This window comes from Papaver somniferum, chromosome 8 (genome assembly GCF_003573695.1).
Source record: "Papaver somniferum cultivar HN1 chromosome 8, ASM357369v1, whole genome shotgun sequence".
Classification (NCBI taxonomy): Eukaryota; Viridiplantae; Streptophyta; class Magnoliopsida; order Ranunculales; family Papaveraceae; genus Papaver; species Papaver somniferum.
In genome coordinates this window covers 133,662,991-133,794,989 of record NC_039365.1, presented here as the reverse complement: position 1 = coordinate 133,794,989, position 131,999 = coordinate 133,662,991, and the positions used below count along the sequence as shown (strand labels likewise).

At 36.0% G+C, this 131,999-nt stretch overlaps 3 protein-coding genes and 1 long non-coding RNA gene across 5 annotated transcripts; all 4 read right to left on the bottom strand.

Annotated features, from left to right (window-relative positions):
- Positions 1–24,312: 24,312 nt before the first annotated feature.
- On the bottom strand, positions 24,313–35,201 carry LOC113303115 (zinc finger protein BRUTUS-like). Its single transcript, XM_026552109.1, has 13 exons — positions 34,740–35,201; positions 33,695–33,904; positions 31,279–31,841; positions 29,273–29,498; positions 28,922–29,090; positions 27,626–28,831; positions 27,274–27,445; positions 26,950–27,171; positions 26,742–26,879; positions 26,041–26,275; positions 25,844–25,903; positions 25,089–25,160; positions 24,313–24,971 (listed from the first exon to the last, which is right to left on the bottom strand). The coding sequence occupies exons 1-13, from the start codon at positions 35,070–35,072 to the stop codon at positions 24,843–24,845; spliced, it is 3,735 nt and encodes a 1,244-aa protein (XP_026407894.1). The 5' UTR covers positions 35,073–35,201; the 3' UTR covers positions 24,313–24,842.
- Positions 35,202–67,111: 31,910 nt separating this feature from the next.
- LOC113303110 (nicotinamide adenine dinucleotide transporter 1, chloroplastic-like) lies at positions 67,112–75,052 on the bottom strand. The gene is made up of 10 exons (XM_026552108.1): positions 74,883–75,052; positions 74,651–74,770; positions 74,414–74,509; positions 72,852–72,958; positions 71,462–71,510; positions 71,177–71,289; positions 69,543–69,637; positions 68,349–68,437; positions 68,158–68,252; positions 67,112–67,638 (listed from the first exon to the last, which is right to left on the bottom strand). The coding sequence occupies exons 2-10, from the start codon at positions 74,721–74,723 to the stop codon at positions 67,414–67,416; spliced, it is 942 nt and encodes a 313-aa protein (XP_026407893.1). The 5' UTR covers positions 74,724–74,770; positions 74,883–75,052; the 3' UTR covers positions 67,112–67,413.
- Positions 75,053–82,335: 7,283 nt separating this feature from the next.
- LOC113306773 lies at positions 82,336–84,987 on the bottom strand. Of its 2 annotated transcripts, none has more exons than XR_003338825.1 (5): positions 84,845–84,987; positions 84,690–84,746; positions 84,180–84,281; positions 83,105–83,181; positions 82,336–82,579 (listed from the first exon to the last, which is right to left on the bottom strand). It is a non-coding gene; the product is annotated as an uncharacterized LOC113306773 (long non-coding RNA). The 2 variants fall into 2 exon arrangements; XR_003338826.1 differs by having other exon boundaries at positions 84,840–84,984.
- Positions 84,988–95,901: 10,914 nt separating this feature from the next.
- On the bottom strand, positions 95,902–100,606 carry LOC113303109 (beta-glucuronosyltransferase GlcAT14A-like). Its single transcript, XM_026552107.1, has 4 exons — positions 99,662–100,606; positions 97,708–97,783; positions 97,197–97,312; positions 95,902–97,110 (listed from the first exon to the last, which is right to left on the bottom strand). The coding sequence occupies exons 1-4, from the start codon at positions 100,173–100,175 to the stop codon at positions 96,593–96,595; spliced, it is 1,224 nt and encodes a 407-aa protein (XP_026407892.1). The 5' UTR covers positions 100,176–100,606; the 3' UTR covers positions 95,902–96,592.
- Between the last annotated feature and the right edge of the window lie 31,393 nt (positions 100,607–131,999).

Here is a 131,999-nt window from a genome sequence, read left to right as displayed (position 1 = left end):
AAAAAAAAAAAAAAAAACTTTGCTCCTTATTTCAAAAACCAAAATTTTATCCCAAGCAAAACCAAATTTTCTTTTCAAAACCCTTTCAAACCAAATTTTCAAAACCCATTAGAACCAAATTTTTTTGAAAAAATGGGCGAGTGTGTGAATAAACTCCGTAGTCTCCATGAATACATGTACCCTAACATAATAAGTCAGTTATCATGTATCGTCTTACCCCAGACTGATGGCCCATTTGAACTAAACGCAAGCATGATACAAATACTTCCTATATTTCGAGGGTTCGATTCTGAGAATCCCTATAACCATGTAAGAGAGTTTGAACAAATTGTCCGGGCTTCACAACCTGACCATATATCCGAAGACTCTTTGAAATTGCGTTTGTTTACTTTTTCTTTAAAGGAAAAGGCCAAAACATGGTTTTACGGTTTGAGACCGCAGTCAATCACCACTTGGGACCAACTCACAAATCAATTTGTCGGAAAGTTCTTTCCACATCATAGGACCATCTCTATTCGTCGAAGTCTTAATTGTTTTGTCCAGTTAGATGGAGAAACACTTTTTCATTATTTTGAACGATTTAATGATTTGTTGTTTGAGTGTCCTCATCATGGCCTCGAGAAGTGGAGACTGGTCGCCATTCTTTATGAGGGACTAGACTTTAAGTCTCGAGCCTTGGTTGAATCTATGTGTAATGGTGAATTCATTGATAAAACTGTGGACGATGCATGGTTATTTCTAGCTGAAGTTGCAGAGAAAACCCATCAGTGGGAAACCTATAGGGAAACTAGGACCATGCCACATGATATGGGTAATCACCATGAGTCAGATGTTGATTTTCCCAATGAGCTTAATTCTGGATATAGTGTTTCATACCCTATTGCTGAAAATGTCAATCCATATTCACCTATTTTAGAGGCAGATGTATGGGCGAAAAACACTAATGGTTTTGACAAAGTAGGATTTTCATGTATTTGTGATGATGATGATTATGATGATGTTATATTAGAAGAACATGTCTATGCTGAAAATGTTATGGAACCTTTGGGTTCAAATACATTAGGCTTTTCTGCCCCGACCTTCATGAATGATGTTTCTTCTAGTATTCCATATACATGTGATGAGGCTACTGATTTAGATATTGTGCAGTTATCCTGTGAAGAGCATGACTTAGGTAATGTTGAATCTTCTGTTGACACTAATGATCCTATGCATGAAAATATAGTTGATGTGTCTGATTCCATACTTAAGCCACAATATATTGCTTCTTTTGATGTTAATTTGGATATTTCGGATAACCATGATTCTGAATTTGGACTTGTGAAATTGTGTTGTGATGATGAGCATGCTACACAACTTGATTATGATTTAGAAAATGCTGATGTGACTGATAATATTGGTACTTTTGATCTCATGCATGTGAGAAACTTAGATGTCACCTTCTTGCCTAAGTCACAGATTGAGATCATTCCACCCAACCTAGATTTGGTTTGTAACAAAAATTTTAAACCAACTTTTCTGAAGATTCCCAACCTAGGATTGGAACTGTGTGCCTCTCAAGTCCTCTTGGACTATTTTGCATCTAAATACAATACTTTTAAGGAGCCACAGTTGGAATATGCATGTTTGTCCATCCCAAACAAAGTCCATTTTCAGTTAGACCTTGTGCATGATGAACCCCCAAAACTGCGAGATTTTGTATCCAAAATTTTATCTGTTGAAAAATCCAGGTTTGGGGGTAGCTCATTTTGTTTCACAGCTTCACTTGCATGCCTATCATATTATTATTGTGTGAAGCTGTTGAAACCTCTACACTTTGTCTTTTGGGTTGATCCTCAACTCTTTAGATTGTTAGTGTATGGTGAATTTTTTGTATATAATCCAGTAGATAAAAATTTTAAAAATCCTTTTGTTCCTTTTGTATATATTTTGCTAATCCAATATGATCTCGGCTGAAATATGTTGGATTTTTTTTTCCTTGAATAACGGAGTCTAATCTTGCTTTCGCCGAAATCGGGTATTCTCTTTCCTTTTTCTCTACTCAACATGATCCTCTTCATATGTTGTATTATAATTTTGTTCATATTTTGAAACATTGAGGACAATGTTTAGTTTAGGTTTGGGGGTGAAAAGTAGATACTTTGATAATATGCCATAATTGAAAACAAAACTCCATCTTTTTGAAAAAATTGAAAAATTCCAAAAAAATTGAAAAATCAAAATTAAAAATTAAAAAATTAAAAAATCATAAAAATGGAGCTCATTTACCTTGAAATGTTGACTCTTGTGCAAATATGTAATTATTAGGAGTCTTAGTCTAGATATTTAGGCACCCTGATTCTAGCACAATTCACATAGTGATAAGAAATTTGCACGCGCACGATCTACCAATACATGTATGGCCTCGATCTTCAAGGTGTTTGATAGGAAGTTACGATTGCCAATCACTTTAGAATACTGAACGAAACTTGACTAGCTTGTTCTTTGGTTGGTTGGGATAGAAGGTGGAGGTTACATTAAGAAAAACAACCATCGAATTTAACTGGGTGCATCAAAAAGGGCTACCTCTTGCAAAGTGTCATGTAATTTTTTGTTTCCTTTTGTATATGTATCAAAAGTTGTTTCTTTTCAAAAAAAAAAATAAATAAAAAAAAATAAATAAAATAAAAAATCAGAAAAATACAAAAAAAAATCAAGTATTTATCAATTCCATCCTCTCTTGTTCCAAAAATAAAAGAGAGTAGTCAATGTAAATAAGAGTCATGTAAATAGTCTTTTTGTTGTTTCATTGTAATAAGCAAGAAGGGTGTATGCCATTGATGTACAACGCGAGTAATTGTGAAATACCTCCAACTCATTCACAATTCTCGTAAAGTCCGGACAGCTAGCTAGATTTCGACCTTGGTTCTTAGCCTGAGAAACTATCTCTTGGTGATTAGTAGTCATAACATCCGATCTTTCTTTACACATGTGTAGATACACTTTACACTCTTATCACATGTCCTTATTTGTTATCAGTGCTAGGATTGTGCCTTCGATAGCTAGATTGACATCTCCATTTTGCTGTGAGCTTAACTGACTTGCACATGTCACATTTGATGGAATCTGAGCTCATATTTTGTCCTTAGGTTTTGTAGGCACACCTCTGGTAAACCTTCACGAGACTTCAACTCGTCCACTAGGGACACTTAGTGGTTTAAAAGGCTTAGTGCATATGCTAAATGCATTCGAGAGACCAGCGACAGTGGTATAGTTAGGATTTCCTTAGTTTTGTTTTACTTGAGGACAAGTAAAATTCAGGTTTGGGGGTATTTGATGAGTGCCTAATATTGTATATATTTATCCCTTTTTGTTGGCATTTAACTCATCTTTTGTGCATTAATTCTACATTTTATCCCATATTCTGTATTTTCATTGTTTTCAAGAATAAATATTTTTCTTACTTAATTTTGCATTTTTAGGTAATAAATAAAGTTCGGATGAGTCGCGGAGCGAAAAGAGCAGAAAAGTAGTGAAAAGCCGGGAGAAATCACGCAAGGAAGCCGCGAAGAATGGTGCGCACAACCTCATTTTCTACACACAAAAGCGCATCCTTTCTCAGCCATCAGATCAGTTCTCAGAAGCATCCGACGGTCGCTCCTTCATAGAGCATCAAAATCTGAAGTCTCTGCCGAGCACCACAGCGCTGAAATTCCAAGCCTTCAGATTAGATGGTAGTTGAATCCAACGGTCGCTCCCTTGCTGTTCATCAACGTTTGATATCTCCGCCTTACACTACAACACCTAACCCCATCTAGAGCCGTTAACTTCGTTGTATCAAAAAATCTGACGGTCGCTACCAACCTCATCAGGAGGAACCATCCGATCCACCTACCAGCTTCGCATCCAGTGACTCAGCGTCGCAGAACATCAAACTCGATACGCCCGCCTAACACCCAAATACCTAATACCCTCCTTCCCAAAACAGTCGACCTCTCCTCCCTCACTTCTCCACAGCAGAGAACCACCATCACCTTCCCCTGCAACCGTACCACCACCTTCTTCACCTTCACTGCCACCACCACACCTCCACCATCATCACCCTATCACCCAACAACCAAAACCCATCTCCCCCCTAGCCCTCTAGTTCCCTATTTTCTCATTTTTTCACGCTTCTCTGCCTGAAACCCTAGGCGTGAAAAAATTGATAAATTAGGTAACCTAGAGTTGCAATTAGAGCATGGGAATGGAGTAGGAGCAATTACAAAGCATGGGTCGAGTTCAATTTGATGTTGCTACATCAAATTAGGTGAGTAATCACCAACCCTAGCCTACTGTTATTTTGGGAAAATTGGGTAGAACCATAATTGTCTGTGGGTATAAATATGTATTGTGGGATTGTTGTAAAAACTATGTTTGGATTAGCCTGCATCCAGAACTTTCAAGTTCTGTTAAATGTTAAATTTGCAAGCTCAGTTAAATTTCAGTTTTGGTTCAAAAAAAAAAAAAAAAAATTCTTTTGCTCCCAATTTTAAACCAAATTTCTTTTATATCCCACCAAAACCAAATTTTTCCCAAAAATCCAAACCCATCAAAAACCAAATTTTTTTAAAACCCATTAAAACCAAATAGTGGGCTTTGTGTCATTTCAAAATGGGCCAACCTCGTGCTCTCCATGAATACATGTATCCATCAATACAAATTCCATTATCATGTATTGTCTTACCTCAAACCAATAACCCTTTTAAAATAAATGCAAACATGATACAAATACTTCCTATATTTCGAGGGTTCGATTCTGAGAACCCCTATACTCATGTAAGAGAGTTTGAACAAATTTGTCGGACTATGCAACCTGATCATATGTCCGAAGACTCTCTGAAATTGCGTTTGTTTACATTTTCTCTAAAGGAAAGGGCCAAAACATGGTTTTACGGTTTGAGACCGCAGTCAATCACCACTTGGGACCAACTCACAAATCAATTTGTCGGAAAGTTCTTTCCACATCATAGGACCATCTCTATTCGTCGAAGTATTAATTGTTTTGTCCAGTTAGATGGAGAAACACTTTTTCATTATTTTGAACGATTTAATGATTTGTTGTTTGAGTGTCCTCATCATGGCCTCGAGAAGTGGAGACTGGTCGCCATTCTTTATGAGGGACTAGACTTTAAGTCTCGAGCCTTGGTTGAATCTATGTGTAATGGTGAATTCATTGATAAAACTGTGGACGATGCATGGTTATTTCTAGCTGAAGTTGCAGAGAAAACCCATCAGTGGGAAACTTATAGGGAAACTAGGACCATGCCACATGATATGGGTAATCACCATGAGTCAGATGTTGATTTTCCCAATGAGCTTAATTCTGGATATAGTGTTTCATACCCTATTGCTGAAAATGTCAATCCATATTCACCTATTTTAGAGGCAGATGTATGGACGAAAAACACTAATGGTTTTGACAAAGTAGGATTTTCATGTATTTGTGATGATGATGATTATGATGATGTTATATTAGAAGAACATGTCTATGCTGAAAATGTTATGGAACCTTTGGGTTCAAATACATTAGGCTTTTCTGCCCCGACCTTCATGAATGATGTTTCTTCTAGTATTCCATATACATGTGATGAGGCTACTGATTTAGATATTGTGCAGTTATCCTGTGAAGAGCATGACTTAAGTAATGTTGAATCTTCTGTTGACACTAATGATCCTATGCATGAAAATATAATTGATGTGTCTGATTCCATACTTAAGCCACAATATATTGCTTCTTTTGATGTTAATTTGGATATTTCGGATAACCATGATTCTGAATTTGGACTTGTGAAATTGTGTTGTGATGATGAGCATGCTACACAACTTGATTATGATTTAGAAAATGCTGATGTGACTGATAATATTGGTACTTTTGATCTCATGCATGTGAGAAACTTAGATGTCACCTTCTTGCCTAAGTCACAGATTGAGATCATTCCACCCAACCTAGATTTGGTTTGTAACAAAAATTTTAAACCAACTTTTCTGAAGATTCCCAACCTAGGATTGGAACTGTGTGCCTCTCAAGTCCTCTTGGACTATTTTGCATCTAAATACAATACTTTTAAGGAGCCACAGTTGGAATATGCATGTTTGTCCATCCCAAACAAAGTCCATTTTCAGTTAGACCTTGTGAATCCTGCACCCCTAAAATTGTTAGATTTTGTGCTTAAAAGTAAACCTGTTGAAAAATTTAGGTTTAGGGGTGATTCATCCGGTTTTTCACTCTCGCTCTCATTTCAGTCCAATTTTAGTGTTTTGAAACTGTCTATGTTTCAACACTTTGTCTTTTGGGTTGATCCTCAACTCTTTAGATTGTTAGTGTATGGTGAATTTTTTGTATATAATCCAGTAGATAAAATTTCTTAAAACCCTTTTGTTCCTTTTGTATTTATTTTGCTAATCCAATATGATCTCGGCTGAAATATGTTGGATTCTTGCCTTGAATAACGGAGTTCTAATATTGCTTTCGCCGAAATCGGGTATTCTCTTTCCTTTTTCTCTACTCAACATGATCCTCTTCATATGTTGTATTATAATTTTGTTCATATTTTGAAACATTGAGGACAATGTTTAGTTTAGGTTTGGGGGTGAAAAGTAGATACTTTGATAATATGCCATAATTGAAAACAAAACTCCATCTTTTTGAAAAAATTGAAAAATTCCAAAAAAATTGAAAAATCAAAATAAAAAATTAAAAAAATTAAAAAATCATAAAAATGGAGCTCATTTACCTTGAAATGTTGACTCTTGTGCAAATATGTAATTATTAGGAGTCTTAGTCTAGATATTTAGGCACCCTGATTCTAGCACAATTCACATAGTGATAAGAAATTTGCACGCGCACGATCTACCAATACATGTATAGCCTCGATATTCAAGGTGTTTGATAGGAAGTCACGATTGCCAATCACTTTAGAATACTGAACGAAACTTGACTAGCTTGTTCTTTGGTTGGTTGGGAAGAAGGTGGAGGTTACATTAAGAAAGACAACCATCGAATTTAACTGGGGAATGTCGTGCACAAGACCAAAAGGCTAGAAGTGGGCTTGAAGAGGAAGAATTGTTCTTAAAGAAGATATGGGCTTGGCATACCCAAGGCCCAAAACCCTTACTCAAACACATTTCCACTATCCAAGCCCGTCTCGGATTTCAGTCGTCAGATCGAAGCATTTCAGCATCCTACGGTCGCTCCATCATCGCACATCAAACTCCGAAGACCCCGCTTTACATCGCAACTCCCATCTCCATCTTGGGTCGTCCGTTTTGCTACATCCCTTCATCCGAAGGTCGCTCCACGCTTACCTCCGTATCGCCGTTGGATCCACCTACCATCTTCCCATCCATCGCTCCTTGTCACAGATCATCAAACCTCGCTGAACCCGCCTAACACCCAAGTATCGAACACCTATACCCATCGCCAAACACACCCTTCTCCCAAAACCATCGAATCCATCTTCTTCCCCTCTCCGTCTGCAGAACTCGTACGCCATCACCACCACCTGCTCCTTCTGCCACCACCACATCCACCACCAAAGCCATCATGGCTCCTACCAACTAAACCCATCCCCTATATCACGTCCTATATCCCTCTCAGCGACTAATTTCACCCATTTTCACACCTCTAATCCCTAGCTGTGGAGTTGGTGAAATAAGTTGATGAGATGGATGTAATTGAAGCATGAGAAGGAGCAGAAGACGTTGAGGAAGCATGGGTCGAGACTATTGGGAAGAAATCAGAGCTGTTAGGTGAGTAATTTCGATTCCTATTTCTCAACAGGAAACCCTAATTTTACAAATTGGGGATTCTTAGGAATTGATGATTACAACTAGAAATAGAGGCATGGGTGAGTGTTATTGAGTAGATTCAGTGACATTAGGTAGGATTATTTTGATTTAATTTTGATTTTCACCAAACCCTAATTTTGTAATTTGGGGGAAAACCCAAATTGGGTCTGTGGGTATAAATAGAAGGGACTGTTGTGTTGTGTAGGGTATGCCTGGATTAGCCAGAGCACCACCTTAGAGGCCTGGACTAGCCAGTGCTCTCTACTGTTACCTCTTGTTTAATTTCAAATTCAGTAATTTCAATTGTATTTGTTCACCATGTCTAGTGTGTTTGAATTATCTTGTATGATGAATGTTAATGTTGTTTATATGTTGAGCATGAGCTAAATTGTTGCAGCTGAGGTTTAGATGAAACCTCAGTGCACTGTCTGATAGTGGAATGCTAGGTTAGAGCCTTAGTGCATTGTTTTGATTGAGCAATGGGAGAAATTAGTGCTCATAGCAAGCTAATTCTCTTTCCATTCCATTTGTATGCTTAGGATCATAAGTTGACCTTAGCTGTCACTTAGTTCCATTAGGAATTCAACCTAGAATTACATTGTCTGGATAGGTCACAAGGGTGGATTCAAGGCCTTAGCTTAACCCACAATTTGTTTTCACAGTCACTTGCAACTCCGAATCTGTTTTTCTTATTGCTTAGTTAAATTTTCCTTGCTGCTTTGTTTAGTTTTTGTGCAATTTACAGCTTGCTGTGCACAGAAATCAGTGCATTGTCCTCCCTGCCCTTGGCTAACAGCCTTGGTTTATTTGGCTTTGTTTCCTGTTAACTGCCACTGTTACCTTTGCTTCATTGTCTTTATTCTACTTCACTGTCACATTTACTTCATTGCCTTGCACTTAGAGAACTAGCTTAGGAAAACATAAAGCTTCAACTATACACCCTAGTCCCTGTGGAGATGACCTGTTCTTGCACATACACACTACAATGACAACTGTGCACTTGCAGTTTAACATGTAGGCCTTTCTGTCTCCCCTTATCCTTTGTCTTATTTTCTTACTCCTTTAAAAGCCTACCAGTAGGCAAACAAAAAACCCCTGACGGCTACATAACAATTTCAGAATTTTGAATTTTTTTGACCTAATTGGACATGCAAACAACAAAGTAAAGTACTGAGTGAGTTTATGCAATCACTTACTTTCTCAATCTCATTATTTTTTCGGTTTCAGTAGTTTCGGGGATTTCTTCTTCTTCAACTGTTTTTTCTTCCATTTGTATTGAACAGATTTTCCAATTCCAGGGTCATCAGTACTAGGTCTTATATAAGTTTGTTTCACATGCGGCTTCATGTTTGAAGATTAATCGATGATGGAATTTTCGAATCGACGATTACGACGAATTAATCGACGATTTTTCAAAGGTTTTCGATGTAGGTGAAGGGACCTTGGTCGGTATTGTAGAGGATGAGAGGGAAGAGGATAAGATGAAGTCAAAATGAAATGAGAGATGAATTAGTTTAAGTTTTAATTATAATGGGTAAGGGTAGTTTGTGACTTCACCCATTTTGACACCCCCGTAGCCATTTATCTGAGTCCTTGGTATACCCCAATTAATCTGGGTATATCCCAATCCGTCCGGTCTTCAGAAGGCTTCCTTTTTACCTACAATACAATTGTTTTTATGGAAATGCATTGAAGGAATTATGATATCTAAGGATAGATTGTCTGTTATTAAACGTAACCAGGATAATACTTATAGTATGTGTGATTGTAATACACCTGAAACAGTTGAGCATTTTATTCTGTATGTGTGATTGTAATACACCTGAAACAGTTGAGCATTTTATTCTCCATTGTTCTTTCTCTAAATCTGTCTGGGTTTCTTTGCCTCGTGGAAATTGGTGCTTCAAGATTCTGTTTCTGTTGTTAAAGATGATGATTAAATCCTCATTTGGTTGTAAGTCAATACCATTCTCATTGACATATATGAGATGAAAATTAGAGTCTGTATACATTGCTAGTAGAGTGTTTGAGTCTAATCTATATAGTAGCACAAGGTATGTATAACTTGTTTGATTGAAGAAGGTGACAAAACGACACAGGCTTCAAACTTGCACAACCAGTCATCAGTGGGCTCACACAAAGGATTAATTAGAACTTTAACTTCAACAAGCAACGCCATATCACATAATTTAAGACGTCTAGTTACATCAATTTCACAAATAAAACACGTGAATTCATAAAGACACATTGGTACCTTATTTTGGTTATCTTACAACAAGGCAGGAATTATTGGTAGAAACTGGAAACTACTATTCAATCCTAATACAAAATATTTGTGTCAGTTTGGTCCTATGGGCCCGGACTAATTACATGCGGTACGAGGTCATCATTTTTAAAATAGTATATGAACTAACCTTAGTATAAGAAGAGGGAAACAAACTTTAAAATAACATATCTCCAAACTATAAGTCGGATTTTATATATTCAGAATGTGATTAGTTTTCGAAGGTTTGATCTTCACGATATTAGTTTAGCTAATAATCAATTCATTTTCCATAATGTAATGTAGTGCATATTGAAAAAAACGGGGGTCTAATAACACCACCCAATATTTCGCTTAGCAATCTGTATGGACAAACTCCGAAATATTTTCTAGAGAATCAACTAGACAGTCAGACTCAATCTAGGTAAAAGTATCTCAAGGAGTTAATATCTCAATCTCTCGATTTAATCTTACTCAAGCAAACTGCAAGTCTTAATTAAAGAGAGATAACTTGGATGGTACCAAAATCCAAGGATCAATCAATATCAATCAACAACCGTTAGGTCGGACTCTCCAATTGATTGATCTAACGCACAACCTGTATTATTTCAATTATAAAGATAAAACAATTTAATGCGGAAATTGAAATAACACAGACACTAGAAATTTTGTTAACGAGGAAACCGCAAATGCAGAAAAACCTCGAGACCTAGTCCAGATTGAACTCACACTGTATTAAGCCGCTACAGATACTAGACTACTCCAAGCTAACTTCGGACTGGACTGTAGTTGAACCCCAATCAATCTCCCACTGATCCAAGGTACAGTTATGCTACTAAACCTCTGATCCCAGCAGGATACTGCGCACTTGATTCCCTTAGCTGATCTCACCCACAACTAAGAGCTGCTACGACCCAAAATCGCAGGCTTTAACAATAAACAAATCTGTATCCCACAGACAAGTCTATCAAAGGATCAATCTGTCTCCTACAGAAAAACCCTAAAGTTTTTGTTCCGTATTTTGATAATAATCAAGGTGAACATGAACCAATTGATACCCGAAGAACATCCTAGAGTTATCAATCACCTCACAACAATCTTAACTGTATGGTATCGAAACAAGATGTTGTGGAATCACAAACGATGAGACGATGGTGTTTGTGATTACTTTTTATATCTTGCCTATCAGAGATATCAAATCTCAAGCCAAACAATATGATTGTACTCGTATGATAGAAGATGCAAGATCTGGTCACGAAACTACGATAAAAGTAGTATCGGTCTGGCTTCACAATCCCAATGAAGTCTTTAAGTCCTTTAACCCGGTTTGAGAAAAGAAAACCAGAGGGTTTAAGGAGAATCGACTCTACGATGCAAACTAGTATCACACATAAGGTGTGGGGATTAGTTTTGCACAATACTAGATGTCTCCTAAATATAGTCTTTCAAATCAGGGTTTTGCCTTGGTTACAAAGCAAAAAATATCCACCGTTAGATGAAAACCTGATTTAGATTCAAGCTAATATTTCTCAACCATTAGATCGAAACTTAGCTTGTTATACACACTTGAACTACACGCCTTTAGGTTTGTTAACCGTACCCAAACGTGTGTATTGTTGGTTCAATAATAGTCAACCAAAAGGTTAGCCATATGAGCATTTCATATCAACCATGTTCTTCTTCAGGATAACTAGTTCAAATGACTCATATGAACTAGTTAAGAGAGTTGTTCAATTGCAAGGAAATCTCATGTAATACACAAGACACAGTTGAAGTAAAGATGAGTTGATTCACTCGAATCGGTTCATGAACTTTTATAGCCACGGTTTGCAAACTGCATTCCTTAGTCTTTATAAGTTTAAGTTCAGAAATCATCTTCGGATATATAACCTTTCTCAAGTTCGCAGACTAGGTTCGCGGACTTAAGCAACCGGTAGAGTTTACAAACTCCAACAGAAAATCTCGGCAAAGACTTTCCGTCGGTTCGCGGACTGGGTTCGAGGACGCAGCTAGTTCGTCAACTCCAGCAGAATTTCTTGGGATCAGAAGTTCGGCAGTTCGTGGATTGAGTTCGCGTACTTGGCTCACGCCATTCTCCGGTTTCTCTTGATCAACAAAGTTCACAAACTTTGGTTCAAGGAATAGGACTTATTCATAAATGTGTTTCCATAACAATGTTCATGTCCACCATTGGTTATGTAATCTAAACTCTCATTTCAATCATTGAAACATTCTTAGAGGACGTTATATATTTGTTACACCATTTCTCGTCAAAGCAGTTTTCAAAGTGATTGAAACATATCATGACTTTCGTCACTAGGTAAAGGTAAACTTGATCGAAGCGAAAAGCCTACCAACACATATTTCGAGATATAGATAGGCGAGGTATACTCGGCTAGAAATACCAAATGTGTATAATCCAAGTCTATATATATATAGCATACGACTTCTTGTCTCAAAGAGTAGGAGATAGAGTAGATAGACTTTTGAGTGACAGATAAGTTCAAGTCTTCACATACCTTTTTGTCGAGAAGTTCCACCGGTTCCTTGAGTAGTTTTTCTTCTTGTATGATGAATCGCCATGAAGTCCTTGAGATCAACTACACTTTTCTATCCTAGTCCGAGACTTAGCTATAATAGACTAGAAATCAAGACTTATAGTTTTGATCACTAACATTGGCAAACAAGCTTGAGATAGCAACGCATGTGAGGTCGACCGAGCAATGCTCTAATAATCTCCCCCTTTGTCAATTTTAGTGACAAAACTATCAATACATATGGAATACAAAAAAGATAAATAAACTTTAGTGGCTCCTATTCCATAGTCTAATCTTCAACATTCCTTGAAATCTTCGTCACTTCCAAGTACTCCAATGATCCCAAAGGTTGTAAGTTTAGTATCACCGTTGTTGAAGATCCGTAGCTATAACAATGAGAAAGCATCGGCATCAATCGTTGTTATACAGTGTCAAAGTCCAATTGTATCACAACTTCAACAATAATACTATGGTGATATGTATCACTCCCTCTTAGTCAATACTCCATCTCACATGGAAACCACTCCCCCTTACACAATGATCCGAGAACCATATGTATTTGTAGTGTGAACTATATATTAATTCTCCCCCTTTTTGTCAATAAAATTGGCAAAGGTACAAGAACGGGATCATAATGAAATTTCCGTAAGAGACATTTCATTACCAAAAGAAGAATACATACCAACTTAATTTAGATGCAATCATATAGACGAAGCTAATAGCATTCATCAAGGAGTTTAAAGATACAAGATAACCCCTCTAATATTCGACAGCCGCACTCCCCACAAAGATATGGCAATTAAGCACAAGTTCAAAAGAACTCTCCCCCATTTGATGTCATTCCCGAAACAACAACAAGAGCGACCTTAATTTCAAAAGAAAAGAATGATTTTATTGGACACCAAAAACCATGAGAATGATTTCCTATATCCAAAAACTCAATTAAATTAATCACAAGTAAACCCATGATTAATTTAATCGGAATACGCAATCAAATTAAACACACAAGGTGATCAACTTAATTAATTATGCTCAACATAATAAAACTTACGGAATATATGACTAACATAACCATTAGACAATGATTAGGATAGTCGTTCATATACTCAACACAAAGGCTTATGGAATATATGAATACTCAACTAGACTAATCACAAGAGAACCCGTAATTAATATAATTGGAATACACAATCAAACTAATCACAAAAGTAATCAATTTAATTGTCAATTGTTTTGCTCGACATAAGATAACTTACAGAGCAATAACTAAATAATCAAACGAGATGATTAATTTAGTTCAAAATGCTCGACATAACATCCTCACGGAACAACCAACAAAGCCAATCATAAAATAATCAACTTCGTTGTATCGTGCTCAACATAAGACACATTACATAGCCTCACAGTAATACATAAGATATGGATCAATAAAGATCTTTACTGTGGAATATACAAGGATTCATTATATCTTCCATCATTATATTCATAACAACATTAATAGACATAATCCTTGAAAACAAAAGATTTTAACATATCTTCCATCAAATAATTGACAATATAGGCTCAACTTTTGTATTTGCCAAAAGTCTATTCATCCTTTAATCAGTAGTGAATACCAATTCATGAATGACTTTACTTTTGACAATATATGGGACCTTCAAGTTCACGGATGCAACCATACATATCCCATAACAAATTACAATATAACAAATCACAAAGATTAATACTGCAAAAACATCATCCTCCAAATATTTTTAGAATTTTAAACCCAAAAACCTAAAAAAAAAAACAAGAAGATGAAAAATAATAGCTCTGTGTAGTCACAATCATTGCTATTCAAGCACTAGTTATTCTTCCAACTAAGCCAAAAAGAAGACATACAAGCTAAAGAAAAAAAAACTCCATTGATATGCCCGAACACGAACTAATATCACATGGACGGTTCATGATCCTCATGAGTCATAGGGTCTTTGAGCTTGTGATCAACATGTACCATTGTATCATCGGAGAGATGATTCTCTTTGCGAAGATCATTGATTTGATGTTTTATGAGACCAATGTCAGAGACAACCTTTTCCAACTCAGTTTTCAATTTATCAAGACCTTTTAGACTATAAATGAGTTGTTGTTTTGCTTCCCCAAAGTACTTAAGAAAGGCATGAACAACTTCAGCAGAAATCATATCATCCTTCTCAACATCTTCATGATCATAGGCAAAGAAACATGAAGCATTAGGATGACCTTCATCTACAATTGTTCTCTTCCTATTAGATTCAACAACAATCTCTTTGTCAAGGAATCCTTTTGCAAAACCATCGTAGCAAGATGAGGAAGAATACATTCTTGAAAACCCAAAATCCAACCTGGAGTACACGTACGTGACTTGTAACCAAGAGGTCAGATATTTATTCTTGGGGAAGGGTTTTTAGAGTTTCTTAGAACCGTTGACTCGGGCCAGAACAGGTATCCGTTCGAGTACAACATTACCCAAAAGAATAAAACGAAGCACAAAAAATACTTATGCAAGAATGTTTGTGATTGATACTCCAGCTAAAGACGATAAGAAAATAGCTTAGAGAATCAAAAAACATTTTTCCATCAAGTATACCTGACTATATCTCACTCAACCAGGATTTTTGTGAATGAGATTCCACTTTGTGATTAATTAGCACAAGTATGAGCCCTGAGCTTATCAAACGACCGTAGATTACGGTTGACTCTCCTTTTCAAAAGTCTTGAGGAAAAACGATTATGATGTGAAAAGTTAGCATAAAATTTGCTATCATCAAAATAAGATGCATAGTTTTTATTTTTACTTGAAGTAGCTCGGCCAGGGAAATTTGACAACCTGTTGATGATCTCTTTATAACCTTCAATTATCATTTTTAGATTGTCTTCGCCATCTTTGCTTCTTTCTTATGGTTCTTTTTTCACATCGAGAACAACATCATTTCCCTTTCTATCATAAGAATATTTATGAACTCTTCTTTGATGAACTGATTTAGGAAGACTGTCTCTCCTTTGAATATTTGAGGAACATCTTGAACTGACCTTCCTGGTATAGAACACAGGGCGAGTACTAAAGCCAATTGGTTTAGACATGTGAATGTCAGTTACACCTTCAAGAATAAAATCTAAGGTGTGTTGAAGACGATCAAAAGATTTGTCATTCAACCTGGATTTTCTCTCTCGTTCATCATGTCCTTTTGAATTACAAAAGAGGCATACTTTCTGATCAAGGAGGTGATCAGGAGAAACAGCTTTACAACCATTGTTAGGAGACTTCTTCCTCCCATGTTGTATAGAGATTCCTTGATTATAGGAAGACACAATCACATCATTTCTTACAGGAAGGGATTCTGATATTACTTCTGGTTTAGGAACGTTTTCAGTGGTAGCAGAAGTACTTGGTTTATTAGACTGCTTAGAGCATCCTTGAATAGAGAGTTTACTCAAGCGATGTTCAATTTCCAAGGCATCCTTTTTCAGGCTAGCCACAAGAGTCATACGTGAAGAATGATCTTCAGTATTTTCCTTGAATTTGCAGTCTCTTATTACACCGAGAAGAACATTGACATGGTGTTTCAACCGATTAAATCTATCAGCTTGGATTCTAGCAAGATTTAGAATCAATTCACTCTCTTCAGCTGTTTCCCGTTCATTAATAGAGATGGTCTCTTTTGAAGGGTAATCGGAATCACACATGTCAGTGTTTGTCTGTATCGTCAGAACACAAGTTTCGTCTATATTCGAGATTGAAGTATCTTTATCTTTATTAGACTTAGAAGAGATGGAGCTTTTATTTCTGGTGACGCGTTTATCAGAGATACTATTCTTGTCCATAGAGTCAGATCGCTACAAATACAGACTTGTAAGGTCTTATATGTGTTTGCCTGCTCTGATACCAATTGAAAAAGCGGGGTTCTGACAAAACCACCCAATATTTCGCTTAGAAATCTGTATGGACAAACTCTGAAACACTTTCTAGAGAATCAACTAGACAGTCAGACTCAATCTAGATAAAAGTATCTCAAGGAGTTAATATCTCAATCTCTCGATTTAATCTTACTCAAGCAAACTGCGAGTCTTAATTAAAGAGAGATAACTTGGATGGTACCAAAGACCAATATCCAAGGATCAATAAATATCAATCAACAACCGTTAAGTCGGGCTCTCCAATTGATTGATCTAACGCACAACCTGTATTATTTCAATTATAAAGATAAAACAATATAATGCGGAAATTGAAATAACACAGACACTAGAAATTTTGTTAACGAGGAAACCGCAAATGCAGAAAAACCTCGAGACCTAGTCCAGATTGAACACATACTGTATTAAGCCGCTACAGACACTAGCCTACTCCAAGCTAACTTCGGACTGGACTGTAGTTGAACCCCAATCAATCTCCCAATGATCCAAGGTACAGTTATGCTACTACGCCTCTGATCCAAGCAGGATACTGCGCACTTGATTCCCTTAGATGATCTCACCCACAACTAAGAGTTGGTACGACCCAAAATCGCAGGTTTTAACAATAAACAAATTTGTCTCCCACAGACAAGTCTATCAAAGGATCAATCTGTCTCCCACAGAAAAACCCTAAATTTTTTGTTCCGTCTTTTGATAATAATCAGGGTGAACATGAACCAATTGATAATACGGTCTTATATTCCCAAAGAACATCCTAGATTAATCAATCACCTCACAAAAATCTTAATCGTAAGGTAGCGAAACAAGATGTTATGGAATCACAATCGATGAGACGAAGGTGTTTGTGATTACTTTTTATATCTGGCCTATCGGAGATATCAAATCTCAAGCCAATCAATATGATTGTACTCGTACGATAGAAGATGCAAGATCAGATCACACAACTACGATAAAAGTAGTATCGGTCTGGCTTCACAATCCCAATGAAGTCTTTAAGTCGTTTAACCCGGTTTGAGAAAAGAAAACCATAGGGTTAAAGGAGAATCGACTCTACTATGCAAACTAGTATCACACGTAAGGTGTGGGGATTAGTTTTGCACAATACTAGATGTCTCCTATATATAGTCTTGCAAATCAGGGTTTTGCCTTAGTTACAAAGCAAACAATATCCACCGTTAGATGAAAACCTGATTTAGATTCAAGCTAATATTTCTCAACCGTTAGATCGAAAACTTATCTTGTTATACACACTTGAACTACACGCCTTTAGGTTTTTTAACCGTACCCAAGCGTGTGTATTGTTGGTTCAATAATAGTCAACCAAAAGGTTAGCCATATGAGCATTTCATATTAACCATGTTCTTCTTCACCATAACTAGTTCAAATGACTCGGATGAACTAGTTAAGAGAGTTGTTCAATTTCAAGGAAATCTCATGTAATACACAAGACACAATTGAAGCAAAGATGATTTGATTCACTCGAATCGGTTCATGAGCTTTTATAGCCACGGTTTGAAAACTGCATTCCTTAGTATTTATAAGTTTAAGTTTAGAAATCATCTTCAGATATATAACCTTTCTCAAGTTCGCAGACTAGGTTCGTGGACTTAAGAAACCGGTAGAGTTTATAAACTCCAACAGAAAATCTCTGCAAATACTTTCCGCCGGTTCGTGGACTGGGTTCGCGGACGCAGCTAGTTCGTCAACTCCAACAGAAATTCTTGGGATGAGAAGTTCGGTAGTTCGCGGACTTGGCTCACGCCATTCTTCGGTTTCTCTTGATCAACAAAGTTCGCAAATTTTGGTTCAAGGAATAGGACTTATTCATAAATGTGTTTCCACAACAATGTTTATGTCCATCATTGGTTATGTAATCTAAACTCTCATTTCAATCATTGAAACATTCTTAGAGGACGTTATATAGTTGTTAAACCATTTCTCGTCAAAGCAATTTTCAAAGTGATTGAAACATATCATGACTTTCGTCACTAGGTAAAGATAAACTTGATCGAAGCGAAAAACTTACCAAAACATATTTCGAGATATAGATAGGCGAGGTATACTCGGCTCGAAATACCAAATGTGTATAATCCAAGTCTATATATATAGCATATGACTTCTTGTCTCAAAGAGTAGAAGATAGAGTATATAGACTTTTGAGTGACAGATAAGTTCAAGTCTTCACATACCTTTTTGTCGAGAAGTTCCACCGGTTCCTTGAGTAGTTCTTCTTCTTGTATGATGAATCATCATGAAGTCCTTGAGCTCAACTACACTTTTATATCCTAGTCCGAGACTTAGCTATAATGGACTAGAAATCAAGACTTATAGTTTTGATCACTAACATTGACAAACATGCTTGAGATAGCAACGCATGCGAGGTCGACCGAGCAATGCTCTAACACATATGTTCAAGAATGAACATCATTATTATAGAGTTCACTCTACATAATGAACTCCAACTTTAGAAGTATGACTAGTGAGAACTACCGTTGCAAGTTCATTCTACGGAATGAACTACACTACGAGTTCATTTTAGAGAATAAAATAATATTGCGAGTTCATTTTACGGGATGAACTATTGTTTCCAGTTCGTTTACAGAATGAATTATCTATATGAGTTCATTCATGAAACCGATTGGAGTAAATTAGATGACACGATACTAAGGTGCGAGTTATCTTTAAAAAAAAATTCCCTAATAGCAATGAAGGCGTGAACTAGTATATATATCATGGTGGTGTATAGGAAAAAGAAAGAAAGAATCTAGATAAAAGAGAAGTCACTTTTTTCTTATAAATAAAGAGGGTGGATCCGCTTACTTTTATTCTCACACTTTTGACGTTATTTTTTTGAATAAACCCCAAAATGTATCGGATTTGAAGTTAATATTTTGGGGATATGTTCTTTTTACAAAGATCTATATACCTACCAAAGATGAGCGCATTTCTAAAAATGTACAACACCACCATCTATTTTCAAAGTTAGTCGTTAAAAAAAACGAATTTCCAACCATTAAAATTATGATTTGTAGATAATGATGATCAGTATTTTTGGAATGCATTCATTTTTGGTAGGTATTTAGAGATTTTTTAGATGAGCATATCCCCAAAATATAGCTTCCAATCCGCTATTGTTTAGGTTTTATTGAGAAAAATAGCGTACAAAATGTGAAATAGTGTGAGACTAAAAATATGAATGGATCCACCCTATATAAATAAAAGAACCAAATAGATATCTATTAAATTTTGGTTGATGAAACTAAAACGGAACCACCTAAAAATGGAATAAAGGACAATTTTCTCATTTTACTGGTCCATCCAAATCAATCATTGGTGTATTTATAAATGACTAGTTAGGATAATATCGCATATAAATGACTAGCGTAACATAATTAGTCATGAACAATTGCATTGTTATAATTTTGAATTCTCATCGAGAGAGTCTGACATAACTGATTCTGTACACTCCTCTAGTCTCGAAGATCAATGTTTTACAAATGTGGTACTTTTTATGGTGTCTTTATTTGTAATTTTTTTTTGTGAAGCATGAATTTTTTTAATCAACTAGAGTACGATTACATGTGGGTATGTAATACTCATACAGTCATTTAAAATAAACAGGTTAAGAAAATATTGTCTGCTCCCAGATTGTTGGTGAAAGATTTCCTGTTTGACTTTCATCCGCCGCGTGATTGGCTAGTCCATTTGCTGTCTGCTTTCTTTCCCTATAGTTGTGCTGGATAATGTAATATAGTATATGTCGTATTCTCTAGTTTATTTCAGTAATAATTTCTAATATATACCATGTCGGTTCAGCAGGAGAGCTTATGCAACGCATGAGATTTTCTGAATCAATCTCGAAAAACACTTTTGGCCAATATTTCTTTGTCGTTGTTATGGATGCCATTAGCATGACCCAAGTTTCAGCGGATAAAGGTTGCTAAACCTAAAAGTTTCACTAGAGCCATCACGGTTCTCGCCTCCGACCTGTAAATGAAAAATGCACCTGCGATTTTTGGGTATCCCGTGGGAACCTCCATCTGTGTTGATTTTAATACAATCCATGCTAAGCTGGACTAGTACATTGAGATGGTTGTTGTTGTTCTTGCGTTACTTATTGGGATACTAATTGGTGGAATATCCGTACACGTACTTACCATGTCGAATATTTTCAAATTCATTCAAACTATTTTTTAAGATATGTTTGGCATTTGGTTAACCCTCTAAGACACTTATAAATACATATTTGATCACTTAATCACTTGTGATTGTGCATCAAGATTACAGTCTAAAGTGTTAAATAATCGTGACTAAGCTTATGGTTCAATACGGATAACCGGCCATGAACTATCATTATACACGGTTCGGTTACGACTGACCATAATGTATATTCTACTATGTGATTTCAAGTCGAATTTCCCATATGCTTACGTGAAACCCTAATGATAGCTTCATCTAAACAAGAAAGTGTTTGCTTGATCCTCAAGCTATCTTAGCTTGAATCTTAAGCGACCTTCGATCTTGAAAGTCTTTAAATAGAGAGACTCAAACAACTGGAAAATTAAATCCCTGACACTTTGGTGTATTCTAGTTGTATTCTAGCGTCGTCCTCTATTAACCTAGGTCTCCTCTGTGAAACATAATTAGGTAAACGATCTAAAGGCTTCACTTAGGGATTCGTGAAGCCAGGTCCGACTATCTTTTACCTTGATAGTTTGTGTATCCTGATCTTGCTTTTATGTATCAAGGTTTTCGTAATCTCTTTCAAGCAAGATAAATAGTAATCGTAAAGTTTCTTCGTCTCAGACTTTGTGATTCTGCAAGATAGACATATGATAATGATTCTTAATTGAACTTGTCTAAGATTATTCATGTGAAGTGAATGATAATCTAGGCTTCTCTTCGGGAGTCATAAGTACCTGATTTTGAAGTTTTCTAGCTTTGTCTATTACAAACAGATTTCCTCACCTTGATCTCACAATCTAAATGGAAATCATATAGGAATATTTGTTAAAGGAAAATTGGTATCAAAAGTCTTCACTTAGGTTGTAAAGGACGTCAGCTGAGGGAATCAATTGTGTAGAATATTGTGAGATTCAACAGACGTAAGGAGCCCGACTGTAACTGAATTGTTTGGAGGATGGATTTGACCTCAACTACATTCCAGTTCGAAGTACTGATAGTAGGCTAGTGTTTGTAGCGACTTATTACTTGGTGTATAAATTTGGACAAAGTCCCAGAGTTTTTCTGCAATTGCGGTTTCCTCGTTAACAAAACTTTTGGTGTCTTGTGTTTTTCCTTTTCCGCACTAGTACCTAATCAATTGTAGTTATATAATCCATATATATATTGATTGTGGTCGATTATATAACCTTTTTTTGTAGAACTCATATCTTGTAAGATAGATAACAAGTTTCGTGCTTGGCAGAACTCCGATCCGTTTATTGGATTCAACTACATTGAACTTGGATATTGTTGGGATCCTAGTCCCACATTGGTTAGATGGGGCTTAATTGGTAGTTTATAAGTCAATGGGTTCCCTCATCTAGTCAACCGGTTTTCGAATTGAGTTCTATCCATGGGCTTATGACGAGTTTAGGTCGGTACCCTAACATTTGGTATCAAAGCAGGTTTGGTTATTCTCAAATTTAGCAAAAAAAAAAATTGAAATCTTTCGTAAACGTCTGTGTAACTACTTCATTTTGATAACTCACGCCATTAGGAAAAGCATCAGTATCCTTTTCAACATCAGTGGTAACCAACTTAACTTCTTGAGTCGAATATGTAGGCGATATTTCACCATCTTTGCTATCATCTTATGTTGTTTTAACAACATGAATTTGAGGAAACTCGACTCTAGGTTTCGGAATTGTTTAGAATTCAAGGGTCGGTACCCTAACATCTGTCATCAGAGCAGGCTCGGTTATTCTCAAATTCAGCAAAAAAAAAAATCTTTTCTTTTCGCTTCCGCTATTAATCATAACAATCACTGAAGAAGAAAGCTACAATGGATGCTTTGCTTACTAAGCTACAAGATTCAAGCAACGAAAATATGACTAAGTTGATGGAAACTCATAAGAAGGAAATGGCTGCTCTAATACAAGCAAATAAGAAAGACACAGCTAAGCTTGTTGATACTATTACCAGGAACATGGCATCAATTTTTTTGACGTGTTTTCCTCTTAATACTCCGCCTTGTGATTCTGATTTCAATGGCAACATTGGTGATATTATTGCTCAACATAAAAGATGTAACATTGTTTCTACAATTGCGCAAACAGGTACCAAATCCCTTCGTTTTCAGTCTGATGTTAAAACAGAAGTAAGAGGAAATGGTAAAGATAATTTAAGCATAGAGGTTGGTGATGGTGTTGTTTTCAGAGGTGTTTTATCCGAGAAGAACATCAACAAAGAAGATACCGCGACTCCAACATGCCGGTCACGCTTAGCTGCTGTGTTAGAAGATTTTCGACGTTCAACTAGAGCTTTCGGGGCTACACCTGCCGCGTTACCAGCTCCACTGGAAGAACTTGAGGAGGAGAATATAATCAATCAACTAAAACCAGTTTAATTATTTTCTTGTTAATAGCCTTATTCATACTTTTCTTCTGTTTTGCTCGTATAAATCGTGTTCTTCTATTGCTTTTGGGTTAGAACCCTAACATAAAGTGTTGGGGCACCTATGTATGGGCGTAGTTGTCACCCGCATTGAATACTGATAGGGGAGTGAAGCCGCCATAAGAGAAAGGGCTACCTTCGGGTCAGTGTCGATAGAGTGGGCCAACGAGGACGTTGGGTCTGGAAGCGTGGTGGGATGTTGGGATCCTAGTCCCACATTGGTTAGATGGGGCTTAATTGGTAGTTTATAAGTCAATGGGGTTCCCTCATCTAGTCAACCGGTTTTCGAGTTGAGTTCTACCCATGGGCTTATGACGAGTTTAGGGTTGGTACCCTAACATATATTGATCTTTGGAATTGTCCGAGTACTCTTACGGTTATATCAGGCTCACGGATTCCTTGTCTAGAACTTTCTGATTGTAAGAGAAATATATATAAACTCTTTGTACAATGTTGTTTAAGGATCATTAAGATGGTCTACTTGGAATTGTATTAAGATTTTGTCCATACAGGTTACCGAACGAAAAATTGGCATGTACTTGATACCCCTCGTTTTTAAATGCAACTTAGGATAGAGAATGGTAGACCTTTGTTAATTGTTTTCCACAAGAAAAATTGAATCTTTGTTGGACAACCTCTTGGGTTGGGCATTTATATCCAGATTCCAACTTTAAATTTTGATGTAGTAGACATTTTTACAATGGACGGCTATCTTTGGGGACGCAGATAGTAATGATTCTATGTGCTACTTTTGTGCAGGATTAAGGCTTGGAAATTATGAGATCCAGTTAGCCTGAATAGGGGTTGTTAAACCATTCCTGATGAGGAGGAAGATAAATGGATGGAATGTATATAAGAGAGATGCCAATTGTTTCCATTGTAAACCGGATGAGGATATCAGGCTAATCATGCAAACTCCATAATCTTTTCATGAGCACAGCCTTAATAGTGGTTGCCACTTTTTCTTATGCCAGTCCCCCTCATACTAAAGGATAAAGTCTTTTAACCGAGGAATTATGCCCAGCAAAAATTCCTGGTGACACGGTCTATTCGCTTAATTATATCTATATTATTTCTAACTGAATATAATTAGCAGAAGGGGAGTACGACATCGCTGCAGCATAAGAACAAAGAATTAGAGAAGCGAAAAGGAGACAGAAAAGTAAGATATATATGTGCCTAGCGTTCCTGCTTGGAGTATACAGATGAAGTATCAAAAGGAAGATGTACAATAGAGAAACTGTTGAAGCTTTTCCTGGTTCCTGCCCCATATCTTCAGGATAATAACATGTGCTGTGCTCCACGAAAGATTATTAAAATGATAAAAAACACCAATAAGAAATTGACTCTTACGAGCCTCTACAACCTAAAACAGCAGTGTGTGAACAGGCACATGGTGACCGGTGTACCATTGCATCGACTTTTATCTTCCTTGATCGTCAGGTTTATGTATAAATCAAAATACAGCTATAACAAGAACATCTTAAATATACAGAGGATAAGAACTATTGGCCCTTACAGAAGAACAGTAGGGAAATGTTCCCTGGTAGCTTTGCAAAAAACTCCGATAGATACAAACTAGGACTCAAAAGCGTGGTTATGAATTCGTATACAACTGGATCCTGTTGACTGTTGTATTTACAAAGATCCATGCCACAAGAATTACTTTCTTCATTCATTTGTCATTTCACAGATGGAGTTGAGGTCGCCTTGATTACTCTGGTGTTGTATGAACCACAAAACCCGCATTTATGATACATCCAGTGGAATCGCGAATTTCCTTTTTTCTCGCAGTCATTGCACAAAATATCCTGCATTTTCCCAGGTTTCATGGCACTTACAAAGCAATAATCTCACTAGAAGACAGATACATATGGAACACAAGCTAAGCCAAGAAATTGAAAGAAAATGAAGATAATGGAGCAAACCTGACAACGATCTCTGTACTCTTCAGGAAGCCCTTCAGCAGCCAATAAGGCGTCAAGCATCCCAAAGTAGACCTAACATAGATTTACAGTTTAACCTGGTATTAAAACAACCTGAAGCCTAAAATGAATGGAACATATAACATAAGAACCAAAACCTAAAGCATGCACCAATAAACATCAATCACATGTTTGGGGTTCCAGGACTAGACTTCTTAGGATGAAACTCATTTGAATTCCACAATCTGTATCTTGATCTAAACAACAGATTTCATCATCTTTTTATGTATAATAACTAGCCCTTGAGGCTTTACCTGTTATCATAACCATTCCCACACACGGTACTATCTGACTTGAAAGAACCAATCTATCCTTACTTGTCCACAACCTATGACCCTAAAGAACTTGGCTATTCCCTTAGTGAAATGATATATCTTATACAACTCTCTCATACATATCACTCTCCCCAAATGTCTATCCCCTCGCCATAATGGAGTGCCTAGATTAGTTTCATAACAGTACATACCCTCTAATAACTGATCTATCGCGGGTCATGCAGCTGCTATAAATCCGAAGAATCTGACCTTGAATATAGGTACAGATTTAGATGCCTAATGGCTTTGTATCATGATTTACTTACTGCTTGAACAATTAGCTAGCTTACACAATTTCTATTTCATGTTTCGAATACAAGATATGTATTTCCAGAAGAACATGTATAAACAAATTGGAATGAAGCAAAATCTGTCAAGACTTACTGCCATATCGCCCAACGATTTGCTACACATAGGACAGGTGTAATGGCTGCAAGTGTATGCCTGAACACAGACCAAAAAGGGAAGAGAGTCATATTTCCAGAAGAAGAGAAATAAAATAAGAAATGTGAAAAAAAAAAAAAAAAAAAAAAAAAAAAAAAAAAAAGAGAGAAGCCAAGCGGAATCCACAAGCAACCAACCTGAAAACAAGCAGAATGCATAAAGTGCCCACACGGGAGTGCTCTGACAGCCGCACTTGATGTAAACAGGAAGTCACAGCAGATGGGACAGTTTGACTCTAGACCTTTCTCCCGGCACTTATGATCAACAAGTTTCATGCCAAGGCAGCAGTTGCATTTCATGCAATGGAAAAAATCAATACCCAGTCCGCTACCAAGGCGGCACAAATTGCAGAAAGGGCAATGGTATACTGTCCTGAAGTACCGAGTAAGAGGAAACATAGGTCAGCAAGAATCCACATACGAAAATCTCATATCATGGTTGTGTTTTCATAGATCTAACTGGAGTTGTTATATGACAAGAGAGACTACTTTCACAATTGCAACTTACTGCGGCCAACAACAAGGTGGTTCAAACCTTTTACGACGTCACTTGGTTAACCAACACGGGAGCAAGCAAGTTGTCAACAAGTTTTACCATCAAATCAGTGAATCAAATAGGTTCAGCTACAGAGCTCAAAACTAAAGGAATTACACAGTGCCAGATTTCTCCCATCCAAAGATAGAGATAAAAACACCGAACTAATTATTAGTGTCAGAGACTACTAGAATACAACCTCCATTTTAGTAAACAAATCCACATTGATGCATGCAAACATGACATGGACATAATCGGCTGGTGGGAAATATACATAGATAATGTCCAATAAGAATTATTTTACCTTTCATCATCAAAAAACTTGCAGATATTACAGTAGTATTTGGACATTAAAAACCCATTGCAGGATGGAGTTGCACAAATTGGTCCAACAGCCTGAATTTTTAAACAGCGCATGCACATCATTTCTGTTGTCATTTTCCTGCGAAGCATCAATAAAAATCAACATTTGAAAGATCAACCAGAAAGTATCCAATCAATATGAGTCCTACCTGTCCATTGAATGATCGCTGACTTCATCATGGCAAAACCTGCAAGCGAACAACTTCTTACAGCAAGCAGCTAAGAGTTTGCAGTTTCTTTTGTAGTGCTCACAACCAAATATTTTCTTCTCAGTATCTCTATACGACGGAGAGCATCCGGGCACATCTTCCCCGTTCATAGTTTCCCCTATTCTTGTTTGTGGTAACATCTGTTGTTCAGCAATCCAACCACTACAGTAACCCACTACTGTTAGATAGAAGCCCTCAGCATGATTAAGGAGTAACTGACACAACCATAAAGTTCATATACAGATATAAATTGCAGGAACAAACCTAGTCATAAGATTATAAAATAAATAATCTTCTCTCCTTGGATCAAGTGACGACTCCGTTGAAACTCTTCTTATCTCCGACTCAAGCTCATTTCGATTAATGTGAAATATATCTTTCCATCCAGGCTTGAACATCTTGTCGCCCTGATCTAGGCTTTCATGGACATCCGAGCCTGAAAAACAAGGAAGTCTAAAAGAATAAGAAAGAAATGATCCGACATGACAAACACAAACTACTACCATAAGATAACTACCATACCTACATAACAACAGGTGCTTATTGGGATAAATTAAGCATCAAAAGTAAGCCACAACATAAATAAATGTGCCAGAAAATAAAAGCATCTTATAACCTCCAACAGAAGTACAATTGTCTGAGACTGCAGTATGTGAGGTTTCTGGAGTGGTTCCTTTCCACCATTCACTAAGCCACTCGCTGAACATTGTGTTCTTAGTTGCATGCTTCCACGTGTCCATCATTTTAGTCTGCTCATCCTGAGTAAGCACAGAAGTTACCCATGGAAGCATTGACTGGAGCACCTCTGCACCTGTGGTGCCAATTATACGTCCAACAATTTTGTCTTGCTCCTCCACAGAAAAATGTCTATCAAACAGGGGCCACAGCTCAAGTTCTTCCCTGAAAACATGCTGGTCCAGTGTGACTCTTACAGACTTGCACATTCCTTGAAGCTTTGTGGCAAGCTCGTTGTACTTTTGTACACAGATATTACCATCACAATCAGAACTTTCATGCAAATCTTCAGTCTTATGGATCCTCAAGCTTCCATGAATTTGTAAAAGCTCCGAAAGAACAGATGAAATGTCCTCAAAAAGTGTCTCCTCCTGCTTGTGATCCAGAGTGTACGAGTGGCTTACATTATGAAGAGCCTCTTTGGATTCTAAGGCTGGGAACACTATCTCATCCTCAGCATTACTGTGAGCTCTGTACAAGCCCCACAATAGACGAAATCTGCCGATGAACAATCGGAGGAATCTCTCATCACAACCATTAAGTTTTCCAGACTCGACATCCAAATACTCCAAATCTTTGCGGATGGCTTTATGAAATTTGAATATGGTATCAATTGGTCTAGGAGAAGACCCAACAACTGAGGAGTTATTATCAGTTTCCCATGTAAAAAGACTAGAATTTATTGAAGGGGCAGGGCTGAGAGTTGAGGATCGCATCGACTTTGCAGAAGTAAGTGAACCTATTCCAATAGTCCTGCTATTTACCCCCAAAGCAGGCACACAGCAACCTTGATTCCCAAGATTGACGGTTTCTGAACGATCACAACTGTTTTTGGTTTCACATGATCCCGAGAAGTTTCCACGCTTCACAAGTCTTTCTTCTTTGTTTAATTGAGCCGATAATTTCTCCTCAGAAGACAAGGTAGATGCACATGCATGGCGTGGTCGACTACACCCCTCTTCAATGTCAGTCAATCTTTTCACTGGACAGCAACCGATGACATTTGAAGGTAAACATCCATTTGAAGAACGACCCTTGCATGCCCAACCAGAGAAAAGTGTAACTAACACACTGTCTGTTGCTGGAGCTGCATCACATGATTATAAGTTAGTTAGAAATGTAAACAAAATTAAAGCAGCCTTTGCTGAAGTACAAACATTCAGAATGGATATAGAACCTGCCAAGTGCATGTTTTGCAGAAATGACCCAGCTTCCTCTTCACCAAGTGTTCCCACAAACCAGGGAAGAACACGCTCCACCAATTTCAGAGGCATCATGCATAAACTTTGATACAAAAGCTCGCGCTGTTTCGCAGCGCTAAAATGCTCCCGTGCAAGAGGAAGAACCTAGATATGCAAACATACTTTCAGGATGCTTTTCGAGACGGAAAATATTATAAAAAAAGTTGGCACTGTTTGAAAGGAAATTTTTTTCTTTGATCAGTAAAGAAATAATTCATTCATCAAATATAAGGTACAAGATAATTGAACCACCCAATAAGCAAGAAGAGAAAAAAAAAATTAATCACCTGTTCTTCCTCATTATGGAAGTGCTTTTGTATAGTGTCCATTATTTGATCAGCATGTGAGCATAGCCTGGTATAAAATTCAGCTGAAGTTGAACTTGCTCCTGCATTTTGTATACTCTCTATCAAGCACCTAAATTTTTCAAATTGACTTTCTTCCTCAGCATGCTCCTGAGCAAAGGAGAGCTCCTGATCTACTGCAGGAAATATAACCTTGTCCTCGGCAATACTGAATGCAGGAAAACAGATATATTGAAGCATTACGAAGAGTCATGCAACAAGCCTAAAATGCTGCATTTTCACTAGAATCCACACTCATAAAAAACCCAAAGGATAATAGGTGTGTTTGATAGGCTAGGAAACTAAATAACCAATTTAGACCTGTTTAACACTAATGTCTAATTAGGTTTGGTCTTCATGGAAAGATGGCGTTAGTTTCATGAGTATGTTACCCGTCATGTAAATGAAGTATTTGTAAAGCATTACAATATATGTACCAAATGTTGTCAGGCGGTCGCTAGGTGGCCAAGAGTGGCCTGGGGACTATATGGATAATATTCATACAAAAAAAAACAAGATATACAGATATACTGGGTTTAGTATACACACTTAGCTCTAATAGTCTACTTAGGCTAAAAAGGATATTTTAGGGTGTTATTTTGACACTAATTTTTATACTTAGGATTTCAATTATTAACCACCATCTTCTTCCTCTCTCTTTCTCTTTCTTTTTATCAAAACCAAGAAACACAGAAAACACAATAGGGAACAGCAAATAACAAAGGAAACACTCGCTTTTATCCTCTTCCTCTCTTCTTCTCATTTCTTCATCATCTTTTCATTATCCAAAACTTATGCAAAAAGAGATAGAAATCTTCGCATTCTTAAGGTTTCGGGCTTAGGCGCCGCCTATTCACCAATTGGTGGAAAGTTGCCCCATTTCGGGCACACATTTGGCTACATCATTAGGTGCAAAACACCGCAAAATTTCGGGCGCCCTAAAGCCGCCCAGTCCAATTTTAATGGTAGTTATTTACATGTTTGGCAAACTCTTCTGCTTCAGTCTTAACTAAATACGATGGAAGAGTTTTGCCCAAAGGTAAGTAACCACCATTGAAACAGAACTAAACCCTTATTACACCTTTGCATTAAGATGTAAATACTTGAATTTGAATTAGAATAATTTTGTGAGATGGGTATACAGTCATGAAATACATGTCAACTTGCCACATAAACCTAACCCAGAAAAAAAAAACAGTGAGACTGAACCCTAATATCAATGAAGTTGGGATTGAACCCAAATTGCACGCTAATGCTGAGACTAAAAACTAAATGTCCCACCTAGTCTAACACGGGATCAGCTCAGAAAAACCTAAGATAGCATTTATATAGTCACGGGGTTGCTATTTGCCTGCACATCTTCCCTAAGAAGCTTGAGCCAAAATATAAGCTATGCAGATTGGGTTGTCTTTGTTTGAGTCTCGCGGATAGGAAACATAGGCTCCAAGTCTATAATGGGAACAGTAACCAAATCGTCCAGAAATACCTAACCAATAGTTCAAGGGTTAAACATCTTAGGATTTAACTATTTAAGTAGTTTATGCCTTTACGAAAAATTTGGAATCCAGCTTCACTAAGAATAAATATATCCAGACAACTGATCATATACTATAACCTATCACTAAACAGAGGTAGGAAAGTTGACCCAACCCTGAACCTTAATTCTTAGTTCTTACATGGCATCAGATGTATCATCTAACCACCATCGAAGAAAGAGATATCCTTGGCAACTTTTGTCTACAGAACACCAAAAGGCGTCTGTGTTACTCATCGTGTTGTCCAATAAATTTAACTGATTATTGGAAACAACAAATAAAAAACAAAAGAACACAAAGAAGAGGTTTAAAATGACTCTACAATAAGATCATGCAATTCAGAGATATATCAGGCTTTCGGACTAGGAAAAACTTAATGAGTTATGACGAGCAACAGAATGGAAAATGAAATACCTATGGAAGATACAGACTTCGGCAATGAATTGCAGCCTCTCATTGAATGCTGACAAATTTGAAAAGTCACCAGCAAGTTGTATCGCCCTAGCCTCCTCAGCTATATCCTTCAACTCTCTCTTTATAGCATTATGCCAAAGTAATATTTCGTCAATCGGATGCACACCAACCAAATCAGTGACAGCACAAGTAGACTCTGAATATTTCCGTTTCCCAACTTTGGAAGACCCACATGCACACTGCCCTTCCTCAGCTTGCTTAACTAATTTACCTGACCCATAGTCTTTACAACATCGAAACTGGGGATCATATTCACAAATTTTGCACTCACTTGGAATATCTTTTCCATCCATCCAGGTGAATATAACGTGTTGAAGAAGCTTCTCATCTGGGACTATCTTGCACAGACATTTCAGCATGTCCTTATTTTCATCAAATGTAATAGAAGATGAAAGCCATGGCAGGAACTCTGCCATCATATTCACAGGAATGCTGCATAAAAATTGCCAGACTAGTGATGCCTGCTCTTCAAATGTATATTTATCCTCTAATAAGGGAAAGACCTGCATATAGCACATGCAAATTGTTATGAGTTACACCCGCTACACCCATCATTGTAACAGATCACTATTACAAAAGCCTCTGCCATGCATAGTTGGCGAAACAGATCTTGTTCTTAACCTAGAGTTTATAAACAAAATAGCAATTTGATCATTGAAATATTTGTATAGAAGTTAATATGGATAAAGAGCTGGTGGGTTAGCACTAGACGGCTGCAGGACACAGTAAAAGAGTTAAATTTTTGCCCCCCTATATGATATCCAGTTATCTGCGATGTAGGCAGCATGTCGCAGAATCACTAAGAGACTGATGACGGACATTATGTGATATCTATTACCAATTAGATAATACACCTCGAGTTGTGACCTCGTCATAGCTCTTGTAAAGGTGCACCTTCTAGCCCTTAGATATTACATTATAGATATATTCGTATCTCGAGACAATATTTAAAAAATAAAGATGTTTATATTATTTTTCTTAGTCTCTGCAGCTAATTTTGATTCTCACCCGTGAGAATATACAGTAATGCTGTTCTGTTTCTATCAAATCACACTACTTCAACAGTTCTGTTCATATTGCTCTATATGGGCTATCTTCTTTTCCGTCTACAGAAGACACACACACACACACATATATATATACCTCCTGGTCTTAACGCGACTGTGCAAAGCTAGTCGCTCTATCTCAATGAAACAACAGATGACTTGGTCATTTTTTAAGCCATAACAGCTCGCTGAGATTAACATCCTCCAGCAGGGCATCAAGTGCAGCAGGAAGAATAAATCTGGTCCATTGATAAATTCTGTGTTGAATGGCTCTCCGGGGGATTGTTAGACTCTTCTAATATGTTTGTAACATTTGGATTTAAGAGGCTAACTAGGTGATAAGCAAATTTGCAACGTCCCCATTAAGCAGATAAAAAAATGACAGTAACAGTACAGAAGAAGGTACTTCAAGAAAATTCCCACTAACCACAGAGGTCATATTATAAATCTCAGTTATCAGCACTTGCAACATTTAGTCTTTCGTACCATATAAAATCTTTACACAAGCTGGAAGAACAAGCATGATATCAATTACATCACCAATAGGAACGTTCAAAAATTTTAATAGAAGAACAAGCAATGCTAGAAATAAACATGGTTGTTTAATATCTAACGACAAGAAAAAAAAGATGTACTTTTAGACGTTTCTTGAGCATGACAATTAGAAACCGTAAGTATACGGAGTTAATCTCACTGGTGAGAATAGATTTAATTTGTTAGAGAGACTACGCAGCAAATAAAACTAAATGTGGGATGTAAAAACTTAAGAAAAATAATACAAATATTTTATTTCTTAATATCTCGAAATGTGAATATATCCATGACGTAGTATCCAAGGGCTGAAAGGTGCACCCTTACAAAAGCTATCACGAGGGTGACCTCGTCATAGCACAATTCTAATACCTCTACAAATTCCTGATATATGTTGCATTAGGAGTCTTTTGTTGGGGGGGAGGGGGGGCAGGTCTTTAAATGAGGACCCTGGAAATTTTAGGATGTAAAATTACTTGCAGAAAAGCTTCAGCAATCAAAATAACCAGTAAAGCGGAAAATCTGGTTCTGGGTAAAGCCTTAAGGGGGTTAGGGTGAAGATGCCAAGTATAATTTTGTGTGACATCCATGTCAAAACTGACACATACTTGTGTGTAAGTTTTACATCCAGCTAAGTAGATACCCCCATAAAACATTAATATGTACCTCGCGGTTAGAAAAGCATAGCTATTATTTGCGGTGCAAAGTCGTGTCAGTACAGATGTTCAAAATACAACGAGAACAATAATGGACCATAACAAAACAGAAAGTGCAATTACCTGCTCCTCTTCCTTGAACATGTGCTGGCTAACTGATGTTTGAAGAGCTCCAGTACGAGAAGCTAACTCTCTTCGAAAGCTTTCGTCATTTTGCATACCAGAATTTAACAACTCGAACAACTGATCAAAAAGATCACTTTCTCCCTTGTGCTCAAGGGAATATGTCCGCGCCACATTCTTTACACGTATGTCAAGAGCTGGAAAGATGACCTGCAGATTGAAAAGAACATGCAGTTAAAACTTCTGGAAGATAATAATTCCTACGTTAAAGTAGTATGGGATCAAGATGGGAAATAATCTCGGAAGCCTTCAAGTATCGACTATCGGGTTCTTCCTCAATAGACCACTATTGAATCCTATTGTCCAAAACAAATTTTACACATCTTTACTGTCAACCGTCTCAGCCCTTCTTTTGAAAATACTCTCTATCCCAACATATACTGAAACATTAAAGAATATAGATCAAGATAAATGCATATTCATCATCATGTGATCCCTAAACCAAACTCAAATTGCACTATGCGGTTGCAGATATCCTAGTAAAGTTAATGCTGGTAAAAACTAGGTCATTCCACCGGTCTTTTACTAATGAAATTGAACTTTGATAATCCAATACAAACACCAACACCAACACCAAAGAAGAAATAGATGGTGGCTTCTAGGTATTACTTTCTTATATAACTTGACCTCTTTGTAGACAAAGATACGAGAAATAGTCTTACAAAGACAAAATTCTGTAGAGAGAAAAGGGTCCTCATTGAGATAAGTTGGGTTAAAATTTCCTAACTTTTCTTAGGTTATTAGGTTTCCCTTGAGTATGTAGGCATCTTCAAACACATAAAAGCAAAACTAAACACACACACGGATAATTATGTATCGAGATTGGATGATGATACAACTAGTTACTGAAAATTTGATTTCTAGATCCATTGTTTCTTTGTTTTACATAATCGAATTAACGATAGAATGTGGATTTCAAATAACTAGAAAACGATGTAAACCTAACAAAAAAACAAAATAACAAGAAAAAAGGAATGAAGTGTACCTCATCTTCAGCATTGCAGTGGTGCTTATAAATTGCACGAAGAAAGTGATAACGTTGTAATAATGGTTGGATATCTCCATTCTGATTAGTTGCAAACGCCAAAGCATCACGATGTAAACCTTCAAGTTCAGACCTAATAGCTTTATGAAAGAACAAAAATATATGAATTGGCGATTTAAAGGCCGCATGATTATTATTATTCTTCATACATGATGATTTCGAAGAAGGAGAAGGAGGAGGATCCGCAGGAGGATTTACAGTAGCAGTAGTAGTAGCCATTAAAGTAATTCCTCCTCCATCTCTATGTTGAACACCTGTTAATGGCGTCGCCATTTTTTATAATTTTTTTTTTACAGATTCCAAACCCTTAAAAGAACCTCTTTCCGTCTTTAATATCTCGATCTCTCTTTATCTTCTTCTTTATTTTTGTTGTTTTACATTTCCATCTCGTGTTGCTCTTGATTCAACAACAGTAGGGAACAAGGGGGCGGCCTTAAGACACGAGGATATATTCGCTTGAGTTAATGTACGTGGACCAAATACCCTGACTTGGCACGTGACCTGTCCACGTGGAATTTATTTTTTTATTATTTATTTATGGACCAGAAAAACCTGATAAATATTTTATTTATATTACTGTAGGAAACGTCGTTGGTAAAGAAATTCTTATCTTGTACTGAACTTTTTAGCCTCGGCGTTTTTAGGGGCCACCCGAAAGGATTTAGGGGCCATCAATTTAAATCCAGCCAAAGATTCTAGTTAAGGATACCCTATATGATATTGAAGTTATATAAATGCCCTTCTGGTAAAACTGTATAAAAACCAAATCAAAAAAAATTCTACTCATTTCAACTCTTCTTCTTCCAGTTTCATATTATCTTCCGATTGTGGAAGAAAAAAAAACTTTCCCTCGTTCTTGTGTTCAACCGAAACATCGCCGCGAATCGTAAAATCAAAACATCGTCGATTCGTTTATAAAACAATGGATAAGGGAAATGAAACCCACAAACCTATAACCAAAAACGTTGCTCGGGGTATCGATCCGAAGATTGGGATTTTAGCAAGAAATAAAGAAATTGTTGCTGCAAATGAAGAAGAACGCGAAGAATGCGAAGAAGAAGTACCCGTCGATGTAGTCGGTGGTTGCGATTCCGATAGTCAAACACTTCGTCAACTTCAAATGGCCCCAATTAGGTAAGAATCTATCATTTTTGGGGTTTATTTCGCTTTAATTCGACGAATCGAGAAAAAAAATTTCTAGGGTTTTCGGTTATTTATCCAGATTCGGGGGATATTCATGCTTATTTACTTCCGAATGTAGTCGTGTTCTTCATTTCTCAAGAACATCGACAGTATTCGGGAGAAATATTTGATGGTTATCGGCCGAATATTGTTGGTCATATCTTCCTGGATACAAACTGGTAATAATCGGTAGTTTAATGAATTTTTTGGCTCCTAAATATATTTAAGTAGACACACAGTATTCGGAAGTACACTCACTACCGAATATATATATATATATATTGAAAAAATCTCAAAATTTCTGATATAGGAAAAATCCCATTTTGGGGCCAATATTTATTCGGAAGACAATATAATGTTTTATACCTCCGATTGTGTAGGATAAAATTTTAGAGTTTCTGAACTCCAGTTGATGAATATTCGGTTGTAAACATGTTTAGTTATATTCCGATTGTTTTTCATTCGGGAAAAATATGTGTCTTCTTACTTCCGAATTTGTGTATTCGGGTTATAGTTTTGTACTTTTTTTTCCGATTGTGTAGGATGAAAAATTTAGAGCTTCTGAACTCCAATTGATGCATATTCGGTTGTAAATATGTTTAGTTAGCTTTCGATTGTTTTGTATTAGGGAACAGTATGTGTCTTTTTACGTCCGAATGTGTGCATTCGGGTTATATTTCCATACTTTGTCTTCCGATTGTATAGTTTGTAAATATTGTTCCTTTCTTTGTTGTTTAGACAAAGTCGAGAAAGGAGGAAGAAAGTGATAGCTAGTGCTAGGAGGGAAAGGAGTGCCAAAGATAATTCAAGTGCTCAACAAAGCTTACAAGAACAAAGCAGTCAACAAGGAGTGCAACCAAGTGCTGAACAAAGTGTAGAACAACAAGGCAGTGAACAAGGGGTGCAACCAAGTGTTGAACAAGCCGCTCAACAAAGTGCAGAACCAACTGCTCCACAAGTTACACCCCACCATGAAATTGAACCAGTTGATCCAGTGCCAAGAGTAGAAGAAGAAGGACAACCAAGTGGTACCCAAAAAGCCAAAAAAGGAAAAGATGGTGTAAAGAAGGATATTGCTAAGAAAGCATCACATCTTGTCCCTCAGCACTTGAATAAGAAGGGTATTCCAGCAGGCACAATCCTTGGGCTACCGGCGGATGGAGGAAAATTGCTATTTGGATACAAAGACTCATGTGCCAGAGAAATATACGAAACCGAGGTAATAAAATTACTATTTTTTATTAATGTATTGTCTATGTGTTATATCGTAATATTTGTATTAAGGATTTTTTTTATGTACTTTAATAGGATCATCAAGATGCGGTCCGTCTACTCAAACCTACCGCCGCACCAACAAAAATGCTTGCGTGGCCTTTATCCGGTGAATGTGAAAGGTTCAAGTCAATTGTTGCCAACTCGGGGTTAGCTAATGCCGCCGAGAATTCATTGTTGGAACATGATCGTGTGGCCATATCGGCGTTCGTGGAGAGAATGTATCCTGAGACCGATACTTTCCATATGCCGTTTGGGGAGATGACGATTACTCCGGATGATGTTGTGCAGATTCTTAACCTTCCCGACCAAGGCACAACTGTGAAGTTTAACTACACAAAGCAGTTAAGTCTGGCACAACTTTATGCTCTAACTAAAAAGTGCTTAGGTTGGGATGAAGAGACAACAAAAGCTGAGTTTAGGAGGCATGCAAGTTACAGAACAAGACAGATCAACATTACAGCTTTGATGAATATGTTCCGAGGCACCTTGGAGAAGGAAAAGAATGAAACGTTAATTGATGAGCAAGTGAACCACGCTTCCACCGCATATCTCCTTTGTGTATTGGGATGTGTCGTATTCCCCAATACTTCTGGCAACCGGATCGACGCCAACCTTATACAACTTTTGGATCCTCTCCATGAAGTCGGTGACTATTCTTGGGGCACGGCATGCCTAACATTCTTGATGGAAGAGTTGAGAAAGGCTTCGAGGCTAGGAACCTACCAAGTTGTCGGGAACGTGGCTCTATTGCAGGTTTTTTATTTAACTCTATAACTCACGCTATAGTTATTCGGTAGACAATACATATGATGCATATTCATAACTCCAAATGACGCATATTCGGTAGGAAATGATCCATCTCTTTTTCCGAATGTTGGTTATTCGGTGGCTAGGTACTTATTTTTTTTTCCGATTATATATAATCGGAAATCTTATTTTGATATTAGAACCGAATATACAGGCCAGAAAAACTACAGGTTACTGAACTCCAAATGACGCATATTCGGTAGGAAATGATCCATCTCTTTTTCCGAATGTTGGTTATTCGGTGGCTAGGTACTTAGTTTTATTTCCGATTATATATAATCGGAAATATTCTTTTGATATTACTACCGAATATACAGGCCAGAAAAACTATAGGTTACTGAACTCCAAATGACGCATATTCGTTAGGAAATGATCCATATATATTTTCGAATGTTGGGTATTCGGTGGATAGGTACTCAGTTTTATTTCCGATTATATATAATCGGAAATAATGTTTGGAAATTACTACCGAATATACACAATCTATTTACTAAAACTTGGTTTCTTATGTATATAGGCATGGATCTATGACCACTTCCCTATCCTGAAGTTGGCCGGAGAGAACCCGGGGTGGTGCAAAGGTACTCCTAGAGGAACAAAGTATATATTTGAAGACAATCGTTCTAGGACAAAAGAGCAGCAGTTGATTCACATGAGGGAGATTTTGGACCAATTGAAGGCCTCAGACGTATGCTTTGATCCATACAAGGAAGATCGAGCCAGTGGGCATATAAATGTTCGGTCGGACTTGTCCCTTTATTTTGGACCATTGTGGCACCCCACAGGATATGTGATGTATAACCCCTCTAGGGTGATGCGACAACACGGGTATATACAACATCAACCTGTGGAGAAAATGGGGGATTACTACAAATTGGAGTTGGAGTTGTGCTCTTCTAGTGGTGATAATCTCACGATTGTTCACACGGGCCCACCTACTGTTCTTGATAACTAGGATAAGAGGAATGACTTCATTATCGACACTGGTAGACGAACCACCCGAGGTGATGAAAATTCTCCAGACTATATGAGTTGGTATAACAACGTATCGCATCCTTTGGTTATCCGTGAAATCAAATCCAACACTACTGCGGCGGGTTCAAGTTATAATTGTATCATCAAAGACAAACTAGCTGGTTATGATAGACTGGTGCGTGTTCTTATATTTTTGTTCATTTTATATTATTCCTATAAATCTTAGGTAATTACCGTTTGATGTTATGTCATTACGTATAAAAAACGGGTGAATAGGTTCAAGCGTGTTTCCAAAATGTTAACTGCATGCCTGAAGAGCGGAGATCCCATGCCAGCTGAGAAGATCAAAGAGGCTAGAGACCTAGTTGATAATATGGATAAAGAAGATTATGCTGCCCAGTTTGGGGAGAAAGTCACGAAGAGGCATCCGCCCAAGGTGGAAGTATCAAAGACGGGTAAAAGAACTCGAGATTCATCGAGCGCTGAAGGTGCTCCAACTGAAGGTGCTCAAACCCGTGGTCGTGCAGGACTGGGAGGTAGTCACGGTCGTAAAATAAAGAAGAGCAGATAAATGACAATGATTTGTGTTGTACATTCGGAAGTTTGGGTAACTAAGTTTACTTCCGATTATTTCAAGTTCAAAATTTGAAAAGTATCAGTTTTTCCCAAATTCTGATTTTTGGGCCATCGTACATTCGGGACTTTACAAAAAAAAATTATCCTCCAAATATTACAAGTTCAAAACAAACCATGCCATGGCTCTAGGTGGTTCCAAGGGCCAATATAGAAGGTTAGACAACCCATATTCGGAAGTTTGGGTAACTAAGTTTATTTCCGATTATTGCAAGTTCAAAATTTGAAAAGTATCAGTTTTTCCCAAATTCTGATTTTTGGGCCATCGTACATTCGGGACTTTACAAAAAAAAAATTATCCTCCGAATATTACAAGTTCAAAACAAACCATGCAGGTTAGACAACCCATATTCGGAAGTTTGGGTAACTAAGTTTACTTCCGATTATTGCAAGTTCAAAATTTGAAAAGTATCAGTTTTTCTCAAATTCTGATTTTTGGGCCATCGTACATTCGGGACTTTACAAAAAAATTTATCCTCTGAATATTACAAGTTCAAAACAAACCATGCCATGGCTCTAGGTGGTTCCAAGGGCCAATATAGAAGGTTAGACAACCCATATTCGGAAGTTTGGGTAACTAAGTTTACTTCCGATTATTGCAAGTTCAAAATTTGAAAAGTATCAGTTTTTCCCAAATTCTGATTTTTGGGCCATCGTACATTCGGGACTTTACAAAAAAAAATTATCCTCCGAATATTACAAGTTCAAAACAAACCATGCCATGGCTCTAGGTGGTTCCAAGGGCCAATATAGAAGGTTAGACAACCCACATTCGGAAGTTTGGGTAACTAAGTTTACTTCCGAGTATTGCAAGTTCAAAATTTGAAAAGTATCAGTTTTTCCCAAATTCTGATTTTTGGGCCATCCTACATTCGGAACTTTACAAAAAAAAATTGTTCTCCGAATAATATAGTCGTGTTTAGAAATACCAACCTAATCGGTAGATAAAAATTTAAGTTCGCTACCGAATATCCTATTCGGTGGGAATACGTGTATCGTTAGCAACCGATTGTAGTGCATCATTGATACGAAACCTGAACGGCCATATTTTCAGAAACCTCAACGGCCATATTTTCAAAAATTAGAGCCGTTGGAACTATAATCTATATAAGGAGGGTAACCCCTCTCAGTTATTATTGAGTAAAAAATCAGAATGAAAAACCTTTTCAATGGCAAGTCCATCATCAATCGACAACATACTTCGAAGACGCAAGCGAACAACTACATCAATTGCAGCAATGGAAGAAGAAATACAAAAAAAGAACAAACAACCCAAAAAAAATCAAACCATCGTTAGTGGCAACGAAGGAGGAGGAAGAGGAAATCAAGGCTAAGAAGCGAGGTCAAGAACAATTCCATCATAGAGAAAGATTAAAACAAGTTGTTGAATAGACTGAATGGATAAAAAATTATTACATTGTGAAAGATCTACCCAAAGAACAGCAGGACGATCGTATATTTTGGATTAACGTTTCATTGGGTCCTTTTGTTGGTAAGTACAAGAAGTCATGCCACAATTATGAACCATCCCATGTTTCTTCAAGGGTGCACCATGTTATAAAATTGTGCACCGAGTACAACCGTGTTCTTGCTAGGCACAGAGACGACAGGTTTGCGGCACAAGATGCTTATTCCAAGTGGAGAGGAGAGTCGTTTCTACATTTCGAAGCCGCGTTGATTGTTGCATCTCGGACTGGGAAAAAAGAATAACAAGTGATGTTTGAGTGCTGTAAATTCAAATTTTTAATATTAATCGGCGGTTTGATAAAATATGGAATTCCCGAATATGATTAATCGGATTGAAGTGTTATAATACTGTTGTTCCGATTACATAGTTTCAAAAAAAATTATAGCCGTGCCTCGAAATACCCACCAAATCGGTAGATAGATATTTAAGAGTTCTACCGATTATAATATTCAGAATCAAAACGTGTATCATTACCAACCGATTATAATATTCGGAATCAAAACGTGTATCAAAGAGCCCGATTCCTACATTCGGGAGACAACATTGTATTTTTTGCGACCGATTAAATCATATATATTCACAAAAAAGTTTCCAAAAAACTTGTACAAATTACATGTTCGAAAAAAAACGATCAAACATCGTCATCATCCGAGGGGATCAATTCGAGTAACTCAGCGGGAAAGTTGTTGTCAATTCGAGTAAACCGATAAAATGCATTTCATTCACAAATGCCATTACGATTCTTCTATATTTAACCGACTCGTCGCAAGCCGTTCTTGTGGGTGCAAACGTCATGCTAAGTCCATACATAGGAGGAACAAAGAAATGTACCACGCAATTCAAAACGTCCGCTAGGAGATATCCAAATTTAGGCATTGTCATCCATTACTTGTATCCGATTGTCTTCAATCCCTTTCGGCACTTCACACGCGCAACTAAGTCTTTGAACTCTTGTTCTTTGTCGTATCTATATCCTCGCCTCATCATCTCCATATAAAAATCCCTGTCCTTCACTAGTTGTACCGCCATCTTATTTCTTAAATATTGGCATTGGGTGACATCTTCGATATCCGCCTCTCTAAAGTAACCCATTTGTTCCGTAGCAACGTGAAACCCATAATTTCCATCCCCATCAATCTCGTCGGTCGACAAAACAAATGGAATGATAAGTGGAGGGACTTGTTCCAAATACTCTTTGTACATTGTATATGTGGATCGATTTGGTCTTCCATTAAGATCTCTAGGGCAACGAAGAGTACCTTTGTCCTCTTTTATAGTAAGAATTCCCATTGGTTGGGTTTGTTGCGAGGCGTTCATTTACTCAACAACTTCTTCGACAACATTGGGTTGACTTACTTCAGAAGGCTCTGTAGAGATCTTTGGCCTTACTTGTCGGGTGGTTGGTCCACTTTGATCATTTCTTGGACGACCTCTTTTCTTAGGTTCCGGCTCATCTTCAAATTCGGCTTCCGGACGCTCGTGCCTAGACAATATTCTTTTATTAGACAAATACTCCTTCAACTCTTTTCTTTGGATGGTCCTCGACACTTCGGTGTTCGGCCTACCGGTGTTCTTTTGCTTAATAGGTTCATCAACCTCCCTTAAACAAGGGTGAAGGGCTTCCTCCAAATTATGCATCAATATTTGCTTTTTGGTGCCGTTTGATGTAGCGTAACGTTCGGCTATTCGTGCACCCAATTACGACTCCAAGAAAGACGGACCATCAACTACCGGGGTGTTCGGAGTGAAATTTAATTGCTTCCAAAATGGATGAATATCATTGATGTCAATCACTTCAACATACGTACCCAACTTATGACGACACGGGAGTCCAATACCCATCATATCCTTGCAAACACAAACCGTATTCTCGTCATCATAAGTTTTATATAACTTCAATTGTTTCATCATGCGATTTATTGCCCATCTTGAAACTTTATGAACAACTCCCCTTAGAAGCAATTTTTCCTTAATATGTTCCATCGGTAATTGGTGTACACTAAATTGCATACATTTCCTAATCTTTACGAGATCACGATTGGTGAATTCATGGATTGCTTCTTGGATCGACACAACTCCATTTTGACTACCAATTAGTATTTTCTTTAGTCGACTATGAGACCCCTCCGCAATGCTTGTCGCCTCGTTCTTGAAGTTACGATATTCATATGTCCATGCAAACACAAACCTCTCCTTAATCGTTAACCATTATTTTTTACAATACTCAACCGGTTTTGGGTAGTCCGTGCCGTATTCATCCTCAAATTTCTTCAAGTTACATTCGTAAATTTCCTCGGTCATCGACCAAACGATTTGTCCCATGCTTTCATGAACATTTTCCAAATAATTCCATCCTCCTTCAACTTTTCTTCAAATAACCTATCCTCTTCCTTACGTTCTTCCACGGTTAATTTACTAATGCGCTCATCCTCTTCCTTTGACCTCTTGGTACCATTCCTTGGTCTTTTAGCTTGGAAATGATGATGGCAATTGGTTTTGAGATTGCATTGAATGTACCACGTACATTGCAAGTTTTGGGCTTCCGGAAACACTACCGTTATTGCATGCATTAAGGCTTGATCGTTATCCGTTACAATAACTCTTGGAAAATTATCACCGTTATAAATGGACCTCAACGTCTCCAACATCCAAATAAAACTCACATTGTTCTCATGATCCATTAAACCCCATGCAATCGTAAACGTGTTTTTGTCCGAAGTATGGCAAGCAATGTTCAACAACGGCATGTTATACTTGTTTGTCTTATAAGTAGCATCTATCAACAAAATTTTATGAAAGCATTGAGCCAATTGGATCATTTCGGGATGTGCCAAGAAAATACGAACCACTATACCATCCTTTTCTTCACTTCTCAAGGTGTAGCCGTGTAACTCTGATAACCACTCCGATTGTTGCATGACCGTTCTACCATCCCATTCAGTCCTTTTGATCGTAGCTAGGGCCGACTTAATTGTAGACAAAGAAGACAAGTTGTCGGGGCCGTCCTTTATTTTACTTAAGATCTCACTCGCTTTTTGGATCCGCGTAAACCTCACCGTCTGCATTTGATGTGGTTTTAACTTGGCAACCATTACATGTCCAATTAAATCCAACGGATCATCATGGTTGTGACAACCGTTATCAACTTTATACATTTTATACTCTTTACCTTTAATACCATCGGGCTTATAGAAGACAATCTTAAATGGGCATCCTATCTTCTTGGTATTGCTTCGGTATTTCCTATTCGTCTTCCGTACGTACTTACTATTCTTTCCCTCGTGACTCTTTCGCGTCCCACCTCGCTCACAAATCATTTCAAATCGAGTGTCACTAACATGATTATTTTGAACTACCACGCACATGTTATCTTTTGCCTTGTTCATAAGTCATTCCTTTGCCTCCTTCTTACTTCCAAATGTCTAAACGTGCATAAAACAAAACAAATCTAATAATCATAACCATTTAACATATAAATTGTGAAAAAAAGAAAAGTAGTAATGAGTATACCAAATCGTTTGCATAGTATAGGGAAGTGTCGGGCCTCAAATAGAAATCATCAACAAACTCTTCAACGACCTGCATATGAAAGCAACAAATTATTATACAATAATCGGAGGTTATTAAATAAGTCAAACTGCCGAATATACTATATTCGGAATCCTATCGGTTACCCAAAATACCCGATTTATGCAAATGAATGTACACAGTTTACTGAGTGCAAAAAATGATATAATCGGAATCTAAAATATATAGTAAAACAGCCGAATATAAATAACCGGGAGATAACTTTAATCGATAAACATCCGATTTTTAAGTTTTCGGAAATTTTATTTTGAGGCCACTGTTATATTCGGCAGTCAAATAATGTTAAACTATTACCGATTGTAAATGATAAGAATACTGAGTTTTGAAATTTTTTGGGGAATTCGTTTTTGGGGCCATTCAGAGGTAAATAACTCTACATAACTACCGAATGTAGATTTTTTTGGAAAACCAGTTTGGGGCTTTTTCTCATATTCGGCAGTAAACTACTATCTTGGAACTACCGAATATACATATTTGGTACTCAGTGTGTTATATTCGTAAGTTTATTCGAGAAATTATCTACCGAATCTGGGTAGTTCATGGCATTCAATGCATGCAATAATCGGTTTTTCTTATTTACAAAAGCACACAAACGCATGCAAATCGAGTATTTGAGTTTCTTAACACAATACCTGTGTTTTACATGCATCGTTAGCTTCAATATCAGGCGATTCTCCATTTTCTTCCATGAAAGGGTCGTCTAGGTTTTCCTCTCCACAAAAGTTTGGATCATTCAACATATACCCCAAATCGTCTTCTCCATGATTCTCACATTCTTCTTCATATCCATCCATTTTTGTAGTGATAAAATGTGTTTTCCCTTTTTTCCTTCACCTTCTTCTCTATAACTCTAACAACTCAAAAATGAAAAAGAAATGGAAAAAATGAAACAGAAAACATTCTAATACTGCACCGACTACAATCGGAAGTCTGGGTAAATTTTTGTCCTCCGATTGAAATCGGAGGATAAAAATGTTATCATATCCTCCGAGTATATAAGTGTAATTTTGCCATTACGAATTACGCGAGATAAGGGTTGGCTACATTTTCCCTTTGGGTGACCTTTTTTGTTTTATTGTTGGCCCCTAAATCCTTTTGAGTGGCCCCTAAAAACGCGAGGCTTTTTAAGTCCTCATCCTTCGCCACTGAGGTCTTATCAGTTTGTGTTCGTGTGTCCTCGTAGGTTTCCACTTTCCATTCTTCTCCTTTCTAACAGATTTTGTTTGATCCGGGATGTGAAAGAAGACAATGGGCGACTGAGGAAGTAAAGAGGGATGTCTTTTTTGACCCCAAATTTTTATCAGGGCTGAATTGGGGGCTCTGGAAAAATAACTTGGGACCCCTAGCTACATGACAAAAAAAAGGTTATGAAATAGTAATTGGGGGTTATCCCTTATCTCATTTTTTTAAAATGGATAAACTACCTCCAAATCATTAGTGTTAATGGAGTTGATTGGTTGTTAATCTTATTTAATTTGATTTTAACCTTTATTTTTTCAAATTTTTTGTTTGCAATTTCTTTTTTTAAATTTTTTTTGCCGAGATTTGTATGGAAAATCGTCATGGAGGTGAAGTGTTTCATTGACGACTCTCAAGAGTCGTTACTATTTCAAAAACGACCCTCAAGAGCCGTCATTGTTTCATTGACGACCCTCAAGAGTCGTTAATGATAGAAAACGACCCTCAAGAGTCGTCATTGTTTCAACGACGACTCTAAACAGTTGTTAACCCATATAAAAGAGTCGTTATTATCTTCGGAGAGTTATTAATGGCGGAAATACATTAAAGGGTCGTAATAGTATTGAATAAGACCATGACGACCCTTTGATGTATTTTTCCGGAGAAGATAACGACCCTTTTATATGCAATAACGACTGTTTAGAGTCGTCATTCAAACAATGACGACTCTTAAGGGTCGTTTTTCAATCATTAACGACTTTTGAGGGTCGTCAATGAAACAATGACGACTCTTGAGGGTCGTTTTTGAAATAGTAACGACTCTTGAGAGTCGTCAATGAAACACTTCAATACCACGACGATTTTTCTTACAAATCTCGGCAATTTTTTTTTAAAAAAAGAATAACAAATAAAAAAATTAAAACTAGAAAAAAAAAATTAAAACTAAAAAAAAATTAAACAAAAATTAATAGGTTGACATGTGTCACAATCCCAAGGGTTGGGGTAATCTAGTCTTTTCATGGTATTTAGACACCCCTTATCCTCTTCCTATGGGTGGGGATAGGAATCTAGGGCAACTAATTATTTTTCCAGGGCCCCCAGTTGAGCCCTGATTTTTATTTTAGCAAGACCAAAAGCAAATAAAAATTGTAAACCTTAACCGAGTATTGTCGGCACGTCTAATGACGATGAGCAGCCCCGTTCTTTTCCCAGTTGCAAGGATTTTCTTGACCAAGGGAATATCGGCATTAGTCCAGATGCATAAAGGCTTTTTTATGCGTTTGGCCGTCTTTAAAGACTCACATCTACCTACTTTCCATAGGAAATCAGGCTTGGAGAAAAAGAAAATCATTATCATTACAAAAACGAGGGGCAGTTTTTCACTACATATATAGGACACATATATATAAGATTATGTTAATAATAAGGCTAAGTCCTATGGTCTTCTAATCTAGCATCTAGATTGGCAGCTATAATAACATCCTAAGTCCTATGCCAGTGGTAATCTAGCATGCTAGTCGCAGAACCAAATAGCGAGGTTGCGCTGAATCGTTCGTGAAACTTTTTTCTGCTTTTTGCTGAATGGAACTGCGCTTGACCAGTCAAATTGGTTGACTGCGCTGAACCATTCCGCGGCTGCGCTGAACCAAACAGCGCAGCTAAATTCCCCATTTCACCTACAGAACTCGATTTCTTCTTCATTTCTTCTCCATTTCTTCTTCGTTTCTTTCTTCGCGAGAACTGCATGTTTGATTCAATCTTGATTTTTTCATCATTTCATCAATTCGCTTTGTGGGTTTGATCAGCATCAAGATTGGAATCGTTTGAGGGTGGTTTGGTTCGATCCGTCCACAAAATCGATTGGGGTAAGAATTTAAAATTTCAGGTTTTAAATTTTTTTTAATTTTTTTTAATTTTTGATTATGATGATATTTTGATGAAATTGATGATTGATATTAGATGATATGTGTTACAATCCATGATTGAAATTGATTTTTAGAATTTTGGGGGTTTAATTTGATTATATTTGTGATAAAAAAAATGAAATTTTGATTATTTGTAATGAGCATAGAACTACTTCTCCTTCGTCCCTCACACCAAAATCAATTGGTTCTCTTATTCTTCTTCTACAATTTTGTTCATACAAAATATGTCACACTTTCAACCAAAAGAGGGTGATGCACCAATTACTGCTTGGATTATAGCAAGCAATGATCCGATTAGAAGAAAAGATCAAAAAGGTAAAGAATTTTGGAAGAGAATTATAGAAGAGTTCGCTAAAAGATGGCCTAGTGATGGAAACAGAGACAAAAAGTCATTGCAATCAAGGTGTAACACGTTGAGAGCCGAAGTGAGGAGATATATTTCACATATCAGACCCTACGTCCAGAACATACCTACGGGATTGACGGAAGCCGATTATATAAGCACCTGAAATATTTTCGATTTTTCCAAAGAGCGAGACACTGATACATTTTTTTCCCCAGTACCGCAAAGGCAAAATGAATTATGAAGAAGAAGTTAAGAGACCTTGGAGACATGAACTGGTTTTTCATCTTCTGAAGACCTATCAACCAGACTACAATCCAGAAATGAATAATGATGATGGACCTACTCAAAACACTCAACCTACTCAAGACACTCAACCTAGCCAAAACACTGAAGTTGGTATTTCCGCTCCAGTAGGTATGGATGAAGATTTGGAGGATATGGCAATGTTTGGGAGCTCACCATCCACCCCTAGTTTTGAAACCTCAGACATATCGCGTAGAAGACGTTATTTCGACGAAATAGATGATGTTAGAGGTGCAGGGAGAGATTCTTCCAAACAAAGGGCTCATGAGGCTAAAGCATCGAAGAGAGCAGATGAAAAAATGGATAAGCTCATAGAACTTCTTGAAAAAGCGCAAACACAAAGGGTTTCCAAGTATGAAATAGAGGAAGAGTACAAACCCAACAAACAGAATCTGACTTGAAGATCCTACGCCAAAATATGAATGAAGTAGAGGATTGGGAGAAAACGCTCTACCAAAAATGGAAGAACGAGATTTTGGTCCGTAATGGATTAAAACCTGTCCCCTAAATTAAAATGATTTATTAGTAATAAATTAAGTTATTTAGAAGATCAGTTTTAAGTTTAATTTAGAAATATAATTATAATTTCAATGTACTTTTTAAATTTCTTCAAAAAACATTGTAACCTTGTTTTGCAATGTAATGAAACAATTCCTTAGTTTCGTGAATTTTCAAAATTTGAAACAAACAACCATTGGAACAAATTGTCAAACATTTCAAAATTCAAAATTTGAAAACGTATTTGTTGGTGGTGTAACAGGAGTGTGAGAAAACATGGTTAAATAAACATTTAATTGATGATGGTGTAAACTAGGTGTGGGAAAAAAATGGTCAAACTCTGGTGGCGCGTTTCCATTCAGCGCAGAGGTGTTGCGCAATAGCATTTTTCGCAGACTAGCTGTGATGTACCAGATAACGTGGAATATTCCACTTTGTGCTGAACCAAACAGCAAAAAGTTGATTTTCTCCGCGAACCATTCAACAAAACTATCTCGCTACTACTTCACATGCGAGGTATATCTAGAGAGAGGGGTAGTGTTAAAAAAATAGACAACGTTTTTGAAAATGCGGGGGGTCTAACAACCACACCTAACAATTCGTTTGGCAATCTGAGATGACTTATTTCAATATACTTTCTAGAGAATCAACTAGATAGTCAGACTCAATCTAGAGTAAAGTATATCAAATAGTTTAATATCTCTAACTCTTAACTCAATCCGCAATCAACAAATAAAAATCTGTGAGTCCGATTGAATATAAGAGGAGTAACTTGAACGGTACCAAATACCAATGTTCAAGTGTCAATCAATTTAAATAAACAACCCACGGTCGGGTATTCTAATTGATAGAACTTAACGCACAACCTGTGATATTTCAATTATATAACAAAATATAATGTGGAAAAGAAATAACACAGACACCAGAAGTTTTGTTAACGAGGAAACCGCAAATGCAGAAAAACCCAGGGACCTAGTCCAGATTGAACACCACATTGTATTAAGCTGCTACAGACTCTAGCCTACTACCAATTAACTTCAGACTTGACTGTAGTTGAACCCTAATCAATCTCATACTGATTCAAGGTACAATTGCGTTCCTTACGTCTCTGATCCTAGCAGGACTATGCACTTGATTCCCTTAGTTGATCTCACCCACAACCAAGAGTTGCTACGACCCAAAGTCGAAGACTTGATAAACAAATCTGTCCCACACAGAAAAGTCTATAGATTGAATAAATCTGTCTCCCACAGAAATACCCAAGAGTTTTTGTCCCGTCTTTTGATAAATCAAAGTGAACATGAACCAATTGATAAACCAGACTTATATTCCTGAAGAACAGCCTAGTATTATCAATCACCTCACAATAATCTTAATCTACTAGCAAAACAAGATATTGTGGAATCACAAACAATGAGACGAAGATGTTTGTGATTACTTTTATCTTGCCTATCAGAGAAATTCATCTTGAGTCAATTATTTCAATTGTACTCGATACGATAGGATCGGGCAAGATCAGAACACGCAACTATAAAGAAAATAGTTGGGTCTGGCTTCACAATCCCAATGAAGTCTTTGAAGTCGTTAACCTACAGTGTCTCGATAGAAACCTAAGGTTAAAACTTAAAAGAGAATCGACTCTAGTTATGCAACTAGTAACACACAAGAGGTGTGGGGATTAGGTTTCCCAATTGCTAGAGTTCTCCTTTATATAGTTTTCAAATCAGGGTTTGCAATCCAAGTTACCTTGGTAACAAAGCATTCAATATTCAACGTTAGATGAAAAACCTGATTCAACCAAGCTAATCTCTTTCAACCGTTAGATTGAACTTATATTGTTACACACAAATGAAATGTACCCTCATTTAGGTTTACGTAACCGTACCTAAACGTGTACACCATGTTGGTTCACAAATAGTTAACAAAGGTTAGCCATATGATTACTCTCATATCAACCTTGTTCATCTTAGCCATAACTAGTTCATATGACTCAAATGAAACTAGTTAAAGAGTTGTTCAATTGTTATATTCTCATAGAATTATACAAGAACATAACTGAAGCAAAATCGGTTTGATTCACTCTAATCAATCATGAACATTATAGACACGGTTTCCAAAGATTGCATTCCTTATTATATAAATGTTTATGTTCATGTTTAAAACCGATTTTAGAACTTTAACCTTCAAGTATGCAAACGAGTACGCATACTTGAAATACCCGGACTAAGATTGAGTAACGCCAGTACGCAAACGGGTACGCGAACTTCAAATCCCAGCATAAATTCTCAGACATGAACCTGTACCCCAGTACGCAAACGGGTACGCATACTTAGGTTCCCGGATTTCTCAAACCAACAGGTACGCAAACGGGTGCGCATACTATGGTTCCCGGACATGGATTACATATGTGCAAGAGTGCACAACATGGCATATCCAAAAATGGTTAAGTGTTCTAAACTCTTATTTCAATCATTGAAACTTTCTTAGAGGATGACAGTAGCCGTTTTCACACACTATTAACATCAAAGAAATTTTCAAGTTATTGAAATAATCATTACGAAACATTCCAAGACACCACCAAATAATTGTATTACACAAACCATGTAAGATGTTATTCAGAAATTTTCACATGATATAAGATGAAATTGGTCGAAGCGAAAGCTTGCCAACACATATATCGAGAAATATGTAAGCGAGTTAAACTCAGCTCGAAATCTCAAATGTGTATATAGAAAACTATATCGTAATACGACATATGTCTGAATATAGGAGATAGAGTAGAAATAGACTTTCCAAGTGATAAATGAGTTTAAGTCTCCACATATCTTTTGTTGATGAAGTTCCACAAGCTCCTCTTAGTAGTTCTTCGTCTTCAAATGATGAACGCCGTGAAAACTAAACTCAAGTACACAATTTATGTCCTAGTCCGAGACATCTATAAATATGCAAGAAATCAAGACTTATAGTTTTGATCACTAACATTGACAAACATGCTTGAGATAGCAACGCATGCGAGTTCGACCGAGCAGTGTTCTAAGATTTTATTTTATTTTATATTCTGCAACGCTTTTTGGTTAATCTAGCAGCCAAATCTAACCCATAGGACTTAGTCTAAATACAGAAGTAATGGGAACATAACAGGTGTAATAGACGTTAACACCAGATAACAGACAACTCACGGAACACGAGTGTAAGAGATAAAAGCCAATAAAAGACCACTTTTATTTTCATGACCCTCCCGCAAGTTGAAATACAGATAACACTTTCAACTTGGACTTTAGAAACTCAAATCTGGGAGCAGCAAGACCCTTGGTGAAGATATCAGTTGCCTGGTCCATAGAAGAAACATAATTAACCTGCAATGATTTAGAATGAACAAGTTCATGAACAAAATGGAAATCCAATGCCAAATGTTTCATACGACTATGAAACACAGGGTTAGAAGCAAAGACAATGAAGTTATTATTGTCACAAGAAATGGTAGGTGAGTCAGGAAAACACATGGAAATCTTTGAGCAAGTATGCAGAAGTCAGAGACCTGTACTCAGCCTATGTAGAAGAACTTGAAACTTTTGGTTGCTTCTTAGTAGACCAACTCACTGGATTAACACCAAAGAAAACACGATATCCACTAATTGATTTTATATCTGAGGGACTCCCAGCCCGATGTGCATCAGTAAAGCCTTGAATTGTAGTAAAACCCTTGGTGAAGAAAATACCATGATCCAAAGTACCTTTAATGCATCTCAGAACTCTCTTATCCGCAACAAGATGAGAAGTAGTGGGAGCATGCATGTACTGACAAATTTGAATCACAACAAAACGAATTTCAGGCCTTGCCCAGGTGAGATGTTCTAATGAACCAACAATAGACATATACTCTGTTGGATCTGAGAGAGGATCATCATCGTCTGGCAACAGCTTGAAAGCAACATGACATGGAGTATTACAAGGTTTTATACCTACCAAATTAGTCTTAGTTAAAATATCCAAAGCATACTTGGTTTGTGATAAAAACAAACCATTATCATTCCTCTAAACTTCCAACCCCAAAAAGTAATGCAAATCACCAAGATCTTTGACAGGGATTGAGATGACAAATTAGCAAAAAAAAAAAAAATTACTTATTTTATTTATTTTTTGATAAGAAGAGAAATTTATTAAGAATGAAGAATTTACTGTTCAAAAATATAAAAGAAACCCCAAGAACATAAAAGTTAACTACAAACCAAGTTATAACTAAAATCCTAAAATGAATGCTAATTACACTAGTTGTAAAAAGCCTTTGTCCCAAAAAAAAAACTCCAAGAATTGATAACCCCGTACACTAAAAGACCAGGCCCCCAAATAACCCAAACCCAACGCAAAATTGTTTGAGAACTAAACCCAATTGCAAAACCTAAATGAAAGCCTAACACAATCTTTCAGTGACTGCATACTCCATCACCACTTTCAACGCCATACAGCACTGCCGGTCGGCATCAACTACCGACCAGAATAACTCTTCCAACAAACATAGCTACACAATTCTAACCTTGGTGATCGGATTGTTGTGGTTGTGGAAACCCATCATTTTGAAGACAAAACCTTAATAACCAGGATTTTTTGGATATCCTTGACGATGATTCAGAGATTTGGAAATGTTGGTTCTTATGGATAGCTTAGTGGTGGATAAGAAGCTGGTTCATGAGCATGTCCATAAGGATAACTCATATTTAATAAGAGAATGGACTAGCACTAGTGCACCACCATCAAACCACCAAACCCCTGAAGGCGAAATCTAGAGCATTTCATTATCACCATCATCTGTAATTAACGTCAGCGTCGGGATACGTGATCCAAAAAACACCTCTTCCTGCAAGAAGGTGATAGATCCACGAAATAAATATGAACCCACCATCTTCAAGCTTTGATGAAAAACAGAGATGTAGTGGAAAAACCTATTGAAAGGCAAAAATAAGAGACGGGAAACGCCAGATCTCTTCCCATCACCTAAAAATTAAAATTAAACCGTAAATAACACCATTACCAACTTTTTCTTACTAGAATAAGGGATAGCACACCCTTTTCCTTCACATGGAAGAAGTAAATTAATACCCAAATATAAAAACGTCGAAGAAAAGGAAAAACATATAAATCTAATCTAAGCAACTCTCCTATGATCTTATCATAGAAAAAAATCATTGGAGAGGGGTACGATGACGCTAGAATAATTCTATCACAACGAGAAGGAAAAGAGGCAGTGATAATAATGTCATCCATATAAACCAAAATAATGGTAATCTGGTCACCCAACTTCTGAACAAACAGTGAAGGATCTGATAAAGAAGGTACAAAATCTCGAGCAACTAGAGAATCAGATAACTTCCCATACCAAGCTCTAGGAGCTTGTTTGAGACCATACAAATACTTCTTGAGCTTTCAAACAAAATCATGATAATCTTTATCAACATAACCTTGTGGTTGAATCATATAAACATCTTCTTTTAAGTCCCCATGTAAGAATATTGCTAATATCCAACTGTTTAATTCTCCAATCAAAATTCACACCAAGGGATAAAACAACTATAATAGTAATAGTCTTAACAACAGGACTAAAGGTGTCATTATAGTCAACTTCTTCCACTTGTCTAAAACCCTTAACAACTAGTCTTGATTTATATCTTTTTTATAGTACCATCAGGATTAAATTTAATTTTATAGACCCATTTACATCCAACTAAATTCTTAGAAGGATCGGGAGCAACCAAATCCCAAGTGTCAGCATTCTTTAAAGACAAAACTTTTTTTCTCATGGAAGTAACCCAAACTTTCAGATTTCAAGATTGAGAATAAGAACTAGGTGCTTGAACAGATAAAGAACCAAGGTAAGCTGTAGGAAGAACAAATTTGTTGGCAGATAAAAGTTTTTGTTTGAAAATTCCACTCTTACCTCTAGTTTTCATACAATAAGAAGAAAAAATAGAGGTATTTATGGAAGAAGGATTTGAAGAAACATCAGATATAGGTAAGATAGTAGAAGTATTAAGAGAAAATTTAGGTGAAGTAGTAGAAGTAGATATCTTGGGTAAAGTAGCAGAATTGAAGTCCAAAGATTCAGGTACAGAAGGTATGTCAATTTTTTGAACTTTAGAAAAAGAGAAGGATTCTTCATGAAAAACAACATGCCTAAAAACATAAACTTTTCTAGAACTGATATCAAGACACCTACATCCTTTGTGAGCAGAGTTGTATCCTGAGAATACACACTGAGAGCTTCTAGGTTGAAGTTTATTACTAGTATGACGCTTCAACTAAGGAAAGTACAAACAACCAAAAGTTTTGAGGAAAAGCTAATCATGTTTTTCTTGTTTTTCAAAAGGACTAGAAGTAGGAGAAGCTTTTGTGGGAAGTATGTTAATGAAAAAAAAAGGTTGTGGAAAGAGCATTAAGCCAAAATTGAGAAGGAAGAGAAGATTGAATTAAAAAGGCTGTAGTGATTTTTATCAGGTGTCTATGTTTGGATTCAGCCACATCATTCTGCTCAGGTATGTGTGGACAAGTGATTTCATACACCGCACCATATTAAAACATAATTTCCTTGAGAGCATTATTCAAAAACTCACCCCCTCCATCTATTCTTATAATCTTGATATTAGTGTTGAGTAAATTTTCAGCATATGATTAAATTGATGAAAGACAGAAGTAAACTCGGATTTAAGATCAAGAGGATATATCCAACAAAATTTAGAAATATCATCAATGATGTTAATATAATCTCTAAAACCATTAACAAAATTGACATGAGTTGGTCCCTTAACATCCATATGTAGTAAATATAAAAGAGTAGTAAAAACAGAACTAGATCAAGTAAAAGGTTGTTTATGACTTCTTCCAATTCGACATTCAATACAAGAAACAGGATTATTCAAATGATGAGTAAGTTGTAGGTGAAAACACTAGGGGTGCCAAAATACACCACCAAATTTTTCGTAGGCAATCTGTATGGAAAAACTCAACACAACTCCGAGAGTAAAAACTCAATCAAGGAAAGTGTCTAGAATTCTCTCTCTCTCTCTTGTTGTTAGAACGTTTACATAACTGAATTTGTGAACCTAATTACAAAGAGAGTTCTTAGACGGTACCAAAGACCAATATCCAAGGATCAATCAAGTCTTATCCAACAAACTAGGTCAGACCTATACATTGTGATTGATCAACGCACAACCTGTGATATTTCAATTATAAAGATAAACAATATAATGCGGAAAAAGAAATAACACAGACACCAGAAATTTTGTTAACGAGGAAAACACAAATGCAGAAAAACCCCGGGACCTAGTCCATATTTAGCACCAGACTGTATTAAGCCGCTACAGACACTAGCCTACTACCAATTAAATTCGATCTGGAATGTAGTTAAGCCCGAACTCAGTATTCCATTGATTCAGGTACAGTCGCGCTCCTTACGCCTCTTGAATCCCAGCAGGACTCTGCGCAATTGATTCCCTTATAAGGAGTCCCACCAACTAAGAGTTTCTTCAACTCAATTGAAGACTTTAAACCAAATCCTCCTCCCACAGATTAATCCTAAAATTGATTTCCTGATTTACGATCTAAACAGATGTCAGATCAAACGAAATATCCAGGTGATGGAAATCGATAACAACTTGACAGAAGTCTGGCTATCCTCAAAATCCAAACTTATGCAACCCGAAGTATAGCCTATATTATTATTCACCTCACAAGTATAAAACTTGCGGAATCACAAAATCTGAGACGAAGAGAACTTTCATGATTACTATCTATCTTGATCGTTGGAGCAAGCTCTTAAACAATCAAGATCAGGATACTCAAGTTATCAAGATTAAAGATAACTGGACCTGGCTTCACAAATCCCACTGAAGTATTTATAGTCGCTAAACCCTAAAAGGGTTTCTGGAGAGGACGAATCTAGATACGACTAGGACACACCAAAAAGTAGTGTAAGGATTCAAAAATCCCAGTTGCAAAGAGATCCCCTTATATAGACTTCAAAGCCTAGGTTGCTTTAGGTTTAAGATAAGATAGCTTTGGAACCAAGCAAACAATATTCACCGATAGATGAAAGCTTTGAATCTTATTCAGATAAACAATATATACACTCTGGTTAGGTAAACCGTAACTGAACCGTGTATAAAGACTATGTCCAACATCGTTAGCCGAAGCTAGCCGATTTGAACTTTAAAAGCTTAACACTCATTTTCATATTCACAAAGACATAAATCTTAAGTCATAATCATGTGATCAAATAAGTCTAGTGTTAATTAAAGAATTGATCAAATGAAAATCATCTCATAGAAATTATTTAATCGCAATTGAATCATAAACGACATAGTTGGTAAATGTACTAGGTACAAATACTTGAGTCGTTCGTGAGTCGGCTGAGTCACAATATGCGGACCAGTTTGCAAACTTATAAGCATAACCGGGTTTCGAAGTTGACAGAACTTTTTCAGTTCGCGTACCGGTTTGCAAACTTAGTTGAAACTCTAAGTTCCGGAGTTGGCAGAACTTTTTCGGTTCACGTACCGGTTTGCAAACTTAAGACTTTTATTGGTTCCGAAGTTCACATAACTTTTTCAACTTGCGTACTGGTTTGGGTACCAAAATGGTTCTAAAACATAGAACCGTATTGGCTCGCATACCGGTTTGAATACTTTAACCCGATTCCCTTACCACAATTCCAAAATGGTTTGCATGAGAATATGCATACATATCCGGATCACGAAACAAACATATTTTCCAATGATGTGCATACGAGTATGCTTATCACACAAATATGAAAGTCGATATATAGCTACTCCGATACATGTAATAGGCTTCAGACATGTAACAGTTTTCTCAGTTTGTAAGACTGATAACACTATCTTGTATTTCGAATATAGTAGTTCTATATTTCTCTAAATCAATTCAAGACATTCCTGAATAACATAAATGACACGTATCACTGTTCCAAACTATTTTTGAGTGATAAACTTGAATCATGATTTGATTCCGAACAATTAATTTTTCTCCACCGAAATTGATCAAGTATGAACAAATGTTCATTAAGCTTAGTCATTATATTTTGAGAAATTCGTAAACTAAATAATTAGTTCTCGACTCGAAATTCTTGTCTATACAAGCTAGTTTAATTAGTTATGCAACAATCATCTCAAGGATATAAAAGTGAATATAACTTGAGAAATAGGTGGTTCAGTCTTTTGTTGATGAAGTTCTCCGAAAGATTCGGTTGATCTTCGCCTTCAAACGGTAGAACGCAAATGATGACTGGCTCGTTCCTCAACTACACTATCATATACCGAGACTTAACTAATTGTAGATGATATAGAAACACTTGTGAGTTCGACCGAACAATGATTTAATAGTAGGTATTTGGAAATTCTTGTGAATGGCTGAAAAGAAGGATGCGTCAGTCTCCTATACCAAATGGCTGGTGAAGCTTTAACACATGAGAGGGCTTTATTTGGTGGGTGAGAGAGACTGCACTAGGATGTAATGGTGTGTGAGAAAGACTGCACTGAAAAGGTTAGAGACCATTCCTACTGGGTCTTTGGAAAAGAGTCTTCCCTGATCTCAGGTGCTTTATAGTAAAGTCATTTGAAGTAAATGTTAGAGAACAATCATTGTCTGTGGTAAATCTATGAACACATATAAGGTTTTGAGTGGCATGGGGAACATAAAAGATTTTATTGAAAACAAAATCATGTGAAGGAACAAACACTAAAGATCGGATCCAGAATTTAGAACTTTCATACCTTCACCATTAGTTGTTGTAATAGATATATCACCAGAAAAGCCGAAAATTGTAGCATTACAAGTAAGATGGTGTGTGGCTCCAGAGTCCATGAGCCAAGGATTTTGTCCTAGACTATTTGTTGAAGTATAGCCTGAAAATTTCTAGGTGGATCCCTACCTTGGTAAGAAAAATTCATTTTTTTCCAACACTCATCAGCACTGTGACCATATTTCTTGCATATCTGACATGTTGGTCTATCTCCAGAGTGAAACGACGAGGCTACTAAGTACACTACAATATTTTTGATATAAACCTATATGTGTTAGAGCACTGCTCGTTCAAACTCGCAAGCGTTGTTATCTCAAGCTTGTTTGTCAAGTTTAGGTGATCAAAATTATAAGTCTTGATTTATAGTCTACTTATATCTATGTCTCGGATTAGGATATAATGTGTACTTGTGCTTTAGACTTCACGGTATTCATTGATTGAAGACGAAGATCTACTGAGGAGAGCTTGGAGGAACTTCATCAACAAAAGGTATGTGGATACAAAAACTTATTTATCACTCAGAAGTCTATTTTATTCTATCTCCTAATGAGACCAAGTCATATAACTAAATAAAGTTTTACATTGTACACATTTGATATTTCGAGTTGAGTTTCACTCGATTATATATTTCTCGAAATATGTGTTGGAAATCTTTTTGCTTTAACTACGTTCATCATCATTCTTGACGAGTTTAGTTGGAAGTAATTTATTTGTTGGAAAATAAATAATGAGTCAAAAGATGATCATGTGAAAATCGCATAGTAACATCTTACATGATTTGTGTGAGACAGTCATTTGATGTAGACTCAGAATGTTTCGTATTTGTGACGCCCCAAATACTAAACCTGCTTAGCTCATATGATTACAACCTAATTGAATCATTCAAACCAGATTACCGATTTTAAGAATCATAACAAACCCAACTCTCTGATATCATAAAAATGAAGTCTTTCAAATGTTAAGATTACAATAGTGTGTTGTTTACAGATTAAATAAAGAATACTTATATATAATAAAAGATACACATCAACACTAGATTCGATAAAGCTCTAAATTACGGAACAGATGACTTTGTGTCCCCCATATCCTCTGATTACTGAAAACTGAAGTGGGAACAAGTGAGCACATCATCCCAAAAGGGTGCTCAATGAAAACAAGTAACTCTCAAGTAATCACTAGTATGCTTAACAGTTCTAAAGAATATAATTTGAAAGAAACAAGAACGAACTAATCATTCAGTTATTTATGAAACATGAAGCAAGTGTTATTCTAACCTCGCCAAAATCATTGGAGAAGATGACGCGAGAACAACCCTAGTCAATAATAATAACATCGTCCACACAGAATGCCCATACAAACCATGATTCAGAATCTTACTATCAACATCAGAAAGTTAGACGAACAAGTATAATATGCACACGAGTGATTTCTCTCAAATAAAATAGTATGTATAATATCATAACGGATGAATTACCGCCCTACTAGGTAATATTCAAACGGATGAGTTATCGCCCTACTATCTTATTAAGCAATAATATTCAGACGGATGACTTACCGGCCTACTAATGAAATGTTTATAATAATATTTAAACGGATGAATTACCACCCTACTAAATAATATTATCGACGGATGAATTACTGCCTTACTTAACTTAGCTAAGAGCCGTGGGGAACACAGACACTCCACACAGGGAAATCTCACAATGCATATCAAACACAACACATCATAGCAACAACGTACATACAGATACAACATATACGTCATATTCAAGATACAAGAAATAGAACATCACAGTATACGCTATCAGGCACTCAATAGTAAAGACTCATCATGCTCGCAGATAAAAGAAATTTTAATGATTACAAGAAGGTTACATAGTCCCCACATGATTTGATGACAAGCCATGCCTACCTTGAGATCCATTATCCACTGGTTCATTCTTTGAATCGATCATTGTTAATAAAGACTAACAATTTATTGATTTTCCAGAACTAATTCAGCTTCAGTAACATCACCACCTCACTCGGTTCATCTATTCGCCAAGCATGAGAAGAAACGCTCATACAGAATCAACCTCACCTTCATCTCTCAAATCGACCAGAGCAGAGGGACAGGGAAAGGAAAGAGAAAAAAGAAGGAGAAGAGAAAAGAAGAAATAAGAATAAAAGAAAGAAAAAGAAAGAAGATAAGAGAATGAATTCTCTTCGACACGTTGGTGATGATAAAGCCAAAAGAAAATACTGAGGCACCCGCGTTTTGGATAAGGGCATCCAGGCCGGTCTTCATGCTTGTCCGATGATATCTTCTTCGTCCGGTATCCGAATGACACGTTCGAGTAATCTGTTTCGCCTAACTTTTCGAGACCTATACAATGATACTAGTTTCGTATCTAAATCGTTGTTAGACTAATTTCTAATAATTAACATTCATGTTAATCTAATCGATTCATTAGCGGCTAAGACGTCTCTTGATCATCGCTAGACCAGTCAAATAGCGTTGACGAGCTTGAGGGTCTTTACAGTATTGATCATTCGATCACTTGAAAATTACTTATAAGCTAATAGTTTGTGTGAGACAACTATATTCATCTTCTAAGGACGTTTCAATCATTGAAATGGGAGTTTATAACAACTAAACTATTGTCTGGATATAGCATAGTATGCATACTAGTATGCAAACTGTTGTAGTATGATTCAGGTTCGGAAACCAAGTTTGCGCACCAGTATGCGAACGGTTTTAACTGTCAAAGTTCAGAACCAAGTTTGCGTACCAATATGCGAACGGTTTCACCTGAGTTAGGTCCGGTACGACAGTATGCATACCCGTTTGCGAACTGTCGGAAAAGGACAAAGTCCGGAACTTAAGTTTGCGTAACCGTTTTGCAAACTAAGTTGGTTTAAGTTATAAAATAGGCTAAGTATCATTTCATACTCATGAACAAATACATTTATATATTAAGGAATGCAATCTTTGCAAACCGTGGCTAAATGTTCATGAATTGATTCTCTTGAATCAAATCTGATTTTGTTTCAATTGTGTCTTGTATACTTCTATGAGAATATAAAAAATTGAACAACTCTATGAGTAACACAATTAGATTCATTTAATTATCATTTTATCTAGAAGTGTTAGATGAATGTGGTTAATATAAAAGTGTTCATATGGCTAACTTCGGTTAACTATTGTTGAGCCAACTCAATAAACATGTTTAGGTACGGTTACCCATATCTAAATGAATGTATATTTCATTTGTGTAACAAGCTAATACCATCTAACGGTGAAGAGATATTGCTTTGGTTTTAAGCAAACATAGCTTGAATCTTAAATCAGGATTTCATCTAACGGTGAATATTGATTGCTTTGTTTCAAAGCTGTCAAACCCTGATTTGAAGACTATATAAGGGAGAACTCTAGCAACTGGAAAACCTAATCCCGCACCTCATGTGCGATACTAGTTGCGGCTCGAGTCGATTCTCCTTTAACCTAGGTTTTTTCTAAAACCATTATAGGTTAACGACTTAAAGACTTCATTGGGATTCTTAAGCCAAACCCAACTATTTTCTTTGTAATTGCTTTTTTTGATCGTACTTGTTCTATCGTATTGAGTACTATCTTCTCTAAGATTTTCTCGAGATTTATCTCCGATAGGTAAGATATAAAAAGTAATCACAAAGCTCTTCGTCTCATTCTTTGTGATTTCACAATAACTTGTTCTACTACCATATAGTTAAGTTATTGTGAGGTGATTGATATTTCTAGGCTGTTCTTCGGGAATATAAGATCGAATTATCAATTGGTTCCTGTTCACCTTGATTTATCAAAAGACAAAACAAAACTTCATAGGTATCTATGTGGGAGACAGATTTATCTAACAGAATAGACTTTTATGTGGGAGACAGATTTGTTTATAAAGTCTTCGACTTTGGGTCGTAGCAACTCTTAGTTGTGGATGAGATCAGCTAAGGGAATCAAGTGCGTAGAGTCCTGCTGGGATTCAGAGACGTAAGGAACGCGACTGTACCTTAATCGGTGTGAGACTTGGTTAGGGATCAACTACATTCCAGTCCGAAGTTAACTTGTAGTAGGCTAGTGTCTGTAGCGGCTTAATACAGTGTAGTGTTCAAAACTGGACTAGGTCCCGGGGTTTTTCTGCATTTGCGGCGGTTTCTCCGTTAACGAAACTTCTGGTGTTCGTGTTATTTCTTTTCCGCATTATATTTGTTTATATAATTGAAATATCACAGGTTGTGCGTAGTTCAATCAATTGGTAAATCCAACCTTTGGTTGTTGATTGAAACTGATTGACACTTGAACATTGGTCTTTGGTACCGTTCAAGTTGTTTCTCATAATAATCAGGCTCACGGATTCTGTCTGTTTGATTTGCTGATTACTTTGAGAAACAAAGATATACCTTTTGGATATATTTCCTAGATTGAGTCTGACTGTCTAGTTGATTCTTTAGGAATTATGTTGGAGTTATTCCATACAGATTGCCTAACGAAATATTGGGAGTAGTTGTTAGACCCCGGGTTTTTCATAGAGGATCAATATCAAGTGTTTTGGATTAACGTACATTGTTTTTACTATTATAACTAAATTAACCAATAATTGTAATTGCGTAAATTAAAAGTAAAAACACAACAAGGAGTAAACCGCAAATTCAGAAAAACCCCGGGACTTAGTCCAGTTTTTAATACTCTCATAATTAAGCCGCTATACAAAGACACTACCAACTTCGTATAGTTGAGACCAAGTAAACTACCCCTAGTTATTTCCTCAGTATCCCTGCGCCTAGAACCAATCTGACCAATCCACATGAATCCTACGATAGAGTCTACTATCTTAAGTTACTTCAGTCTCTCTGAAGACTTTAAGCACTCAACTCTTTGGATCGTCTTCCAAACAGTAAAGGACTAATCTGTTTGGTAACCACTCTTCTATATCAAGAAGTTAATCAAGATATATGATATTGAGTGTGACAAAGGCTTTTCTTGTTTAAAATAAATTAAACATCCTTTCTCGGGTTAGATCTTCTAAGATCTGGATTAAACAAGTTAACCAGATCAAGTTAAACAGAAGTACCAGATTCGGAAAATGAAGAGTTCCACCAAATGATAGCTTGTCGATCTAAAGACGACTAGTCAATAATCATTCTATCAAAGGATAAACCGGATATAGTCAGATGCCAACCAATCAAGTTTGTGCACGAAGGAAATCACGAAGATACAAAACCAATAAGAAAAATCTTCTTGTCTTCAATCTTCAGTAGTCTTCTGTACCTGCACAATAATAACCTTGATTCCTGACTTATGATCGATCAAGCACATAACAAAGTCTAACAATGGATGTTCACAAGTCACGTTAATTTCTTGATCTAGTTTGAGTGACCTTATATCAGAAGAGAAGTTCTCAAGAATAAACAAACTAGGTGCAGTCAAGAGTTAACAACCATTAGTCTATCAAACCAATAATCGAAACCTAAAATAACAATGCAATTCTAGTTTCTCGCCAACGGTACTAGTAGACGCTTCTTGATCCCATGGAAGTCTTTAAACCAGCGGACGTAAGAGATTTCGCCTAATTAGATTATTCTCCTCTCCAAGATAACATTATGAAAATACTATTAGTTGGCTACACCAGAAACATCAAATATAAAGTTTGTCTTTGTAAAAAGAACAAACTTTACTATTTATAGACCAAGGTAGTTTGAACACCAAGGAATTTCTATAACCGAAAATATTCAAAAGATATGCAATAAAGCACCTAAATTCGATTTTATGAATTATAACCGAAATTCCAATGGACAACTCAATATATCTAGAAATTAGCTAATATATATTTCCAGAGATATGTTTTGATCGCTGGTAAAAAAAAAACATATTAATTTTGAAAATCTCAAAAAGATTCTCTACTAAACTGTGTTAACCACTACAGATTTGAACACCAAACTGTGTTAAACCGCTACATACTCTAGCCTACTATCAAAACTTTGGACTGGAATGTAGTTCAGACCGAATCTATCACCACAGCGATTCAGTTACAGTCGCGCTCCTTACGCCTCTTGAATCTCGCAAGACTCTGCGCAATTGATTCCCTTAGCTGACGTCCTTTACAGCCTAAGAGTTTCTTCAACTCAATTGAAGACTTTAAACCAATCCGCCTCCCACATATAAGCCTATATGTGATTCTCCGTTCTGATCAAAGATAAAGGTGAGATAGGAAATCGTTTGCAATACAAAGTCTAGCCAACCTCAAAATCCGGTACTTACGACTCCCAAAGAGCATCCTAGATTATTATTCACCTCACAAGTAATTCCTACTCCGATTTCAACAAAGAATCGTTATGGATCAATATACCTGTGCAATCACAAAGTCTGAGACGAAGAAACTTTGGATTTCTATCTATCTCCGCGGCAAACACATTAGTGATGAATGCATACGTCATACAATATTTCAATTATTTATACATTATTAATAATGCATAATTTTTTTATATATGTGTTGTTGTATTTGTTTATTTATTATATACTTATTCACTCACAAATTTGTCATTTATCAATAATTTATTAATGTTGTTGAGAATCACATTCCCAACATATTTATGTCTTAGTTTTTTTATAAAATTTATCCAAATCCGCATCCCCAAATCTGCAAAGCAATATAATGGGTAAAAGGAGGGGGCAATACGAACTTAGCTAAAGAACCTCGTTTAATTGGGGACCCAAAAAAACAATTAGGGGCCTTGACCAATTTATACACACACCATAAATTATAGGGGGTTTCCTAAATTCAGTGAAAGGTCTATTTTGCCCTTTCCTAATAATAAAAACAAAGAATCTATTAATCCTTAACTCTAAGCCCCGATTCATTTTCATTTCTAAACTAAAAAAAAATCAGTTCTATCTTCTTTCTTGCTTCTCCATCACGACTCCATTAATGACTCCAAGATTTTTTTTTTCTTCACCCAATTAAAAGTAAGTGAACTAAAACTTACTAATCTACTTCCTATTTGCGTTTAATTTGAAGTTTTGCTTGTAAAATTTGGTTTCTACCTGAAAAATAACAGTTACAGAATAAGGGTCGTCAACCTCGATAGTTATATACCCTAACGATTTTTCATCTGCATGTTATTTGTATGAAAAATCGTTGATGTCTAAGGTGCAGGAGATAACGACCCTTTTTCTGGGTTTTAAGATTTTTTTTCCCTAGAATAGAGTCGTCAATATATTATAGAACCAATTGACGATCCTACTCTGACGACCCTTTTTTATACACTAACGAATATATATGACTAAAAACTACATTTCTGTCTAAAAAAATGGAAGGATCGTTATCTTAATTTAGTAGATCGTCATTGTGTATTTAAGAATCGTCATTTTATATGACTACGTATATGACGACCCTAAGTGTTATATTTTACAGAGAGTTTTGGTTTTAGAGTCGTTCCTGTGTAAACAAAACAACATAAGGACTCTAAGTGACCTAGCTAAAAAGGGTCGTTAATATTTATCACACTACCTAACGATTTTTCATAACCTGGAAAAGTTGCAGGTTTGAGTCGTCATTGGTGGTGTCAATAAAGTGACGACATTAGAGAGTCGTTTGGGTATACACCCCTCGACTATGACGACCCTTACACTGAGTTGTTCCATAGTGTAGATGATTCGACCACTTGGAGCAACAAACAGACAAATCGAAGGGTATAAAATGTTTACATGATTGTTTTGAGCTTCGGGTTCCTCATTTTGAGGAGTTGGTTCCTTCATTTTGAGCAATGGGATCTTCATTTGCACCATTATTCATGGCTTCCTCTACTAACATGTCTTCATCATACATCCAATCCAAATGGGAATGCAAGATAATCTCACCATCAATACAATCATGTTTGTTATTTGAAGCTTCACCAACATCATTTCCTCTACTAGAATCACTCATTTTAAATAACCCTAACTTTTCCCTCCAAAACTCAACTTCTCCTTCTCCACAACGCAAAAAAATAACCCTAAATCTGAGTTTAATCAAACTAAACTAATTAACAACTCAATTAGCACTAATGATTTAGGGGTAGTTTAGACATTTAAAAAATATTGGGATAAGGGATAACCATCAATTGCTATTTCATGACCCTTTTTCTAATTGTTTTTGGGGCCCAATTAAACTAGGCTAAAGAAGTTTTCGTTTTTTTTTTGTTTTTTTTTGAAGCGCGGAGAAAGGCCAATTCGGCAGGCCAAGAAGCCGAAAAAGCTGATGGATATGTTTCAAACTTGATCAGAATGAGTTTCCGCCAAGGCTTTTGTATTCAATTGAGGAAGACAGTATAGTGTAGTTTAATTATTTCAGTTAATAAATTTCTTTTCCAATTAATTTATTATTACTATTATTATTAACCATTGCCTTCAAATCTCGTTTCACCCTAATTCAACAACAGAGTAAAAAAATAAGAAACTCCAGTTAGTGGCTTCTTGTTGAATTACATCCCAAAGAACCTGGGAGAGGTCAATAGAGATGCACTTAGAATTAGACCAACCCCCTTAACTCACCGCCCTCATGACTGCTCCATGGCCCCCATCCCAGTTTTCCCATGTATCGGGAAATCATGTAGTAAAAGAAAAGTTGTCAACGCTTCTAGTTTGGTGGTAAAACACGATGTAAAAACCTTTGAATCATCTCAAAACTGGTAAAAGTAATAACAGCAGCTGGTGTTGTTCTTAACAAATTGGTTGCACAACCGCGGTAAAAGCCAGCTATGCCTTCATTGTGAAAGACCTTTTTAACGCAATCAACAACACCTGTGTACCTTTCCACAGAACTAGGAGCTTGCCCTTGCTGTTGCAGTTTTGCACGCACGACCTATGGCATGGAAAACACTCGATTAACTCCTCGTAAGAACCAGTAATTAAGTATTACAAACTTTGCCGTAAAACATCTAACTTAAATATTTTAACAAATGAAATTTAATTTATTTAATGATTTACTTATTATCGAACTATTCTAAGACAGTTATTCTTCTTAGGTTGTGATTGTGTAACTGGGAGCTGTTCATTAAAAATTATAGAGGAATATGTAAATAAGCAGATCATATAATCGTTTCACATTATTTGGAAAGACTAAATCATTGCTGACAGAACAAGTACTCTTGACTTGGACCTTGTTAAGACTCTTTACAAGCATGAAAAAAAACCCGTAACTTTAATTGGTATCTTTGGGATGTGCTTTTTCACAAATTTTACAAACAACTAGCAGAAGTCAGAACAGACCATGGATGTTGTGGAACCCAGTTCAGACTTAAGAGTACTGACTAAAGTCAAAATTAGTATCACGCAAATGATCAAATCAAAGTAATAACAGCAAGCTATCAAAGAAGCACACCTCGTGTGGATATGTTATTGTGGAGGCGAAAATTTTAGAGATCGAAGAGGCAGCAGCGACACGTCCAGCACTGAGTTTATCCACAGTTGTATTATCTGAAAGTTGATTTATAAATATCATCATTATCAACAATGAAGAGTAAAATGGGTGAGTAGAAACTCCATGTTTAAGAAAACATTATTTATTGTTACCCCTTCTTGCCAAGTAAAACTTGGTTTTCTCATACATTGGAAACTGAATGGCAACGTGGCTTACCCCAGCTAGTGAAGGCAAAATGCCGCTGTATACACAAAACAGAAGTGGCCATTAATGTAACAAAATAATAAGCATGAACTAAACCTAATCTGCAGTATAGAAAATAAATGTTCCCTCAGATGCCTGTCACTGCATAGGGTAGAAAGGAGCCGGACATCTTCACTTCATGACCAAGGCACTGAAGCAACTTGCCATGGGAACTTTTTCCAACCTAGAGGTTTCACCCACGCATTCCAAAATGGACTGTTATCAGAAGTTTTTGTGCCTAGAAAGTTAATAAAGCTTGATAACACATTTGACTTAAAGGGCAGTCCCAGGGTCCATTCATTTAGACCTGGTTAGCAATGATTACATCTATTAATGCTATGACACCTGGCTTAAACTAATGTAGAAGATATGACACGTTAAACTTCAACCAAATCAAGGGCTAATTAGGGGCAAGGTAAGGCGGCATCTTCCAGTCAAAATTTTATCCAATGCCAGCAGCTAGCGACTCTACAATGTGCCTTGCCTAAAAATATATATAGGTGGTAAGCCTTAATCTCTTATTTTTACAAGCCTCCCACCAAGGGTCTGACGAAATTGGAACCTCAAATAAGAATAAAATAGTGATTGCTCGTTTCGAACATGCCGTACGTATTCTATAATTACTTAGTTATTGGAATATGACCAATCCAGTCTTGGAGTAATATGCAATGAACTGTAAGTGATTGTCTCTGGGGTCTGGGATAGGGAAAACCACCCATACCCGCCCAGTTAACATCTACAAAACCAATTATGTTAACAGATTTCCTACAATTCGTCACAGATCTATCAGATAAAACAATTTCATATGTTTAAACAGTCCCGCATTCTATTGTGCAACAGTATAATTTCATCTGTGGTAGTGGAACAGTAATGGTAACTTGCCTCGCTAGAACGGTTAAGAAGCTAGGTTCAGAAGCTAGGTTCAGAAGCTAAGGTAGGTATCGAGTCACAAAGAGAAAATAGTCGGAGATAAAAGAAAGAGTCTATCAATATGAACCACACATACACACAGCTCTATTCGACGGGTCGTTGGTAAAAACCCAGAAGCTAGATATTCAGAGTATGCTACGTATACGTATAAACCAAGAAAGAGACTAGTGTACCTATACAATCCTCTCACTCCTTCTTCATGTAGAATCCTTCTTAATGCTGAAAAGACGCTTTTGTAGGGGATCACACCAGACCTCATTCCTTGCGTCTAGACAAAAAAAAAATGAAAAAAAAAAATATATTTAGTAAATGTATGCCCTAGACAGTTTCGGGGAAACTGTAAATAAGGACTTGTTAATTTAATCAAAATATCAAAATATAGAAAAAGTAAATTGCATGATATCTCATCTACATCACAATTCTCTGCACAATGGAGTTAGAATTAGTTAATATCTCATCTACATCAAAATTCTCTCCTTCAAAAGCCATTGTCACCTTTCTTAACAAGCCCTTCAACTTCCTTTGTCCCACTTCCCATCAAAAGAATCCAGTTTCTTAGTTCAGACAACCTACCCCTATATGGCCCACAACATTACTATACACCCATGACCCAACATTCAACAGCGGTGCTGGGAGGGATGGGGAAACTTCTATGTATATGGCACTATACTTCTATATTTGTTTAAATGATTTGATTAAGCTGCTTATTTCCAGTAATGCTTCATATAACAACAGAAATTACCCACTGACTATCGACCTAATTAAGGTGGCTTCAGTCATTGCTACACCAACTTCATAAGAAATATTAACATAATCAGAAGGTAAACACAGCTGATAATGTGAAAAATCAAGACATTTCCAGTTTCCTAAATTAACTAATCCAACACAGAGCAACGTCTAATTTCTTTGACAACCTTGTCCTCGTTTTTATTCTGCTCAATCAATAAAGACGTTATTAAAAACCATAATTACTAGTATTATTTAATCCTCCCAACTGTAACTGTGTTATTAACTAATTCTGATCAGAGTAAATACAATAAATTTGGTCACAAATGATATCCTGTTTTCCAGTTTATTAAAGCATTCTCAAAACAAGCTAAATCCTTTTCCACAACCACATTCCAGCAGGATAGCATCTTGTTCAAAGGACTTGATTGTGAACTTGGCCCCATTTACTCAAATATGGCACACAGCAAGGATAATTCAGAACACTATTTTAAAAGAAATAAAGAGCACTTGTCGAAACACAGGGTATTGAAGTTGTTAATTATTAGATCTCGCCTTCGAGTTGCAATCCACAAAAAGAGCTGAATTCTTAAAGAGGTCTGATTGACCCAAAAGGAAGGAATGGATGACAAGAGTGGGCTTGACATTGTCTCGAGCTACAAGATCTCAGAAATCAACTGAAATACGTAGTAACTCACCACATCAAGAAAAAATCTTGAATACAGATGAGACCAAAACATAGAGGATGTTTGTGCTTTGCTCACTTGAGTTTGACAGCTGACAAGGTTCGGATTTGACCCAGTCAGATGTCCGGTTGTTTTCCATATTTACAAGTCTGACCCGATCTGACTCGGATTTGAGTTCGACTCAAGGGTCATGGGGTCGAAAACTTAACTTGGTGGACATTCTAGGTTATAATATTTCATTGTGCGCGTAATGGAAACGAGTCAGATGAGACGAGTCCATCTCAGATGAGTCAGCATAAGACAAACTCCCACTAAAGCTCTATTAAGGCGCATTTAAAAGACGTTGACTACGGATACTTATCTTATATTTTTCTAATCAAACACAACAAACATACTTGAAGTCTCGTCTTAACAACCCATAATGGATTTGTAACGATGGACGTTGCTGCTCCAGCACCTGAAGCAGCTATAATATTAGCCCCAGTTGTAAGTTGATTATGCTCATCCACTACATTATCAAAATTTGAAAAATGTTAAAAAAAAAGGGTGGACAAAATAATTATAGAAATATCTCAGCAAGATACAGATATCATCTTCCTTAGCCACTAAAGAAAAATAGTTTTGAAGAACATCAACCAATCAATAGTTTTATCAAGGAAAAGAAGATGATGAAAACGAACCATGTGAACGGAGTTGTCCTTTGAGTAGCTCATACACTGTGAAGTAGACCTACATGGATAAAGTGAAATTTTTACTTGACAAATATGCTAAATATGAACAAATATTAATGAATTTGGAATTCTAACAATCAAGTAAAAGATGCTGCAAGTACGTAGCTCTTTATAGATAAGAACCTTGAAAATATAAAAAAATTACTACATGTAGATAGATTTTCGTAATGATGGACTAGCCTTAGGAAATGCGTAGTCGAAAATAAGACTTCATTAAAAAAAAAAAGTAATAGTTTCCTTTTTATCCTACAAATATCAAAATCATCTGAACTGAGGCATCTTCCGAGCAACAATAAAGACAAAAGCTTATTCCACTCTAGAGTGGTTATGCACTTCCAGATGCAATGAGAAACAATGTCCAGGTAAGTACCAAACTTAGAACAGAAAGCAAGATAAAACAACGTGAACATCGATAAGTTCCACAAGCTAATATGTTACCAGCCCACATGCATTTTAAACAAGTACATATACACAGCTTTCAAGTGTTCGAGTGAATACGTTCCAAGTTCACTTCAAATACTAATAAGTATTGGGATCAGAAAACTAAGCATCCCACGTTAAAGAATTTGAAATCCCGAGAGCCCTTAAAAAAGCTGTGTTTACAACTAAAATTGTCATGAATATTTCAACAGAGATTTTGCTGGCAGTGCTACAGGTTCTAAATGGAAATGACATGTTTCTTTCTAACAGGGACTTTTCACAATATTGTTTGTGCAGCAATATTACCACATACGCAGAATAACGGCAAATTGAGAAAGATGTAAAGCTTGTCAATTTGTCCTGTTTTTCAATATGATCAAGAAAGACAGAACTTTGAGCTTACGCTGCCGTTATAAAGGGCTTCTTTGAGTACAGAGATTACATGATGCTTCCAACCAATTTATAAGGACAACAGTAATTGGTCTACTCAGAGGAAAAATTGGATTTCCTTGTTGCTGCTGTCTTGACAGTTACTCGAGTAACATGATTCTAGTTTGGTTTCTTCTTCTATGTGTCTCAGTAGTCATTTGACATTCTTTGATAGATTGGTCCTAATATACTGTACTTGAGAGACAACACGCAAAGCTTCTTAAGAATCTAGTTTTGCATGAAGAAACCAAAAACACCTCTACGTACATTAAAAAATTCTTTATCAATATTCATCCAAATAGGTACTGATGTATCTATACTCAAATTTCATATCTGAGTTCAGTCTTATATTAAAGCTGGGGGAGAAATTGAACTGTCAGATATAGACATTTAGCTTTAAAAATTAATGTGCAAGAAGTAGAAAGAGAAACAGCAGACACCCGGGAAGACATATAATAAAATAAACTAATAACTGGTGTAATGAACTCACTGCCCAATTCGGTAGGAGAGCCAATATTGTTGGAGAAAGGCCGCTATACATCCCCCTGATCCCTTCATTTACCAAAATTTCTCGCAGGCTGGCAGCAACGACACTACCTAATTCCCATCAAACATTTAAAAGAGTCAAACAATTAAAAAAAAAAAGAAAAAAGTAGTAATGGTTAAAAAATAGTGATTTAAAATTAAATGGCTTCTATAACAGCACCATGATGCAAGGGTCGGCATAACTTTGGGACCGCATAATTAGGAAGATGAAAGGAAGAAAGAATTTAGAGCATTTTTAACTATTTTTTGACATTTGATAAAACAACGGGATAACAAAGATTGTGGTAAGTCAATGATGTAAAGTAAACAAGAAATTAATTCATGAGTCCTAGTTTTTCTCCCCGAACTTGAAAAGCGCTGGCTGTTAGTACATGGTAGTTCAACTTGTCTCTTAATTCCTCAAACAAGAATGTGGTATGCCATTGTCCAAATATATAAATGACAGAATAATCCATATAAAGACTTTTTATAGTATTTCCCTGGTAACTACAAATAACTACCCGACTAAAAGTTTAGTATTGATAGTGAGATGAACACGGCCAAAGTGGTTTAGGTCCTTCACCAGAGTAAAAAGTACAAGCCATAACCACAACATATCTGATTGGGCCACACTTGCACAATAACAGGAAGCACTAGAAGTTAGAATACATAAATTACAAGGCGATCAATATGATTATCCAAGGTAACTTGACCAACCGGGACCATATAGTCAAGAACTTAATTATACCTCACATTATAACAGTGAAATAATATTCCTGGTTTGTACGTTATAAAATTGGAACCTGCACCAATCAAAGTTATATGACGTTTTGAACTAAAAAATAGGATAATGTACCTAGTTCTCAGTCAGAGAATATTTCATATTTCTGCACTTCCCAGAAAGTATCAGTGTAACCTTCATGCAAACAAGCCTTTACGCTCGAACTCTAGAACCCTACAGCAGTCGCTCTTTGAGACGATACACAATTAGTTACAGCAGCTCCACTTGGAGAATGCTATATAAGCGCTAACTGATCCATAGAAGAGTGTCGAAACCAATAAACACCACAGACCATATATCCAAAGCAAATCTGAGGAATTTGTAGCTTAGTTTAAATTTCACAATGTTTCTCTAGGTGCTAATCGAGGTGACTAACACATGCAAACTCAAGAGAACCTCCAGAAAACCAGTCAATGTTGGCTTAAGTATAGACAAGCTGAATTTACTAACACATCCAAACTCATAACCATCCAGCCCACAACCATAAGAAAGCAAATATAACTTAGCCAAAGACAACATTAAGCAACAAGAACAATACATAAATGCAGGACCAAAAGATATCCATAGCAATGAGTCTATGCCTATATGACATAAATCTGAGATCAATGAACTCGTCTAGTGCCTCAACGTATTACAGAATTTCCTTTGGTTGGGTGTATTAGATCAAATTAAAACCGAGTAATTTAAGCACAACTTCAACAAAAAAATGGATGAACCGCAGATGAGTTACCAAGGATTCTTTATACCTTTCTTAACAGCAGGAGAAACTTGGAGCTTCCCATGGACTTGAAGTCTTGTTTTGATCACATCCAAAGGACACACAAAAGTAGCTGAAATTGCTCCTGCATTAAAATTCAAGTTAGAAAACTTTCTCAAAGTGAAATAATACAGCAATTGTACTGCAAAACTCTAAACCCCCTTGAAGAATAAAGATACATCAAACTAATAGAGAAAACCCAAAAAGTATTGATCAGTAAACAGACCTGCAGCAGCACCCGCAGCAGCGTTATAAATAAGATCTTTATTGCTTGGTCGTTCTTTTAATTGTCTACTCATTTTACTTGAATGGAAATTTCTATTCAATCTTAGCGAAAACAATCAATCTGTCCCCAAGTAGAAAATAATTAATTAGATATTGCCGATCAAAAGTAAAAATCAAAGAAGAAAACCATCAGAGAAGATTGAGGTATAGGTCATCGGAGTTCTATGGAATACCTATTTTTAGTGGTGGATGAATTGAGCGCTGAAAATTTAACTGATCAAAATGAGTGTGGAAGTTGCATTGAAAGACGAGAGAGACAGCTGCAGAATCTGGGGATTATTATTCAGCTTTGCGCGGGTTTTTCACTGCCAACAGCGAACCGACTCAATCTGGGTGTTCGACACGTTCTCTACTAAAATGCTTTATATACCCCACCATTTCTCCCCATAGTTTTGCTGTTTTGCTCAGTCGCTGAGTGCAGGTTCATGGCATTTAGGTAATTGCAGTGTTTTAAAAACCGGACTGGACCGGGAGGTTGGACTGGTGAGCCTGCAAAAAATGATCTGGTTCAATACTAGCCCATTAATATGTTAAAAACCGGATGAATCGGGAGGTTCAGCCAGTGAATCGGCTGATCCAGTTGGGTTTTTAGCCGGTTCACCCGGTGTGCTCTTGTTGGCTTTTTTTACTTTGCCTTCCACAAAAACTATGAATGATGTATATCCGAAACTTGTAATTTGTTGGCTTTTTTTACTTTGCCTTCCACAAAAACTATGAATGATGTATATCCGAAACTTGTAATTTATTCGTACGGAAAATCAATCAATTACCAAGCAGATTAATACTCAAAGACTGTTTGGCTTGTGGTCCATAAGAAAAAAGTTAGAAGACGACTCTAGCTGCAACTAGCGCACATAAGTGCCAGGATTAGATTCCGGTGTGCAGGGAATCCTCTATTTATATTGATGAACAGGGCTTGATAGCTTACAAATAAAGCTAGGTTCGTGAACTAGTTTCCATGTTTACAAATTGCTTTGTAACCAAGTAAGTTTAACTTCTCCGTATAGATTGTTCACGTAAGCATGTGAGAAGTTTGTTTTGAATCACAAAGAAGAAAATGTGCAACCGTATATTAATCGGAACCCACACAATGCACCAAGTGGTTAACCAGAGAGCAATGATTAAGTTGTTATAGAACTGACAAGCATATATTGGAGTTTCATATCACAAGACTGAAATCATTGTGAACTGTCCAAAACAGTTCGTGGATAATCAGTCGCTTCGTAATTTAGAACCCTTTTGTATTCTATATATAACTTCGTGAATTGCCCAAAAAAGTCTGTATACTCAAAAGCAAATAGTAGAATCTTTTAACATCAACCAGTTCACGAACTGCATACATCGACTCATGTACTATTGAAAGAAATAGTATCCGGGAACTTTTCTAAAGCGACCAGTTCGCAAAAAAAAAAAAAAAAAAAAAAAAAAAAAACTCTGTGTACGCGAGTTATTTGAGATTTAATTCATCAAGTCTTAAATTTTTGAGTTCAAGTTCGTAAACTGAGAAAATCCCTTTGTAAACATAAAAACTAAATTAACAACTCCTTATGCAATTGCGATATTTCGAACAATGAATTTTTCTCAATCTATGATGCAACAAGTTTTATATTGCTTGAGTTCTTCGTTGCAATGTGCATCATAATATTATAGTCATACGAAATGTCTCGGTAGATAATATGATTAAATAAAATAGCCAGTCTTCACATACCTTTATTGATGAAGTTTTTGTTAACGTCGTTATTCTTTATTCTTTAATGTTCAAGGTCGATAGGTGAATTTTGATATTCAACTACCATGATTTATTCCAAGTTCTGAGACCGAATCTGGTAGGCTATAAATCATGATATAGTTTTGAGCAACTGAATATGACAACCAGCTTGATATATACCAAACTTGTGAGTTTGGCCAGGCAATGCTTTAACACCAAATAACTTTTGTATTTTATGTAAACAGTTGATCTTATATCCGCGCGTGCAGCTAAAATTTCTCAAGACAGTTATGTAGTCACATGACTACTCAAATATTCACATGAAACCTAATTTATTTATTTTTTATTATTATTTTCCTTCCCCGTCGAAAGTAACTTTTTGCCTCTATATGAACACTAAGATGTAAGAGAAAAATTTGTTACTAATTAATTAAGCTATGAAGGGCTAATTGATTTATATTTGATATTATCTAGATATTATTAGAATTATTACTTAGAAAGTGATTTTGAAGGTTTGGTTTTAATTTTGTGGCCAATAGTTTTGGGGTTTTTCTTTTTGTACTTGCTCAACGTATACTAGCACGTGGAATTCAAATCAGAAACCTGAAATTGATCAATTACATATAATGAATTAATGAGAAACTTTATAGAAATTTTCGGGTTCATAATGATTTTAGAATTTTAGTTTGGGAGATTTTGACGGTAACCAGGCAACAAACTTAGTTGTTTAGGTTAAAAGAGATAAACAAATTTGTTTTTATCACTGACTACTTAGGAGCGAGAACAGAACAAAGATAATAATGAATATGCGGATTTTAATGGTGGTGGGGGTGATATGTTGTTAATGAAGTCTACGAAATGATAATGATGATAGGGCAAAGGATGGTGATTAAGGGAAATGAGATAATAGTGGTTTGCAAATATCTTATGTAAATATGTAGCAAATAAAGGGTAAATTAGTAAATAAATAAATATGTGAAAAGACGAGGGTACCCAAATATACCTCAATCTAAAACTTTTCCACCTATAAGTCATTTCTCCGAAAGTGATTGTCTATGGACTGAGTCGAGTCAATACAACTAATCGGTTTCACACTTCGTGTGATCGTCTAAGGATACGAGATCGAGACAATATGACAACAAGATAACTTGTGTGATTGACTATGGATACAAGATCGAGACAATACAACAACGAAGTATGATTACTTGATAATAGGTTCGGACTTAACCAAACACAATAGGATTGCTATCAAGTAATTAGGAATTAACGTTTGTGTATTTTACTTCTAATTATAATAAAAACAATTACAAATGCGGAAATAGAAAAATAAAAGACACAACAAGATTTTGTTAACGAGGAAACCACAAATGCATAAAAACCCCGGGACCTTGTCCATAATTGAATACTCTCAGGATTAAGCCGCTATACAAAATCTAAACCAACTTCGTATAGTTGAGACCAAGCAATTAAACCTATAGTTCACCTAGTTCCGTTTGTATCCCTGCTCTTCCAACTTGTAATAAGTCACGCACTTGGAACAATTCCTTTGGTTCGTATTCCAAACAGTAAAGGAACAACAAATTTGTTCGGTAGCAAATCTTTTCAAACAAGTGATATGAGTTTGATAAAAGGCTCTTCCATTTATCTCAATAAACTCCTTTGTCAGGTTCTTAGATCTATCTATTAATACAACTACCAAAGTAATTGTCTAGATTTTGTAATCAATACTCTTAGTCACAAAGACAATATATTGATGCTGATCTACTCAACTGGTCAATCAAGACTATCACAAAGATAAACCGATTATAGTTGGATCCCCATCCGATCAAGTTTTGTGCACACCAAAGATTATGAACTCAAACAAGCAATCTTCTTAGATCTTCAATAAACACTTGCCCACAATCAACTTGAATCTCTTGTGATCAATCACACACAGAACGGAGTCTATTAACAATGAATTATCACAAGATGTCTTTAGATCTACAAACAGTCTAAAGATCCCCGTCGAAACTTCGACCTAGTTTGAGTGAATCTTATATCAGAAGAGAAGATTCTCAAGCATAAAAAAACTCGGTGCAATCAAAGTTCAACAACCTTTAGTGTTAGAGCATTTTTGTCAAGTTTAGTTGTCAAAACTATATGTCTTGATTTCTAGACTACTTATAGCTAAGTCTCAGACTAGGACAGTTAAGTGTAGTTGAGCTCCAGACTCCATAACGATCATCTTACGAAGATGAAAAACTACTCAAGGAACCAGTGGAACTTCATCTGACTAAAAGGTACGTGGAGACTTGAACTTATCTATCACTCAAAATTCTATCTCTCTATATCCTATTCTTGAGACAAAGTCGTATAAGTATGATAGTTTTCGTACATACACATTTGCTATTTCGAGCCGAGTTTACTCGCCTATCTTTTTCTTGAAATATGTGTTGGTAAGCTTTCGCTTTAACCACTTTTCATCTTAACCCGTGATGAAAGTCATGATGACGTTTCAATCTTGAAAATAGCTTTGATGACGATAGTTGTGAATAACGACTGTTATAACATTATAGAAGAATGTTTCAATGATTGAAATGTAGAGTTGAGATTACATAACCAACTTTGGATATAAGCATATATAGTGTGTTGGCATATTAGTGTATAAATCCATGTGCCGAAAACCAAGTGTGTGCATACGGTATTGGTGAAGGAGACAGGTTGGGTACGCGTACCAATGGAAGTTTTCGAACCGAAAATTTCTGCTGAGTTTATAAGTTTGCAGATTGTTAAACCAGTCACCTTAGGTATGCGTACCCGCGGAAGTTTTCGAACCAAAAATTTCTGCCGAGTTTCTAAACTCAAATCCGGTAGCTATGGTACACGTACCCGTATGCGTACCCAAGCTGGTTATATTTCTCAAATCGGAAGTTTATGAACTTAAACAATAAATCAATAAGGAATGCAATCTTTGCAAACCGTGGCTATATTGTTCATGAATTGATTCAAGTGAATCAAACCGGTTTTGTTTCAATTGTGTTTATTCATAAAGACCTAAGCAATTGAACAACTCTTCAACTAGTTCTTTTGAAGTCATTTGAACTGGTTGTGAAGAAGATGAATACGGTTAATATGAAAGTGCTCATATGGCTAACCATTGGTTAACTATTTGTGAACCAACCAAGTGTACACGTTTAGGTACGGTTTCTCAAACCTAAATGAAATACATTTAATTTGTGTGTGACAAGATAAGTTTCGATCTAACGGTTGAAAGATATTAGCTTGGTTAAATCAGGTTTTTCATCTAACGGTGAATATTGAATGATTTGTTACCAAGGTAACTTAGATTGCAAACCCTGATTTGAAAACTATATAAAGGAGACATCTAGCAACTGGAAAAACTAATCCCCACACCTCATCTGTGATACTAGTTGGTTTTGCTAGAGTCAGTTCTCCTTTAACCCTAGGTTTCTTCTCGGGACCCTGTAGGTTAACGACTGAAAGACTTCATTGGGATTGTGAAGCCAGACGAAACTACTTCTCTTGTAGTTGAGCGATCTGATCTTTCCATTTTCTATCGTACGAGTTCAATTTAATAATTGACTTGAGATTATATCTCCGATAAGGCAAGATAAAAAGAAATCACAAACATCTTCGTCTCATCATTTGTGATTCCGCAATATCTGGTTTCGCTACCATACAATTTAGATTATTATGAGGTGATTGATAATTCTAGGTTGTTCTTTGGGAATATAAGTCCGGGTTATCGATTGGTTCCTGTTCACCTTGATTTTATCAAAAGACGGAACAAAACTCTTAGGTTTATCTGTGGGAGACAGATTTATCTATTATCATAGAGTTTTCTGTGTAATACAAATTTGTTTATTAAAATCTTCGACTTTGGGTCGTAACAACTCCTGGTTGTGGGTGAGATCAGCTAAGGGAATCAAGTGCGTAGCATCCTGCTGGGATCAGAGACGTAAGGAGTGCAACTGTACCTTGAATCAGTGTGAGATTGATTAGGGTTCAACTACAGTCCAGACCGAAGTTAGTTTGTAGTAGGCTAGTGTCTGTAGCGGCTTAATACAGTATGGTGTTCAATCTGGACTAGGTCCCGGGGTTTTTATGCATTTGCGGTTTCCTCGTTAACAAAATTTTTGGTGTCTGTGTTATTTCTATTCCACATTATATTTTGTTATAGAACTAGGAAATCACCCGTGCCATACCGGCACGGGCTATTTCACACCGTTATATTTTGGGGTGCTTTGTTGTCGCACCATGTATGGCTTCTTCTTTCTGTTATCCTCTGGTTTGTATCCCCCAAGTCACACAGTTGTGTGTTTTTCTAATGAAAATTTTTGTGTTCAATTTCTAGAAGGTGTAGTCATTGGTACTGTCGGTGATAACGGTGGAGTTTGTTGGTATTAAATTGATTTCATCACCCATCCCAGAAACGGGGCGAAAATATCACTTTCTCTGAAACAAAGTGAAAGTATCATTTTTTTCTAAAACAGAACGAAAGTATCAATTAAACGACACGGGCTATTTCACAGGATTATAGAGTGAGATTGCTATTTCACAATATAACTTTTCTTGTCTTGTGTTTTATTTTCTGGATTCCCAATCTTTCGGGTTGTTCTAAACAAATCAAGATATTGAACTCCAATAAAAGGAATGGTTAGCCCTAGAATGGTGAGCCCGTTCGGGTGATGATGGCCCTAATTGAATGTCATGTTACTCGGTAAAAACACTTTTTAGATGACTTTTTTTTGTAGGAATTACTGCTTAGTCCAATTTTTCATGACCCAGTTAATGGCTAGTCCACCCGTGAAAAACATTTACTCCCTAGTCCAAAAACATGTTTTTGGACTAGATTATTTACTCTCTAGTCCAGAAACTTCGTGGAGATTATAAAGTGTATTTTCTAAATGTCTAAAACACCCTTCCAGGTCTAATTAGTATCAACACATGTAAATATTACTAGTAGTATGTAGCGACATACTAGTAATATCAATACGGTGATACTACATATTAATATGTACTATACTAGTAGTAACAAAAATATCTTACTAATTTGTTACTCGTAAATTAAGTAACTACTTTACTAGTAGTAACTAGTATACTAGTAATATACTAATAACTAGTACTAGTAGTATACTATATACTGGTATATTAGTATACTAGTAACTAGTACTAATAGTAACATGTAGTATCAATACATAACAATTTTTTGATATGTAGTATCAATACATAAGAGACTACATATCAATATATAACATACTACATATCAAACATACTACATATCAATATATAACATACTACATATCAATATGTAGTATCAATACGTAACATAACAGTATTGAACATAACATATTGATACTACATATGTAGTAACATATGTATTAATATACATAATATTATATGTTAGGATTAGTAGAGTAATTTTATTCTTTTCAAAACTTTTTTGGACTAGCGAGTAAATATGTTTTCCCGCTGGACTAGCCATTAATCCGGGTCAGGTTTACTGGACTAAACAAGAAAGTTCTTTTTTTTTCTAGGAATCTAACACCACACCACAGTTTGTTAAGAATTTTGGCAATATTTTTTGTGCGAATAATTTCCTATAATTTTATGTATGACCATTTTAAAACTACACTTTTTTTCCCATCAGATTCAGCAAGAAATCAAGTCCGATTGATGAGCATATAACCACTTTCAAAAATACCTGTAAGATCTTAAGGTGAAAGTATCTGCTACATTCTGCGCCAACATGCACTGTCACTTTACATTTAATAGCCAATTTTAACTTAGCTCCCTCTGTTTTTGGAAAAGAGATACTTTCACTTTTTCAATTTGGCCAAATTGAAAAAGTGAAAGTATCTCTTTTCCAAAAACGGAGGGAGTATTTAACACACAATAATGCAAATGCTCTACAAATTCTTCAAACGTTTCATTCATACCAACCAAAAGTATCAAGGATTTTGATGAACAAAGCACAATTAAGATGCGATCTTACAAATGGGCTTCTAATTTAAAATTATAAGACATTATTTGGACACGATCTGACCAATGACCGAAGGTCCAGTACGGAACCCACAATGATAGATCCATGTCACCAGAGTCCTTGAATTAGTGCTTGCAGTGTCCGGCAGGCAATAATCCATTTGCCACTGCGAAAAAAACCTACAAAATAGAATAATATTCCACGTTAGGCTTTTATGAATACAAGCCATTGAAAATTTATACTGAAATAATAGACAGAGAGAGTGCCTTTACATCTCAATTTAGATAAATTGAAAACATCGTCTTCATTCTTTCATATATCCGTTGTCTAAGTTAAACAAATGAGTTGTTTAACCCCTCTATCCAATATTTCTTTGGCATTATTGTTACAACTTGATGATTTCCTTCAAAACTGTAAACTCAAATATTCTTTTGGCTTAAGCCGATAGTAGGCACCGAAAAATGAACCTCGTTTTTGTTTCCCTTAAAATTCCTATGGAATCCAGAGGAAAACGTCCGGTTCCAATTTTTGGGAAATTCTTAAGGTGTGTCAAACTCAAAATTACCAGAAAGATATTATTCCGTATATTTAGTTTTTATTGTGGAAAAATGCTATTAATAAGTGGTATATCAACTCTTCTGTTACCACGAAGCTTATGCGCTCAAACGACTGATGAGATCCACTTTATGGGGGTCCTGACTCACCTGTTTTGATATTTGGTCATAGACTCATAGATAGTTGGACCGCCTGAACCTATAGCTTTTCCTGGATCAGTTCATTCCTGCAACGACATACGAACAAAACTATGAAATGTATGACTTTCTAAAATGATGCACATCAAATGAATTTGAAAGTAAATATATTATTTGGTGAGATACCATAATTGATAAAGTAAATAGATGTGAAGTAGTTATCCATTCTTCACATCTGGTCATGACTCAATGTGTCGTCAAATTAATGGTTCTTTGTTAGATGATTTAGTTACAGAGAAAATGCAATAAATAGTTAAAAAAAAATGCTTAGAAAAAAGAGGGTGCATTAGGTAGTTCATCCCATTCATGATCAAACTTTCCATGGCTATTGAGCATAAAGGAATGCTTAGAAGTTGAGTACTAAAACAAAACACAGAAAGGAGACTATAGTTACCATTTGGTGGGCTATACAAAATTCTTCTCACTAAGTTCAGGTGATAGTCATCGTTCATAAGTGCTATTGCTACTACATCCTGACCTTAGTACTGTAGCCTATGATTTAAGGCAAAGAAAGCTAAGAAAATTCAACTCGTAGCTACGTCGTCACACAAACCAAATGTACATCCTAATTAATAGCCAAGGCCCTGGTTGTAAAATCATTCAAAGGTTCCTATTTCAAGAGATAAATCCAATTTGACCATTTTAATTCAATATTGCATTTACACATTCGATCAACGCATCAAATATGATAAATCCATAAAACATCATGCCTAGCTAAACTGAGAGGTTGTTATCCAGACAACAAATCTTATCTCTTGTACATGTTTTCTTAATAATATATCATGGGGTTCCCAGAAAAATTTGAGAAAGGGTTGTATCCTTCAGAATAAAAATGGAGACAATGAATTAAAAACAATATACAAAGTAAGAATTACAAAAATGTTAATTATACTTGCAAAATGGAAATTCCAGTTTACGAATGACTATCCAAAAATGAAATTAACAATAAAAAAAGCAAGTCCATAAAGTTAAGTTACACATAAGAAAAGCTACTAATTTGAAAACATGAAGAAGAAATCACAAAAACCTTGTTTGTATTTCCCGGGAGATGTTGGCTGATGAAACAATTGCCGGGACACATATGCTTTGCCATCCAAATGAGTCAGATCTTTGGCTCATCTACTTACATCTGCATTCCCAAAGAAAATTTGTTGTTTTTTTTTTTTTTTGCAATTTTTGTTTTTGTAGTTTTGACCAAATGACATATATTGATAATTTTGAAAAGTAAAGTACAGAAAAGAATATCGCATAAGGTTCTTGAGAAAAACAATGCATTAGTTAAGTGGATATTACTGGGAGCAAGTTTGATGAATTTATTTCGCCTGTAAAAAAAAAAGGAGACCAACAAAACTACAATCCGACAACGGAATTTCAATTTTAAGTATCCGGGAAGATGTAACATCTAAAAAATGAATGAGAAAACCATTCAATTCACCTAGTTCCATCAATAATCAAGTTTCCGAAAGTGAATGGGAAAATCAACGCAAAGAACTAACAGTGAATGAAACACACGAAGAAAAAAAAAGTAATAACTCACGAAAATTAGCTCATTGTTTCCATTAGTTTGTTTCTGAAACCGATCAATACTCAATGCCTACATGAAAAACGTAAGTTAAAATCTAGGGTTACAAAAATTAAGAATGCAAATTTAGGAAACGAAACGATTCATACTAAAATCCATAGTTACCTTACCTCAGATGCCAGGGTTTAAGAGAAACTTTCGTGTTGTGTTGAAGAGGGAAATGAAAGGACGAATAACTTATAGGATTTGTCCGACGTAACAGAAGAGAGAAAGTTAAAGAAAGAACTCCAATGAATCAACAAAGGCGGAGAGGAATTCAATGCTACAGACGCGTGGTCTGAATGATGCGTAGTCGTTGGATATGTGAATCCTAAGATCATACTGAGAAGGGAGGGAAGATCTTAACCATCAGTTAGAAATATGGATATATCCAAGCCGTTGCGTGACACACCAAACACTACTGTTTTATAAGCATTGATTGAAATATCACATGTTGTGCGTTAAAATCAATCAATTAGAATATCCAATCTTTGATTGTTGATTTAAATTGATGGACACTTGGATATTGGTATTTGGTACCATCCAAGTTTATCTCTCCAGTATTTGATAAAGACTCGCAGATTTCCATTTTCTTGAGTAAAAATAAAATCGAGAGATTGAGATATTAACTCTTTGATATACTTTTATCTAGATTGAGTCTGACTGTCTAGTTGATTATCTAGAAAGTATATTGGAGTTAGTCCATACAAATTGCTAATCTAAATATTGGGTGAGGTTGTTAGACCCCCGCTTTTTCAGTTAGTCAATCAAATCAATCGAAAACTAATAATAAACTGCAATTATGTAGTTTCCCATCAACGGTACTCGTAAAGCTTCTCAATCCCAAAGAAGTCTTTAAGACGAGCGGTCGTAAGAGATTTCGCCTAATTAGGGTACTTTCCTCTCCTAATAGACGGATCCACCAGTAATAACACAACTAGGTAGTTTTGCTGGCTCTGAAGATTAGTTTGCTCAAAATGCAAACTTCAATATTTATATACCAAGGAAGTTTGGACACCAAGGAATTTCCAAAATCGAAAATATTCTCAAGATATGCACTATATTTCCAAAATCGGTTTTCATAATTCATGGAAATGCTCTGTCAAAATATTGACCGAAATCTCAGTAATAAATCTCCAATTAGTAAATGCACATTACCAATTTTTATTTTCTAAAGATATGCATTTTAATTGCTGAAAATTAAAAGCATATAAAACTAAAAACCTTAATTAAAAGATTCTCAATTTATTTCGATCCGGGATTCTCCTTTAGTTATTAAGGAATATCTTTGAACAATAAAAGGTAAGAATTACTGTACGTGTTCAAAGTATGTCGACATCTTTACTTTGTAAATTCTTTTTCATATTGACAATCTTGGAATCGATTTGCCACACTTCCAAACAAGTTTAGAATTGGTTCATCTGATTTCCAAGAACTATGTGATTGATCAAAAACATTCAATCACCATTCATGAGTTTAACAGTTATACCAAAACAAGTTTCGGTTCTACCTCCAAGTGGCTACTAGGATCGGTTACATTATTTTCCAAAACATTGTTAATTAAGTACCAGGATCGATTACCACTTATTTATGGTACTTACTTGTGATCGGTTGCACAAGTTATAGGATCGGTCACACCAATTACTAAAACTTGTTAACCTACTACAAGGATCGATTACACGTCTTGTGATTAGTCCCAACCAAGTTCTATGATCGGTTACCCAATGACTAGGAATGGTCACACCAATTATAAATATCGATCATACCATCTCAGGTGATTACTTAGGATCGGTTTCACTAATAAAAGTCATACCAATACAAAAGTCAGGCATTGTGAATAGTTTTACCAAGATACATAAACAAGTTATGAGCGGTTATACTAAGCACACATATTGGTAATCCAAATATTTGCAATGAATAACAATACCAATAAGCGTAGCGATTTCCCTTTCGATTCATATTTATGAATTGTACTTCCTTTAAACGAATGTAAAACATTGTTTCCTATGACGAAATATTCACCCATACCCATATACGTAATCACAATAGCATTCATACGATTATGTCGATGTCTTATATACGAAGTTCAAAAGATAGACGTTATACTTCGTATCGTAATTCCTTAATACTATGTCTAATTAGAGTATAATCATTACAGCTTCGCAGTTATGTTTTCAATATGCATGACTTGAAAGATACGTTAGGAATGAAACAATTCAAGTAAAATATTACTAACCTCAAGTGGAAGGATGATGTCGTCGTTGTAACTCTCTACTTCTTCACATTCTTCAAGTCTTCATATAATACTTGTAAGTCTCATATCCTAGTAACTTTCTAGCTAACCTATACGAAGTTGACTCTAGTAAATAATCAAGCGACTCTTTAAATGAGTTTTGATTCACTAAAATATGACAACCAAACTTGACATACCAACGCTTGGTGGGTTCAACCGAGCTATGCTCTAATAATATGTTAAATGATAAAATTTATTAAAACAGGATTTAAACCGAGTTGACGTGATTTCTAAATACCGACTAGTAAGTTGAACAGATATTAGACCACACACTAAAATTGGAAGAACCTAAGTACCACAAATCGATTAACCCTTCAAACAAACTAACCATTATATTTAACTTATACTTACTGAAATAGTTTTGTTAAAACTAAAATAGCTGATACAATGAACTCAAACTAATTGTTATAACCAGTTAAAACAAATAACCATTACATGTGATTAAATCCAGTTAATATCTTCAAAATCATTTTATTAATTTTTCCTCCTTATCGTACTCTCTATACCTAATATATTTCATAATTAATTATGACGGAGATGTAGTTTCATTGGATTCATTTTTGTCACAGACATTGCTAAAATCCCTGTAATATGGGTATTACGGTAGCGTTTGTCAATCGGGTTGACGATTTTTCAATTTTGTTGCCAATTTCTTATGTTGTGTGAATCTAGTCATTTTGTTTTACGTCTATTAAGGAATACCTAGGCTAGAGGGTGGTCCCCCTTATTTTGAAGATAACGGTCCATTTGGGCTTGAGCTGCTTTTTGTTGTTTGTGGTCCTATCCCATTAAATTTTGCTTTATTACCATAAATATTGAAAGTTGTTTTGAGGCATACAAAATGATTAGCTATTTAGGGTATGCTTATAAGGGGTGTCTTAGTTGCGAGTAAATTATTATGTTACCCTTAATTATTTTAAATCATATAAATACCTTTCAGCAGATTTGGAAACATACACCTTGACTAATCAAAATAAAAAATACTGCAACTAATCGTTTAATCCTAAATGTTTGATCATTGATTAAAGTCACAAATATAAAACTATGAGTAGAACGAAGCGTTGCATTAGAGATATCAGAATGTTGCAAATACCCTAGCCGAACCTATCTTCGTTCTCAGTTTTTTGTGTTTCAGAAGAACTGTTCGGTGGATTTAGAAATACTCCCTCCATTTCAATATTTCTGTCCTTTATACTATTTTATTATGTTTCAAAACAACGTGATGCTTCTGTTTATAGTCATATTATAGATCCATTTTTCGTGGGACCCAATTTAAAATCATAAAGAATACTTGTTTAAATCTTACTATATAAAGAAAATTGATCTTTTTGGATCGTGGACCTCTTTTTTACTAAATTGCCCCTAAGTTCACCGCCTAATTGCAAAACCATATTTTTATCTTCGTTTCCTCTCTAGCTTGCTTTTTTCTTCCAACACCTCTACCATTAACTGTGTAATCTAAGAATACAATTCGTCAGACCTTACAGTCCAATTCCAATCAAGGTTGAATTTGTATCTTCAGTTATCAAGATTGATCAACTGTGAATTACAATCTAATTCATTCGAATTTCTCAATCTCCTTTCAAATTAATGTTTGAATTGGCTTTTATAATGCGATTTGGGATTCAATTCATATTAAAAAGGTTTAAAATTTGGTTTATTCCAACGGATTTGGGATTTTGAATCAATTCCAATCTTTTGCAAGTAATTTAGAGATGTTTGGAAAAACCAATTTCTCTGGAGATTATGAAAGACGATACCCTCAATATATATCTACGGTACTATTCTCTTCACTCTTTTTTCCTTCTCTTTTCTTGATTAGTATCCGAAGGATTTTCAATTTTTTTTTGTTGGAAGCATCAAGGAAATATTTTCATTTGATCTATATAGATCCTTGATTTTATCTATGTATTTTTTTCCGAATTTTTATTATCTTTGGTTGGTAGTGAATCAAGAAAAAGAAACGGTTTATTCATTAATTTAATTTGTGAACTGGTGACTTGGTGATGTGATTTGTCAACGCATATAAAATGTTTTTCTTTAGTTAGTTCTATCTTTTAAGGTATTGTGTTGTTGTAATTTCATAATACTAAACGGATTGTTGGTAAAAGGACTAAAATTTAGGGAAATTTTGATTAGACTTCCTTAGTTTGAAATGAAATTTAGGATTAGAAAAAACTAGAATACATTCACAGATTTGAATTTAACCGAGCAGACCCCGGGTAAGATTGTAACTTAATCGGCCATCCCATGTGTACATATCTTCATGTTTAAAGTATTCATTATGTCAGTTAGGAAATGTTATTTTAGATCTTTATATGTGATAAATTAAATTTAGTGGATGATACTGTATTTTCAAATTAAACTGATTCTAACAATTGATTAGTTGGTTGCTGAAATGGGACGGACGTTTCCTATGATGGTCATTTTTTTAAGCAGAAACTCCTTTTATCCGGGAGACACCTGTATCAAAGAATTTAAGCGGGTTTGTTTAAAATCTTTGATACAAATTCCATTTTATATTTTATGTTCGCTTTATAAGTTTTCATGGCTTCTCAAAGAAATCTGGCGCATAAAGTACATAAATCATCAGAAAGTGAACTCAATAACTTGCATTTATACTACAACTATTAGATAATTCACCTATGTACTTTTGAGACGGTGTTATGCTTTATAGTTTACATGTCTTATATGTCAATAACTTACATTGATATTTCGATAACTTTTGAGTTTGAATCTGAACTCGCATCAAAAGGGTTTAAGAATTGTTTTCTATTTTTCTTAATAATGTAATGATATTTCGACGGGGGCCACGGGGCCATTTATCTGACATTGGTTACTAACTCTTGATATATGGTACAACAATCACTAAATTTGGCTTTAATTCCATTAGTTGTTGTGTAAATATCAAATTATGCAGGAACTGAATTTCATGGAGTGACAAATAAAATCCATGGAAGAACACACTGATATACATACCAAGAAGCAATGAGGAAAATCTATTGAATTCCGGACTGATTTTTATGCACCTCAAGTGAATGTGAATCAGGCATGCAGAATTCAGACAACACAATTCCCTAATATATTTGGAAACTAGGTGAAAGACTGAGGTAGACACGATGTGACAAAACTTTTCCCCTCAAAGCTCGCATTTTTTACCCAATTCCTTATATGGTCGAGATTTTTTGTACTTCAACTATAGAAATCAGACCTGCTTTATGGAGAGGGGCCATGTTTTTTGACGAACAAAATCAGGTTTGGTAGTTATTATATGAAATGACAAGTGGAATTAAATCCATTGGTTTTGATTTTAAGGTCCGTGTTGTATCTATATTAAATTATGTAGAAATTAAAGGATTCTTAGGTTATGTTGGTTCATTGATTATGTCCATACCAGTAAATAAATTGATGTATTCTAGGCTTTCTAGTCAAAAGAAAATTTTGGATCAGATATATTAAGATCGGGAGACTATTGATCGAAAGAATAAAAAACTCGTTTTTTTTTTTGAACAGATTGGAAAGCGCATCGCGCGTGCATCTAGATTAATAGAAAATAGACAAGATTAATATTTTTCTTTTTATCTTAATTCCTTTTGAAGCTCATTTATCATTAGTTTAGTTGCAGGGGTTAAAATTCCTTAATTATAAAAATTTTACAACATAAAAAATATTTCAAAAGTAAATTTCTTTATCTTATTTATGAAATTTCCAAAATTTTGGTATTTTGGTATTTTTTTACTCTTTTTTCTTTTTTTTTTCTATTTAAAATAAAGTAAAACAATTTTAGGTAATTTTTAATAAAAATTCTTTTATAAAATAAAAATTTATAAGTAATCAAGGGTGGCCTAGGAAGTCCCATAGTCCTATTAAAATCTTGACTTTGTTTGGTACGTATGACCTCGTTTCCTTGGTGACTATTCTTGGTTACAGTCACATGCGCAAGGGATATAGGTGCTTCAATCCACACACAAATAAGATTATCATTTCTATGGATGTCAGATTTGATGACTGTGATTTTCCATATGCACAACTACTTCCATATACTTCTGGTAATTCTGCATTCAAAACAATATCTCTTACACCGTCTATACTGCCTGGAAGTTCTTTACCATCTGATGTTGATACTGTTTCCAAGAGGTGGACATGTTATCATCTCCTCCAACTGTTACTTCTTCAGCTTCAACTTCTAATGAGTCTGCTTCAACTATTCTTTTTCCTATTACAAATACTCATCATATGACCAGTAGGAGTAAAATGGGGATATCCAAACCCAAACCAAGAATTTTTGGTTTTGAGGTTCAGTCTATTTGTGAAGATATTACAGTACCTACCCACTATACTGAGGCTTGCAAAGATCCTAGATGGAAGCTGCCATGGATGAAGAAATTAATGCTTTACTGCAAAATGGAACTTGGAAGTTGGTTCTTGTTGTTTCAGGCCAAAATTCCATTAGGCATAAATGGATATTTAGAATCAAGAAAAGAGCTGATGTTTCCATAGAGAGGTACAAAGTCAGGTTGGTTGCAAAGGGCTATAATCAAGTTGAATGGATTTATTATCAAGACACCTTCAGTCATGTGGTCAAACCAACAACTGCAGGAATATTTTTTTATATTTCTCTTTACAAGAATTGGCAGATCAAGTAGCTAGATGTGAAAAATGCTTTTTTACATGGTCATTTATCTGAAGAGGTGTTTATGATACAACCACCAGGTTATACTGATAAATTACTTCCTAATAATGTGTGTAAACTTCAGAGATCTCTATATGGTTTAAAGTAAGCACCAAGGGCTTGGTTTCAGAGGCGGGTATTTTTCTTAGTGCCAATGGTTTTGTCTCCTCCAAAACTGATACCTCTCTTTTACAAAGTTATAAGTAAAGATACACTTTATATCTTAATATATATATGGATGATATACTAGTCACAGGTAGTTCTCCTTCTGACATTGATCATTTAATTGCTATATTGAGCAAGGAATTTGCTATCAAGGACTTGGGTGAATTCCACTTCTTTTGGGGAGTTCAAGCTACCAGAAACTTTGCAGGAATCTTATTGTCTCAACAACAGTATATCACCAATCTTCTTCTTAATACTAAAATGAATGTTACCAAACCATATCCTATGCCTATCTATTCTTCTGCTTCTGATAGTGATTCAACTCCATGTGAAGATCTTGTTCTTTATAGATGCACTGTTAGTGCACTTTAGTATGCTACTATCACCAGGTGTGACATTGCATTTGTTGTTAACAAGGAATGTTAGCATATGCAACATCCTTCTAATGCAGACTGGTCAGCTGTCAAAAGAATATTGAGGTATTTACAGGGAACTCTCTCTTTTGGTCTGCAGTTTATAAGGTCTATGGAACTTCAATTGCAAGCCTATTCAGATGCAGGTTGGGCAGGTGACATGACTGATAGACGCTCTACACGTGGTATAGCTATCTTTCTTGGTCCCAATTTAATTTCTTGGTGTTTTAGAAAACAGTCTCAAGATCAAGCACAAAGGCAGAATATCGTGCTCTAGCTGATGCCACTTCTGAATTGGTCTGGATACAATCTTTGCTGACTAAACTACACTTCTCAACTCCCGAAGTTCCTATCTTGTGGTGTGATAACATGGGAGCTACTTACTTGATTTTCAACCCTATATTTCATAACAGGATGAAGCATATTGAAATAACATTTCACTTTGTCCGAGAGTTAGTTGCTTCTAAAGCTTTAAATGTGCGTTTTCTCTCTACTCAGGATTAGATAGCTGACATCTTCACTAAAGCTTTATCATCCACAACTCATTTCTCTCTTCTCAGGCACAAGCTCAGTGTCTCTGGTGTTCCATAGACCCTACTCTTGTGGGTGGTGGGGGGTGAGAATTAAGAAATAAGTATGTGTGGTCGTAATTGTGTTTGTTGTACGTGTGGTAACTGCCAGGTGACAGTTATTGTTATCGTTGGTCACCAGATGTATAAGTCATACGTTTTGTGTGTATAAATGGTTTGAGAAAGAGCCCTTCATCTGTAAGAAAGATTAATCAAAAAATTAAAATGAAATCAAACAGAAGTCTAACGACATCTATCTTCTTCACGCTAAAAAGTGTAACTATTTGAGGTGTTTGAGAAACATGTATAGCTTGGTGTAGTGATGTTGTTGGGAGAAGAAAAATCATCTAAGATCCAAGTTAAATCGGTTCAACAAGGATGTAGAAAGGGGAAATTAGGGGGAGACCCAAAAAAAAAAATTCTCATTCTCAGGCCCACAATTAATTTTAGGTACCGTGACAACCATAATTATATGAAATTATTAAAAATGTATGCATGACGGATTATGCATCCGCATGACGGGCTATGCATCAGGGATATAATTGGCAACGCAACTTGGATATAACATATCTAAAAATCCGCGCCTTGGAATTTTACAAATTTTATATCGTTGGAAATCTTTTTAAGAGAGATACGCAACGAGTACAAACAACAATATTAAATTTTTGTTTTTCACGAAAAAATCGGAGGTGATCATCATTTTAGGCAAAATTTCGAAAATTGACTGCATAACCATTATGCAGCCACCAAAAAAGATGCATAACACATTCTGCAGACGCATAACGAATTATGCAACCATTTTCTCGACTGCATAACAAATTATCCATCTGCATAACAAAGTTATGCATCTATAACAAGTTATATAGCCATTGTTTTGGTTGATTTTAGTGCGTACATAAAAAATTGATGCATGATGCATTATGCAAACATATTTTCGGATGCATAACAGGTTATGCATCTATTTTCTCGATGCATAAAAGATTGTGCAACAAATTTCTCGATGCATAATGCATTATGCAGCCATATTTTCGGATGCATAACATGTTATGCATCAATTTTCACGACTGCATAACATGTTATGAAGATATTATTGTAGGTGCATGACAAGTTGTGCAGTCTTTGTTTTTGTTGGTTTCAATAGTGACGAAAAAGTTGATGCATAACGTGCTATGCAACCGTTTTCTGGACTGCATAACAAGTTATGCAACAAATTTTGTAGATGCATAACAGGTTATGCATCCATTTTCATAGCTGCATAACAACTTAAAACAACACCCAACAGACTAAAAACCAAATCTGATCTTGACATGTTATGCAGTCATAACAACGTGTCATGCATAACTAGCCACCAACTTCACAGCTCCCCATCTATATCTCGACAAAAATCATACTCTTCAATCTCGGACAACAAGCACACCCTCATATCCATTGTTGCAGACGTAGAATAAAACATCATAGATTCAAGTCAAATCCTGGCAGCAAACCAAGCTGCCGTTGATAATGCTTCTTCTGTCAAAACCTGATGTGCTAAACCCTGTAATGTCGCACCATAAACCGCCTCCAACAATCCTTGTTCGATACAAACACTAAACACCACCAATCTGCAGCCATTCATCTCATGAAACTGACGGCAGTTACACTTTTTCTTAGCTATTTTCAAGGACCCAAACTCTATCTGATGCTGAAACAAATTGGTACCCAAGTTAGCTCACCCTACTGGCTTCTAATTAACGCCACATCCGCTGCAAACAACCCTTGTACTCATCCCACAAACGCACAACAAACTAGCAAGGAAACGGTGCGGTCAAGCAGCTGCAGCTGGTTATGTTCTTGTTGTTTAGCCTTGACCAAATCTTCCACAGCACTAACCAAATTTGCGAATCACTCTGCACCCTTTTCTTCCTTCTTTTCTCGCTGCCAGAACTGTACCAAACCCCACCATAGACAACATGTATCCTTCGATATCTTGCTGGTTTCAAACCCACGACAACAACACACAACACCCACACAAACATCTGCAGCAGCATTTGTTTCTTCTCCTCTTCTTACACGACCCAGATAATCAACAATGCCCATAGCAACAACCATTATAGCAGTTGCGAACTAGGTGGTAATAAGATGGTGGTTCAGCTTTTCTGTCGAACAGTTGATATACGCTACATGATGGTGTTGTTGTATGTTGAGAAACCATCTCCTTCAGCTCTCCAATTCCTGCAATTTCACATTCAACACAGCCCAATAACTCCACTTCTTTCAGGAATTATAAACTAGACTCATTCATCATCATTTACTGTCACAATCAACCACAGCAACAACATCTCTTGGACAGAGAAAAGAGGGGATGTAAGAAATTCTTCTTTCCTGGCTCTCTTGAGTTAAAATACAACCCAAACTTCTACATCATCTCGAGCTCCCGATTCTTCGAACACAACCACCAAACCCCATTTAATCAATCAGTCCCAGATCCCCTTTTCTTTGTTGATTTTAGTTTTGCAACTTCACCAAATTCCTTATCTGATCTTCTAAAACTTCATTCATAATCAATTACATCAACAGATCAGACCCTAACTTCTTCCTCTCAAACATTACCTCAACTGTAGATGATTCACATCACAAACGAACCCTTGAATACACCCAATCCAGTTGACAAACGGACCCAACTTGGTTGCTGCAATTTCTAATCTCAATCGAGATTTTGGACTCCGTCGATAGATAGGAAAGAAAGCTGTAGGGAGATACGAATCTGAGAAGAAGAAGAAGAAAAAAAAAAGACCGAAAATAATTTCAGAAATTATGGGTTTGAGAATAATTTTCTTCCAGAAAAAGGGTGCGCGCATGTGTTTTTCTGAGCGTAGGTTTCATAGTAGAAAAGTCTGGGAGAATGGGTCTCCCTGTAATTTTCACATGTGGAAACCATTGCTGCAATTCGCAAATCCAATAATTTTAAAAGCCATCAAGTTGTCCCTTCGGGAACATCCGATAAAATTGGAACGATACAGAGAAACCAGCAAGTTAACAAATTTTAATTTACAGTTTAAATTAACCGATTCCCCAGCCTACAATATATTAGAACAAGTAATAATAATAAAAAGATTATTTCAAAATAGTGGATAGTCAGCACCTACTAGCCAAACATCACCAATGAGGAGAGAAGTTTAGAGTCCACAAAAATGAAAAACTCATTCTGCACTATTTAGTGCGATGTGGTACCACCACCCAAACATTTCAGGGAGACTTGCGCATTTCTTGGAAACAAAAAATAGACATACAAGATCACCAAAGATCCTCATACAAATTTAGAGGTTAGTATTACAAAATTCAAGGAACAAGGAAGAAGGAGAAAAACCAACAAAAAAGAATGAGAAGTGGAAGGATACCTGCGTACCGAACTGGCCAACTTAATCACCTATTACACATGGGTGGGGGTTGGCGGGACCTTATCTTCGCACTGCTCACTGAAGATACTTTCATACACGTATATGCATACAATTGGTGATGTCTGTGCCCTAAAAGTGTACACGATCTGGCAGCTATTCACAACACTAACACAACAGACACAAGTCTGATTATAAGATGTCGACAGAATTAACGGGCCTTATGGCCCACATCCCTCTCATTCTTTAGAGCAATCACTGGTTTGGAAGAATCATAAAACAAGAGAAGCTACAAACTAGGACCCAACAAATAATATCTGATTTAATGGTGGCGATCTCTATATCTCCCTCTCCGTCTCCCTATCATGTAAGATCCACACTGAAGGCAAGGCACTACTTGCACCGACTTGATTCGGAATCCTCGTCACTGACCATCCTAACAATGGACTCCTCGAATCTCTTAACACCAGGCCCAGGCTTAATGACATTTACGTCACCCCATTTAGAGCACGGATCCACCCACCAGCTCTTTTTACCGGCACACCATGCTCCTGGAGTGGCTCGATAAGGACTCTGACGTCCCAGAATCTTCCTATCAATAAGGTTTAGGATGTGGTCATCTTTCTCAAACTGTCTGGCAAAAGCTGCTCCACTCTGCACCATCTGATCATAGTTGGTAATGTTGAGAAAATGAGGTTCCATCCTTGGGGGGTTGTCCCACACCATGTATCTTAGATCACTGTTGATGGTCGTGTTTTGGAACTCTGGAGAATTGCAAATGACTGAATGGAAGTAGCCTTCCTGGGATAAAATTACATTCGTAAAATACATAAGAAGCGTCCGAGGAAGGTTATCCCATCCAAGAACACAGAATTCTACAAAGGAACGACTCAATGTGACCCATGGTGAACCTGTTCAGAAAAACAAAAGGTGTCAAGGAATACGATAAGAAGAAGCAAACACTAAGTAAAATTCAAAAGTAAAGAGAAAAATGTGCCTGTGAAAAATTTGAAAGCTTCTGGGGTAGGCCGTTTTTCCGAAGCATGAAAGATCTGGGTTTTCCTAGCTAAGTAAATCCCTGGATCAACCACAACAGGCTGTACCCTTTGGTGCCTGCAACAAGAAAATTATATCAGATAAAGAACTCAAGTGAGTGAACATGATAGGGTGAAGGATTACACGCGAGCATATTACGTGCATGTGAGTTTGCAAACAGCAAATATTTAAAAATGGGTTACATCAACATCTTAAAACTGTGGTCACTGCATACACAGAGGAATGCCTTGTAAGGGGTGTATTTTCTTAGACAAGATCATCCCCATAGTGATATTCTAGCATGAACTGGTTTTCACATAGGCGTGATTTTCCCAGATACTCGGTGCTTAATTCATTATCAAACACACCAGTGACCATCCATTACTCTTATTTATCGGAACTCTGGGATAAGCTATAAGCAGATCAAATCATAAGCAAGAAAAGAAAAAAACATGCAAAAGGGTTTTGCTTACTCTTTCCACCCTAGGTCACTTGTATGATCGATGAAGTTGAAGTCTCTGCTCATTGTGGAGAACACGTGAGACAAGTCTGAAAAGAAAAGAAAATGATAAACACAAGTCAGTAAGTATATCTTTTGTAGGAGGCAAGAAATGCATATAAGGAGATGAAAAACAACAACAAAAAAAAGGGACATTCTTAAACATCCATCTTTGTATCAAAATTCACTGGGGATGCATGAGTTCAGAAGACATGATGTAGTATCACAGAGCCTAGAACAATGAAAAAAAAAAAAAAGCTGCCATGTGAACAAGGAGTAGAACCCCATCATCCAGACAGCTCATTGAAATGTTAAAGTACAGAAACATATAGATAAAAAAAGGAAAAAAAAAACATATAAAATTATGATGAAAGACCCGTAATGGTTCACAAGATAATAACTAAACATAACATTTAAGACTTGTGTTGACTACACTTGTAGCTTAATTAACGTGTACAGACCACAATTCCTTCTCCTTGTTGTTGGAACATAAATTCGCCATTAAGCATAACTGTAACAACAGTAGGCCAGAGTTCATTTTCTCAAAATTGCTTCTTGGTAAAGAAGCCGACTTAGTCTAGCTTAATGCACCAACAGATTCTACTAACAACAGATTTTGGCTACCCAAGAAGTAATAGTGTTACCATTATTCGCATCACAGTGGCTGTTATAATGGTTTTATATATAGGCAAAAGCTGGGTGACACTGAAGACGAAAAATTACTGCGAAATATTACGATTTAGATAGATATAACCCACAAAGGAACACTTCTTAGCTTCTTGCAATATTACTGTCAAAAACGGGTCACACAACTGCGTGTTAGAGGAAATTTGTCCGCTTAATCCTCCTTGGCCTCCTCGCTCATGTTCTTTCAATACATTTCAAGTTATACCAACTCATCACCATCCTAGGCTACTCGTCAAGCAGTCCATCAACCTTGCAATAGCCATTCATCATCTTGTGCTTCTCAAAGATGTGATGAACTTGCAAGTTAAAAAAATCATTGGCACCAAGGCTTAACAACTACGTTCCAGTAATAGGCGGTTTTTCTTTTGATACGGCAACATCCAATGGTGTGAGCTTATATCTGTACAACCGCCCTTATAAATATAACATATCATATGTCCCTACTTCAGTGAAAAAGAAAAAGATGTTCCACTCATTTCTTCTAATCTGAAGATCAGCAGCATCAGAAGTACTGAACACTTAATATGCCAATATCGACATATCTATCTTTCTAAAATATTTTTGTTTAAGCAATTCTCAATTTCAGCTCATAACAGAAAACATAAAAAAAAAATTGTTTTGATCAGACAGCTGGGGACAACAAACATAATTGGCTATAACAGCAGTTCACTAAAATTGGGATTTAATGATAACAATGAACAAGGGTTTTTTTATCAAGTTATGACCGGTGATAAGTAAGCACATTGCCCGCCCCACCTGCAACTAACCAACTTTTATCTTCAATAACGAACTCTATATAATATGCTTAAGAGCTAAAACAAGTCACTGTAGAAACAGAGTGGAATTTTGAGGAGTTTCAAACATCAACCCATGGAAAAAACACACACAGACTAATGGGTTTTCAAGGAAATAGAAAATAGTCAAGGTCTCGACCATTCGTATAACAAGAATGTTTCTTAAATAGAAAATAGACTAATGGTGAATGTTTCTGATCTGTTTTATGTTTTTAGTATTTAAGACTTGAGGATAAAGAATGTCAAGTGAGGGGATCATATTCATGACTTATCTGTTTTATGTTTTTAGTAATATATCTGGGTAATGGAAAAAGCTTCTATTTTCCGGTGAATTTATAGATTCATGACTTATCGTTGTTTGATGCATATTGGTTAATCATATTCAGGGTAAGTGTCTGAAATTCAGTTCTGATAAGTGATCTGTTCAACAAAGGTAAGTATACATACCATCCTGAGTAAGGAGAGGATAATCATTAGAACTCAAGGTGATAAACCAATCCCAACCGGCATCAACCCGCAAAAGAATAGCAGCAGCTCGAAGAGTTGCAGCTATGTTAGATGATCCCATGTAAGTGAGGGGATCTGGCTTGCCTAATACATCAACGTTTCCAAAGGATCTGACAACAGGGATACCCCTGACTTCCAGAGCTAACTCATCTCGTTCTTGGCTTGATGCGTCCGTACCTAGATGCAGAAGGTAACGATTACGCGGATGGTACACAGCCAATAACAACCTTAAGATCCTCCCTTTGTGACCTCTACCACCAGAGATGTAATATGCGAAGGCAGGTGGAGTAGAAAGTCCGTATTGAACACCACTCTCCGCTGCAGTAAATTGGGTTGATGATGTTGATGATCTGAGGGTTGTGAAATCAGATATTGCAGCGATGTATAATAGTAAGGAAATGAAGGCTACAGAGAAGAGAGTAAATAACCATTTCTTCTCAGTTGCCAATGCCATTGCTGGTTCTGGTACATGGAATTTAGGGTTAGGGTTAGCTCAATTCACATTTGCAGATGGATTGGCAACACATCACTGATTGTTGTTTTATTAGCAAGAAAATACTCTTATCTGTTCCAAATTAGTAGGAAGAGAACAGAAAGGAAGAATGAAGATCATCAGCTGAAATTGTACTTTCATTCAAATGAAGAAGAAGAAGAAGAAGAAGAAGAAGAAGAAGAAGAAGAAGAAATGTAAGTTTTGTATTGAATACAGAAGACAGAGATTGGAGTTAAATATTTTTATCGATTAATCTCGAAATTTTTTTTATAAAATAAGGTTCAGATTCTTGGGGCTTGGAGGTTGGAACCAGAAACAATCTTGAGATTGGAAGTGAAGAAGGGAGTTTGATTCGGTATGATGGCTAATAATTCTAGTCTAGCGGTGCTTTTGATTGAATTAACGTTTCACCCTTTTCGTTATATTTTCTTACTCTCTGGTCCTTTCAAGGCCTAGCAAGGGCCAAAATTCCAAATTCACTCGTAATGGAATGTTTTTTCTTTTTTAATTACTTATTTTTTTCAATTCATTAAAAATTGACACTAATGGGGAGAGACGAGAGTTAAGAGAAGACTAGATTTTTTTCAAATTCATTAAAAATTGACACTAATGGGGAGAGACGAGAGTTAAGAGAAGACTAGATTTGTACCCGTATTATGCACCGTTATAATAATTTTTCTTTACTTTGTGTTCTGTGAGTTTTCTCATAGCAAATGTAATTGGACCGGTAAAATGGCAGATTTGCTCATTTATATACACATCCCTTCTCCGCTCCCCCTACAATGGAACTGACAAACGAGTAAAAGGAATGGATAAATCCAAATAAAAGAGTTTATTCATCACGTCTCGGGTTGCTTAGATGACCGCACTGATTGTGTGGTTAGCTTTTTATGGGCCGATGCTCAGCTCATACAGAGACGACGCACGTCTCACATTAAGACAAGCTTCCTTCATTTAGCCGTCAACATTTATTCATCCAACGTATCTAATTCCATTGTCTATAAATAAAACTAATTTCAACTCCAAAATCATACCTTCTACACCCACATCTTCTAATAATTTTACCTCAATATTAACTTTTTAATCTCAAACTCCTAAAATCTCCTCAATATTAATCTTTTAATCTTTTAATCTCGAACATCTCACTGATTTCACCTTACTCTTAGAAGAAAAAAAACGCTCAAAAAATGGCAACCCTATTGAAAACACAAAATACTTCATCATAAAGAGTTCGCGGTCAAGAGTTTAGTCTGGACGAAGACAAGGCTATTTGCAGGGGCCACGTAGCATTTACGCTTGATCTTATCAATGGTGTTCAACTACCACACCATACGCTTTGAGGGGACATTTTTATATAATATTTTCAGGAAACTAGGAATCCAAAAACCGTGATGCTTCCGCTGTCAAGTCGTTTTGGTACAATTCGCAAAGACCTGAACAGTTGGGTAGCTTTGATGATGCAAATGAACCGACAAAGAGGGGGCGGTGATACTGATATCGGCGTGGTAAGTTGCTTTTCAAATTGTTTAATTTGAAAGCTGAACCGATACAACCCTACTCTATTGGATGGATATGTTGTACCAAAAGAATCCCCTTACGTGATCGGTGGATCCCAACATGGTAGTCAATCCCAACGCGGTGCATCTCAACATGTTTCTCAAGGTTCTCCTTATTCTTCACCATAAACAAACTCAAACTCTCATCCCAACACTGGTGGATCAGTACATGGTAATTTTAATCTGAATGTTAATGAAACTTCTAGTAGATGGGATGGAGTGGGTGAGCAAAAAAAAAAAAATCAGAAAGGAATCTCAAGATGTTGCACAATCATCAACTTCATAATTTCGGGTTAAAGTTTTTTTTTTTAAAAAACGAGAAAAGAATTATACTGTCAAAATAGTTGAGCGTAAGAAAATGTTTTCAGAAATGAAGAAAGGTCGTAAGGCAGTTGAAAAGAATATTTTAATACACAGTGAGAGGAATAATGGGAATGAATACGACAAAGATGAATAGACCACAACTGAAATTCTGGCAAGAATAATTTGATGAAATTATGGCAAGAAGGCACAACAACGCCCAACACCAGGTGACGTTGATTATGATGAGGATGACACCTTAGATGAGGAATCCAATATTGTCATTACACCGGCTTAGTAATTAGTTTTAAATTCTGGCAGTATTTAGTTTAATTTCGATGTGATCCTTTGTTTTAAATTCAATTTAATCCTTAGTTTTACTTTCAATTTCGTGTTGTTTTTTCAAATTTGATCCTTAATTTCAATTTTAACAGTCGTGTTCAATCAAATTACACAAATCACATTACATTGAAATAAAGAAAACTAAATCTCATTAAAAGAAAGAAAACTAAATCCTCAAATAAAAGAAATAAAACAAAATCATGTGAGGGTTTCTTCTTCCATAATTATCCCACAAGTATGGAGTGATATCCTCCCTTAGTCGTAAATATAAACCTTTGTTTTGAATTTTTCTCTTCTACCATTCTAGACTTACACCCAGGCAGGTTGAACTTCTTTCCCCAAATCCTTATCTGGATAACTTGTCCAACTTTCCTCCCCTCGAGTTTTCTCAATTACCATATTATGCAAAATGATGCAGGTGAGCATAATCCTATTCATATCTATTGGTTGAGATGAACGATATGGTTCACAAATTATATGGAACTTCCTCTTCAAAATTTCAAATGCTCGTTCGACATCCTTCCCACACGTCATTTGTTTTTTGTTAAATAACCTTTGAGCACGGACAAATTCCCTCTGTAAGGGTACTTCCTCGTAAGCTTGAGCTAAAGTTGACCACGCTAGATAAATTTCGTCCGCCAGATTATACCACATGTTATAGTTATTTTCGTTAATGGTGAAATTAGCAGTTAGAGCATTTTCGTATTTCAATTCTTATAATAGTGGTCATTTGTGAAAGATACTGATGTCGTTGTTGTAACCTGGGAGGACAAAAAAAGTATGCCATATCCAACAATCATAAGAAGATGCCGCTTCCAGAACCACAATCATTTTTGTATGTGTCCCTTATATTAACCTTGCTAAGCATACGGATATCCATGCCACACCCGATGCATGCAATCAAGGTTACCTAGCATTCTGGGAAAACCTCTCTTCTTATTTTCAACTAGTAGTCGGTCGACATCATCTTCCGTTGGTTTTTGTAAAAAACGTGGAGCAAAATGGTTGACTACAACTTGAGATTTTGGTATTGTTAGAGCATAGCTCGGTTGAACCCACCAAGCATTGGTATGTCAAGTTTGATTGTCATATTCTAGTTTTAAAACTCATATAAAGTCGCTTGATTAAATATCAGAGTCAACTTCGTTTAGGTTAGACTAGAAAGTCTAGGAATGTTGAAACATACAAGTATTCCTCCGAAGACCTGAAGAATGAAAAGAAGTAACGACTGCAACGAAGACATCATCCTTCCACTTGAGGTTAGTAATACTGACTTGACTTGTTTATAGTCCTAACTAGGGCTGTCAATGGGTACCCATTACCCGGATCCGGAACCGGACCCGGTATATTAGGGTCCGGTTCCGGGTCCTAAAATTGGACCCATTAGCTACTTAGGACCCGGCGGGTAATTACCCGATTGGACCCGAATTTAAACGGGTCCAAACAGGTAATACCCATTGGGTACCCGCGGGTATCGGGTACCCATTTATTCATTCTTTTATTCATGTTTTTAGCAAAATTGTCAGTATTTTTTCTAGTTTTAGCTTTGATATTTTACTCATTTAAATTTTTTCTCTTACATTTAATCTTTATTTAGTACATTCATAAGAAATAATAATATTTTTTTATAAAAATTACTTAAATCCAAGCTAAAAAGAGAAATATATTAAGTTTTTGAGATTTTTTAAATAGTTTTCTTTAGACCCAATGGGCACCCGGAACCGACGGGTACCCGGGTATTTAAACGGGTCCGGTTCTGGGTCCACAAAAGGAACCGGACCCGGACCCGACCTTTATAAGTAGGGTCCGGGTCTAGTGATACCCGGGAGGACCCGGACCCGTTGACACCCCTAGTCCTAACATATATTTCAAGTCATATTATATTGAAAAATAACATGCGAAGCTATATATATATAATGCTCTGGTGATTATACTTGGTCATATAATTATAATCAAAGTGTCAAGGAATTTATTGAATTACGAAGTATAATGCCCATATTTTGAACTTCGTAAATACGACATCAACATAATATATGTATTTAGTTACTTGATTATGTATAAGATATATGTGTGATTTCATCCCAGAAAACTATGTATTATTACATTGGTTTAAGGAAGTAGATGTATGAACTTGATTCATAATCGAAATGGAAATCATGATTGGTTAGGTTCTTTATTGAATATCTTTTGGATGACCAATACAAGATGACAAGGTAGAACCTATCTTAACTTATGTTGAAATTAAGGTATAACCGGTCATAGCCTATAATGTGCAGCATGTTGTAATCGGTCACAAGCTACTTTCTGAATCAAGGTGTAACCGGTCAAAAGCTACATTGGGAAGTTAGTTGTAATCGGTCACAAGCTACTTTGGGAAGCAAGGTGTAACTGATCACAAGCTACTTTGGGAAGTAAGGTGTAACCGATCACAAGATATTTTGGGAAGTATGGTGTAACCGGTCACAACATGATTCGGGAAGCATGGTATAGCCGGTCACAACTTAAACTGTGAGTCATGGAATAACCGATCCCAAGGAGCAAAACCGAGTTTCTAATATTCACATATCTCTTTATGATTTCTGTGATCTTGGGATTAGGGTTTGCTGAGAGAAACTTCTAGATGTCGACATTAATTGTATTCCTTGATACTCAAGGTGATCCCAAACCAAAATGTTGAAAAACATTTGATTGTGATTTTCAAATATATATATATATATATTAATTACCATCAATTAAATCACATCCTCTGGAAAAGGTTATTAGTTAATGTGCGAAGCTAATAATGGAAGTTTTTCTAAGAAAGATTTTGAAAATATATTTTGGCATTTAATTGGAAATAGGAAAACCGAATTTAGGTACTTTAATGAAATATCTTGAGAATATTTTTGGTTTTGGAATTTACTTTTTCCAAATAACCTTGGTCTATAAATACTTGAGTTTTCATTTCTTGCAACTATTTTAAGAGCCAGGAAAACTTTATTCGTGTTGTTTCTGGTGGAGCCGTCTATCCGGAGAGGAAAGTATCCTAATTAGGAGAAATCTCTTATGACCTCTCGTTTAAAGACTTATGTGGCATCAAAAAGATTTACGAGTACCATTGGTAGGAAACTAGATAATTACATTGTTATTTTGATTGCACCTAGTTTGATTATTCTCGAGAACCTTCTCTTCTGATATAAGGGTCACTCAAACTAGATCAAAGTATCGACGAATCTTTAGAACCATTTGCGGAACTAAAGACATCTTTTGATACTCCATTGTTAACAGACTCCATTTTGTGTGTGATTGATCACAGGAGGATTCAAGTTGTGTTGTGTAGGTTATTGAGAAGGCAATTGAAGATTTGAAGACAAATAATATTTTCTTATTAGTTTTCGTATCTTGTGAATTTAGTGCACAAACCTTGATCTGGTGAGATCCAATTAGAATCGTGTTTATCTTTGATAGACTTGATTGTCTAGTTGTGTAAGATCGGCACCGCTTTATAGTTAGTTTCAAGTTCTATATTGATTGATTGCGAAACCGGAAATTGGTTATTTCGGTAATCAAGTTTTGGATTGATCTAACCAGACAAAGGAGTTTATTAGTTTAAATCGGAAGAGCCTTTTTCAACAACTCAAACATATATTTTACCAAAGATTGATCAGAGTGGTTACCAAACAGATTCATTCCTTCGCTGTTTGGAGTACGAGCCAAAGGAGTAACCCATTCACGTGCGCGACTCTCGAAGTCAAAGGCGCAGGGATACTGACGAAACTAATTAGCTAAGGGTAGTCTACTTGGTCTCAACTATACGATGCTGGTATTAGATTTTGTATAGCGGCTTGATTCTGAGAGTATTCAAAACTGGACTAGGTCCCGGGATTTTTCTACGTTTGCGGTTTCCTCGTTAACAAAATCTTTGTTGTGCCATCTACTTTATTATTCCCCAATTATAATTTAAAATAAATTACACTTGTACCTTAATTCGAATTACTTGACACTGATCCTAATAGTCAACCGGTTTTTACGTAACTATTTTTAAGTAAATATCTTGTTTCCGTGTTGTCTCGACCTCGTCCATAGAAAATCACACAAGGTATACAAGACTTAAGTTATATTGTCTCGAATTTTTCCTTAGACGATCACTTAAGATAACAGACTTATAGGTTGATATTTAAAATATTATGGTGTATTTGGGTGGCCTCCTCTTTTCAGGTTTTCTGTTGTTTTGGCCATACAAATGTACTTATCACATGCATCCGTAGGCACGTCATAACCTAGAATCCTTAAGCATGCAGTGACCTTTTGTTCAGTACTATGTCCTCGTATGTTTTTTACATAAAATTGATAGTTAAATTGAGGGTTTTCCCGACAATGCTCTCCAATAACGCGCATAACCAAGTGTTGTGTCATGTGGGATGTAGCGATGTTGAAAATCTTGATCAGAGTACACACTTATATCAATAAAATAATCGTGCATCATTTGTTTGTAACCTTCCTCTTGGAATCTCCACATATATCTTCTTCTCAATAGAACTCTTGGTTATGGATCACGCGAAACTTTCCCTTTGTATAATTGTATCATGATGTTGGTTGTCGTTCTCTCATACTCATATTCCAAATTAGGATCCATAATGAACGAAACGAATGAAAACAAGAGATATATTTAAGAAATTTGAAGTTCTTTTGTTTTTAAATAGAGAAATGATAGTAGTTGAGTGCATTTAGAATTAGTGGATTTCGTGTGTTTATATAGGTAAATGGACATATAGGCGTCTTCGAATAACAATTAGCCATCGTTGTAGCTGTTAGGAACGGCCGACCCTACCTGAAACGAGGATTGACTTAATTTGAGACGCCCATCGTCTCAATATGGGATGACGGTCTCATGTTGTTGGTTCAGATTGGGTCGAGGAACCCTTTTCCCACTATACAAAAGCAAGTTTGTCCATGTACCCGGCACAATAGACCAACATATTTGGGTATGCCCACAGAGTTGCCCTTATACATTTAAAGTATTGAGTGTTTGTTTGTACAATGATAATGTTACCACATATTGAGCCAGAAAGTTATTTGGACCACCATTTAGCTATCATCCAAGCATTTCATCTGGCCAGTAGACGCAACCTTCCCAGTGTGCCATGAACTTAATCGTTAGTCAATGGTCAAAGTCATCTACTGGTCAATGGTCAAAGTCAATCATCAATCAATGGTCAAAGTCAACATCAAGAGTTCAAGATCCAGTTACCCGACCTTGTCCTGCGGTCAATCCCCCGGCCAAGTCCACAGGTAAAGTCCTCCATTCAGATTGCCATTCATGTTGTCATCCAGTCTGGAATTCAAGATTTTCAGCCATCTAGCCATGTTACCAACCAATTTGCTATCTAGGTTGTCAGCCCGTTATGCATGCTAACCATCAACGCATCCATGGATGTAGGCAAAACTTGCCGAACCACGTTTAATCCGTGTCTCTCTTATTTATGCTTGCTTCATGTTATAAACCCTGATTTACATCATCACCATCATCAAATCAATCGTGTTCTTGCATGGAAATATTTCTGGGCGCAAATAGTGTTTAATTTGAAAACTTCTGACTTACTTGTAAAACGAACTCTCAATAACAAAAATTACAATATGAGGAGTGCATAATTTATAATAATTAGTTGATATTATAAAGCTTTCAGTTCCATATTCGTTGATTATCGCTTTTAGTGTTGGTTCAATGTATTTACGACCTCCAAAGATATGACATGGAATATTGCAGCCGTGACATGTCTGGAAAAATCATGTAACCTTATCTAATCAACCAAAAAAAAATCTTCACAATAGAAGTTTTTTTAGAAGTGTTTAGCAATGCCAAACATATTTGCAAAAATAGTTTATGAGCATCTTCTTAGTTCTGTACTAGGTGGGTACGCATCAGGTAAGCATCAGTGAACTCAGGTTATTGGGATACAAGTACGGGTTATGTGTACCCTTAACCATTCATGAATTCATATCCCAGGGGTACGCGTACTTGTTATTCGTACCTCCCTCTCATTCGCGATCTTAGAACTATCGGGTATGCGTATTGGGTATGCGCACCTATCATACTTTCAGAATTTCGTGTACTGGATATGCGTACCTACCATGTGTGTAAAATTCAATATGTTCCGCAAACTCGCTTTTAAGCAATTCGAAACATTCCCGATCTCCATAGATAATAAATATTTATATCATTGCATGGGAAATTTCTAAATGATAAACTTGAAACAAAAATTGTTCATGAACAATAAATTGTTCTTAACCAAGATTGTTAATGATCCATGAACATCCATTTCTTGAATCATATTTCGAGAGATTTAACAAAACAAGCTTGACTCGAAATTTCTTCTTTGTAATATTAAATCTACTAAAATCATACGAAATAGTCTCGTAAGATAGAATGGGAAACACCGTGAGTAAATAGGATGGTTCAGTTTTCACATACCTCTTTTTCGATGAAGTTCTCCAAATGTGTTCATTTGTTCTTCAATTTTTAATCTTCAAGGGTTAATCAGTGATGTCTGATATTTGACTACCATATTTTAATCCTAATCCGAGACTTGACTTTATTAGGCTAGAAATAAAGATATAGTTTTGTGCATGAAAACAAGCTTGAGACAACAAAACTTGCGAGTTCGAATGAGCTGTGCTCTAACAAATATCATAAAATCTTGGCTTAGGTACTAGTACCTCCGATTATCCAAAGAAAAAGTAATGTATGTTACTAGGGAATGTCCCGTGACGTAACATCACGGGTTATTTCACATTTTCCTAAGCTGTGTTGTTAAACATTTTCAAAACACCAATGGGTATGTAATGTAAAATCAACCTCAGCTGATTACTCCGTCAAGGAATGAGCTATTTCACATTATCCTAAGTTGTGTTGTTAAACATTTTCAAAACACCGATGGTTATGTAATGTAAAATCAACCTCAGCTGATTACTCCGTGAAATCCTGCAAAAATGTAATGCTCAAGTAACAACCCAGTGAATCCAATTCCAAAAAAATGTGAACACCGTGTGTATCAGATAAATCTAAGAACCACAAAAATGCCCAATGAAGAACGAAAGGCTATATAATGTAAATATAGGTTGTTAGTTGTCTATGGAGAAGTATCTTTTACACATTACATTTCCTTTGCCTATATATACCGCAAACGACTTATTCCTGGGGTCAAAAACTTATTTACGTTAAGCAAGCAAAATAGATAAATAATGCTACACAAATATAAACAAAATACTAACTCAATATCCATAACATCCGGCGAATTTCAAAAATTTGTCATAAAGGCTTGAAAGTGGTAACCTAAATGATGGTATGTGTAGAAGAGTTGTTATTGTGTTTGACCTTTGTCTTCTGATTTTGGAGGTTGCCCTACATGCTCCGCTGACTGAAAAACAACAAAAGATGAACAATGAAAATAAAAAGATATGACCATATAATAATGTCTGGAAGAAAACAAACAATTATTTTGTTAATCGCTAACGTTGAAATTTAGATGATGTGATTAATGTACACACCCTGTCATGCATAACTAAATGACTGAAACCAACAACTTGCTATCCAAATCTGGGATGTAACCAAATTGCTAATAACCTCGATATATGATACAAACTAAATGGCCCATTCATCAACAACTCTCCCTTCTTTTTTTTACTCAGTTTTGTTCGTTAAGCCTTATTGCCGATGAGTCAAAACATATCCTTAAAGGAGTGTAAATTTAGTTTGACTGATTTTCTACGTTAGGAACACAACATATTAACAAATCGTTCTAAGATTTTACCGGGCAACAAAATATATTTTCCAATTCTGTTTTTACAAACCTCAAATTTCACAGATTTTGATGATTGGTGAAAGTGAAGCAATACAAAATGCAGTGATGTTCAAAGGAACAGATTAAAAACATTGACTAAGATTTCACGGAGAGAAAAAAACACTGATGGAAGTTACAATTCCTCAGAAAAAAGTCAAAAAAAATAATCAAATCTAATTACGGTTAAACATCGAGCTAGATACACTTAACAACCTTACTTGAGGCGGTGTATCTCATATTTCAAACCCAGATTTCATACCTGCAAAGACGGACCCTTTGAAAATGCCTCGTGTTTGTTATTTAACACAGACACATTGCATATTAAAGAGCTCTTAACATCCCCTGCAATATTTTAAAATGCTTTACTGTTATTTCATAGTAAGAAAGTATGTATCATTATATGACCATTTCTAAATCTCTTCTATAAATGGTTGAGGATCACAAAAATAGGGGTTGAGACTTTTGGAATCAATAGGTATGTCCCTTACCATTAGTCAATGTTATAAACACAAAATATAGAAGGCCATGCTTTCCACACCTACACTCATAGAAGAAGACATTGTTATATAAGAAATATTAGTTCGTTTGAATGGAAGTAAAACTTAAGACCGAATTTGAAGATATAATTCCTCATAAAGGATGAAAAACGATTAAATTTAATTGCGGTCGAACATCAAGGTAAACGCACTTAAAAACCTTACTTAGGTGGTGCATTTCAGAGTTCAATCCCTTGATCACTGCAGATTTCATCATCTTCTGGTTCACTTAGAAACAGTGCAAAGAGGTTGGAACAGATTAGCTCCCCTTTCTCCAAATTTCCATATTGTATCGAGAGCTCTTCAAATTCGTTTTGGGAAAATAGGGGGATGCTCAACTTCGATCATGAAAAAATCATGTTGTTATTTAGATTAACCCCATCCCTACCAATAAAAAAAAACATAAAATGAGAGGGGGTGCAGGGGGAAAAACGGGTGGTTTTGTTGGAGCATGATATTTGTCAACAACTCCTTAGAATCTTAAGCATCTATGAAACAAAAACCACATACTAATTTATATACACTGAAAAATGCAGATAACAAACAATCAGACCTGTATCACACCCCAATACTCCTTCTTAGCCATTTTCTCAAACAGTTTCAAGGGCATAATCCCTCTTTCCATGTTGAAAAACTCCTTAATCAAACTATAAACAATTTATAGATTACATTGATAACTCCTTGATCAAATTACTGATTAGGATCATAACTTCTCTTTAAAATTTTAGCTTAAAACACATTATATCATGACCTCATAGAATAGAGCAATATAATTGAAAGAAATGTTTTATCAGACTCAAGTATAGCCAAATTCATCTTCAAATGCAGAGAAATTGAACTCAATAGAAGATGAAAGTATCATGATAATCCAGGGTTTCTCTAAGCATAACACCACTGTGAATAACAAAATCGATATCCATATGTTTAAGCGCATCTGATTTAATATATTCACGTAATGAGAAAAAGATAGAATTAGGGGAAAAGTTGAGTATCAACGCATAAAATTTGATAAAATGGTGGAAACCATAAAAATCATACATTAAGAACTTGAATGAAAAAAGAGAAGAAGGGTTTTTTCCGGAAATTCTAGCGAATCTTACCTTCAATGATACTCCCTCCATTCCTAAATAATAGGCTGGGTTCTATAAATAGATATTCCAAAAAAATAGGCTGGTTTCCTAATTGGGAAAGTCAAATGTTACTTTAGTTTTCTGGGACCACTTTTCTCTTAACTTCTTTTGATGACAAGTGTCATGTGGCCATTTCACTTTACTTCTTTTGCTAACAAGTGTCATGGGGACCATTTCACTTCACTTGTTTTATTTCCAAGTGTCATGAGGACCACTTTCAATGATTAGTTCTCTTAATTTTCTCTAAAAACAAAATGAGCCTATTAATTAGGAACAGAGGGAGTAGTATTTAGAGTGATCGGAGATTCTGGTTTTCGTGGACGAAGAATGAGAGAAATTGGAGAAGATAATCACTCTAGGTTTTGGATATTAGGTTTTGGATATCAGAGAAATATTTCAATTGCAAAAAACAAAACAAATGAAACGTTTCTTTTATTTGAGAGCAAGTCTTATGGCGCAAGAGTCCATCTTCCATCTTCCACGCCACCTCAAATTTGGAATTGTAGATAGAAGCGCAAGTGTAGTGGTGGAACAATAAAAACGCTAATTTTAATAACGTTGAGCGCTAATCAAAATAGCGCTAAAAAAAGCTATTCAGAATAGCGCTCAACGCTATTAAGATTAGCGTGTTTTTTCTCATCCATTAGATTTTCAATGGCTCATTTTAAATCTACGGATAAAAAAAAACGCTATTCTGAATAGCACTGAGGACTATTCTGATTAGCGCTTTTCGTCTTCTAGTGTGCTATTCTGATTAGCGCTTTTCGTCTTCTAGTGCGTTATTCTGAATAACGTTTTATGCTAATCTGATTACCACTACCATGGATTCCATGGACCATTCCATGAAACCATGGAACACTGCTTGTATTTTTCATGGAACACCAATTTGGAAGCCACTAGACTTGACATTTCACAATTTTTCCACACTTGGAATAGATGGATTCCACCATAAGACTTGCTCTGAGATGGGTACCAAGCATTGGTAACTTAGAGGTGGGCCGTCAAACTTATTTGTGGGTTGGTCTTATGTAGAACCATTGGATTATTTAATCTGAGATTCCATTGGGTGGGGTGGGAAGATCTTAGCCGCTAGTTGGAAAAATGAATATATCTCAGCCGTTGCATGACACGCCAAACCCTCCTGTTTATAAGCATTGATGTCTTACAGATATTTATTCTTGATCACTAAGGTATACTTGATATGTGCATTGTTTATAATAGGTTCATACGCTAATTAATTCATTGTCTTTGTGTTAGTTTTCGTATCAGTATGCTTTGATTTTGTTGTTTTAAAGCTAGTTCAACCAAATAAGAAGAAAGAATTCCATTACAGCATGAAAAGCGAAGTAAGAGTTCAAAAACAAAATTGCAGAGGCAAACTGTGGAAGGACTTACAACTAGGAAAGTACCCTAATAATTAAACATATAAATAATCAAGATTTTTTAAATCTCTGAAGCACTTACGGCTAGGAAAAATATTACTCAATCTAGTCGTAGATAAGTTAAAGACTTAAGACACAAATTCCTGAGTCACTTATATGCAGGAAATTACTCATAACCTAGGCATAAGTTTAAATGAAAAAATATCAAAAGTTTTTAACCTCCATATTATAGAGCACGAAGAGACGAGGCCAACACAGAAAGAATGAGCTCAATCGAATATCGAATAAATGTGTTCTACGCAAAATGGTGAAGTATAAAGTAAAAGTTCAGAAACACTTATGGACGGGTCAAGGTCACCTACGGCCAGGTCATGTGCAACGTCAAGAACTCACGTTTTTCAGTGATACCTACGGATGGGTCTAGGGGTATTGAATAGAGCCATAAATTGGGGAGTTTTAGCACATATTTTGGATTATAAATTGAGTTTTCCTGGTCTCGAAAAAGTTTTAAGGCCTATAATATCTTGATCTTGTGAGGTAAAATAAATTAGGTTACGGAATGTGTAAACCCTAATTGTCGAGAAGCATCTTCCAAAGAGAATTGACGCTCCGCTAGAAAATTTAGACGAGCATATTTTAAAGAGAATTAACTTTCTACTAGAAAATTTACAAGAGAAATTTCTAATGAGAATCAACATTCTGGTAGAAGTTTTACAGATACACAAATACAACTGAAACAGGTATTACCTCTAGTATGATATTTGGTAGTATGTAATTGGTATAACAACTTAAGTTGGTGTGTGTTCAATATGGACTATGAAAATGCGGGGGTCTAACAACCACACCCAATATTTCGTTAGACAATCTGTATGGACTAACTCTAATTTAATTCAAAGAGGATCAACTAGACAGTCAGACTCAATCAAGGAAATATATCTAAGAGTATATCTTTGTTTCTCAATGTAATCAGCAAATCAAACAGATAGAATCCGTGAGCCTGATTATTATGAGAAACAACTTGAATGTAATAAAGATCAATGTTCAAGTGTAAATCGATTTCAATCAACAACCAAAGGTTGGATTTACCAATTGATTGAACTACACACAACCTGTGATATTTCAATTATATAAAAAAATATAACGCGGAAAAGAAATAACACAGACACCAGAGGTCTTGTTAACGAGGAAACCGCAAATGCCGAAAAACCCCGGGACCTAGTCTAGATTTGAACACCACAATGTATTAAGCCGCTACGGACACTAGTCTACTACAAGTTAACTTTGGACTGGAATGTAGCTTGTTAGAGCATTACTCCGTCGAACTCGCATGCGTTGCTATCTCAAGCATGTTTGTCAATGTTAGTGATCAAAACTATAAGTCTTGATTTCTAGTCTATTATAGCTAAGTCTCGGACTAGGATAGAAAGTGTAGTGGAGCTCAAGAACTTCATGGCGATTCATCATACAAGTATAAGAACTACTCAAGGAACCGATGAAACTTCTCGACAAAAAGGTATGTGAAGACTTGAACTTATCTATCACTCAAAAGTCTATCTACTCTATCTCCTACTCTTTGAGACAAAAGTCGTATGTTATATATATAGACTTGGATTATACACATTTGGTATATCGAGCTGAGTATACCTCGCCTATCTATATCTCGAAATATGTGTTGGTAAGCTTTTCGCTTCGATCAAGTGTATCTTTACCATGTGACGAAAGTCATGATATGTTTCGATCATCTTGAAAATTGCTTTGACGAGAAATGGTGAAACAACTGTATAACGTCCTCTAAGAATGTTTCAATGATTGAAATGAGAGTTTAGATTACATAACCAAGGTTGGACATATACATTGTTGTGGAAACACATTTATGTATAAGTCCTATTCCTTGAACCAAAGTTTGCAAACTTTGTTGATCAAGAGAACCAGAAGAATGGCGTGAGCCAAGTCCACGAACTCAGTCCGCGAACCGACGAAGTTCTCATACCCGAGAATTTCTGCCGGAGTTTGTAAACTCTGCCCGGTAACTTAAGTCCGCGAACCTAGTCTGCGAACTTGAGAAGGTTATATATCTGAAGATGATTTCTAAATTTAAACTTAAAAAGACTAAGGACTGCAGTTTGCAAACCGTGGCTATAAAATTTCATGAACCGATTCAAGTGAATCAAATCATCTTTGCTTCAATTGTGTCTTGTGTAGTACATAAGATTTCCTTGCAATTGAACAACTCTATAACTAGTTCATTTGTAGTCATTTGAACTAGTTATGGTGAAGAAGAACATGGTTGGTATGAAATGCTCATATGGCTAACCATTTGGTTAACTATTTTTGAACCAACAAGTGCATACGTTTGGGTATGGTTAACAAACCTAGAAGCGTGCATTGTCAAGTGTGTGTAACAAGCTAAGTTTTTGATCTAACGGTTGAGAAATATTAGCTTGAATCTAAATCAGGTTTTCATCTAACGGTGAATATTGAATGCTTTGTCACTAAGCTAACATTGATTGCAAACCCTGATTTGAAAGACTATATAAAGGAGACATCTAGTATTTTGCAAAACTAATCCCCACACCTTACGCGTGATACTTGTTTGCGTGCTAGAGTCGATTCTCCTTTAACCTTTGGTTTTCTAATTCTAAAACCAGGTTAACGACTTAAAGACTTTATTGGAATTGTGAAACCATACCGATACTACTTTTATCGTAGTTGTGTGATCTTATCTTGCATCTTCTATCGTACGAGTATAATCAAATTGATTGGCTTGAGATTGATATCTCCGATAGGCAAGATATAAAAAGTAATCACAAACATCTTCGTCTCAATGTCTGTGATTCCGCAACATCTTGTTTCGCTACCATACGATTAAGATTGTTGTGAGGTGATTGATAACTCTAGGCTTTTCTCCGGGAATATAAGACCGGATTATCAATTGGTTCCTGTTCACCTTGATTATTATCAAAAGACGGAACAAAACCTTTAGGGATTATCTGTGGGAGACAGATTAATCCTTTGATAGACCTGTCAGTGTGAGACAGATTTATTTATTGTCAAAGCCTGCGATTTTGGGTCGTAACAACTCTTAGTTGTGGGTGAGATCAGCTAAGGGAATCAAGTGCACAGTATCCTGCTGGGATCAGAGGCGTAGGGATTACAACTATACCTTGGATAAGTGGGAAACTGATTGGGGTTCAACTACAGTCCAGTCCGAAGTTAGCTTGGAGTAGGCTAGTGTTTATAGCGGTTTAATATAGTGTGTGTTCAATCCGGACTAGGTCCCGGGGTTTTTCCGCATTTTCGGTTTCCTCGTTAAGAAAATTTCTGGTGTCTGTGTTATTTCAATTTCCGCATTATATTGTTTTATCTTTATAATTGAAATAATACAGGTTGTGCGTTAGATCATCAGTTAGAGTAATCTAACCTTTGGTTGTTGATTATCATTGATTGATACTTGGATATTGGTCTTTGGTACCATCCAAGTTATTCCTTGCATTTGATTAGAACTCGCAGTTCCTGCTTGAGTAAATCAAATCAAGAGAGAGATATAAACTCGTTGATATACTTTTAATTGATTGAGTCTTGTTGATTCTCTTAAAAGTATATTCGAGTTTGTCCATACAGATTGCTAAGCGAAATATTGGGTGGTGTTTTTAGACCCCCGCTTTTTCAATTGGTATCTGAGCAGGAAAACACGTTTACGACCTTACAAGTCTGTGTTTGTAGCGATCTGACTCTATGGACAGAGGTGTTATCTCTATTAACGTACCACCAGTCTTCGATGGCTCTAATTACTTATGGTGGAAAATTACTATGCGATCTTTTCTTCAAGCGCGTGATTTTCAATCATGGGTATATGTTGTTAATGGCTATGATGCTCCCATTGTGGCAATTGGAGATGTAAACATTCCCAAGAATATTAGTGAATATAATCCTGCCGAGATACTTGCTGCAAAGAAAAATTCCGACGGTTTGAATGTTATCATACATGCCATTACCCCAAATCTTCAACACCATGTGTCAAATTGCACTAGGTCTAAAGATGCTTGGGATATCTTGGAAACTGTATTTGAAGGTAACTCCAGTGAAAAGGAAGCTACGCTTCAAAACCTTAATTCCGATTGGGAGAACCTTCGTATAGCAGATGAAGATACATTTGATGATTTTAATCACAGAGTGTCTGAAACTGTTAATGCATCTTTTGCATTGGGTAAGACTATTCCTAAAAAGGACATTGTGATGAAAATTCTCAGATCGCTGCCATCTAGATACAAGTCTAAGAAGCATGCCATCGTTGAGGGAAATAACCTTGATAATCTTTCTAGAAATACATTGGTTGGAAAGATAAATATCTTTGATCATGAGCATACATCCAAAATCGGAAAGGATGTTGCCTTTAAAGCACAGAAGAGCACTAAGTTACTTAATAAAAGTAAAAGTGTATATGTCTATGAGGGTGATTTTTAGGATGAAGATCTTGACAAATTAGTCTCCTTGATCACAAGACAGTTTAGGGATCTTCTATTGAAGAGAAGTAAACGGTTTTCAAGAGACAAACCTAGGTCATCAGATAAACCTCACAATCGCGTCCCTCCTGAAAACAGGGATGCTGACGAGGCTGGTGACGAGGATATGCCGCATTGCTTTAAGTGTAAAAGTTTTGGTCATTTTTCAAACGAGTGCCCAAATCGTAGAAAATACACTGGGAACAAAGGTATTGTTGTAACACTTGATGAGATGTATGAGATTTATGATTCTGATGAAGATAGGAAATCAAGTGTTGGTCTTTTATGTGAATACATTGATTTTGATAATTGTAGCAATACATATATCAACCTTGATGGTTTCGGTGAAGAAGAGAATCCAATCAAGCTAGAAGAATCAATTTACCTATCCTTTGGAAAGTATGTTTGTAATGTTTCAGGATCTACTATGTGTCTGGCTGCTTTCACACCACAAATGCCTGAATACTATCCAAGTTTGACGTGCTCGTTTTGTTCTCAGAAGGGTCATGAACTATCAAGATGTTACAAGTACAAACATCAAGTGAGTCACGCCAACAAACTTCAACGAAGATAAAATCGATTAGCAAGGAAGCTTAAACTTTCTCAGAAGACTGCTGAGGTATGTAGGATTTTATCTTCGTCTAAGAAGTTGGTTTCCAAAGACAACATAAGACCATTAGAGAAGAAGGCGTGATCAAATCGCTTTGATAGACAGAAGTCAGAGGATTCCTCTCAGGAGGAAAATGGTGGACAAATTGTTGTTCACCACAACACAAATTAATTGTGTTGTTTGGTAAATCTTGTCTCATGTGCCTGATCAAAAGAGATAAGATTGTGTACTGCTCGGGATTTAGGATTTTTTTTTCTTAGGTTTGTTTTTCATGTCTATCAAATAAAGTAAAGGGTTATTATCGACAATTCTACTCTTTATAGGGTTAGGAATTGGGCGTCCACGAACCTGTTTAAAGGTTGCGAACTCTACATTCCCTTTTCCTCTCTGATATCCTTTATATCTTAAGACTGCTTGATGAGATTGTGAATTCCAATCACAAAAACCATTTGTTTATAACTGTTCTCTAAGCATCATTCCTTTGGATGGAAAAGATGTCAATATGATTGTTAAGCCATCAATCAAGGAAAAAGAGAAATCTCCAGTAACTCCTTCCTTTAAAAGAAAGAGGAGGAATACAAGAAATCCAAGGGTTGTCCCTTCTAACTCTCAAAAGTTTTCCGATGTTCTTGATGAGTTGAAGGAAGTAAGAAAGGATATTAGTGAAATGAAGGCTTGCGTTTTAAGATCTTTGGAAATTCAGAAGGCCCTGGTTCGACATCATCAGCCAAGACGGTTTATTGATATTGACTCCTTCCTCCACGAACCTTATATTCCAATGGATGTTGACGACAAGGAGTTTGGGAATGATAAGTAATTTCTCAAAGACATTGTTGCCTAGTATGTCTTCTTTTTTATTTAGTTGGAAGAATAACTAGTGCTTGAAATAGCAATGATTGTGACTACACATAGCTATTATTTTTCATCTTCTTGTTCTTTTTTAGATTTATTTGGTTTAAATTCTAAAAATTGGAGGATGATGTTTTTGCAGTATTAATCTTTATGATTTTATATATTGGAATTTGTTATGGGATATTGGTGTTTACGTCCGTGAACTATGTTTGTCCCATACTTTGTCAAAAGTAAAGTCGTTCGTGTTCTGTATTCACGTACTGGTAAAAGAATGAATGGACTTTTGACAAATACAAAAGTTAAGCCTATATTGTCAATTATTTGATGGAAGATAGGTTAAAATCTTTTGTTTTCAAGGATTATGTCTATTAATTGTCGTTATGCAAATAGTGATTGAAGATAGAATGAATCCTTGTGTATTCCGCAATATTGATCATCCCTCATCCATATTTTTATGTATTACTGTGAGGCTCCGTAATGTATCTTATGTTGATCACTATACAACCAAGTTGATTTATTAACTTAGTTGGTGTTCCGTGAGATATGTTATGTCGAGCATATTGAACTAAATTAACCATCTTGTTTGGTTATCTAGTTATTGCTCCATAAGTTCTCTTATGTTGAGCATAATCAATTGAATTGATCACTTTGTGTGTTTAATTTGATTGCGTATTCCGATTAAATTAATCATGGGTTTACTTGTGAATAATTTGATTGAGATTTTGGATATAGGAAATCATTCTCATGGTTTTTGGTGTCCAATAAAAATCCTTCTTTTGTTTGAAATTAAGGTCGCTCTTGTTGTTTTTTTCGGGAATGACATCTAATGGGGGAGAGTTCTTTTGAACTTATGCTTAATGGTCATATCTTGAGGGGTGTGCGGCTATGGAATTTTATAGGGGTTATCTTGTATCTTTAAACTCCTTGATGAATGCATTTAGCTTCGGCTTTATGATTGCATCTAAATTAGTTGGTATGTATTTTTTTTTCCTTTTGTCATGAAATGTCTCTCTCGGAAATTTCATTATGATCCCATTCTTGTACCTTTGCCAATTTTATTGACAAAAAGGGGGAGAATTAGTATGTAGTTCATACTACAAATACATATGGTTTTCGGATCATTGTGTAAGGGGGAGTGGTTTCCATGTGAGATGGAGTATTGACTAAGGGGGAGTGATACATATCACCATAGTATTATTGTTGAAGTTGTGATGCAATTCAACTTTGACGCTATATAATAATACTATGACACTATATAACAATGATCGAGAACTATGTTTTCTCATTGTGATAGCTTCGGATCTTCAACAACGGTGATGCTAAACTTACAACCTTTGGGATCATTGGAGTACTTGGAAGTGACGAAGATTTCGAGGAATGTTGAAGATTAGACATGTGGAATAGGAGCTACTAAAGTTTCTTTATCTTTTTTGTATTCCATATGTATTGATAGTTTTGTCACTAAAATTGAAAAAGGGGGAGATTGTTAGAGCATTGTTCTATCGAACTCGCATGCGTTTCTATCTCAAGCATGTTTGTCAATGTTAGTGATCAAAACTATAAGTCTTGATTTCTAGTCTATTATAGCTAAGTCTCGGACTAGGATAGAAAGTATAGTTGAGCTCAAGAACTTCATGGCGATTCATCATACAAGTAGAAGAACTACTCAAGGAACTGGTGGAACTTCTAGACAAAAAGGTATGTGAAGACTTGAACTTATCTATCACTCAAAAGTCTATCTGCTCTATCTCCTACTCTTTGAGACAAAGTCGTATGCTATATATATAAACTTGGATTATACACATTTGGTATTTCGAGACGAGTATACCTTGCCTATCTATATCTCGAAATATGTGTTGGTAAGCTTTTCGCTTCGATCAAGTTTATCTTTACCATGTGACGAAAGTCATGATATGTTTCAATCATCTTGAAAATTGCTTTGACGAGAAATGGTGTAACAACAATATAACGTCCTCTAAGAATGTATCAATGATTGAAACGAGAGTTTAGATTACATAACCAATGGTGGACATAACCATTGTTGTGGAAACACCTTTATGTATAAGTCCTATCCTTGAAACAAAGTTTGCGAACTTGGTTGATCAAGAGAACCGGAAGAATGGCGTGAGCCAAGTCCGCGATCTCAGTCCGCAAACCCAGTCCGCGAACTGGCGAAGTTCTCATACCCGAAAATATCTGCTGGAGTTTGTAAACTCTGTCCAGTAAGTTAAGTCCGCGAACCTAGTCTGCGAACTTGAGAAGGTTATATATCTGAAGATGATTTCTGAATTTAAACTTAAAAAGACTAAGGACTACAGTTTGCAAACCGTGGCTATAAAATTTCATGAACCGATTCAAGTGAATCAAATCATCTTTGCTTCAATTATGTCTTGTGTAGTACATAAGATTTCCTTGTAATTGAACAACTCTCTAACTAGTTCATTTGAAGTCGTTATGGTGAAGAAGAACATGGTTGGTATGAAATGCTCATATGGCTAACCATTTGGTTAACTATTTTTGAACCAACAAGTGCATACATTTGGGTACGGTTAACAAACCTAGAAGCGTGCATTGTCAAGTGTGTGTAACAAGCTAAGTTTTCGATCTAACGGTTGAGAAATATTAGCTTGAATCTAAATCAGGTTTTCATCTAACGGTGAATATTGAATTTCTTTGTCACTAAGCTAACATTGATTGCAAACCCTGATTTGAAATACTATATAAAGGAGACATCTAGTATTGTGCAAAACTAATCCCCACACCTTACGTGTGATACTAGTTTGCGTGCTAGAGTCGATTCTCCTTTAACCTTTGGTTTTCTTCTTTTAAAACCAGGTTAACGACTTAAAGACTTTATTAGGATTGTGAAGCCAGACCGATACTACTTTTATCGTAGTTGTGTGATCTGATCTTGCATCTTCTATCGTATGAGTATAATCTGAATGATTGGCTTGAGATTGATATCTCCGATAGGCAAGATATAAAAAGTAATCACAAACATCTTCGTCTCATTGTTTGTGATTCCACAACATCTTGTTTTGCTACCATACGATTAAGATTGTTGTGAGCTGATTGATAACTCTAAGCTGTTGTTCGGGAATATAAGAACAGATTATTAATTGGTTTCTGTTCACCTTGATTATTATCAAAAGACGGAACAAAACCTTTAGGGTTTATTTGTGGGAGACAGATTAATCCTTTGATATACTTGTCTGTGTGAGACAGATTTGTTTATTGTCAAAGCCTGCGATTTTGGGTTGTAACAACTCTTAGTTATGGGTGAGATCAGCTAAGGGAATCAAGTGCGCAGTATCCTGCTGGGATCAGAGGCGTAGGGAGTACAACTGTACCTTGGATCAGTGGGAGACTGATTGGGTTTCAACTACAGTCCAGTCCGAAGTTTGCTTGGAGTAGGCTAGTGTCTTTAGCGGCTTAATACAGTGTATGTTCAATCTGGACTAGGTCCCGGGGTTTTTCTGCATTTGCGGTTTCCTCGTTAAGAAAATTTCTGGTGTCTGTGTTATTTCAATTTCCGCATTATATTGTTTTATCTTTATAATTGAAATAATACAGATTGTGCGTTAGATCATCAATTAGAGTAATCCAACCCTTGGTTTTTGATTAACATTGATTGATCCTTGGATATTGGTCTCTGGTACCATCCAACTTATTCCTTGCATTTAATTAGAACTCGCAGTTCCTGCTTGAGTAAGTCAAATCAAGAGAGAGATATAAACTCGTTGATATACTTTTAATTGATTGAGTCTTGTTGATTCTCTTAAAAGTATATTTTAGTTTGTCCATACAGATTGCTAAGCGAAATATTGGGTGGTTTTGTTAGACCCCCGCTTTTTCATAGCTGAGCCTTAACCAAATCTCACACCGATTAAGGTACAGTCGCGTTCCTTACGCCTCTCAATCCCAGCAGGGCTCTACGCACTTGATTCCCTTAGTTGATCTCACCCAAAACTAAGAGTTGCTACGACCCATATTCGAAGACTTTATAAACAAATATATCTCCCACAGAAAAGTCTATTGTGATAGATGAATCTGTCTCCCACAGAAATACCTACGAAGTTTTTTTTTCCGTATTTTGATAAATCAAGGTGAACAGGAACCAATTAGTAATCCGGTCTTATATTCCCGAAGAACAGCCTAGAAATATCAATCACCTCACAATAACTTAACTATATGGTAGTAGAACAAGTTATTGTGAAATCACAAAGAATGAGATAAACATCTTTGTGATTACTTTTTATATCTTACCTATCTGAGATAAATCTCGAGCAAATTTTAGAGAAGATAGTACTCAATAATATAGAACAAGTAAGATCAGAACACGCAACTACAGAGAAAATAGTTGGGTCTAGCTTTAGAATCCCAATGAAGTCTTTAAGTCGTTAACCTATAATATTTTTAGGAAAAACCTAGGTTAAAGGAGAATCGACTCTAGTCGCAACTAGTATCTCATGGGAGGTGTGGGGATTAGGTTTCCCAGTTGCTAGAGTTCTACCTTATATAGTCTTCAAATCAGGGTTTGATAGCTTTGAAACAAAGCAATCAATATTCACCGTTGGATGAAATCCTTATTTAAGATTCAAGCTAAGTTTGCTTAAAACCAAAGCAATATATCTCCACCATTAGATGGTCTTAGATTGTTACACACAAATGAATTATACTTTCATTTAGATATGGGTAACCGTACCTAAACGTGTATATTGAGTTGGCTCAATAACAACCGAAGTTAGCCATATGAACACTTTTGTATTAACAACATTCATCTTAACACTTCTAGATCATATGATAATCAAATGAATCTACTTGTGTTACTCATAGATTTGTTCAAATTGTTTATGTTCTCATAAAAGTATACAAGACGCAATTGAAGCAAAATCGGATTGATTCAAAAGAATCAATTCATGAACATTTTAGCTACGGTTTGTAAAGATTTAATTCTTTAATTTATAAATGTATTTGTTCATGAGTATGAATCATACTTAACTGATTTTAGAACTTAACCACATAAGTTTACAAACGGGTACGTAAACTTAAGTTCCATACTATGATCTTTTTCGACAGTTCGCCAACAGGTACGCATACTGTCGTTCCAGAACGCATTAAGGTGAAACAATTTGCAAACGAGTATGCAAACCTAGTTCCCAGATTTTGACAGTTAAAACCGTTCGCATACAGGTAAGCATACTTGGTTCCCGAACCTGAATCATTCTTACAACAGTTTGCATACGGGTATGCATACTGTGCTATATCCAGACAAATGGTTATTTGTTCTAAACTCCCATTTCAATCATTGAAACATCCTTAGAAGACGACAATGGATGTCTCACACATACCACTAGCTTATAAGTAATTTTCAAGTGATCGAATAATCAATACGAAACATTTCGAGTCTACATCAAGTGACTGTCTCACACAAATCATGTAAGATGTTACAAGGCGATTTTGACATGATCATCTTTTGACTCGTTATTTAGTATGTAACAAATAAATTGTTCCCCACTAAACTCGTCAAGAATAATGATGAACATATTTAAAGCAAAATCTTTCTAACACATATTTCGAGAAAGATATAAGCGAGTTAAACTCAACTCGAAATATCAAATGTGTATAATATTAAAGTTTATATAACTATACGACTTAGTCTTAATAGGAGATAGAATATAATAAAATTCTGAGTGATAGATGAGTTTAAGTCTCCACATACCTTTTGTTGATGAAGTTCCTCTAAGCTCCCCTTAGTAGATGTTCGTCTTCAATCGATGAACGCCGCGAAGTCCAAATCTCAACTACACATTCTATCCTAATCCGAGACATAGCTATAAGTAGACTATAAATCAAGAATTACAGTTTTGACACCTAAACTTGACAAACAAGCTTGAGATAACAATGCTTTCGAGTTCGACCGAGCAGTGCTCTAACAGACTAGGTCCGGGGTTTTATAAAATATTATAGTTTCCTCGTTAACAATATTTTTGTTATTTATTTTCCACATTATATTATTTTATCTTTATAATTGGAATATCACAGATTGTATGTCGTTAAAACTAAATGTTATTAACTCAATTATAAATAACCTACAACGCTCGTTCTTGTTGAATACTTGCCTTAAAATATATACTATAAGACTTATTGTTGTTGGAATTTGGTTCATCAACAGATCGGCTACGTACTAGGTTTACCTTGTTAAAACAATCTTATACACAATTTTGTAACCGAAAAGAATAGTTGGTGCTGTACAAGGATTGTACAAGGATTGCTCATATAGGTTTCTAAAAGAATAGTTGGTGGTGTACTAGTTACCCTTTCCTTTTCACTTTGGATTATTCTATGCTGATAAGTTAATGTTTGCTTAGGATCAAAGCAATTTGTGAACATGGAAACTAGTTTGAGAACTTGCTTTGAATCCAAGTAACATTTGATTGAATGTTAAACAACCCTAGACTTATGCATCATTATAAATAGATGAATCTCTCCAACTAGGATTCTCAACCCATATACGTTGTGCATTTTGTTGTTGTTGTAAGATTCGTCCTCCAAAGACCTAGGTATCCTCGAGAAACATAACTAGGTTGCGATTTTGAAGACGTCATAGAGGATTTGTGATGCCCGTTTGGACAATCTTTTATCTGATAAATATTTGTTATCTGAAATCTTATCCTAATGATCATAGTTTTTTTCTATTATAAAGGTCGATCTCTTCTACTATATGGAAATTCAAGAATTATTGATTGAGGAATAAGGTTGATAGAAACTATGAGGATATCTTCGTCACTGACCTTGTAGTTCCGCAATATTAACATCTAAACTTTTATTAGATAGATCTTGTGAGGTAGAATCAATTAGTTATTTCTATAACTTTTGAAGAGAGTAAGTCCCCTAATTGTTCAGGTTTATTGATATCTATTCTACTTGGATATCCCTCAAAGCAAATAAATTTCCATCACCTTGATTGAAACATATCTGAATCAAATCAAATAGGTGTCATATTGGAGGCGTGGTAGCACTAATCTTCATCAAGAAGGTCAGTGGAGCAATTCTTACGCCTATAAAAGGATGTCATCTATGGGAATCAAGTGCCTAAGATTTTGTGATATCTAAGAGATGTAAGGAGATCGACTTAATAGCAGGCTAGCGTTTGTAGCAGTTTAATACAATGTGGTGTTCAAACTTGACTAGATCCTGGGGTTTTACTGCTAAATTGTAGGTTTTCTCGTCAAAAAAATTTCTGGTATCTTGTATTATTTATTTTCCACGTTATATTGTTTTATATGTATAATTGAAATATCACAAGTAGTACGTTAATCAACCTAAATGGCTTTTCGCTTGATTGTGAAGATCCAGATTGTAAAATATTTGTTTATATAGGTTCACGAACGAAAAAAATTGTGGTGCACAAGGTACCCTCTCCTTTTCCGCCCATAACCTCACCTTCCTTCCCAAAACAATATGACCAACGACTATAACGCCACAATCATTATCATTAGACGCACCCTCGATAATCCTGTTTGTATTAGACGTAGAATTTTTTGTGTGAGAAGTATTAACTACTGAAAGTTCAACAAAAACTTCATCTGCAGCTGAATTTATTAAAGCATTACCCGCTTATTGAATTATAAACCCGACTATGGTTTCCAAAGTAGTAGAACTTTTCTTTTCATGAGTGGTAACAAACTTAGCATCATCATGCTTTGTTACAACCGTAGAATCATCAACAAAAACAGTATTAATCACGCATTTTTCAATATTCTTCGCGGTTACCTTTGCTTGGATATGTACCTTGGGTTTCTTACTTGGCACTACATCATCAATCTCCTTTTGACATAGCAGTTTTTTCTACAGGCTTTCTCACACATTCTCCTAAACTAAGTCCCATTTACTTTTGTAAAAAGTACAAAATAAATGGGATTTTTTCAACTATGTTGCGAACAAAGTGTCCAAATTTCCAACCGAGTGTTGCATCACCAATATTGAACTTCCAATGGCACAATCAATTTGAAAGAGAGTCTGAATTGTCCAATATTCTAAATATAACTCATAAAATCTCATCCAAATCTGAGCAAGAAAATTCCAGTGATACTTCCCAAAAATCGAAATTCTTGATCTATAGAGGAACAATATCACCGTTTTTATTCAATAGAATACCAAAGTGGATGATTGACTCATTTCATACTAGAAATAATTGCAGGAAAGACTCTAATAACACCGATTCCTATTTCTCAATGATATCCCACGACCGAGACAATTGACTGAATCCCGTGAAACCATTTCATAGAAGTTCATTAATCTCTTCTTTTTATAAAGCAAATCGACTTCGATTTTTGAATAATCCACGTCACTTCTGGTTCGATTGTTATGGTTAAAAATATTTTGTCCACTTTTGAAAGTGGATTACACCATGCTTGAGTTGAAAAACTCCCAGCATAATAACATTTTGTAGTAAACCGACAACAACGAAAGTGGTGTAATTTTGTAGTGGTAAGTAAAGTGTTCGTTTCTCGGACTTGTTGAGATTCGATTTTAGACTTAATATAATATGTACAAGGAAAGCTGTCACAGTATCGAGAGGTACTGAGATTCAGGATTCCACCAAATTCCATTCATGTGACTCAATTAATAACTCCAATTAATTATAGCTCAAATATTAAAAATATGGACTCTTATTCTTTGCCAAAAATAGATTTTTAAAACTTTAGATGTAAATCACAAGCATGGTGTATCAAAAGCTCTTACGTCTAAGCATACACCATCAAACGAAATCACAACTAATTAGTGAAAATCATGAATCAATTAAAATAAGTGCAAAAACTCATAAAGAATTATTAAAATTACCACATGCGTGAAATAAGGTTTCCTCCATCATCCCAAAGTTGGGGTTTAGCTCCTCATGTCAAAAACACGCTCAAAATATTTAATCATGGCTCAAATAGGTGTTTTTATTGAAGAAGTGAATCTGTAACAGATATAGTTGTTACAGAATCCACTGTTACGGAAGCTGCCCTTACAAATAAATTCTAACAGGAATAGTTGTTGCAAAGCTGTTACAAAGGTATTGGATTTGAAAGATTAGGTAACGGTTTCTTGCTAAGTTGCGAAGTGTTCTACCACGTTGTTCTTCAGCATCAGAAACGTCTTCTCTGCAACTCTTGATTTTCACCTCTGCAACTTCACCAAGCCCTCAGCTCGGTCCCCCAAAGTCTCGACTCCCTTCTATGAACTCCCAGCAACTTATATATAGCCAACAGAGCGATTTAATCTCCCCAAAACTTCTCGAAATCTCTTCTTTTTTTTCTTGGCAGTTACGACAATAATCTCTTCGCAAAATTGTTTCACGCGTTTCTGAGATTTCTAACTTATCTCAAACTCTTCCTTAGATAGATATGTATCTTTGGGAAGAGTTTCTTGCCTTTAGTCTTCCTAGAATTCCAAAAATAAGTCATACAGAGACTCGTGCAAAACCTGACTTCTATTTCTTTTTCCGGCTATTCTAGCCAATTTGGGTTCAAACAAAAGACTTCACCAGGCCTGTTTAGGCCTAGGGAGTAAACCCAATCAATTTCAGCCATTGAATCACTCTGGAAATCGATCGAATTCAATCCCCAACTCTGCCAGTTGCATGCCTATTTTCCCGCCAAAAACTATAAAACTTGATTCATCTCATGCGGATTGTCTAGCCAATTCTGGGCAAAAATAAGACCATTACCATCCCTGTTTAGCCAAGAGGAACAAACCAATTTGATTTCAGCCATTGAATCTCCCTAGAACACCTTCAATTCTTCAACCCTAATTTTGTTCTTATTTTCCCTCCAAAATTCAAATTTCAAATGAAGAAGATGACCTCCCCTTATCCAGCAGTGGTTTCCCTTTAGCAGATGCCTGGAAATGGGTCACCCCTTAGTAATTAGGTTACCCCTTATCCAAAGTGAGAGTTCGTATAGTAATTTTCTCCCACGAGCGGAAAAACCACTTTTTTAGCCAATTTCGCCGCAAAAGCTTATTTCTCCAAAAATACCTACGGGGACATAAAAAGCCATAATAAATATAAAATCGAGCACTAATAATATATACAATTGAGATTATATAAGACACAAAAATGTGCCTATGAAATACCCCCAAACTTATTATTTGCTAGTCCTCGAGCAAATCAAATAGAAAATAAAATCCTAACTCACTGTCGCAGGCATCGTCGATTGCATTTAGCGTATGCAATAAGCCTTTAAACCCCTAGGTGTCCCTAGTGGCCGAGTTATAGTCTCGGGAGGGATTACAAGAGATATACCCACAAAACCTTTACACTCCAGACCCTAGCTATCTAGGCAGAACCTTGGAAGGCACTAAAGAATCTCCTTGGTTGGCATACTTATTGACTACAGGAGGAAGTACCCTGATGCGAAATTCCAATTGTTGTACACGAGTTTGCACTCAAGCATACTAAAATTCATATAAAGTGACAGAGCTCTACTCAAATAGTTGCACTATGGACATCAATATCCGGAGTCAAAACTAATCACATGGATAGATCAAGAAGATGGATATAGAAAAACATAGATGGTTTTGATGTTTACTAAGTGAACGACGTTTCCCATATCTGTCTGAAGGCCTCCGCCAAAATGAACCTATCCTAATGGATTGAGGTACTAGTCTGACTAATATCAACACACTGGCATATACAAGGGTACCAGTGGTCGATAACCTAACTCTAGGTCAACACAACTGGCATATACAAGGGTACCAGTGGTCGACTTTATTGAATTTATTCCTTTTGGTCAAATGGTCTGGTCTCAATTTTTTTTTTCAACTTTTTCAACTTTTTTTTTTTTCATGGTATCTCAATCACTCTAATTCACCCTAGCATTGGTAACAACTTGAATCGGGAGCCCCACCAAATCACTTAGAAAAACATAGTTTAAAAACAAAACAAAATAAAAATAGAAGTGAAAAGGACTCAACGAGATATGGTGAAACTATCATGTTATTTCTAACACCTGAGCTCTGTGCTTTTATGAATAGACTCTTTAGATGTTGCCATCTAATCAGATTGGTTCCTCAACTCCTACGATCAAAATGCTTCCATCCACTTAGATTAGTTAGTGCAATCCTCAATAGGCATAAATTTCTAAGCTCTGGAGTTTATTTATTCATACTGCAACTAAAAAGTTTCTCCCATACCCCAAACTTAAATCTAACATTGTCCTCAATGTTCTAAAGATGAAATTAAAAGCATGAACAAGGAGAAACTGTTACCATTTGAAGCAAAAGAGATAAGGAAAGATATTACCGTGTCGCATGAATGTTGGGTTACCTCCCAAGAAGTGCTAAGTTTAAAGTCTTCAGCCAGACTAAGAAAGGATTAGTCACCTCATAGAATCATAAAGTAATAGCCGAAATTTCTGTGGGTCATCAAAACCAAATAGAGCTATCACAAATAAAAGGAATCTGCAACCTGTCAAGAAAATAAACAAATAAGCACACCCTTGTCTAGTTTCCTGTTTAAGACAACTACATCTAGCTGTGGTTCAGGTTCAGGTTCTATAACTGGGTCCAAATAAAATATTTTCATGGGTTGGAATTCCTCAAAGCTAAGATCCGGTTCAGGTATTAGAGTCTGAAGAAACTCAAGTAAAAATTTAAAAGCACATAATAATAACCTGAATAATTGAGGATCCTTAAAGTCAATCAGTTTTGACTCACACAATCGACCACGATGAAACTGGTGGTCAATCTTAAGCAAATGTATCGACCCTAATCTCTTAAAGTAATTAGGTTTAGTCTCAAAACTAAATAATTGACACATCTGAAATTTATACGTTCCCACAATTGGTTGAAAAATATTTGGTGGGAAAACAAAGTCGATCTTGGTATCATAGCCTGGTCTAACCTCATCAACCAGAGGATGGGTTTCTAACAACTGAACTTCCTTATGGACATCACTAGGTTCAGGAAAACGTGTATGAAGATAATCTTGCAAAATGGTTGAGGCACATATGTCAAGTCCGAAGTGAGGGACCTTTCTAAGAGTTAAGGCACATGGAGAATGATAATCACCCCCAAACTTAGAGTTTTGGGTATCTCTAGATAGACTAGCTACAATTTCCTTAATTTCTAGATCGTTGGAATCCTGAAAATAGTCAATTGCTTCTTCTAGGTTATACTCAAGTGACGCATCCTCACTCATATTTAATAGCTGTACGAGTTCATTTTCTTCGTCTAAGACCATTGTTTCTAAATCGCTAGACTCTAAAACGGTATTCTCAGAATAAACTCGTTCCTCTAAACCATTATCGACTTCGTAATCAAAAGGAAATACTATCATCTAAAGAAGTGGTATCTCTAATCAAATCCTCGTCCTTTTGAATAGGTGAATAATCATTAAAATTATCGGGATCTGAACCAGAAATAACACTATCATCATAAAGTTCATTTGGAGTAACAAATTCCTGATCACTATGCCTACATATTTCAAATTCTTCATCAACACTATCTACATCATAATCATCATAATAACATGAAAATGGTTGAACCTCATCTAAACAAGTAGTGTTACCAATTTTATCCTCGTCATCTTGATTATGCAAATAACTATCCTCATTTTCAAGGGTACTATTGGAATCACTGTATTGGAAATTAAGATTATTTCGAGCAATTTCGTTCGTCTCAGCTATAACTTGAAGGATTCCTCTATAGAAAGTTCTCTTTCGTCATAAACTAAGTTATTCATCTCAGCTAACTTACGTGTCGAC

What these genes read in the sequence shown, in the direction of transcription:
- LOC113303115 (XM_026552109.1), bottom strand. Translation starts at nt 35,072, where the DNA reads ATGGCGACGCCATTAACAGGTGTTCAACATAGAGATGGAGGAGGAATT. An exon ending in TGTTCAAGGAAGAGGAGCAG is followed by an intron (nt 31,842 to 33,694) that starts GTAATTGCACTT and finishes TGCTATATGCAG; the next exon opens with GTCTTTCCCTTATTAGAGGA. An exon ending in AGCGATCATTCAATGGACAG is followed by an intron (nt 26,880 to 26,949) that starts GTAGGACTCATA and finishes GATGCTTCGCAG; the next exon opens with GAAAATGACAACAGAAATGA.
- LOC113303110 (XM_026552108.1), bottom strand. Translation starts at nt 74,723, where the DNA reads ATGAGTAGACAATTAAAAGAACGACCAAGCAATAAAGATCTTATTTAT. An exon ending in CTCTCCTACCGAATTGGGCA is followed by an intron (nt 71,511 to 72,851) that starts GTGAGTTCATTA and finishes TTATCCATGTAG; the next exon opens with GTCTACTTCACAGTGTATGA. An exon ending in GGAGTGAGAGGATTGTATAG is followed by an intron (nt 68,438 to 69,542) that starts GTACACTAGTCT and finishes TTGTGTATACAG; the next exon opens with CGGCATTTTGCCTTCACTAG.
- LOC113303109 (XM_026552107.1), bottom strand. Translation starts at nt 100,175, where the DNA reads ATGGCATTGGCAACTGAGAAGAAATGGTTATTTACTCTCTTCTCTGTA. An exon ending in TCCTCTCCTTACTCAGGATG is followed by an intron (nt 97,784 to 99,661) that starts GTATGTATACTT and finishes TTTTCTTTTCAG; the next exon opens with ACTTGTCTCACGTGTTCTCC. An exon ending in AGCTTTCAAATTTTTCACAG is followed by an intron (nt 97,111 to 97,196) that starts GCACATTTTTCT and finishes TTTTCTGAACAG; the next exon opens with GTTCACCATGGGTCACATTG.